The sequence below is a fragment of the Eucalyptus grandis genome, chromosome 8 (genome assembly GCF_016545825.1).
Source record: "Eucalyptus grandis isolate ANBG69807.140 chromosome 8, ASM1654582v1, whole genome shotgun sequence".
NCBI lineage: Eukaryota > Viridiplantae > Streptophyta > Magnoliopsida > Myrtales > Myrtaceae > Eucalyptus > Eucalyptus grandis.
The window spans coordinates 25770401-25914579 of record NC_052619.1 but is presented as its reverse complement, the minus strand read 5'-3'; the positions used below and the strand labels follow the sequence as shown (position 1 = coordinate 25914579).

Here is a 144179-nt window from a genome sequence, read left to right as displayed (position 1 = left end):
AAACAATGCGAAATAATTTCTCAAGAGCTTGACCTCTTGAAAGCGGAATCAAGTAGACAGCAAATCCTAATTGCAGAGATGGATAAAAAGTCAGAACTCATGAAAGAGTAACCTTGCTCAAGGACTTGAGCAAATTAAAGTATATGAAAGGGAGTTGAACAATCTGAATGAGAAGTTAAGTTTAGCAGTCGAAGAGTTGAGTAAAGCTTACTGAAGAGAGAGGGTTGTTTCTGGTGGCTAATCAAGAGAAGGAGAATGCTGTAGTGTTGCTTAGAGTTAAAGAAAGAGAGAGAACTTGAAACAGCTTGAGTTAATGACTGGAACTGTCCACAGAATTGCTGAAGAAAGTAGCTGGCTTGGAACAGAGTATATCGGAAGATATTCAGAGGAAAACATGAGGTACGCACTAAACTTCCTCTATTTACTGTTTTCCTTTATGACACGTACAGTTCTTTAAGAAGCTGCTATAGAGGGCTTCATGTGGGTTAACTTGTTCCTTAGCAAAACTATTGAAGCTTTCAGTGCATTTTCTAGATTATCACTAGTACTGTAGAATAACTATTCTTTATCATCCGACCTTATGCTATATGTGCTTGACTTGTAGGAATTACATTATTAACAAAATGTCTTTGGGGGAATTGTATAAATTTGTCCAACAATAGAAATTCTTTCTCTGGCTTTTGGTAGACAAAGGGAATGGATCGGTCAAGTTGATGATCCCTTAAATATTGCAGAAGTGAGGGAGCAAGGCTGCTTTATAAATGTCTTTTTAGAGCATGGGCATTGTGTCTATGGTGTATTGAACTAGGCTCTGATAGTTTGATGGGAAGTTAACCTGCCACACTTATTGTCCATATTGCCCATCACATCTCTGAGTTTGGACTGGCCAGCACTTGCTACCCAAGGGTTGATGCGCTGGCTCCCATTAGGCTTAGTTTATACTTATTAACCGATTTATTATTTGTTGGTAACTTTTTTGAGGTAGCCTGAAATCATCTAAAGATCATTGCAGCTGCTTGCCGTCAGAGACAGCTACCATCTCGTGTTTGTGGATTTTAAATTACTCACAGTCACGTCCACCACTACCACCATTCCTTTCATCTTCCAATTTTTGTTGAGTAATACTTTAGTAAGTCAAACAATGGACTGGTTATATTGAATTAATGTGAGTCATCTTTGACTAAGCTTTTTCTAAGGAATTCTTCACTTGTAAAGGAAAATAGTATCATGAAAAAGTTGAACCTTGATGGAAGTGTCATTTGGTAAAATATTTTTCCAGACTCAAAACCTGAATTAGACATTAGGGAAGCAATCTCGGGCGGTGAAGTAGTTGTCTTACTGAGTTATGCATGATTGCTCATATCTCCTCGCAGCATACCGTGAAAGGTCCGCATTTCCCGCCCAGTTCGACTACACCTACTATCTATGTGATTTTGACAGTGTCCTTAATGGCTTTGTGCCTAAATCACTTGTAGAAATCTATTCACTTTTGGAGAGCTATCTGCCTTGACATTTGAATTCAGCTTTCTATTTAAATACTCGGATGCTAAGAAATTATGTGATTTATCTTCATTGAGGAAAACATAAAGAGTTCTCATTGAAGGGCACAATGCATAAAGTCGACAACCTATAAGAACACTAATTGACTATTAAAAGATCTGAAGATTGAGTAGCATGCTTTGGAACATAAAGATCCTTCTACCAAATAGACTCTATTCACATGGTATGATCAAATGATACGAAAAAGCAAGTTTAACCTATATGCATTCAATAGTTTAGGATGCATTTTTTATATCTGAAAAAGTGAAAGCTACATCTCTTTATAACTCCATATTTTATCTTCGCTTTCTTTTGCTTTTCTTTTTAGCTTTTAGATGAGCTGCATTTGGTTAAGAAAATAGGCTGACCAAGCTGCTGCGGTGGATCAGTTTTTTCTGGTGGAATTATTCTAAAATTAGCTTTTAAGGTTGAATACAGGACTTTTATAATAAAGAACCCACATTGTCCTGAATTAAAATGAGCCAGTTTTCCCAAGATCCCAGTGTTTTGATGTTCACACCAGAAGACACCCTCTTGTTCCATTTCTATATACAGTTCTGACATTTGCTGGAGAAAGATGGAAATCTTCCCATAATTTATGTGGAGGTTGCAGGCTAATAGTTGTAATGGATATGCTTCCCAAAGGAAGGCTCATCTCAGTTCTGTGACTCCACTGGAAATGAGGCTAGGGAAGTTCATTCAATCTGAAATATATACCTTCATAGACTTCATTCTGAACGGAAATAAGTAATTACTAAATAAGTCATTCAATAGTTACCGATTATTTTGGCAGAAAACAAGTGAAAATCTGCCTCCACTTGAAATTTCTGTTGCATCTGCTTTGTTGTTGACTTTTTGGCTCCCCCCGGCAGGGGGAGAGTTTAATAGTGTGAAAAACATTGTTAAGGTGAGTAAGGAGACACGAAGAGAATCTTGTTTTGTATGAAGCCTCTGTTGCCATAATCTATTTGACAGGAATCTAGAGAAACTAATTACCAGATCAAGAGAGGAAGAAGAGTGCCTGGAGAGAGCAATCATTAGGGCAGATTTTAGGGGTATTTTCATCAATTAGTTCAAAGGATTTGCCATTAGCCATTAAAGGTGGAAAATTAGAGTTTCCCTTGGTTTTTACTGAGTATAGTTTTTTGAGGAATTTGGGGTAAGTGATACTTTTGAATAGTGAAGGTCACATTTACGTGTGTACCAGCTGTATCAGGATCAGAGACTGAGAATTTGGATACCTACTGCTGAGGGAAAAATGCTTAAATTCTCCAAATCATTGTTGTGATTTTCAAATCAATGAGAAATGCTAGGAAGTCATTGGAATGTAATGTTCTCTAGCAAAGCTGCCTTCTAACAACCATTAGTCTTCTAAGTTGAAATCATGCCGTCACACCTATATAGACTATCCTGCATTCTAATAAATTGGCAGGTGCAGTAACTCAGTTATACCTCTGCATTCCAGATGGTGCTTTTCACCTTTGAACCCAGATCTCCCTGTGAATGAAATGTCCTTATTCTAACTTCAAGGCTCACCGTTGTTGGGACTCATTCTGGATGCATCAATTTTCCAGCTGCAGATCACAAATGTCTGTATTCTTCCTTCTTTATAACTTGAGCATGCAAGTGCAGTAGCTCTTGCTGACTGTTTAGCTGGGGAAACTATGGGGTTTCTTTAATTTCCTCAACAATAAACCTGTCAAATACTCATTCAAAGTGGTTTACTTCACTATTTTGCACTTTTAGCCTGTTTAAGGCATAAGATTTCTGGTAGGCTGGTGTCTTGATCTGCAAGTTTTGTGGTGACTTTGGACTAAAGTTGTTTGCATGGTGATCTCTAGGTTGGGTACCTTGGGGTCCCAACTGAGTTCCTTTGGGCAGCAGGCTATTGCACTTAGAAGAATGGGATCTATCTATGAGCAGAGACTTGAAAGAAAATGTTCAGACCTTCAAAAGCTGAAGCTGAGGTAAGCGAATCACAAAGCTAGTAGTTTCAGTAAGCAAGACTTACCAATGCATTTTCACTTGATATGCAAGTCATTTTACGTTACACTGAAGGTCAGGTTTAGTTCAATGTCTTGCTTCTATTATTGAAAACAGGTTAGTTGGTGCATTAAGTCTAGAGGAGCTAATCAAGTATATGTTTTCAATGAGAGTTTTTTTTTTATTATTTATTTTTCCACTTTATAGGAAATTGTCTTACATTTTCTTTGTTTGCCAATATTTTGTATCTTAATGTAGCTCTTTAATTGTGGCTGAAATTTCAAAAATAAAGTTAGTGTGAAAAAATCATCACAATATCTCAGGTGGTTTTGGGTGCCTGTCTTGCAGCAGCTTTTTGGTTATTCACGTAACCAATAATTATTTGGACACTATCAGGCTTTCTTCTTCATTGTTAAATCTCTGTGGATGAATGTCTTTCTTTCCTGCACAGGCTTGAGCATTCCGTGGCTTTTGTTTGTCATTCTCACTTTTGGTCTTGAAGGGTAAAATGATAACTGATATTCAGCCGGGTGCAAATTTAATGGTGGAAAGTCTATTGCATTTGATAGACAACACAAGTGGAGAAAGTTAAAAACGTTATTTAAATCTGCAGGTCGATCTCCTAGGAGACCAGGTGGATACACTTTTGAATCTCCTGGAGAAAGTTTATATTGGTTTGGATCACTACTCTCCAATCTTGCAACATTATCCTGGAGTAAGTTGCTTTTGCCTTTGGTCATGGCTGTGTTTGTTTTTAAATTTTAGATTGGAAAAAAAATTAAGTGAGATTTTATTGCGTATTTAATATTATCTCACACATATAACTGATAAAAAACTTGTGCGGACGTTATCATTGAATCTGATGTTACTAAGAGGAATCAACACATTCAAATCTGTCGTATTTTCCATGTGTAATAAATCCAATGTTACATACGACTGGACTGTCAATGGCTCTACATGCACATATAGTGTGAGACATAGGCCGAACTGAAGATGATACCTGCCAAGTCTAAGCTCAACGTCGCTGGGATAGGCTGTCCTTGAATTTGCTCTTGTTGGGGCAAAGGTGTTGGGAGCTTGAGCAGTTTGAGAATCAGTTCCTTGTGGAGGTGGGTTAGTAGGATTGGCAGGTGGATTCTCTTGGCCTGGAGGAACCCAAACTAGGCAATGGGCAGGACGTGATGTTCTATAGGCATTGCTTTACCTTGTCTTATAACAAGCTTAGGGTCTGATTGTTCATTAAAGTATGAACTTGTCCTAATTTTTGTTACTACAAAGGGTTTTGAGCCAATATCGTCTGGCAAGGCATTTAAAAACACCTTCCCAATATTAGCCCAACCCTCCCATTCACTAGTCATCCTCCTCAAAAGGAAAAAAGAAAATAAAATGAAAGATCTTTTCATTGTGCTGCTGTCGGCTTACCAGTGAAAAGATTTTTTCTTTTTTCTCTGCTTTTATGTTTAGGGTAGTAATAGCATCATTCTACATTTGAGTTTGGACTTGGAAGCTTTTTAACTGAATTCGTGCGTGAGCAAACTATTAATTTAAATGCTCTCAGAATCATAATTTGTCTGTCTTCTGGGCAGTGTAAACATTTGTATTGACCTGCTATCTGACATAACTTAAGATGGAGTTTCTAATCCTTCGCTCACTATCTCTCCCTTGCTTCTTGCAGATTATGGAGGTCCTGAAGCTTGTAAGAAGAGAGTTGACGGGGGAATCTTTAAAATTAATTTGACGGATTGTCTGATAAATTGATGCTTCAAACACGAGCTCAGACTGATAAAACACTACTGGTAAGCATTTATAGCTATGTTAGTTCTTGTTTAATGGGAATCTGGACGCTGAGCCATCTACAAGATACCAAAAAGTTCCTTAACAGCTGTTCTCTTGTTTATGAAGAATGATTTACCCTATATATGGTTGAGTTCGAACATATTGTAGCAATAGACTTCTCCTCCTTGTTATTTACAGATCCCATGCTCGTCTTCTTCTACAGCATCCGCGTCTTTGTCACTGTGGCAGTTCTGCAGCACCTCCAGCCAACTACTCGTCGTGCTGCTGTGGACATGGTTCTTTTCTGTGGATAGTATGCCTTCTTTAGACGATTATAGGAAAATTATGATGTCACAGGACAAATGGCTTCTGAAGGAATAAGGCGAAATGTAGATGTCTCGCATAGACCCATGTAAAATTAAGGAAGAAACTAGGAAGATGCTAGCCGATTTTGATGTACAAAGGTGATGCATTTTATTTTTGGGACGTTGGGTAGCGTTCTTTGTCCACGGAGCCAAATCTCTAGTTCCTTCTTATTTTTTCCTCTTGTTTTTACCTCTTGCTTATGCAAAGTCTTCACCCTTTCTTTTCCTGATGCAGTGAACGAAGACGTAGATTAGATAGCTCCTGCGATGTGATGGATTGCGCTTCTGGTATATTTACCTTGGCAAAGTTTCCAGTTTGGCACCTATATCAATTTTCATTTCAACTTTGAAGTAGACAATTTCCATCAGGACGCTGCTTTCTAATAGACGTTACCATTAGAAAACATTATGGCGTGACAGACATTTCCATTAGAAAACAATATGGCGCGACCAAACCGAATGTAGGTAATTACCCTAAAATCGAGCACGGGATAAGTTTCAAGACATTGTTTTTGGAGTGAAGATTAAATTTTCCAACTGCTTCCAATGAATTAAGCAAGCAGTAGACGCTTGTCGATCGCGTCGATATCCACGCAAAGTGGAGCTGGACCCAAATCAAGGGTGTTGTCGCTGAGCATCCCTGCTCATAGGCCCTACCGGTTAAAATGAACAAGCGACGGAGGGAAAGATGTTGGGAACATCCATTATTCGAGAATTAATCAAGTAACCACTGGGTCTCACCTGACTTCGATCGATAGTCATAATACGATAGGCCCACCCAAAGTGGAGCTGGACCCAAATCAAGAATGTCGTTGCTGAGCATCCCCTCTCGTCCCTCGCCGTCGACGCCTCCCTCGCCCACCCCCGAGATGTACTCTCTCTTCAGGTGCCTCCCTCCCACTGGTTCTCGGATTCTGTTGTTCGTTATGATTTCTTAGGGTTTGGTTCCGGAGAGATTGCTTCCTTGAGCCTCGGATTTGCGTGCTGTTTTTCCTTCGTTGTTTCGGCTGAGCTGATGTCTTGCCGCCCGGGATTCGGTTCTATTGGGACTTGGAAGCGTTTCTGTTCGCTTTTTCCTGTGATTCTATGTAGGATTTATTCACGGAGTGGTTGAAACTCCACGATTCTCATTTTTGCCTAAGTTTGCTGCGATTGTTTTTTCTGTTTAAGGACAATCGATTCATTATTACAACCAACAAGGGGTGAGGCAAAAGCGCAACAATGAATCGATCTCCCTAAACAGAAAAAACCAATAGTAGTAAATCTAGGTGAAAACAAGAATCATCGAGCTTCAACCACTCCATGAATAAATCCACAGAATCGCCACAACAAGGAAAAACCGAACGGATTCCGAATCCTGAGAACCAAACTCGCATGACAAGACATTAGCTCGGCCAAAACGACGAAAAAAAAATACAACACGTAAATCTGAGGCTCAAAAAGAGCTTCCAATCTGCTCGGAACCAAACCCGGCGAGGAGGGATGCTCAGCGACAACATTCTTGATTTGGGTCCAGCACCGACGACAGCATTAATCACGCAGCTACTGGGTCTCACCTAACTTCGATCACTGGTCTTAATACGATATTCCCAAATTTATTCCCGAATCACCCAATCAAGACTCCAAATCCAGTGGAACCTATTGATAGTTGATTACCCACAATATTATTTTTTATTGCTTAGGAAAGATCTTACTGTTGTGTAAATGAATAAAAGAGTATCAAAGTCTAAAGCTTCTCTGTTGTAAGACATTTGGGCAAATCAGGTTGTTACTAGATTATCTGGGGATAATTTGGCAGAATATTGTGGAATAATCAGACAATCCATTGGTGTACCATTTATGCAAAATGGTGTAGCAATTGGCAAATCCATTGGTGAAAATTCTCTTTTTACCCTCCCTTTATCAATTACTAATGATATGGTGGCGTCATCTGCTTGTTACATTTAGTTAGTGCACAATAGAAAAAAAGATGTAATTTTTTTGAGACAATAAACAATTATTTGAAAAGCTCAAGTTGTTAGAAAAAGAACTACCATTGAAGTGATCACTTTAAATAAAAATATACCACTCAAATGATCACTTTAATAAAATTTGGCATTCGAATGATCAATATTATGACTTTTAGACGATGTCGTGTAAGGGTTATATGTTGGCTAGGCATGCTGGTGAGCCACATAGGACTAAGAAATTAATAAAATATAACCACTTCTACATTTCTAATGATTTAGACGCAGTTGTTTTGTTGTTGCACCAGGCTTCCTCTCTTTGTATATTCGTTTGGCAAAATCTATATTATACTTACCTTTACCAAAAAAAGTGATGCAACCTCTGCAAAGCCCATATCCCGGAGATGAAAGCCACCCAAATCCAAAATCCATGATTGAATCTTTTGACCAGGAGGGAAATCCTATCCATTACTATAAAGATCCCGGACACTGTTTCTGGATCTAGATTGTCAATGCTCTCTTTACACAAATCCTCCATGACGAAGAAGATGATAGACCATCCGAAGAAAGAAACGATCAAAAATAAACTTTACCAAAGGTATTTTGATGGAAACCCCACCGTTGGATCTCTTGGTGAAGAAGATGGAGAAAAATATCAATTCATTATCTCATATAAACCACCTTGACCTTACCCTCCTCCAAAAATCCCTGAACCCTATGAACCTCTCCCATCTCCTTAGTCCCCACTAAAAAAAAAAAAAAAAACCTCGCCCTAATAGCTAGTTGTCTCACCCTTCTATAAACCCATCTACAAATGGGTTAAAAAGAATTAATTTTCTTTTGAAATACCCAAACATGTCATCATGTTCCCCAAAACTAGAACCATCACTTGTCATTTCATCTCGTCTATGTTCCGTCCTCGCACTTTCTACCTTTTGAAAGGTCTAATTCCAATGCCCCATTCCCAACATTAAAATAATTTAGATGTTCATAATCAGTCCTGTTATATCACTAAGGTCCCAAATCCTACAAATATTGATGACCATAGGAGGCAAAAGAAAGTTATAGCTGTTGAAGCTATTTTGAATTGATAGTAAGAAAATGACTTGACCCAAAAATGTTCTCAAGACAATTGACACCAAGCTTTCAACTTGTTCAAACTCGCCTTGATCATGTCAACGAAGGTTGATCAAATGGCTTTGGTCACCGAGACATTCCAAAAGACTTCGTAGATGGAATCTGAAAATATGTCTCTCATCATTATTTGGAAGACCAAAGCGGCTAAAATGAAAAATTGAAGACAAATCAAGCTCTTACGATGGAAAATTTATTCCTCCTCCAAATCCATTTTTTTAGCCTTGGCAAATGATTCCAAAGATGAAGGCCCTTCTAGGGCTACATCAATTGCTTCAATTATTGACAAAGCTCAAAGGCAAAATTAAAGGGATATTGTTACCCTTCGAAATTGTATCGAAAATGGAAAGGCAAAGAAAATTAGTGAAGAAAATAAGCTAGCCCTTGGAACCTTTTCAGACCCTTGCCAAAGATGGTCTCGAATTCACTGAGGCTTTCATGCGAAAACCAAGGCAAACAAAGTATACCAACTATTGCTTCATTTGATTCTATCAAACAAAATACCTCGAATCACTCCCTAGAACCGATTCCTTTTCTCTAAAACTCGCTTCAACTCCTAAGCCACAAACAACAAAATCCCATATACCTACTATTTTTATGGCTGATCCTCCCGAAGCAAAGATGGAATCAAATTCATCCAAGTCGAAGTAGTACATCTTCATAATTCAAATCCTAGCAGAATTCTTCAATTTCAAAATACTACTTCACACTCAATGACATTCCATATTCCAAATGGCTAGATAGACTGTAGAATTCCATGCTTGGCTCAACACTAAAGTGCTATCTCGTTGAATACCGATAAGACATATTAACCGATTTTGTAAACAAAATCACTGAAGCTTAAAAGATTGGCAAAGATCTATTTCGGACCACAATCAAATAACATTCTGCTCCAAATAGATTTTTATCATGTGATCCAAGTTATTCATCAATTCTTTATTGGTAAACCAAAATATCTTCTTGAGCTTAGAAGAAGAGAATTTTTGAAAGGAGATGTTGTTCTCTACAAAGAAAACATCTTAATAAGCAATGCTTATATCATTTTATGCCATGGGAGCTAATCCTAATCTAAAACAAGTCTTCTTGGCTTCTATTCCAAGAGAAATTGCACAAATGGTGAAAAGATCCATTCAAAATAAGCAAGGGATCATTTGCAAATGTTCCTCTCGAGGAACTTTGGCAAGAGATACATCTTGCTCTCAATAATCTTTGCATTTGAAGAAAGGCTTTCATAAGTTATCTCAAGAGCAATAAAGAACTTGATAGGGCTTGTCGAAAGCCCGAGTTAAGAACTAAGTGTTCCAAAAAGACTCTGTGATGATCCTTCTTGCGGAGATCGATGCAAAAATGAAGACACTTCCAAAGATTCTCCTTAGGACATGCGAAGAAGAGATGCAAATGGCAATTTTGACAAAAAGACGCTTTAAATGGAGCTCTTCTGGAAGGCGTAGAAACTTAACAAGTGTTATATTTGTAACAAGAAAGGTCATTTTGCGAAGAATTGCCCAACAAGTAAAGGAAGAAATTCCCATTTAATCTATGAGATAGAAAAGTAACCTGGAGTATCACTCTAGGATGATGATGTTGAATCACTTTTCTCCCTAGAAGATGAACCAACCAAGCACACCGTGTGCTATCCGGACATGGTCATAAACGCTGATACCGAAAGCTCATCGGAAGAACCAAAAGAAGAGGTATTCTCCTCTCTATGAACCTCCCACAATCCAAGATCTTTGTGCATACACTTCTATCCTCCCATATTTTCCTATAAAAATATATCCATATAAGTATGATAAACCTATTTCCCTCATTGCCCTTATTGACTGGAGCAAGTGCTTCTATTCTTAATACAAAGATACTTCCGGAAAAATACTTGACGTCATACACTTAGTATTTTAATTCTGTTTCAAGAGATACCTTTGTTATAAGAGTATGAAGCAAATCCATCACCATATAGTTCTTTCCTCAATGTTCAATCACCACTAAAATCCTTAGCTCGAGCTTTCCAGATAAAAATATCATTTTTGATTGGGATATCCTTACACAAATTCCAAACTCAAAATTGTGTCCAATGGACTACGATTCAAGGGACAATTACAAGAATTTGTAGACATCTAAAGATCTTTCATTATCCATATGAACATTCTAGATCCAATTATGCAAACTCTTCTTGGGGGTGTGCAAACTCTCATTCGACTTTGTCCAAAAGTCTTCAACTTTGTGGAAAAATCTCGATTTCTTCATCAATCTTCCTTTTAAGAAAATGAGGATGTCAACCCTACTAAAGCCAATCACTCGGAATGAATCCAAAACATTTATTTCTAGCCCAAAAGGATTTTTCAACTCCTTCATCAAGGTTTAATCAAGCCCTTAGAATCTCAATGGGCTTGTGAAGCATTACATGTCAACAAACAAGTAGAGCAGAATAGAGGAAGGATGAGATTGATTATCAATTATTAGCCTCTCAATCAATTCTTGTAAGATGATAAATTTCCGCCACATCGAATTCTTTATTTTTCAACGTCACTCAAGTCAAAGTATATCCAAGTTTGACCTTAAAGTTGGTTTTCAATTAAGGAGTGCCGTACACTGAGTGCCAAAACTTGGCATCGGAGGACACTTAAGTGTCAAAAGTTAGGAAAGTGACACTTAAGTATCAAAATGGAGCAAAATGGATCACTTAAGTGCCAATCCAGCTAAAATGCTAATATGGCGATTTTCCTAAGAGTTAAGCGCAAAATGACATTGTTTTGCACACTAATGTGGCTAGAAAATGCAAAAACAACGTTGTTTTGTCTCTCATGTGATAAAATTAATATAAAAATTAATTAAATTAAATTTAAAAACTAAATTATTCAAAAATTTTAAAAATACAAATATTAAAAAAATGTGGGAGAGGGGGACGTCTCGAGGGCCGAGCCATTGTCGCCGCCGTGAGGGGCCAGATGGAGGGGAAGGGTTGGTCAGGCTCACTTGCCTTTCAGACCGGTGGCGAGGGCTCGCAGCCGTTGCACAAATCCGGGGCGAGGGTCACGCCCTCACCCAAATCCAACAAGGGCTCGCGGGCCTCGCCACCTCCTCACCGTCATCAGGGAAGGGGCGGCGGACGGAGGGGGGAGGGTCGCGGATTACCGACCCTTCCGATTGGTCAAGACCTCGGCTCACCACCTCACCACCCTCCCCTAGGGTGTCTTCAACAAGGACAAACTCCTCTGGCATCTCTCTTCCGGGGCGAATGATCTTGTACTTAGACCACTTACTAGAATAGCGATGCTTCTGTTATATGGGTAAATTGTTAGAAGTTACCCGGTTTGTAATTAGTTCAAGAAGAAGAGTTTGATTTGAGCATTTATTCCTAGTAATTCCACTAAAGCTAGAGTTTTACAATAATTAGACATATTGATCTTTGTTTATGTTGGCAATCACTCCCTTGCAAGTGCTAGCCGCCCCTAATATTAGATTGAATCACCCTAAGCTTAGCTCATACAATACGAGTGTAATATATAGGAAGTGCAAAATTGATGGAAAGTAGAACAGCGTATCCAAGAAATTAATTATCCTCATCAAACCCTACTGTCTAATGTTCATTGTTATGAGTTCACTTTAGACGTGACCGATTCTTCAGTAGAAACTGTCCTAATTGAACTCCAACTTACTTGCAACAAACTTAACATTATTAAAAAAAATAAAAGAAAAAACTTCTGCTTGCACTCAAATTAATGAAAAATCGAAAAGGAAAATCCAATGCATGCTCTCTCCACAGACCAATCTTATCCAAACCGCTTACACCTTTTATGTCTACCCTAACTTTATATAAAAGGAGAATCTCAAATCTGATACTCTCTATTAATTAAATTAAATCACACTGTCCAAGTAATCCGCATGTGGCGGTTGACTCGTGTCACATAGCAAGGGATGTGGTGCAACAGTCCCCTATCATAATAGTGACTCGGGTAACTCTTCTTCCTCAAGGTTAGTAGATTAAACTATATTGTGATGGTCAAAATGGGACTTTCGATCAGGGTCGGCAATTATATTATGTTAAAGTTCATGAAAATCCAACAAAGATTGATTCGCAAAAGAGAGGCTCTTGGGCTTTTTATGCCATTTCGTTTTGTCGCTCTCAACCTCTTTCTCAAATGGCAATCAAGGGATGAATTATTTGCTTCGACTTTTATCCGTTATACTAAAAAAATGATGTTAGACTTATGAAAATTAACCCACAAAAATTGTACATTCAGTAATTTATTGTATTTTTATATAATTGTATAATATAATCCATTTATTTAATGGTCTACTCATAATCTATCGCTTTCTTCCACCCAATTACCATAACTCTAGGATACTATCATACAGTTATTGTTTCAATTTGCCCTTTCGTGACAACAATCACAAGACTTTTGCCACAACAAGGATTAAAGATATTCTCATCCTAGGGATATAGCCAAATAGAATTGGTTCATATTATATCTCACTTGCAAAAACAACTATCTTAATCTAACTCAACAAAGAGTGAAAAAAGTCTCATGTTGAGTTATGAAATTATTATCATTTTCTAGTGTCATCTTAGTCCGTAGAGTTGATCTAGTACCATTATTAATGGTGTTGGTTGCTATGATCAACTGTAACATCAAGAACTATCCATTGGTCGTTAGATTTTCTAAGATTTCAACATTATTTTCAAGACAAAAATTACAAACATCAGGTCTCTGTCATCGCACCAATTTGAAATTCTGTTAAGCTTTATATACGTGTGCAAAATCACTTTATATTAAATTTGTTTGTTTGTCTAGAGTTTTCAGCTTTTTGCATTACGTGCGCCCAATGTACACTCCGTATCCACACATACAAATACACAAGCAGAGAGAGAGAGAGAGAGAGATACCTCAATTGAGAAGTCAACCACGTTCACTTCTTTTTTCATTATGAACATGTCACTTTTTGGTAAAATTACTGTACCACTTGAACTTTCTTTCTCTATGCTCGTTGGGTTATCTTCAAGCGAAACCTCGTAAAGTAAAGCTGGATCCAGCAACTGATCATCTTCGAGCAAAATCTCCGTATCATTCTCTAGTGACTTGCATATAAGTCGGAATCCACACTTTTTCACAAATACTTTGGAAAAGTGATTAAGTGTAACATCAAAATATCTAATGCTAAAGTGAAAATGACTCGAGTCATTTGGACCAAAATGGTCTACTGGCCATACCTCCTCTGATTCCATGTACTGAAGCCACACATGATACGAATTGAATGACCTCACCTGACTCCGGTGTACTGTGGCTTTGCAATCAACATTTCCCATAATCTCAAATCTCAAACCGCCTTCTTGATCTACTACTCGAAATACAACACAGAAAGCTACTCCTAGGATCTTTTTATACAAATCCTTTGAAGCCACAAAAGATATATAACCCTCTTCATTTGGGAGCAACCACTTTGGCATCTCTCCCCCAGGTAGAACAACTCGGTGATTTGTTTGGCAATGAAATTTCTGTCATAAATGTAGACTGTTAGGTAGTTTTTCAAAATTGGCACCTAAAGCAGGAGTTTCGATGAGTTAAGTGGTAGTCCTAGAGTTTAGATATAGTTAGCAATCGCAATGCAATATTTTTTTGTACTTAATTGGCAGAAATAGGACATGTATTGTTGAAGATTTTGTCACTGGATGAACATGTATTATTGAAGTGTTTCAATGGGTGATCCTTGTAAGTCAACAGCAAAACAGAGTTCTATAGATAAAGGGAATATCTTTTGCATAGTCTTATAGCAACCTCCACCGCATATACATGTAGAATCACTTTATGTATGTTTGCTTTCTATACTTAGCCCACCATTTCGGGATTTTTAGCCTTTTACAATACACGAACACTCAATGCTGCCAACATATACACTACTCCATATTAATCAGAGAGAGAGAGAGAGAGAGAGAGAGAGAGAGAGAGAGTCTAACCTCAGGCTTGAACAAATCATTCACGGGGAATCCATTATGGATTGTTTCCCAACTTGAATATAACTCAGCATCCTTAACGTCACAAATGTTGGAGGGAATTCTATTTAGAGAGTTGCAATTAATTGCCTTTAATCTTCTCAATTTCCTTGAAATCTTGGAGATCTCTTGTAGTTGTTGGCAATGCGAAACATCCAAAACTCTTAAGTTATTTAGTTTCTCCCACGTAGGAGGGTTAGTAAAATTGTTTCCCAATAAATCTAAATGTTGTAAGCGGGGAAAACAGGAATGATTTTCCAAGAAATCTACTTCTGATAAATGGCACTGTCCAAGGTCCAACCGCAATAACATGGGAAATCCTGTCTTTGCATGGGTTTCACTCAAGTCCTCCTCCTCCTTTGGAAACTTGATTAGTTTTGAGCACCCTTCAAGTCTCAAGCGTTCAAGATTTTGCAACTTGTAAATGCTAGAAGGAAGGATTGCCAGTTCCTTGTTGTCATCTAAATACATAGCCGTTAAAGAGACAAGATTTTTTATGGATGCAGGAATTTCCTTAATTCCAGTCTCCTCTAAAGAAAGGATTTGCAAGGCTTCATTTTTAACTGGGATATTAGGGAAACTTTGCACTTTAGAGCACCCTCTTAATATCAATTCCCGTAACTTGCGGTGATATGCAAATGATCCGTGGACAAGCTCCAAGTTTTTGCAATCAGTAATGTACAATTCCTCGAGATTTGGAGTATAATTTAGTTCTGGCATACGAACCAATGACTGGCATCTTGTCAAGTTAATGAACTTCAATTTTTCAAAGTCCTGCAAGAACAATAAAACCAACTTGCATAGACATTCCAGACGATCAAAGAAAAAAAGTGAGATGTATATTCATTTCAAAATTTGGTTGTGATTTTGAGATAAAAATCACTTGATCATAATTCAAGCCACATGTGATCAGAATTCACTTGATCATGTAGTGTATATAGAGCACACTCTCTCACTTTATAAATATGAGTTTAGTAAGAAATTCTCGTAAATTCGCCAATGCTCATAATTTCACCAGGCAATAGAATGGCTTGGCCACTTCCACGACATATCCATGTAGAAACAATACTTTGTAATTTACACAGAGAGAGAGAGAGTGTGTGTGTAACCTCAAGTGGGAGCACATGAGCCATGGTCAATCCTTTGCCAACTAATTCATCACATGAATTCAAGCTAAACATATGGAATGTTACGTAGAGATTTGCAACCACCCACTTGTAGATCCCGCAATGGCAGTGGAAGGTCGGGAATCTCTTCTATTCATCACTCATTAGGAAGTGGTGGTTGGTTGATTGTTTTTTCAAAAGAAGACATATTTTGTTTGCCTAAATTGTCATAAATATAACACAAAAATGAAAAATAATAGAGTCCAAGCCATCTTGCTTAGTTTTTGTTTTTGAGTTACGTATACGTTGGTGTAGTGTAAGAGCTCAAAGTTTACTCTATCATCATAAATACAACCACCACATTTATACCTTGCATTTTTATACATATATAAACATTGTAGATGCATCGATAGACTTTGACATCTTGATCTAGTGAATCTCATGTGCGATTTATTAATCCCCTATGGTGCACATCCGTAAAATGTATAATGAGTCCTTTTTAAGTTTTAATTACTTTATTCTTGCGAGGCCTTTATCAATGAGTTGTTATTCCATAATGATTTGGATGTTCTCAATATGCTAAATTCTCAATTAACTCTCTAAAATTATAGCACATAGTTCTAAAGAACGAAAGATTATTAAAGGGAAGGGAGTTTAAGGAATAATATTTGAAATGTTATATCTGAAATTGTATTTGGAGGCATATCTCTCAAAAAATAAAGGTGGTGAGATTTTTCAAAGGACAAGTGAAGAATGTCAATTAAACTTTATAAATTGAGGCAAACCTAATAAACACTTCCACTTGCGCATGCGCATTATGAATGAAAATGTTGCTATTAGTAGGAAGGGGATTACAGAATGGTTTTTATATGGCAAAAAAGTTGGAAATGATTGTCATGGAGCCTTGATGGTTTACATGTTATTGAGTTTTATATTTGGTGGATTGTACACCTAGATGGTATTCCATAAACAACCCCCTTCTACTAGTGATGTCAAGTTTATGAGTCATTTTTGTTCTTTTTGGTGAAAATGGGGACTCGCCCATAGTTTAGTTTTTGCTAGCGATCCTCGAATCAATGGACAAGCTGAGGCTGTTAATAGAATTTTGGGCAAGTTATGAAGGAGTTTTATTGGAAAACATGTTAAACAAGGGGATTTGCTATTGGTTCAAGATGAATTTGCAGAAAATAATTCGATGAGTCAAACTACTGGAAAATGCGCATTTGAAGTTGTGCATCGAGAACATCTTTGAAGTCCTTTGGATCTTACACCCCTGCCCACTAACCGTCGATTTAGTGGATATGCTGAAGAAAGAGCTAAGGAAATCAAGCAGATACAAAAGTGAGCTTCGGGAAAAGTATGTAATTTAAATGTTGTTGATCTATCCCTGTATCATGAAGACCGAGAGCTTCATGAAGTTGGCCCCGAGGACAAGTCTTTTCCCACATAGGAGATTGACATCGGAAGTACTTTGAATCCACATTTCAAGATCCTCTCGTGATTTTTTTTTTTTTTTTTTTGGGATCTAATCCTATCCTATCATATATCGATTTTACAAGTCACCATGTGTGCTATGTATTGTGCACAAATTGCAAAACCTGCCCCCTCACTCACGTGTCCCACCCTAGCCTCCCCTTGAAAAGGTGGAGAATCAAACTCTCCACCCCACTTCCTAAGTGAGAAGTGTGACCATTGAGGCAACCTTCAGTGATTCTCTTGTGATTTAAATAGTAGGAAAATAATATATTTTCTGGAGCATTAAGTTTGTTTATAATATTTTTAGGAATGCTTTGATCTCGATCAGAACTTTGATTATATTGTTGCTTATTTGAATTTCGTACTTTAGGTAAGTTATTTTTCTTGACTTGGAGATTATTCAAAGGAATCCTAGGCCCATAACTATAAAAAAAATCTCTGGTCCCTCATTGCAAACGCAGTTAATTTATTAAAGTTTCATTCTCGGATGTTGTCCCTTATTATTTTTCCTTTGTCTGTCTATCAGCCCCTTTGGTGGATTCCTGAAAGTTCACGAGTGATCAAGAGAGTGCCGTGTCCTTGAAGCGGCTTACAAAAGTGGTGATTCGGCTAAGGGCGACCTTTATCTTGTCTCCTCCTTCCTATTGATTGTAGTGTTCTCCATCTCACTAAGATACATTAAAAAAAAAAAACTTTTTTTTTGTTATTTCTTCCTTCAACACAATCCGAAGTTCGTGGGACCGAAGAGCATGACAGGAAAATTGAAAGACAAAAAGTTTTCTCTTATGAAGCATGGGGAGAGAAAATATAAGAGTTTTATAAATATAGTGCTATATGCACATGGGTTAAGTGAATGCACAAAATTAATGCTTGAAAATTTGAGCAAAACCACCAATTTAGAGATATTTAAGACGAAGAAGTTGTTGATAAAATACACAATACATTGAAACATATTAATATATGTGGAAAGAAAAAAAAGATATTTCAAGATTTCGATATTAAATTTGTCGTCAGATAAAAAAGATTCACATTTTGATATTGAAACTTGTGAGGGATCATATAAATTTACTTAGGCAATTCTCTATGGATAATACATTTGCAAATTAAGTAATTGACGACATTTAGAGGAAGAAAAATGAGATCCCATCAAAGATACTTTTACTTTATATAGTAGTAGAGATGATATGAATATGAATATAATTACAGACATACCTACGTATATAACTTACTTTGTGGAGTCAACAAAATGTGAAAAGTTACCAATGTGTCAAACTCACTTAGGCATTTCTCTATGGATACACCATGCAAGTAATTGTCCGAGTTAGGCTTATTTAACTAAACTATTATGGGCCGTCCTACATGTGAAAAGTTACTGACAAATTTGGGAGATTTCTCGTATATATGATCGGGAGGTCTAAGATGCTTCAGTAATTGATTAATTTGGCTGAGCGTTTTATCAAGTGTCCCGCACAGGCCGGATAATTTCTGGAGTAGCCCCAAGAAATTACTCATGTGTTGAATGGAACATAAAAACTAGATAGTTAACATAATGTACTTAACATCAAAATTTGAAAAAGCATGCTTGGTGATATGGACGTTAGAGGTGGCGTAACACCCGGGAATGAGTCCCGAGCAAACCAAAAGGTAAAATATTATAGTTCTAGTAGTAGCAACAACAAGCAAAAGCATGCCCCTATCAAATTCATTTTGCATTTTCTAGAAATTCGATGAGACCTTCTTAGGAACTTAATCTTTTGAAAACTCAATTTCACATTGAGGATGTATGCACGACTGGCCGGACACAGGACAATATGTAAGTACTTGTGTACGTGTTTAATATTCTGCATTTGATTTCTCGTTGATGATTAATGTTTGAATTTGTTCTCCCTAGTTGATTCCACGTTTTATCAAATGAGCCCTAAATCTTATTTGAGTGAGTTACCAACATTTATTTTATTGTTTCGAAATTATTAAAGGTAATTTAGCAACATTTATCTGCGGAGCTTACCAAAATGTTAAATTTACTCTCTTTCATAAAACTACCAACTCTTGTTTGAGTTCTTTTACCGATGTTTATTTCATTTTTGGAATTACCAACTGTTTCTTCTGCACTACATCTTTTTTTGTTTGAGTTACCAATGTGTTAATTTACAATTTTTTAAGAAAATAACCGATTTTTATTTGAATCACTACTCATGCTTTTTCTAGTGTTTTGAAATTATCAACTGATTTAATAATCTACAAATGTTTATTTGCCAGCTTACCAACTTGTTTAAGTTACTATCTCTTCTAGAAAATTATGCTAATTGAGTCCCACTTACCAACCTTTATTAGATTGTTTTTTTTTTTTTTTTGAAAAAATTAAAGTTGTTTCTATAATATGTTGATATTTTATTTGTTAAAGTTATTGACGAGTTGAACCACCTCCTATACTAAATTACCTACTATTTCCTAAATTACCAACTAATCCAATAATTTACCAACAATTATATGCAAAGCTATTTAAAAACTATTACGTTAAACTACCAATGGCTATTTGAGTCAGTTGTCAATATTTATTTGATTGTTTCAAAGGTACTAACCGTTCCAATAATTTACCGACATTTGTGGCAACTTACCAACTGGAAAAGGTTAATAACTCATATAAAAAATTATCAACTCTTATTTGAGTTAATTACTAATATTTATTTAATTGTCTAAGAAGTACCCATTGTTTCAATAGCTTACCAAGGTTAATTTGGGAAGCTTACTAGCATGTTAACGTTACCACTCTTTTATGAAATTAACAATTCTGTTGAATATTCCTGACATCATTACAATTACCATGATTTGTGGTGATTAAGTTACACACTCCTATTTGAGTCACTTACCTACTTTTATTCGATTGTTTCAAAAATATCAACTATTCACATAATTTACTATGTTTGCTTGGGGAACATTCCAACTTATTTGGTAAGTGGACTCAAATAAGAATCGGTAAATTTTGTAAGAGTTAGTAACTTCAACATGTTTATAACATCAGCAAATTAAATGTTAGTAAATTATGATTTCAGAAAGTGATTTCAAAACAATTAAAAAAAGTCATTAACCGAATCAAATGAGTTAGAAAAACTAACACTAGATGGTAACCTAACCCGTGAGGAGTTGGTAAATCACTCAAATTAATATTAGTAACTAGGAAGTGCTTGGAAGCTCCTTGAGGTTCAACCACCTACTTAAGTTCAATATCTAAATTTGGCACCTTTGAAAGGTTAGGAACACAAATCAGCAACTTCAAATTCCTAAAATGCAGCAAATTAAAAAGAGCAGCTGAACAAAATTTTGTTACATTCAATTTGCATGTGCCGAAAATGAAAACCATCAATTAGAGCATTCATGACGTACCTTTAAGTTCCCTCCAAATCCCTCAATCCAGCCGTAATCCACATCAAAGCAAACAAGTTTCTTTGGACCAGCACTAAACTTCAGAGTGGATAAATGACATCCATGCAATACAAGCCACCTTAAATCATTAGGAAGACATATGGGAACCCCGCTGATTCGTGCGTTCCAAAGTATGAGTAATTTCAGTCTGCTCATGTGCGAGAAAGCACTAGGATTGATGTGCAGCTCTTTTTGTGTCAGCAACCGCAGCACTATGCCTTTAACAGCTTCGGTTCCCTGTCAAGGAAAAGAAAATAATCATTTATAACCAACCGCAATTAGGTAATAGCATTTAAATTAAAGAAGATGAGATTATCAATGGTTTCATGAGAAACTCTCACCGTAGCCTTCGACAGTACTTCAAAAACATCATCGTAGCACCATAATCTACTTCGCCTCCCAGGGTTATCTGGACACTCACGTTTAACGATATCCTGACCCATCTGCTGAATCAAGTCATGCATTTGTACTCTTGTCCCTTGCTCAATTGTTACTAAGGATCTCTCTATTAGAATCTTAATCCCAATTAATGTGTGTAAGCCACAGCCATCAAGAACTCTAGTTACATAATCCCTATCATCTCCCTTAAAGAAGCAAGCAATGTCGAGAAAAATGTTCCTCTCATTGTCCTCCAACGCATCAAAACTTATCATGAGCACTTTGCATATACCTTCATTAGGACTTTCAGCAAGTTTTTCCAATGTACTCTCCCATTCCCCTCCGCTTCTACCACGTAAAAAATCACCCAAGACCACAATCGCTAAGGGAAGGCCTCCAGCATAGCCCAAAATTTTATCTATGAGATCCCTGCTTATGTCTTTCGTGTTGTTTCCTTGAAAAGCGTGTGAAGTGAGAAGTTCAAAAGCTTCACCTTGATTTAATAGATCAACTTCATATACCCGATCTTCCCCACAAGAAGTTAGTATATGTTCATCTCTTGTCGTAATGATGATCCTGCTCCCTTTTCCAAACCATCCAAATTTTCTAGCTAATGCATCTAACTGGTCCCCATGATCCACATCATCAAGCACAAGTAGAATCTTCCTATAGCAAAGTATCTCTGGTATTAGATTAGCACCTTCATCCACACTTGAGACCACGAACTTTTCTTTCCATAATATATCGGATAACAGTGTATTCTGCAAATGAACTAGACCGTCAGGTCTCCTGGAAGTTTCTCTAACATTCCGAAGAAAGCTGCACCCATCAAACTGTTTAGCAATTCTGTTATAAACAGCTTTAGCGATAGTGGTCTTCCCTACACCTCCAGTCCCCCTTATTCCTATCATCCGAATATCATCCAAGCCCATACCCAACAACGACATTACTTTTTCTTCCCGGCAACCTACACCGACAGGATAGTTGGCAACATTCAAGGGTACTCGCCCTATTATAGTCGAGATCTCTTTGACGATGCTCTCAATGAACTTGGTATCATCTCTGCCAAAATAAAGCAGCAAAAAGAACGCAAATAAATGGAAACAGACAATCTATTGAACTAACAAAAACTAACACGAAGTAAACAATTACTCTGTGACATTCCAGAAAAAATGACTCTTAACGCACCAATCGATGTCATCATGTATCAATAAAATTAGAAAATTCCAAATTATTCCAGGGTCGAACAGGAATACTATGATTACCCATGGTCATAATGCCAACCGGACAAATTGCCGGCTTCAGTTAGGGCTTGCCTCCATTTCTTCACCCTCTCAGAATTCTTTCCCAATTTCTTCCCGTGGCTGGCCAATGCCTTGCCATAACTCTCTCTCTGCTTTCGAATCACCCCGGGATCCACTTTGTAGAACACCGGCAGCACCCGCTGTTCCTCGTTCCTCCTACACTCCATTACCTTCACCAGCTCGTCCAAGCACCACGTAGACGAAGCGTAGTTCTCGGAGAAGACGAGCACGGCGATCCGTGACTCCATGATGGCCTTCGTGAGCGCGGGCTTGATCTCGTCCCCGCGCCTCAGGTCCTCGCTGTCGATATAGGCGTTGATGCGGCGATGAAGTAGACACTTGTGGAGGTCAGCGACAAAGCCGTAGCGGACGTCCTCGCCTCTGAAGTTAATGAAAACGTCGAACGGCCGTTTTTCTTCGGAAGAAGAAGACGACGACGACGACGACGACGACATTGGAAGATGGAATCTGAGCTTAGGCTGGATTCGTGTCGAGCAATGAGTGATGCTTTTATCGTGGAGTTGGTCAAGAAATCGATGTGGACTGAGAAACATTGAACGTCGCACCGTGTCAGGAAAAGCGCCTTTTTCATTTTTGCTTTTTCTTTTCATCTTTCACAAATGGACGAGAAGTTTTCTTTCATTCATTTTTATTTTAACATTGTCTGTCATGTAGCTTACAAAAAATCGAAAAGTGACTTTATTTTAGGGTGTTCAAAACGAACCGTTCCGATCATCCAGACCGGATTGAACCAGCTGGTTGAATCCGGTTCTTTAGAGTGTCCGTCCGGTTTTTAATTCTTAAAAGTGAAAATCGAATCGGACTAGATTGACTACGTATGTATTTTTTATTTCCTCAAAAAAATTTATCAAATGTGAACTAAACAATATTTCATCAGATGATATCATAAGCTGCAGTACAATGACTTTTCACTCAATGTCGCTTCCGTCAATACCTTAAGATTTGTTACTCTCTCTCATTGTTAATGATAAAAAAAATGGGAAAAGTAACCGGTTCCTTTAGATCGGACTAGAAATTGATCACTCCTATTTTATTTTATTTGCCAAAGTTTAATATTATTCAAAGCGTATAAAAAAATTGGCTATGAATTTATGTATTGCAAAAATAAAAATATCATTCTCAACCCAAATCCGATATATTCCATTCCAATATTTTATCTTCTATGAATGGCAACATATCTTTCACATTATTAGGTAGGAAATTGTTTAGATTTTGTGCATATTGAATTCATCTTGTCCCAAAAAATGAGTCATGAAATAGATTTTTTAATGTGTACTGGATACAATTTTTGTTTTTCCCCATTAATTGATTTTCATATTTTTAAGTAGCCATCTTTTGTTTAAGAATGGAACGAGGGAGTCATGCGCATGTTTACATTATTCAACTCATCACGTCCCAGAAAATTCTCCTTTCTATTTTAATTTATCACTTTTTTGAAAAAAGGAAATATGCAGAGGGGTTAACCGATGCACTTTGTCTATTATTTACACATGATACATATGGAAGATCCTAGCCTGGCAAATACAAGTAGTGTTGTTTAAAATCAAGACTTTACCGTTTCCATTTTTTTTACTACAACCCACTTTGAACGATGTAATAAGCCGTGATTTCAATCGAATATTTTTTGTTAATTCCTTTGGCGAGCTTTCTGAAAACAAGCCTCAATGTCAATGTCACTTCTTTGGTCGCAAAATAATTAACACAATTTATTTCTTTTGCAAGACTTTAAAAAAAAAAAAAAAAAAAAAAATTGGGCACTTTCAACTAAGTAATGAACGTACACCTGGCCGTTACCTCCAAACATCCAGCTCTCGCAGTTTTAGATTTGGATTTGTCCGCCCAATTCAGCTGACCATCTGAAGTGCTATTAACACGGCTAGTTGACTTTGTTCTTTTCCCCTATAAATAAAATAACTCATTGCCTTGGGTAATTATGCAAAATCCCTCTTGCATACACTTTGCAATCAAATTCTTGAGAGATCAATGTGAGAGCATTTCTTTGTAAAAGAGTGTGTCGTGTTCATAAATGAATGTTGTCTTCATTGCGAATCAATCTATGTATGAGGCTTCAAGTATAGTTGATTAGACAAAACTCTCGAACAGTCTCTGAAAATGGAGTTGGGACACATTTAGACCAAACCACTATAAAATGGATCAACATTCCTCTCTTGCTCACATTTAGACCAAACCACTGTAAAACAGATCAACATTCCTCTCTTGCTATTCCTTTATTTATATGCATATAACGTTTGTAATAAATTGCTTAAATTATATTTGTGCGTAAATACTTGATACTATGGAGCATATTCTATATTTGGGCAAAAAATTGCTTGTGTTTACTTGAATTTTTTGAGCTAAATATCATGGCATCACATGTTGATAAATTAAAAGAGTTGGTGATACATTTTCATCACAATACACAATTAAACAATAGTATGGTCAACAAGTGTTAGAGAAGGAATTTGATACATTCATGCGCCAAATGTAGAGAGGCGCATGCATCCTTTTATCCTTTTCCCCACATTTCATAAAACAATAGTCGTTAGGCAATTTTATTAGCTTTTGTAATAGCTAAGGAATACCCATTCCTTTCATAGCTTGAGCATGAAAAAAAGATCAAGCTTTATGTTCAGTTGAGTTGGTTTAGTGTAAAAATTCAAAGAAATGAGAAATTTCTAAGAAGAGCACCTTTAAATGATTAATTGGTACATTAATAGCTTATTTTCAATTACTTTGGAGCAAATGATTTTTCGCTCGGGTAGGGCCTTTTTCATTGAATGCTTATTTGGAATTCACTTGCTTAGTGGTGTAATTCCCAATCAAATCGAAGTGCAAGTCATTTTCAAAAGAATTGGATGCTTCATGCAAAAGTTTATAAAAAAGACTTCATTTACATGCAAAAGAATACATTTCATTTAGATCATTTAGTCCAAAAGAGGATTTTTGCATTTGGACTTTAAGGAAGGCTGGCACTTCAAAAGTTTAAAGCTTCCACTAATGTTGAATGTTCCATGTGTTCCGATGATATCTCTCCTATTTATTTCTATCGTTTTTGCTTAGTCAAAAGTGCAAGAGAGTATTTGCTCATCACTTTCATGCAGGCTTCACTTCAGGCAACTTCACTCTAGAAAGAAAAATCATGAAAGTTGATTTTGATGGGCAGGGACCCCACCACCTTGTTCCTTTTTCATGCTCATAAATTATGAAAGTTGATTTTGATGGGCAAGTGACCCCACCACCTTGTTCCTTCTTGGTGCTCATATCCAGAGCGAATCCAAGGCTTGAGTCTAGTGGTTCATTTCCATTACATTTTCTACCCCTTTTTATAGTTTTTGCTATTAATAGAAACGGCTAGATAGTCATTATTTGCAAAAATTCTAAATAAGGACATGAAATAAGATTATTTTATTAAAAATGGGCCTAAAATGAATATTATTTTAAATAGTGACCTAAAGTGGCTAAATCCGTCTCACATGAAAGCCTAAACTCACCGATCGGCTAAATGTTTGTTGGCCGGTGAGCATGTGATTTTTCCATTGGCTAGAATATGGGTATTTTTGTCCAAGAAAAAATTGAGTAATAAATTAAAGGGAAAATTCCAAATAAGGACCCAAAGTGCCTTCCTTTTCTCAAAAAAGGACCTGGAGTGAAGTCTGTCTCAAATAAGTACCCAAAGTGGTCATCTAGACTCAAAAAAGGACCTCACTTGTCGGCCGGTGAACAAATGCATTTCTGATTCATATTCTGATGGCTTGATCGGGGGGTATTTTTGTCCATTTCTTTTAAAAATTTTGGTTGTCTTTTTTATTTTTATTTTTTGGTAAGTGGTTGCATTGTTCATCTCTCTCGCAATCCCCAAGCAAAGCCAGTCATAGAGAGAGAAAGAGAGAGAGAGTTAGAGAGAGTGTTGGATTTTGCGGAAGCGTGTGTGTGTACAAGTGTGTATGAAATATGGCAAGGGAATGAGAAATAAATGAAAAATAAATGAAGGCACAAACTGAATTTTATTCAAGAATTTTTGTGGTACAAAGGATAATGAAGAGCTGTTACTTAGTTTCTAGTTTGTGGTTCTCTCAGCTCACATTCTCTCATTGCTCTGTTCTGGTTGTTGTTCTTTTTTCTATGCAGAGTACTCTTGCCTATTTATAGACAAGTTCACCGACTACAAGCTGCAACCGACTTTGACACTGTACAAGGATCAATATAAAATTCAGCTTGCGTTCTTTAGCTTCTCCTTGTTACGGCTTCTTCAGGGTCTTCACGTTGCTTCTCCCTTTTTCTCCATTTTTCTATTCTTTGCAACTTCCAGCCACTTTTGTTGACTTTTCAACCAACTTTCAGCTGGCTTCTTCCTTCATACGTATACTTGCTGCCCACATAATACCAGAAAATTCTCCAACATATGAGAGTCTTCTTTTACTTGTACAAATTGTTGCTGCCGACTTCTTCCTTCTCCATTAAGCATACTTAATTCTTAAGTATGAGTAGTCTAGTGAGTTATAGAGTTTTCACCAAATGGATCATATTTTAACACTCCTCCTTGATCCATTTTTGTGATACACCAAGCATGCCTCTCAAAGTCTCAAATTTTGTTGATGGCAATGCTTTGGTGAATGTGTCTGCAATTTGATCTTCAGTTTTACAATACTTCAACTCGATCTCTCCTTTGCTTTGCACTTCACGAATGAAGTGATATTTTATATCAATATGCTTTGTTCTTCCATGAAAGACTGGATTTTTTGATATTGCTATTGCAGACTTGTTGTCACAAAATATTGGCGTTGATTCCATTTGTGATTCTCCAATGTCTTCCAGAATTCTTCGAAGCCATATTGCATGACTGGTAGTTGTAGTAGCTGCAACATATTCTGCTTCTGCAGTGGATTGTGCCATTGTGTCTTGTTTTAAGATGTCCATGAAAATATTCCAGAACCTAATGTGAATGCATAACTAATGGTGCTCCTCCCGTCATCGATGATCCCGCCCAATCGCTATCGGTGTAACCGATCAACTTAGCTGTTGCATTAGGTCGATACCAAATACCATAATCAGTGGTTCCTCGTAAGTATCTTAGAATTCTCTTGGCTGCTCCAAAATGAATTTGGCTTGGACTCTGCATGAAACGTGATAGTAAACTTGTTGCGTACATAATATCTGGCCGTGTAGCAGTAAGATATAGTAGACTCCCAATTAGGCTTCTATAGAGTGAAGCGTCTACTTTTTCTGCTCCATCTTCTTTCAATAGTTTCTCATTCATCACAAGTGGTGTTGTCACTGTTTTGCAATTATTCATCTTAAATTTTTCAAGGAGCTTTTCGACATATTTCTTTTGTGAGATGAAAATTCCTTCATCTTGATTGACTTCAATACCGAGGAAATAGTTCATCAAGCCCAAGTCTGTCATCTCAAATGTCTTCATCATTTCTTTTTTAAATTCTCGGATCATTGTCTCATTGTTCCCTGTATATATGAGATCATCCACATATAGAGAGACAATAAGTGTGTCAGAATTACCTTGGGTCTTGATATAGAGCGTTGGCTCACTCATGCTCCTCCTAAATCCTTGCTTGGTGAAGTATTCATCAATTCTGCTATACCATGCTCGTGGTGATTGTTTTAACCCGTATAGGGCCTTCTTAAGCTTTAAGACTTTTTCTTCATTGCCTTTGACAATAAAGCCTTCTGGTTGAGCTACATAAATTTCTTCTTGGAGGTATCCATTTAGAAATGCTGATTTTACATCAAGTTGATGAATTTTCCATTTCTTTTGAGCTGCTAAAGCAATGAGCGCTCGGATAGTATCAAGGCAAGCAACAGGAGCGAAAGTTTCAGTATAGTCAATACCTGGTTGTTGCAAATATCCTTTCGCTACGAGTCTTGCCTTGTGCTTCTGAATTGATCCATCCGCATTAAGCTTTGTCTTGTAGACCCACTTTACACCTATGATTTCTTTGTCTTCGGGACGATCAACGAGCTCCCAAGTTTCATTTTTCTCGATCATTTTAATTTCTTCCTCCATGGCTTTAATCCAAACTTCTTCTTTGGAAGCATCTTCATAGTTTTCTGGTTCTAAGGACATAAAATTGCATGTTTCATAGACTTTCCTTAGAGACTTTACCCTTAGTATAGGAGACTCAGAAGTAGACTCCTCTTGTGCTGGGCTTGGAGAGGATGGTGGTGTTACTTCTTGAGTGGAGGAATTCGATGTTCCACCTTCTTCTTGAGGTGTTGATTCCTCACGTGCACGAGGTATGTCTGGTAAGTTGACATACTTCTTCTCAATCTTCTCTTCATCCCAATTCCAAGCAGCATTCTCGTCGAACTCGACATCTCGACTGATCATGAGCTTCTTAGTTTTTAGGTTATAAACCCGATAGCCTTTTGATTGATCGCTATAGCCGATGAATATTCCTTTTTCGGTCTTCTCATCGAGCTTGCTCCTTTTTTGATTAGGGATGTGAACATAGCAAATACATCCAAACACTTTGAGATGTTTTGCTGAAGGCTTCCGTCCACTCCATACTTCGACTGGTGTTTTATTTTGAACAGCTTTAGTTGGACACCTGTTTAACGGTATATCTTAAATAAACCGCTTCGCCCAAAAAGTGTTGGGTAGGCCTTTCTCCTTTAGCATGGATCTCGCCATCTCCATGACGGTTCTATTCTTCCTTTCTCGCTACTCCATTTTGCTCTGGAGCGTAGCCAACAGTCAGTTGATGATGGACTCCTTCATCTTCACAGAATTTGTTGAACTCCCTTGAATTATATTCCGTGCCTCTGTCACTTCTTAGGACTTTGATTCTGCGGCCACTTTGATTCTCGACACGGTTCTTGAATTTCTTGAAAATAGAGAAAACTTCTGATCTTTCTCGAAGAAAGTAGACCCATGTCATTCTAGTGTAGTCATCAATGAATAGGATGAAATATTTATTTTGGCTGGGTGTAATTGTCCTCATCGGACCGCACACGTCCGTATGGACAAGTTCTAATGGTTTCTTGGCTCTCCATGTGCCTCCAGATGGGAAGGATTTCCTTTGCTGCTTTCCAAGAAGACAGCCTTCATAAACATCTGAATTTTCTGTAATGGCTGGAAAATCTCTCATCATATTTTTCTGATGGAGAATTTTTAGCCCATAAAAGTTGAGGTGGCCAAATCTCCGATGCCATAGCCACGAATCATCAAGTTGAGCTTTCATAGCTATATCTTTGACATATTTCCATCGAATAGGAAAATTCTTGTTCTCCATTTTCACAGAGGCAATAACATGATTCTTATATTTATCATAGATAGTGCATGTATCTCCTTTAAAGTATAAAGAATACCCATTCTGAATCATTTGCCCCACACTGAGTAAATTTTGTGCAAGACTAGGAACCAAATATACTTCACGAATGTATTTTGGGCCTTTCTTAGTTTCAACAGCTATAGTCCCTTTTCCTTTCACATCAACCGATTCACCATTACCCAATCTCACTTGTGTTTTTTCCGAAGTATCAATATTGGTGAATATAGATTCATCTCCCGTCATGTGATTGCTACATCCGCTATCAATATACCATGGATCATTCTTCTCATCTTTTTCCTCTTGGCCTATATAGAATAAATGATCTAACTTTTCTTCTTCCTTTTCTTTTCCTTTTTCTTCTTCAACATAATTCGCTCTATAATCTATTTTAGAGCGACAAAATTTTTCTATGTGGCCATATCTTTTACAAGAGCGGCATTGTGGCTTATTTTTAAACCAACAATCCTTCTCCAAATGATTATTTTTCTTGCAAATACCACAAACTGGATATTTTTCCTTCCATGTAGTTTCTCCTCCTCTTCTATTTTTCCATGAGCTTCTTCCACTATTTCTAGGATTATGAGACCGTATGTTCAATTTTGACTGAAAAGCACTTTCAACTGTATCTTCTTCCTGTACTTGCAATCGTTTTTCATATGCTTCTAAAGAGCCAATTAGCTCACTCACTGAGAGGGTTTTTAAATCCTTCGACGATTCTATAGTAGTAACAATAGAATTGTATTTTCTAGTGAGTGTCACCAATATTTTTTCAACAACCCTCTGATCAGTAATATCATCTCCATAAGATCTCATCTGATTGACTAATTGTTTCAATCTACCACAATATTCTTGAACAGTCTCATAATTTTTCATCTTAGAATTCTCAAATTCCCTTCTCAAAGTCTGAAGTTGAATAGTTCGTACCTGTTCAGTGCCTTGAAATTCTTCTTGTAATGTCTCCCAAGCCTTCTTCGCAGTCTTCACTCCAATTATTCTCGGGAATACTGTTTCTGAGAGTGCTTGCTGAATAAAATATAGTGCCCTTGCATCCTTTTGTAGTTGATCCTTTGGTACACTTGCACCTTCTTGCGAAATCTCATAACCACTTTCGACGATGTCCCATAAGTCTTGGGCCATCAAGAACGTGGTCATTTTGATGCTCCAGTAATCATAGTTATTCCCATCAAAGATAGGAATAGGAAATGATGATGAGGTCGAATTGGCCATAGTTTAGTTGTTTGGAAATTTGGATGGATAATTTTGGGAACGGATGGTTAGGACAAACGCCCTATACCAACCAAAGACGTGGCTCTGATACCACTGTTGGATTTTGCGAAAGCGTGTGTGTGTGTGCAAGTGTGTATGAAATATGGCAAGGGAATGAGAAATAAATGAAAAATAAATGAAGGCACAAACTGAATTTTATTCAAGAATTTTTGTGGTACAAAGGATAATGAAGAGCTGTTACTTAGTTTCTAGTTTGTGGTTCTCTCAGCTCACATTCTCTCATTGCTCTGTTCTGGTTGTTGTTCTTTTTCTATGCAGAGTACTCTTGCCTATTTATAGACAAGTTCACCGACTACAAGCTGCAACCGACTTTGACACTGTACAAGGATCAATATAAAATTCAGATTGCGTTCTTTAGCTTCTCCTTGTTACGGCTTCTTCAGGGTCTTCACGTTGCTTCTCCCTTTTTCTCCATTTTTCTATTCTTTGCAACTTCCAGCCACTTTTGTTGACTTTTCAACCAACTTTCAGCTGGCTTCTTCCTTCATACGTATACTTGCTGCCCACATAATACCAGAAAATTCTCCAACATATGAGAGTCTTCTTTTACTTGTACAAATTGTTGCTGCCGACTTCTTCCTTCTCCATTAAGCATACTTAATTCTTAAGTATGAGTAGTCTAGTGAGTTATAGAGTTTTCACCAAATGGATCATATTTTAACAGAGAGAAAGGAAGCAGCGACGAGGGAGCTAGCATGTTCTCTCTCTTCTTCCTCCTCCCTCTCCTCGCCGCTTCTGCTCTGCATCCGTACGGCAACATCTCGTGCCACATCAACTGCAGCGGCCACGCCCCCGCCGTCGACTCCTTCAACACCACATGGCTCCCCGACTGCTACTTCACCGGCGGTGCCACCGACGTCGTCTTGGAGCCCCTCCGCTTCCACCAGCCTCAGGAGAAGACGCTCCGCTACTTCCCCCTCTCCTCCGACAAGAAGAACTGCTACGTCCTCCCCGGCCTCCCCTCCGGCCGCTACTACCTCCGCACCTTCATCATCTATGACAACTACGATGGCAAGTCCCACCCCCGAGCTTCGACGCCTCCGTTGAGGACACCTTTGTCTTCAGCTGGCGCTCCCCTGGCCCTCCCTTAACCTCGCCAGCACCGCTGATGCCTACTCCGACCTCTTCGCCTTTGTCCGCGATGGCGAGGCCGACGTCTGCTTCTATAGCATTGCCACCGACCCCCCTCATGGTCGGATCCCTGTCGCTCGTCCAGGTCGATCCACTGTCTTATTCGCGTCTATGGGGCAGCGATTTCATCCCGGTCAACTACGGGAGACTAGACTGTGGCGCCAGTCAGTGGGGGCTGGGTTTCAGCGACCACGCCGACTACTTCGGCCAGTCCTGGCAGTCGGATTACAACGCCCGGATCGTCGCCACGCGTAAAATCATTGACGCCATCTCGATCGCGAGCAGCATTGCGGGGACCAATCAGCAGTCCAATTATTTCCCCATGAAATTGTACTAGACCGCAGTGATGGCCGATCAAATGGGGGTCCTGGAGTATTAATTGGAGGTGGACGCCAAGCTGGATTACCTGCTGTGGTTCCACTTCGTGAAGATCGATCCACGGGTGAACAAGGCGGGCCAGAGGGTGTTCGATGTCCTGGTGTACGGAGCGAACGCGACCAGGATCGATATCTATAAGGAGGTCGAGTGATTCGCGGCTTTCGATTGGCATTACACCGTGAAGAATTTGAGCAGTACTGTTTTGAATGTGAAGCTGGTGCGTGTTGTTGGTGCCCCATTGCTTAGCGGAATTGAGAACTATGCGCTGGTCCCTGCCGCCGCCGAGGCCACCCTCGCTAGATCTGGCGAGGGCTTGGTGGCCCTCGCCCACTGCCGATGATGGGTGTCCAGTCCTTGTTGGCCCTCACCAAGCCAGCCTTTCCCAAGTTCAATGGTCTTGAAAAGAAGACGAACAAGGGATGAAGAAGATGATGAACAGTGCAATCATCGACCTAAGAAAAAAAAGACAACCGAAATTTTTTTAAAAGAAATAGACAAAAATACCCTTGATCAAGCCATTGGAATATGAATTGGAAATGCCTTTGTTCATAGGTCAACGAGAGGGGTCCTTTTTTGAGACTAAATGACCATTTTGGTTCTTATTTGAGACAGACTTCACTCTATGTCCTCTTTTGAGAAAAAGAATGCACTTTGGATCCTTATTTGGGATTTTCCCCAAATTAAAAGCCCTAAAAAATTACTCAAAACAATTCTTCCTTTGTTTCTTCACATGTTCTTTCTCTCTTTCAAGTCTTCATTTCTATTGAGAGAAAAAAAACTAAGCTCATAAGACCCACCCCTCGTTAATCAATACTCACGTATGACACAAGGGTTTTGATTCTCCATCATCTTTTCCCAAGTTTGTGATTTACTTCGATCTCCACTTATGTTTAATTGAGGTATGTTTTATTCAAATTGATGCAGCTGATCCTTCAATCATCCAAGAGAAAGCAATTGCATTTTGTTGAAGCGACATGTCGATAAGGTGTGGGCATGTAGTGGAATATCACATCGATAGGAGCGATGATAATGGTAGGAGAAATTTTTTGTTTTTTAAGTATTTTTTTTTTTTTGCTTGTTTTGTTATATTTGTTGATGCATTGTCTTCTTTCGTCCAAATTAATGCGTATTAGTTGCATCTATTGCATTTTTTAAATTGAATTGGCTGCTGTCATGGTCCTACATGTTGATAGTGGTCCCTATTTTGCAACTTTGTTAATGCTTTCATTTTATTTTATTTTTGTAGCGTATGTTTTGTCATTAATGACCAAAATTCATGAGCATGACATGGAATTTAAGTGTTGATTTTCTTTTATTTATTTATGGTTTTTGAGTTATAGCACATTGACGATGCCAAGGATAAGATCCCTCACCTTATCAGCAAAAATCGTTGGTTTTTGGTGATATTCTTGCACCGGAGGCCTCATAAGCATAATGATTAAGCTTATTGACCACACCAACGATAAAGTCTCTCACCATAGCAAGGGCACTTGTGTGTCCACACAGGAATCTGAATGCAGATTACCAAACAACTAGCACATAAGACATTTTAAGTCCATAATGCTCGCTTTTTGTGACAAATAACATCCAATAAAATATGAATAGATGGAAGAGGAAGAGGGTATATAGTCACTTGTGTGACTAGTTTTTCTTTCATGGATCGGGCATGAAGTTGTTTCTAATGTATAAATTCAAAGAAATGAGAAATTTTTCTAGAAGAACACTTTTAAATGATTAATCGGTATGCCAATAGCTTATTTTCTTTTACTTCGGAGTGAAGGATCTTTCCCTCGAGTAGGGCCTTTTTCATTGGATGCTTGTTTGGAATTCATTTGCTTAGTGATGTTATTCCTCGTCAAATCAAAGTATAAGTCATTTTCAAAAACATTGGATACTTCAAACAAGAATTCGTAAGCAAGACTTCGTCTAGGTTTGAAAGAACACATTGCATTGAAATTATTTAGTCCAAAAAGAGGATTTCCGCGTTTCTACTTTAATGAAAGAATGACACTTTGACAGCATAACGTGTCCACTAATATTAAATGATGTAATAGGCATTGCGTCTAGAGTTTAGCTTATTTTGTTACTATCTAAATTGATGTTACAAATGAACATCATTAATATTATTCGAGCGCACTAACTTTACTGACCATCATGAATTCCATGTGATTAGACCAAATCTCTTCTTTTTTTCATCGTCATTTTTGCTTAGTGAAAAGCGCAAGAAATAGCTTGTCACTTTCGTGCCAGCTTCCCTCCATGCAACTTTGCTCCACGCCTCCATGCAACTTCGCTCTGGAAAAAAAAATGAAGTTGATTTTGATGGGCAGGTGGCCCCTACCACCCGTTCCTTCTACATGCTCTTATCTAGAGTGAATCCAAGGCTTGAGTCCGCATTTCCGTTACAAAAATGCCCCTATTCTGATTATCAGAAATATCATATGCTCATCAATTACCGATCATTTGATCGGTTGATGAGCTCAAGTCTTTATCTTACACTAATTTAATCATTTCAGATCTTTCACTCTAGGTCCTCTTTAAAAAAAAAAAATAGCCTCGCTTTAGGCCTTTATTGAAAATTTTCCTTATTATTTTTTAAAGATGCTCCATGATTTCATCTGAGAGGACTTAAAAAGCTACAATAAGCCATGACTTCAATCGAATACCTTCAACCAACTTTCTGAAAACGACCCTCAATGCCTGTGTTGCTCCTTTGGCCACAAAACAATCAACTCGTCCTATTTCATTTTCAGGACTTAAATAAAAATTTGCCATGTCATTAAAGAAATAATCCACACAAGAGTCAAGTGGCACATGCCCCTCAGCATTAAACCAAAACCATTTGGGACGGTGATGATCCTTGCACTTCAAATCATTTTCACAACCATCCGATATCAATGTTTTCACTTTTTTGGAGAAGTAAAAGTCACGTAACTATTTATTTCTGTGATTTTGATCGAAGGGACTTCGAAAGACTAATACACCTTATATTCACATGAAAGAAGTTTTCACACCTATCCTAAATATAAAAAAAAAGTAGGTCTATGTTGACCCTAATTCACATTTGATAATTATAAAGCTCACTCAAATATGTTACTTATTATTTAAAATTATATCTGTTGTACTTGAGTATTTTTTATTGGATTTCAAAGGGGTAAAAGGACTGCATTACCCTGCGACACAGGATATTATAAGATATTTTAGTAATATTAGTGCGCGCGCGCCGAAAAAGTTAATGATTTGCGCGTCCAACTTTTCTTCACTGAAGATCCAATTTACTGCATCGCTTTTCTTCACTAAAGATCCAATTTACTGCATTAGTTCGATGTATGATTGATATTGTTTAGCATTCATTTATTGTTAACTGAATTATGAATAAATTCGACAAATCGATAATTTTGGACTCTAAAATCATCATCTCCGTCGCCACGTTTACATCGAGATTTACTCCCGCTGGTTTTTCATAAAGCAAAAATCGTCAAACAATTTTATAACCTTCTGCAATTTCGCCAGTGCCCCGCATTATATTCCCCCAGGCTCACAATAGGATAAAGGCTATTTGATTTGATAAAGGTTACAATGCACTGATCCTCTACTTCCCACGCACCTCCCTGATTTCAAACCGAAGATAGACAGATCTTGTTCCCACTGCATTCTTGACTTATGAAGGTTAAAAGGGTTTTTTCCTTTTTTTGAATCTATGGCTTGGAATTGGTGTTTCCACACTGTAATATTGAGTTGGGCGGAAAGATGCAATCCTACTCCTATATAATACTCTATAATTGTTAGTGGGGAGCTTGTTGGCTTTTTTAGAGGGCAGAATGGATTAAGATCAGATGATCCGTCTCCTCCAATTTTTTTTATGATAACAGTACAAGTTTTCGTTAAAACTCTGCTGATGAGAATGGAGATGGAGATTTACACACAAGAAAATCGAGTTTACGCACTCATACTTCTGTTTGGCCATTTACTCACTCACACACTTTGCTAATAATCGTCTGATCTACTTGAACGGAGATAAGGAGTCATTTCTTATCTCTGGTCAAAAACTCGACCTCTAAAGGACGAAGATGTTCGGAGCTAAAATTAGGGCTAAACTGTTAAGTGACTTCTTGAAACTCAGTCACTTCAAAGCTAGTTTAAACAATTGGAAAGCGATAAAAAATGCTCCTCAATGTCATACTCGAGCTGGAAAGTGCATGAATGTGGCTTTAGATGGAGTGATGAGACTCCACAAATCCAAGCACAAGAAAATATTAAATTGTATTAGAATTGCAATTACGATCAAATGAAAGAGTTGTAATTGAAATGACATTGAAATAAAATCACAAGGAAATGAAGGTACAAAGAAAAGTAAAGAGAACTCTCAGAGATAAAAGGCGCGTTGGTCGATTTACTGCTTCAGCGTCTTTAATGTTCTTCAAAGAAAGTGGCATCATATCTTTCTACTTTGCTTGAAATTCTCCTATTTTGTGGGCAACCACTTGAGCAAATGAACTAGCTTAACACACTCATTGGGGGGAAAAATAAGTAAAATTGGGTACTAACACAGGTATATTTGATCATTTTTTTTACATGGTGTTCAACCTCATGCGGTCATTTGATACGTATCTCTACAACGTCATGAAAAAATGAGCATAAAAAATGACATCGCAAATTTTTGTATGTAAAATTCATCTATATCACAAGCATAAATATTTGCTCGTCGCGATTTTTGTGGATGGACTCGTGACATGCGTGACCCCCACCGCGTGATTCTAGATATTAATCCAATGAAGTAGGGCATAAAACAAGTACTTACAATAACGATAAGTTTCTAGCATAAAAAGGCGAGCACACAATGAACAGTAAAGAGGGGGAAAAAAGTAGAAAAGGCCCAAAGCAGTTCACTTCCCTTCTTACGACTCCCTTGAAAAAAATTCTGATTGATGTGACAGGGTAAACCACCATAAAAAAAAAAATTAGAGCGAATTGAATTGAAAGCACATGCATGATTACGTAATGGTCATCATGCCTTTGCTGAGGGAGGCTGCTTTTTAATTTGAAAAACCGGAAAAGTTTCTCAACAAAAAGAGAAAATCTACTTTCTAATTTGCTCCTTTCGCGTGATTCCCATTCGTCATCATCGCATCCCCTTTTTTAATCCGTGAAATGCGGATTCTGACTTAGTGGGACCTTTTACCCGCCACTTCGACCAAGAAAACTTTGAAAGCCAACAAGCTGTGATCTCGACCAAATATTTTTGGGCGAGCTTCCCGAAACGAGACCCAGTGCAGGTGTCACTTCTCTTGCTGCAAAATAATCAACACGGTCAATTTCTCTTGCGGGACTTAAATATAATTTTACCATTTCATTAAAGAAATATTCTTCATGAAAATCGAGCAGAACTTGCCCCCGAGTACGAAACCAAGCCCCTAGGACAGTGACGGTCCTTGCACTTCAAAGCATTCATCATCACCATTCGCAATTTCATATTTCCTTGAGGCTCCAATAATGGATTAATGTAAATCAAACCATGCAAGTATTTGCAGTAAAAGTCTCCTACACGTCATATTCACCTGAACCAAACATTCACAACCATCCTCAAGAATTATAAAACTAGGTCTGTGTGGACCCTAATCTATCTATAACAATGTAAGTGTGGGACGTGTAACTCTCCAGCCATGATTGTCAAATTATGCCAATTTCTTATTGAGAAAGAAGATAGGAAATTATGTTGTGATTGTGAAATAGACACTAAAATACGTCCAGATTATCTCTCACCATACTTAGGCACCAAAAATTCTCAATCTACAAAATGATGAAAGATATCAAAACAAAGGTTTTTAATTAAACAGAGTAAGCAGATTCTACACGGTCACAACTCGTCCACTTACACGTGCTTAAAAGTCTTTAGTTCTAAGAACTTATTTTGCAAGCCACACTAGCAATCAGCTTCCAGCCCACTTTCCTTCAATTTGGTATGGACATCTCCAAAGTGATGGAGAAAAGTTGCTTTTCTTCGATCATTGATTTATTTCTACAATTTGGTCTTGACATCTCCCGTGTTCCTCCGAGGAGCTAAAAGCCAAAAGATTCAATCAAACATAATGTAAGATCACATCCAATGTGCCGTGCTAGTTGCGCTTACATTTTTTACAAGACCCCCACCATCAACTTTAGCCCTACGCTTCGTAGCCAAAGGTCTACGGCATTCAACCATAATCAATAACTTGATGCCACAAGTTTGAATATATATTTTTTTATTCATGACAATTTACAAAGGTTTGCAATACTACGTGATAACAAAGAACATGATGTCGTTAAACGTCATTAGAATATGACTTTTGTTAGGTTGGACGTCCATTTGTTAGTGCGTAAAGTTATATAAATTTTCCCACAAAAAAAGGGAAGTTATGTAAATTTCGCTTCCATTTTATCGACGGGCAGAACATCAAATCTTGTGCACGATGGATTGCAACTGACTCAAATTCAACGGTTGAAGTTTTCTCATCTCAACATGACAACAGATATTTATGTGGTATGGTACAGCATTGTGCCTTGAAAGTCTCCTCTCTCTTCTTTTTTATTGTTTCATTTTTCTTCTTTTTTTGGGTTACATCTCTTCCTTTATTTTATTTGTATTCTTCTCTATTAGACATCTCCATTAACATTCTCTGTTTAGCTCGTCATTGGTCTTATTTATAGATAACTCCAACAAATTGAGTAACATCGGCCAGTGTCCCAAATTATATTCTCCCACATCATGACTAGACAAAGGCTATTTGATTGAGAAAGCTAACAGTACACCGACGCTCTACTCTCCACGCACCAAAAGAAGTAGCAGAGTGACAACAAAACTTGAATTAATGGACACCACTTCCATTCACATGTTGTTTTATTCAATGGGTGGGGACTCCATCTATCTGAACTCAAATGTACATGAATGTATGATTCCACAAAGGTCCGATGCATATAATCATTTCAATCATGTATTACATTCTATTTAACTAAGTAAATTATACACATTGTTTTTTTCACACAAAATTTGATGGAAGCATACTGTATATTTCATGAAAGTGCCAATGGCTCCTTACTAGAAAATCGGATGATCAGTGACTCTTTTTGCCAACAGTTTTTTGTTTTTTTTTTTTTTTGTACAATACTAGTACTTGCAATATCCCTCATGTATACACTTTGCAATCAAATTCTTGAGAGATCAATCTTATGAGAGCATTTCTTTGTAAAAGAGAGTTCCGTGCTTATAAATGAATGTTGGCTTCATCGTAAACCAATCTTTGTTCGAGGCTTCAAGTATAGTTGATTAGGTATAACTCTTAAACAGTCTCTAAAAATTAAGTGGGCACCCAATTGGACCACTATAAAATGGTTCCACATTCCTCTATCACTACTCCTTTTTATTTATAAGCATATAATGTATTAAATAAATTGCTTAACTTATATTTGTGCATAAATACTTAATACTATGGAGCATATTCAACATTTGGGCAAAAATATTGCTCGTGTTTATTTGAATTTTTAGAGCTAAATATGACAACATCACATGTTGATAAATTAATAGAGTTGATGATACATTTTCATCACAAATACATAATTAAACAATAGAATGATCAAAAAGTGTCGAAGAAGGAACCTAATACATTTTACGTGCCAAATTCAAAGAGGCACATGTATACTTTTGCCCTTTTCCCCACATTTCATAAAGCAATAGTTGTTAGACAATTTTATGACCTTTTGTAATGGAAATATATTGAGCTTTTTATCTAGTTGAAAATAATGCAATTGGTTCTAATGTATAAATTCAAAGAAATGAGAAATTTTCTAGAAGAAGACCTTAAAAAACCTGAAATTAGTACATCTGTGACAAATTTACCCCGATTGATAATAAAAAAACCTTAAACTGGTACATTTATGACAAATTTATTCTAAACTAATTTATTCGACCCGCAAAAAACTTAAAAATGGTAAATTTGTGAAAAATGTACTCTCACAAAATTGGATTAATACCACAAAAAATCACAAAATTTTTAAATTATGACAAACGGAGCGTAAAATCCCAAATTGGTATACCAGTCAACTGTCATGTATCATTTAACTTAATAATTTGACGGTAAAATTTAACGAAAATTAACAAAGGGTAAATATGTCACAAGTGTACCAGTTTGGAGTAAATTTGTCAGAGGTATACCAGTTTGGGGTTTTTGGTGGTAAAAAGAATAGTTTGGGGTAAATTTGTCACATGTGTACTAGTTTAGGATTTTTCAAGGTATTAATTCGCTTTTTAATTTGAAAACCAGGAAAGATTCACAAAAAGGAAAAATCTAATTTCTATTTGCTCCTTCAACGTGATTCCCATTTGTCATCATCGCATTCCCTTTTATAATCCCGAGTAATGCGGATTTCTTATTTAGTGGGACATTCATTTTGACCGTTCCTCACCGTTGACGTCACAGACTAAACAAGTCCTTAAAAGGCTCAAAAGAAAAAAATAGATGAGAGATCCGTCTAGAGGTAGAAGACTCCGTAATGTCACCCATATATTTCCTCTCTGTTAGGAAGATAAAGATAGACAAGAAATAATAGAGCCTTATGATAGTGAAGGTAGACAACATAAAAATTTCGATTCCAATTACTATTAGATAAGCAAGTAAAATAACCTCCCGCGTCTGAAACGAATGAGGGTGGATGAAAACCTTCCTAACGGCACTGTTACTAAGCTAACAGGCTGGTCCTTACTCCTTTGGTTTAGCAACAGTGCCGTTTTGATCGTTCCTCATCATTGTTGTACGTTTCTTTTTGACTATTAAGTTTTTCTTTTTTTGACTTTTGCTCTGCTTCGAGGTTCGTAATAATTATAATGAAATGAAAGATTGCCTTTCCCATCTTACTTTACCCGATGCTGCAGATTTGCTACTGGTGGAAAATACCATTACCTAGAGAGGCCCTTCCCTTTTTATGTACTCATCTACTCGTAATTTGGCGGAAAAAACTGTTACCTAGAGGCCCTTTCCCTTTTATATACTCATCTGCTCGTAACATACTCTTGGCTTTTTCAGTGTATCAAAGAACATAAATATAAAGTATCAATCATTTTCATTTTGGGCTTTATCTGAAAATCAAATGGCACCATATCTAAATTCATAGAATCAATCTATACAATACTTTTCCTTAAGGATGTAATTAGACTACAAATGCTTAGATGCTAATTCTTTTGTCTTGGCTACATGCCAGCATGAGATCAAATTCGTATTAAATGGTGTTTGTGCACCGAGCCGAAGTATGATGGCATAAAAGCATTCGTCCTCCTTTAATACTCAAAAAGGTAAAGGTAAATTGAGCATGAAGGCCATGGTCTTTTGTCCCAGTGTACCGGTTTTACATAAATGGAATTGTGGGTTGTAAGGACAACACCCCAGGAGAAGCAAATAGTGATGCAGTCCTTTAATGTGAGATCGTGAGCTGAAAAATCATTGGGAGGTTCTACTTGCTATTTGTCCCGAGTCAACATTTTTTTACGGAACAAAACTTATTCAATGGAGTACAACATAGTACATGGTTTGTATTCTCTTTTTCTCGTACCTCATGTTATATATATGTGGTTCATATGATCCCTTCAATGGTTACTACCTATTGAATCACCGTGTCTCTTCACAACGAGTATGTGAAATTGCAAAAATTGCTAATTAAAAGTGCAATCACTGTGTCTTTATTTGGTGGATCCTCTTTAGGAATGTCAAGATTTATGTTTTCCACGCGTGCCCTAACTGTGGCTGCATCAACCCATGTGCGATTCACATGCTAGATTTGGAAATTTTCTTCCCTCTCTTATTTCACGCGTGATCTTACTTGGGCTGCTATAATCCCAATGCATTCACACGCTGGATTCGGAAAAAAAATTTCTCTTGTGCAGAAACTTTGGCTACATCGATCCAAGTGCATTTGCACGGCATATCTGTCCATCGCATTTCGATGATATTGCACGGAAGATTCTAACCATGAGCTTGATAATTTCAAGTGGTGTCATTTCACATCAATATTTTCACTTTTTCAGAGAAGTAAAAGTCACATAATTCTTTTTTTCGTGATTTTGACTAAAGGGACTTCAAAAGACTATACACGTTATATTCATCTAAAAGAAGTTTTCGCAACTATACTAAAAAAATGTAGAACTAGGTCTATGTTGACCCTAATTCACATTTGCTAATTATAAAGCTCACTCAAATATGCTAGTTACAGTTTAAAATTATAGCTGTTTTCCTTGAGTAACTTCTAAAGAATTTCAAAAGGGCCCCTAAAACACAGAATATTATAAGTATTTCGGTAATATTATAATGTGTGTGCGCCTAAAAAAGTTAATTATATGTGCAGGAAACTTTTCTTCATTGAAAATCGCATTTACCGCGTTAGTTGGACGTATGATCGATACGAATATTTGTTTAATGTTGATTTATTGTTAACTGAATTATTAATGATTCTGACAAGTAAAGATAAATTCTATGACTATAATTTCGTACAATCCTGATTTGAGGCTAGATTTCTGGTTGGTTTATTGATTGGCTGAGGGAAAGAAAGCCCTTTAAAGCGTCGGAATCGGTGGTAGGTAAATATTGTATTGCCTAACCTAATACAAACATCGGTAACAATCCCATATTCCTCTTACATGCTAAGGACTTATTTGGTAACACTCCTACGAATAACTGATTATTTTATTTTGTTCCCGTGATAAAAAAAAAATTTGTTTGATAAATTTTTTGTTTCCAAGAGCAAAAATCCGTTATTTTGATCTTAGGAATAGATTTGAAAACGAAATCAAGAAGCAAAAAAAAGTTATTTTTTGTTCTTGGGAACAATTCATAGAATCACGTCTAATTTTTTCTTTTCTCTTCTTCTCTTTCACATTATTCTACCTCTTCCTTTTGGTTGGTCACTAGCCTTAGCTATGGTCGGCAACCAACCGACGAGGGCTGGCAACCTCATGGGAGAGTCACTGGTGATGTCGTTGACCTCTAGCGACGTTGACTTGGCAGTGGCCCAATCAGGCCGATCCTCGCCCAGCCACAGCGAGGCTTGGTCTTACCAATCGGCACGAGGCCGGGCCTGCCAAGCAGGGCGTGGCCAACCTCGCGCCGCTTGGGTGAGGTCGAGCCTTGCGGTGGCCCGACGAGCTTCTTGGACCTCGCCCGGCCAGTCATCGACCACCAAGGACGAAGAAGAAGAGAAAAGGAAAAAGAAAAAAAAAAAAGAAAAAGAAAAGATGAAAAATATAAGAAAAATATAATAAAAGTATTAAAAATTTAAAAGAAACAAAAAAAAATTAAGAATTTTATCAAACACATTTCTATTCTGAAAATATAAATTTTGTATAGTTCTGTCACGTTATTTTGCTAAGAAATTACTCATAAGAACTGAATAAAACAATTATTTCAGATTAAAAATTATTCTCAATAATAAAATTATTATTAAACGGGCCTTAAAAGCCAAACAATGTAATCAAACATGATGTCATCATTATCTTGTTGTTGTTCCAACATCACATCTCATGTACCGTGTCAGCTGTACCTACTATGTTAACAATGCCCCCACCGTCAACTTTAGCTCCATGCTTCGACATTTAAAGGTCTACAATGTTAACCGTAATCAATAGCTTTAAGGCCACAAGTTTGAAATTTTTTATTGACATTTGTGACGATTCACAAAGATTTGCCATATTATATTGTAATAAAAAACTTGACGTTGTAAAACGTCATTAAATATGACTTTTACTGTGTTGGACGTTCATTTGCTAGCACGTACACTGTTTTAAATTTCAATTTCAATTTATAGTGGGTAAAATGTCGAACCTTATGCGCAATCAATAGTAACTGAGTCAAATTCAACAGCAGATATCTTCTCATCTCAACATAACAATTAACATTCATGAGGTATGGTTCAGCATTGTGCGTTGGAAGTCTATTTTCTTTCGTTCCTCCTCTTTTTTCTTTTTCTTCTTGTATTTTTGGGTTTCATCTCTTTCCTTTCTTTCGTTTGTATACTTCTCTGTTAGATATCTACATTAACAATCTTTGTATAGCTCCAGACCAAAAAAAAAAAAATCTTTGTATAGCTCTTTTCCTTGGTCTTATTTAGAGATAACTTCAGCAAAATTGAGTAATGTCGGCCGGTATCCCATATTATATTCTTCCACGTCAAGACAGGATGAGAGCTGTTCGATTGAGAAAGCTGACAATACACCGACACTCCATTCTACACGCACCAGAAAAAGGAGTGGAGTAACGACAAAACTTGAATTAATGGACAGCACTTCCTTTCATATGTTATATTCAATGGGTGGGGACTCCATCTATCTGAACTCAAATGTAGGTGAATGTATGATTCCATGAAGGTCCGATGCGTATAAATATTACATTCTATATAATTAAGCAAATTATACACATTATTTTTTTTAACAAAATTTGACGGAAGCATACCGTATATTTCATAAAAGTGTTCGTGACTCCTTATTAGAAAATCGGGTGGTTGGTGACCTTTTTTGCCAACAATTTTTTGTTTTTGTACACTATTAGTACTTGCAATATCCCTCTTGTATACACTTTGCAATCAAATTCTTGAGAGATCAATCTTATAAGAGCATTTCTTTGTAAAAGAGTGCGCCGTGTTTATGGAAGAATGTCGGCTCCATTGCAAACCAATCTTTGTTTGAGGCTTCAAGTATAGTTGATTAGGCATAAATCTTGAACAGTCTCTGGAAATAGAGTAGGCACCCATTTGGACCGGACCACTATAAAATGGTTCCGCATTCCTCTATCGTTACTCCTTTTTATTTATATGCATTTAATTTATATTTGTGTGTATATACTTAATACTATGGAGCATATTCAATATTTGGGGCAAAATATTGCTTGTGTTTATTTGAAATTTTTAGAGCTAAATATCATAGCATCACATGTTGATAAATTAAGAGAGTTGATGATATATTTTCATCAAAATATATAATTAAACAATAGTATGATTAACAAGTGTCAGACGAGGAATTTGATACATTCACGCGCCAAATGCAAACAGGCATATATCCTTTTGCACTTTTTCCCACGTCTTATAAAGCAATAGTCATCTGACAATTTTATAACCTTTTGTAATGGAAATAGATCAAGCTTTTCATCCAATTGAAAATAATGTAATGGTTCTAATATAAATTCAAAGAAATGAGAAATTTTCTATAAGAACACCTTTAAATGATTAATTGGTGTGCTAATAGCTTATTTTCTATTACTTTGGAGCAAAGAATCTTTTGCTAATGTGGGGCCTTTTTTGCTGGGTGCTTTTTTTGGGAATCCACTTTTTAGAGGTGCTACTCCCAGTCAAGTAAGTGTAAGTCATTTCCAAAAAAATTGGATACTTCATGCAAAAGTTCATAAAAAATACTTCGTCTAAATGTGAAGGATACATATTCAAATTTTTTAGTCCAAAAGAGGATTTTCGTGTTTGGACTTTAATTAAGAACACACTTTCAAAGTATAAAGCGTCCAATAAGGTTGAATGTTCCATGTGAATTGATGATTTTTTTTCTTTGTCTATTTTGCTTAGTCAAAAGCGCAAGGAAATATTTGCTCATTACATTCGTGTTAGCTTCCCTCCATATAACTCTGGTCTGGAAGGAAAAATTATCAAAGTTGATTTTGATGGTAGGTGGCCCCCACCACCTTGTTCCTTCTACGTGCTCAAATCTATTGACTCCATTGGTTCATATCCATTACATTTTTATTTATTATTAATATAAAGGCTTGATAATCATTATTTGAGAATATTCTAAAAAAGAGCATAGAGTAGTCATTTCCAAAAAAATTCAATATTTCATGGGAAAGTTCATAAGAAAGACTTCGTTTAAGTGTGAAAGATACATATTCAATTATTTAATACAAAAAATGATTTTTGTGTTTCGACTTTAATGAAGATATACTCTAAAAGTATAAAGTGTCCACTTACATAGGATGTTTCATGTGATTTGATGATATCTCACCTTTTTTTTTCTTTGTCTTTTTTGCTTAATCAAAAGTGAAAGGAAATTTTTGCTCATCTTCCGTGCTAACTTTTGTCCACACAACTCTAGTTTGGAAAGAAAAATTATCAAAGTTGATTTTGATGGTAGATGGCCCCCACCACCCTGTTCCTTTTACATGCTCAAATCTAGAGCGAATCCAAGGCTTGACTCCATTGATTCATTTCCATTATATATATATATATATATATATATATATATATATATATATATATATATATATATATATTATTATTTTTATTTTTATTAACAGAAAGGCTTGATAGTTATTATTTGAGAATATTATAAAAAAAAGCATAGAGTAGAGTCATTTCATCAAAAAATGACCTAAAATGAATATTACTTCAAATAATAATTTAAAATAATTAAATCAATCTCACATGAGGATCTGAACTCATCAGTCGGCTAAACGTTTACCAGCTAGCAAGCATGTGATCTTTTCAACAGCCATACGTATCTTCACATGTTCTTCCCTTGCTTTTGGTCTTTGTTTCTTTCGATAGAAGTAGACAAAGCTCGAACAAGGACCACCTCTTTATTAATCGGACGCTTACATGTGACAGCAATACAAAGGCTATTTGATTGATAAAGCTGACAATACACGGTGTCACGGACGCTCCACGTTCCATGCACCACACATGCATGGACCCCTCCCTCATTTCAAACCATAAACGAAAAGATGATGTTCACACTGCATTATTGACTTATGAAGGTTGAGGTTTTTTTTTTTTTTAATTTTTTTTAATCTATTGATTCCAATTCATGTTCCCACTGAAGACTTGAGAGGAAAGATGTAATTACTACTCCTAGCTGTTCTATAATTGTTGGTGTGGAGTTGTAGTAGGTTTGTTATGTATCTCTACAAAGTCATGAAAAAAGGAGCAGAAAAAATGACATGGCAAGTTTTTGTATGTAAAATTCATCTATATCACAAGAATAAATATTTTTCGTCACGATTTTTCTGGGCGGACTCGTGACATGCGTGACCCCCACTGCGTGATTCTAGGTATCAATCCAATTAAGTAGGCATAAAACAAGTACTTACAATAACGATAAGCTTCTAGTATAAGAAGTCGAGCACACAATGAACAGTAAAGAGGAGAAAAAGAAGAAGAAAAGGCCCAAAGCAGATCACTTCCCTTCTAACTACTCCCTTAAAAAAAATTCTGATTGACGTGACAAGGTAATCCACCACAAAAAGAAAAAAAAATGGAGCGAATGGAATTGAAAGCACAAGCATGATAAAGTGATGGTCACCATGCCTTTGCCGAGAAAGGCTGCTTTTTAATTTGAAAAGCCAGTTTTTTTTTTTTTTGTCAGTCCTACTCTAATTCTACTCTACATTCACTGTGACTCGCGCCTCTTTGCGGGCGTTTTAGTCGCAACACACTCTCGAAACTTACGCGTTCATACCCTCATCCCCCCTGAGAAGGTAGGGATTTGAATCCCTTACCTCTCCCTTCCACAGGGTGGGCTACAGGGCGAACCCTCAGTGGTTTGAAAAGCCAGTTTGCTGACCAAAAAAAGTAATAATTGAAAAGCCAGTTAGTTTCTTAACTAAAAGAGAATCTACTTTCTAATTTGCTCCCTCGCGTGATTCCCATTTGTCATCATCGCATTCCCTTTTTCCATCCGTAAAATGCGGATTTCTTACTTAGTGGGACATTCACTTTAATCGTTCCGCACCATTACCCGTCCGTTTCTTTTTTTACTTTTAGGTTTTCTTTTTTGATTTTTACTCTACTCTGAGGTTCGTAATAATTATAATGAAATTTTTGCATCTTACTTTACCTGATTTCATGGACTAGCTTTTGATAGAAAAACTATTGTCTAGAGGTCCTTTCCTTAACCATATACTCATCTAATCGTAACACAGGTGTACCGAAGAACATAAATATACACCATCAATCATTTTCATTTTGGGCTTATCTGAAAATCAAATAACACCATATATAAATTCATGGAATCAATCCATACAATACTTTTCCCTATGGATGTAATTAGACTAAATGCTTTAATGTTAATACTTTTGTCTTGGCTACATGCCGCATGAGATCAAGTTTATGTATTGTATGGTGTTTGTGCACCAAGCCGGAGTATGATGGAATAAAAGCATTCGTCCTCCTTTGATACCCAAAAAGTTAAAGGTAAATCAAGCATGAAGGCCATGGTCTTTTGTTCTTGTCTACCAGTTTTACGTAAATGGAATTGTGGGTTGTAAGGACAGCACACTAGGAGAAGCAAATAGTGATGCGGCTCTTTAATGTGAGATCCCAGCTGATAAATCATTGGGAGGTTTGACTTTGCTATTTGTCCTGAGTCAACGTTTTTTCCGAAACACATTTGATGGATTACAACATAGCACATGGTTTGTACCATCTTTTTCTTGTGCCTCATGTGATATATGCGGTTCATATGATTCCTTCAATAGTTACTATTTGCTGAGTCGCTATGTCCAGTAGATCATCTTCACAAGGAGCATGTGAAATTGCGAAAATTGCTAATTAAAAGTGCAATCACCGTGTCTTTATTTGGTGGATCTTGTTCAAGGATGTCAATATTTATGCTTTCTGCGGTGCTCCAACTTTGGCTGCATCGATCCATATGCTTTCACACACTAGATTTGGAAATTTTCTTCCCTCCCTTATTTCATGCGCGATCCTACTTTGGTTGCTTTAATCCCAATGCATTCACACGCTGGGTTTGGAAATTTTTTTCTCATGCTATGAATTTGGCCGCATTGATTCAAGTGCATTCACACGCTATATTTGTCTATTACTTACGGATGATATTGTATGGAAGATTCCAGCCATAAGCTTGATAATTTCAGGTAGTGTCGTTCGACATCAATGTTTTCAATTTTTCAAAGAAGTAGAAGTCATGTAACTCTTTTTTCCCGTGATTTTGACTAAAGGGACTTTGCAAGATTAACACACGTTATATTCACATGAAAGAAATGTTCACAACTATCCTAAAAAATATAGAGCTAGATCTATGTTGACCCTAATTCACATTGGATGTTATAAAGCTCACTCAACTATGTTATTTATTATTTCAAATTATATCATTGTACTTGAGTATTTTTTATAGAATTTCGAAAGGGTGAGAAAGACTGCTTTGCCCTAAATTGTGGGTGTGTGTGTGGTGGCTGAAAAAGTTTATGATTTGCATGTGCAACTTTTCTTAATTGAAGATCACATTTGCTGCATTAGCTTGATCTATGATCGATACAAATATTTATTAACATTGATTTATTGTCAATTGAATTATTAATGAATTTGGACTTCAAATATATCGTCATCTTCGCCACGTTTATATTGAGATTTACTCCCGTCGGTTTTTCATAAAGCAATAGTCATCAAACAATTTTATAAGCTTTTGTAATTTTGCTAGTGCCCCACATTATATTCTCACCAGGGTTCATCTTGTTTAATTTGATTAAGGTGACAGCGCACTGACGCTCTACTTTCTACGCACCACATGCATGAACCGTCCTTGATTGCAAATAAAATATAGAGATTGCGTTCCCACTGCATTCTTGACTTATGAAGGTTAAAGGGTTTTTTTTTTTTTTTTTTTTTGAATCTGTAGACTGCAAATTGGGATTGATTCCAATTTGTCATCATCATATCCCGTTTTCAATCCGTGAAATGTGGATTTCTTACTTATAGTGGGCCTTTCACTTTCATGATTCCTTATCTCTGTCCGTCCGTTTCCTTTTGACTTTTAAGGTTTTCTTTTTGACTTTTACTCTGCTTTGAGCTTCGTAATAATTTTGAGGAAATGAAAGCTTTCCTTTCGCATCTTACTTTACCCGATTTAGTGGATTAGCTTTTGGTAGGAAAACTATTGCCTAGAGATGCTTTTCTTTTTATATACTCATGTACTTGTAAAATACTCTTTGCCTTTTCGGTGTACCAAAGAACATAAATATACACTATCAATCTTTTTCACTCCTGGCTTCTTTGAAAATCAAATGACACCATACATAAATTCATAGAATCAATCTATAGAATACTTCTCCTTGTGAATGTAATTAGACTACAAATGCTCAGATGCTTATAATTTTGTCTTGTCTACTTGCCGCCATGAAATGTAATTCAAGTATTATATGGCGTTTGTGCACCAAGTTGGAATATGATGTAATAAAAGGGTTCGTCCTCCTTTGATACCGAAAGAAGTAAATTTAAATTGAGCATGAAGCCCATGGTCTTTCGTTCCTGCGTACCAATTTTACGTAAACAGAATTGTGGGCTGTTAGGACAAAACAAAAGGAGAAGCAAAGAGTCATCACACAATTTTCATAGAGACCCCAATGGGCCAGAAATGTGAATGAAAAGCAAAACGGCTTGGGTGAAATTTTCTTAAAATTGAAGTTGGATCGCCATCTCCATTAAATTTCTTGAATAAGCCCAAGTTATTTATGGGCCTTTAAAATGTTCGTAAGCCCAATTTGCTTCGGGATTACTGGAAAGGTTCTTAAGAAACTTAACTTCGGACAGATTGCGTTTGCTTAAGTCTAGCAAGGATAAATTTAAAAGTCCAATCTTCACATGTGAATCAATTGAATCCTCCTTCTACTTTGGAAACCCCACTAAAATCTCGGCCTGCTAAGTTTCTACAACCTGGAAATGCTAGATGGAAGGCTTGCTGGGTTCTTGTAGTTATTTAATGAGTGGAGGTTTTCTATGAACGCAGTCTTTTCAAATTGAAGTCCTTTCATTTCCTCCAACAAACAATAAGTTGTGCTGAAAGACAATGAAGCCAATTTTGATAAACATTTTGAAGCATTCATGTTCAAATTTGTTGAGTTCACTATCTTTTATTGATCACACCATTCTGTGGGGCACTCATCAACATTGTCCAAAATCACAAGTTGCTTGATCATCACCCTCTCTTCCATCAATTCCAGGTATTCGGTGAGATGACGTGGATCCAAAATGTTGACCCACAAAATTGCATGTTCAACAAGTTGCTCTTTCGGTGAAATTGTATAGATTTTGATGTAAAATCCAAAAATTAAAATTAATGACTTTTTTTCCAAATCGTGGATTATTTTTCTATTGATATGTTTGTGAAATGAGAGAGAGAGAGAGAGAGAGAGAGAGAGAGAGAGAGAGAGAGAGAGAGAGAGAGAGAGAGAGAGAGAGAGAGAGGGAAAGGAAGGAAGGGTCTCCAACCCTGTTTAATTCAATTTTCTCTTGCAAATAAAAGTAACAACAAAGTGTGGTATGATGTAATTCTACTGGATGTCTGTCATAAGCTACTAAGACAATCATGGCAATATTACAGTTGAACTATTTATGATGGATTTGGATACCCTTGTTCCTTCGAGAAGGATGGTGTATAGATTGCTCTTGCACCATAAAAATTGATAGTTGCCCCAAGTGGGCAAAGGAAGAAAGCGTTGTAACATCCCTGTTTGTAATAATAAAAGCCTATGAGGAGACACATGTTGCATGTGCACCTGTGGTATCCAAGAGAATAAAGAATCACTTGAATTGCCTTCTTGAAGAATTTAGAAATTTTGTTCCTGATGAAATGCCGACTTGCTTGCAGCACATGCGTAATATTTCAACGCCTCATAGATCCTCAACAAAGCAGCCAACCCCATGGATCTTGAGGAGCATGAAGAACTCCAGCGCCAAGCGAAAGACCTTATGGAGAAAGGCCTGGTAGAAGAAAGTGCCAGTCATGGGGCTCTACCAGCCAGGAGTGGCCATTGGGCCGCGCCGGTCCACATGCCACATGTTGGGTCGGGCCACCATTGGCTCGGGCCCATTTAAAAAAATTAATTTTTAATGAAAAATTCAAGAAGAAATTAACTAATTTTTTTTTAGTAAAATTTAAAAATAATTGAAATCAATTGAGGAGAATTAACGAAGAGCAATCATTCAATTAAACCAAATTGAAATACAAATATATCTTCAAATATCTTGCAAAAGAAAATTACACATAATGGTGTCCTAATAATGAATACATGCAAATTACACCAAACAATATTTCTAATAAATTCTATATTTTCAATGTCGTGTTCCCCATTATGATTCGGATGATATGGTGTTGTCATTGTCCTCCTTTTCATATTGGGCACGTTTCTCTAAAGCCAATTCTTGCGAAACCAATCATGTCTTGCTACAACCATTTCTAAGCATTCTGCAAATAAGCTGCACCTTTTGTCTCCCAAAGTATGTTGACTAGTATTAAGCGTGAGCTCAATGGTATCATAAATGCCGGTGAGGTTAGCAAGTCATAAGCCCCGGTGGAAAGAATAAAAAAATTATTGGCTTTCCTTTTCCACTATTTTTAGAATGTCAATCTCGACTTTATTAGCTTTACTAATGTATTTGGAGCAATCCATTCTCAAGTACATCGCCAATTCATTGGTAGATGAAGATGAAGACCTAATGGAAGGTTCTTGAATTTCTTCTTTTTACGAAATAGAGATCATAAAAATTTCTGATCTTGTGCATCATCATATATTATTCTTCACAAGTACCAATACGCTTAACCATATTTTATTCAGTCATTTTATCAATATTCTACTAGACTTTTTAAAAATTTTCCTAAAAAATGTATTCATAAACCACTTTAAATTGCTATTTTCTTAATCATATTGAGCACACTTTCATGGGAAGGTCATATTCGTTTCTTTTCTTTCTATAAGTGGATCTTAAGAACATGAATGGACAAAGGCTTCTTGCACCAACAATCCATTTTCTATTGTTGCTAATTGAATAGATGACAATTTGAACAAGATTTCATGTGAGATAATTATATGCGAACGTGACAGTTGGATAATCAAGAGACATGTAGGTTGCGTTTGGTAGCCGGGATAAAATTCGGGATAGGATAAAATTTATCCCATCCTTCGTTTGGTGCTTGCTCGGTATATGATAAAATAAGATATAAAAGGGGTATAGATCGAATAAAATTATTTCATGGGAGAGTTGGAATAAAGGGAGATATGATTTCTAATATCGATGATAGGAAAGTTTTTTTTTTCAAATAACAAATTTCTTAAATTAACAAATTAAATTTATATTTGAATATAAATAATATTTGAATTCTAATATGAGAAATTCAAAATAACAAAAATAAAATTTATTTTTTGATTTAATCTTATTTTATTTATATATTCGAATTTAATTCTATCTTATAATATGAATTCAATATATAAACATATCTATTGCATATTTTTGATGTTTTAGTATTTTAAGTATATTAGTACAATTTTCTATTTAATACAATTTTATTAGAGAATGATGGAATGGGAAGAAAGAAATAAAAAAAAGAAATTAATTAAAAAAGGAGAAAATAAAATAAAAAATAAAATAAATAAAAGTTTTGCGAGAGATTTTTATCACTTCGTTTGTAAAATTTGTGATTCATATAGGCGTTCATACGAAACAATTTATAATATAATGTGAATATGTCCGGCTTTATTATTACAATCATCAAATATTGTATATGATATAATAAAATCCTCTCAATTTTATATCCTATCATTTAGAAATCTAGACGGCCAAACATATAAGGGACATGTGTTGGCCATGCATGAAAAAATTTCATATTAAGGATTAAAAAGCTTTTGAATAGGAAATAATGCTTTAAGAATATAAATTTTGATGCCATAACAAAATATGGAAGAACTATTGGAAAATGTTTCGTTTTTGGATAATGGCCAATTAACTACCAGAATTAAAAGATGAATATATCAGTTATAAGGTTTAAGAAACTTTCTAGATTTAATGTCACTACCATACTAGTGATCAAGGTCAAGAGTAAACATGGTGCAAATTACTAAAAAGGACTCAATAGTGCATGAACTACATCCGTGAGCTATTGCTTTCATGTTTGTCAATTAATGAATGGAGTACTAGAAACCATCACGCTTACGGACATCATCTCCGAACCATACCGGCAACCATGGTAAAAGCCCCCCATCTCCGCTGAGCATATAACATGTACAGAGAACAGGCATACTCACGCATTCAGATTTCAAGCAACCGAGACGAATATCAAGAAATCATGCTTAATAACTTAGTGTAAACCGCATTATGTTATGCGTATTGTGTTGAGGCGCATTCAGATTTAGCCACTAATATGGATTAGCTCCTGTCCTTATCTTTGAGACATAGTATCGATTGCGGGCACAGAGAACACGAAACCAAATCATGGAATCAACACAATTTTTTTTTTCTTTTGCGTCAAAAACTATTTAAGAATTAGCAAGTGAGTGGAGATCGTGAAGAACAATTCTTATTCGTAGTTATTTTTGCGTAGACAATATTAATGCTGCTAAAATCCACTCATTAACGAAAAATCCCTCACCTATATAAAGGCGATTCAAGAATTTCTTTCCTAGAACACAAATCCTACTTCTGCATTTTCATCACCATTTCTGTTCATGCCTTTCAGCATCAACAAGCCATAAAGCTCAGATTCTTCTCCTTCACGACTCAAACGAATCTCAGAATCTCAATACGCATTCCAGCTTGCTCATTCTTTGAAAGCGCAGTGGTTGGCTACGAATGGTGATCGGACCAGAGAGCGAACGTCGTGGAAGCGTTGGTGTTGAAAATTGGGCCAATGAAGGAAAAACGAATCAGCTTTGAATACTTCGATCAATCTGACCGGAAAACAGAGCATAACAGAGGAAATCCGATCCAACGCGATCTTCAACAACCTAAAAGAACAGACTTCAGCGACGAACATCTGAAAGAATCAAAGGTAAAGCTCGGTGAAGAGGAAATATAGATCCTGAATCGATAGCGTCGCTGAAGATGAGATCCCAAACTTATTGCGTCGGTGGAATCAGAGCTCACCAAGGCAAAATGCTGGTGTCACACGCGAGATATCGAGAAATCAATGTCACCAATTGAATCAAAAATCGAAAAAAAATAGAAATCAGAGAATGAGAGAGAACACTTAGCCTTTTCTTTAATCCTGTTGGAGCGATCGAATGAGTTTATAAACTTCCATGCTAAGTGAAAAATGGAAGCTCAAAGGCTTCGGGTTGTTGAGGGTCCGGGTAACAAGCTCGAGCTCATTGACTGAGTAAATGATTCGAAGCTCAAGCGCGAGAGCATCGCGATTGAAGAGCACGAATGCGGCGAGAAACCTGAATACCAATTCCTCGAAGCTTGAAGACGAGCGATGAAGTTGAAATCGAGATGGAGTGGGACCGTGGGAGCTCTTGTCGGGTATGCAGCACAGAGCTGGCAATTTCAGGGAACTTGCCTTGTCTTGACATTGTCTCTCATCAGCATTATGCTCAAATAGAAATATTTTTGGGGGCAATCACCTGATGGTATGGTGAAATTCATCTATGCGGTACTTCGCTTGGGAGTGATGGTTGTGGGCTTTCCGGAGGAGGGTCTCGCGAGTGAGGCCAACTCCTAGGAAGTCGCAAGGGGAGGAGCATTTCCATAGGACATCCGACATGGGCTTGAGCTCGGGGAAGGACATGCGGAAAGAGTCGCTGGACTTGGACGCGTAATGAAGGAGGGTGTTGATGACGGTCGATGGCAGAGGCGCATTGCTATAGGCGGTGGCGGCGGAGGGAAAGGTGGGGGTGGTGGCGGAGGCGGCGGTTGTGGAGTACTCCCTGGTGCAAATGAGGGTGACGACGAAGGCCGTGGTCAAGAAGGAGATGAAGGCGAGGAGCCATAGGCGGTTGGAGCTTCCCTGCTTCTGGACGAGGATGAGTCTTGTGTTGCTGTTGTTGACATTCTTCATTTTGCTCGGTGCCACAGAGAGAGAGAGAGAGAGAGAGAGAGAGAGAGAGAGAGAGATACCCTCCTCTAGTAACCTTGAAAGATCCTGAACTTAAATGAGGCAGAGACCTCTTATAGCTGCTTTCAAGGAGTGAAATTTTTTTAAAGAATCGAATCACCGTCATAACATATATCATACGATAGAAAATGTTAGCTAGGCTTATATTATTATTGTAGAAACATATTGTACTATTCATAACGTTCTTTTTTCCTTTTCGAGTTTTTATTTTGTGTGCTTGAGTCACACTATGGTTACAATATTACTTTTTTGAACTGTGAATAAGCAAAATCTCCTACTAATAAATTCGTGCAATGATATTTAAATATCCCTTTCGATCTTTGAACTTCATTCAACGCTATGTGAAGTGGACTCATTTTAGGACTGAAAAGAGAGATTAGTGGCGAGGGATTGGTGATGCAGCGACCTAACAACAGATTACAAGCCAAGAGTCTCTGTTTTTGTTCCCAAGCTTGAATTTTGAGGTGGACGTGTCAACTATAGCAGGCTCTATCTTGATGGGAGGGGCATAAGCACGCTACATCCTTGAATACGTACTTCCTATCGCCCCTGATAATCTAAACTTTTGAGTAGAAATCTTTACCAAATAATTTGAACACTTCTATAAAAGATTTTCATGTGGCCCAATTGTATTAATTTTGTGGCTTAATTGGTTTACGGTCGAGGGCATGGGGTTCCGTTTCCATTTACCGTTCTCCATACTATTCCTTTACCCAAAGGACGACATTTGTTTTGCTTATAGGTGTGATCCAACGGTTGCACAACTCCTCGTACTCTCCCTCTCTCCTCTCTCCCTCTCCCCAAGCCCACCGCCAACGCAGCCTACATCAGTATGACCAGTCTTCAATTTCTCTATAACGATACTAATGTAAATCGTAAGATTGTATTTCTAACAAAAAATGTCTAAACAGCTTGATGACTTGCTGGTTTTCGTAAATTCCTCAAATTGTTGGTATCATCCTACAGTAAAAAGGAGCCTACATTGGTAAGTTACTTAATCCAACAATAATTTACTAACTTCGATTTTATTTATAATGGAAAATTTCTTAATTTAAAATTGCGAAATTAATGCTTTGAGTGGCAACTTTCTGCATAATAAGTAGATAACTTATCAATAAATATTCCGCAATTTGGTGATCACTTGCTCCCTTAAAACACAGAACTACTTGGGTAACTTATTAATTCCAATGAAAATTTACCTTGTTCACCGTTAAGTTTTTCTTTTTTGGCACGGTAAATATATGAAAATTTGATAATTAATTATTGGATTTCTCGTTCACAAGTTGCAAATATTGTTGGTAATTTACTGTAAGCATACCTAACCAATAGGTCGCCAGTTTTATAATTTTTACCAACACTATTTAATATCAACAAGCCATATTGGAAATTTACCATGCTTGGAACAATGTTCCTGAAAGCCAGTACGTGCAATTGTGATAAAATGCTGTGCAGTTCAGTTTTAAGTGCTCACTTCTCAAGACTATTACAAGAACACGCTAAGGCCACTGAAGTGAGTAAACGATATGCAGCTAAGCATGTTGTGCAGAATGTGATATTTATCCATGACATCATGTACTGACAAGGATATATGAAAAACAAACACTTGCTATTAATTTACACTAAAGTTTATACATTCATTTACAACGATTTCTCTTGAGTGACTCATGACGAGTGTGTCACAGGCTTGGGATTTCACTCTTTAATCAAGTGAAGTAGGCATGATAACAAAAAGTTCGTACGTTAAACACACCATAATAATGATAAGAAAGAAGTAGTTCCCTTCTAAACACACCACAATAATAATAAAAAGGAAGTAGTTCCCTCCCCCCAGAAGTCGTGACCAAGCTCTCCAACAAAACTAGACCACAAAAAAAATGTCAAATTTATCTGTTTTAAAACAAGACTCGCCTCTTTCCATTTAATTGGTTTCACTGTCACTGGCTTCCAATTCTTCTATATGCAGGTGACGTTTGCGTAAGTGCACTCTTGAAAATTGTCGCCGACTAGGCGAAGCTTCTTCTTCCTCTGAATCTATTGGTTCATCAAAATCCTCACAGAGTGAAGCTGGAATCACTAGTTGATTTTCTTCAAGCATAACCTTCAAATCATCCTCAAGTTGCCTGCATCTTAGTACATATCCCAACCTTTTCACAATTCCACCCGATACTCTAAGTCTAAGTCTAAATTGTACGTAACTCTCATCAAATTGACTAAAATCAACTCCTCCCTCCAACACTCCCCACAACACATTTGATTCGAGATACTGGAACCAGATGTGATTCGAATCAAATAAACCAAGATTTCCTGATAGCACATTCCGCTTTTGGCCATTAACATAGGGCACGATGTCGAAAGAAATTTCCTTTTTCCCATCTTCTACACCGATAATGATACAGAGAGCCAATCCTAGGAACTTGTCATACAAGTCCTGTGAACCTACGAAAGATATGGTATCGTCTTCAACATGAATGAACTCTGCTGGCATCTCTCCTCCAAGGACAACATTTCGGTAATCAAGAGAAATTCGGGAATAGCGGTACTTCTGTCATATGGGTAAATTGTTAGTAGTACCTAAGTTTGTGATTAGTTCTAGTAAAAGAGTGTGATTTGAGCATATTCTTATAATTCAACCAAAGCTAGAGTTCTATAATAATTAGACATATCGATCCTTCCTTACGTTTTATGTGATACTCATGCGATAGAAATCATTCCATTTGCAAGTGTCTAGCCACACCAAATACACATATGTGCATAATCACTTTATATTAGATTTGTTTGTTTGTCTAGAATTCCACTTTTGCATTCTAGTGCATGCACACACACGCACATAGAGAGAGAGAGAGAGAGAGAGAGAGAGAGAGACCTGGATTGAAAAGTCATCCATGTTCAATCCTTTGCGGACTAAATTCCTCTGCTCTGGTTTAGTTTCACTGTCTAGTATGTCTTCTGTTTCACTTGAACTTTCTTCCTCCATGCTCGTTTGACTATCTTCATGCCAAATCTCATATAGTAAAGCTGGATCCAGCAATTGATCATCTTGAAGCCAAACATCCAAATCGTTCTCTAGTGATTTGCATAGTAGTCGGAATCCACAATTTTTCACAATTGCACCACTTGATGCTGTAATGCTAAACTGGAAATGACCCCAGTCAGTTTGACCAAAAGCACCCCTTCCCCATATAAGCTTTGGCTTGCGACACTCAAGCCACACATGATCCAAATCCAATGAATTGAAAGTTGTTGAGCCTTCCATTGTCTTTTCGCCATTAACATGTGCTAAAAGCTCAAATTTGACATTCTCTTTTCTTTCATTTCGAAATACAACACAGAAAGCTAAGCTTAGGAACTTCTTGTACAAGTCCTTTGAAGCCGTGAAAGATATATAACCGTCTTTATTAGGGATCAACCACTTTGGCATCTCTGCTCCAGGTTGTAGAAATTGGCAATCGGTTATGGAATGAAATTGCTGTCACGAATGTAGACTGTTAGTAGTTTTTGAAAATTGTACCCAAAAAGGGGAGTCAATGAGATAAATGGGTAGTCCTAGAGTTTAGCAATAATCGGCAATAACATTATAAAATTCTTTTGTACTTAATTGGTCGAAACAGGATATGTATTGTTGAGTTTTTTTGTAATTGGATGAACATGTATTGTTGAAGCTTGTCTTTGGGTGATCCTCATAATTCCAAAGCAAACTAGAGTTTTCTGAATAAAAGAGAATATCCTTTGCATCGTCTCGTAGCCGGCTCCACTACACATACATGTAAATTCCTTTCTATATGTTTGCTTTTCTTAATTAGCCCCCAATTTAGGAATTTTTAGCCCTTTGAACTATTACAAACGCCTCATGCAGCCAACATATACACGACTTCACATTAATCAGAGAGAAAGAGAGTCAAACCTCAAGCTTGAACACGTCATTCATGGTGAACCCGTAATGGATTAGTTTATGACATGAAGATAAGTCAACAGGATCAACATCGGATTGCCTTGGAATCTTGAAGATCTCTCGCAGATGTTGGCAAATTGAAAAATTCAACCTGGGCATATTATTTATTCGTGCGAATGTAGGAAGGTTAGTCGTCATAATGTTTCCCGACACAATCAAATATGTTAAGATGGGAAAACAGGAACTATTCTCCCGAAACCCTCCAGATGGATTCCATTCTGTAAGGTCTAAACTCCGTAAATTAGGAAATTCCCTCTTCGTATGACGATCACTGGAATCCTCCTCCTTGGGAAACTTGATTTTACTAAATGCAAGGATCAAAGTTTCAAGATTTCGCAATGTGAAAACGCCAGATGGAAGGATTGCCAGTTCCTTGCAAGCCGTTAAATCCATATGCTCCAAAGAGACCAGATTTTTTATGGATTCAGGAAGTTCCTTAATTGAAGTCTGTCCTAACAGAAGTTCTTGCAAGTTGATTTCATCTGGAATATGAGAGAATCTTCGCAAATTTGAGCAACCAGTGAGATTGAGGTGTTGAAGATTCTTGGACTTGAGCACATTGGGGAGATGATGAAATTTAGAGCACCCTTCTAAACTCAACCACGATAATTTGTCATGATATGCAACTGATTCGTGAGCACGCTCCAAGTTTTCACACCAAGAGAGATTCAATTTCTTGAGATGTGGAGTATAACTGAGGTCCGGCATAGAAATCAGTGACCGGCATTGACTGAAGTTAATGAACTTCAATTGTTCAAACCCCTGCAAGAACAATGGAACCAACTTGGATTACATCCCGGACGGAAAAAAATGAGATAAATATTCAAATCCAGATCTGACTCTAATTTTTCAATAAAAAACGAGTGGTATGACCTTATACTGGAACCCATATACAGAAACTTTCACACATCATAGCTCGTAGGCATTATTGCAGAACTTTGATGAAAAAGTGAGCTCTTCCATTTGTCCACAGGCAAATAAATTGTTCTCACAGTTTTCCTAGACAAATTATACGAGGACGATTCTGCTGTTTGCATTGCAAAACCGGAATTAAGTTCCGTGTAGTTAAAAAATGGAAGACATAGGTTATTGTTAAATTCCGTTGCTAACTAAATTTTTTACTGGGAATTTTTTAGTCGGTAATAATGTGTTGGTAGGTCACAAACACTTTCAAGAAAGCATCTACAGTTATTAGATAGTTTGAACTTACTAGCTATTTGGATAATTAACCTATAAATATATTTATTTATTTATCTATTTATTTATAAAGCCTACCACTATGTTAAAGTTACAACATTTTGTACAAAGCTAGTAAGATGTCCATGTGTTGCATGGATCTACAATTATATTTATGATATTATTTTAAATGCTGATTGCAATGTGAAATTTTTGTAAGTATATGAAGAAAATAATAACAAAATAAATATCCACATCAATCAAAATCTCATCTAGAGCTTACATGGACTTCTATTTAAAGTTGATCCTAACTTAATCATGTAAGTTTATTCTCTAATTAAAAGAAAACACATAAAATTGTACTGATTATTGAATATGATATAAGTACATGTAATATTTCAAGCACATAAAACAATGTGCATCAATAAAAAAAAAAAACATAAAGGTGTAGATTCCCCTCTCTTAGTGGCTTGCCTCGATTTTGTTGAAATCCTCACCTTTGTGCCACCGACTGGGTGTCAAAAAGGCAAGCAAGCTAATTGTTTAGACTTCTTGAGAATAAAATGTTTCATTTCTCTCCTCCATTTGCTACTCTCTATTTTTAGAGAATTAAGGTGATTTATTCATGATGATCTTACATCTCCATATATTTTTCAGTTTTATTTTTTTTATGCAATTTCCCTTTTTCTTTTTGCTAACCATTTAAAGCCTTTTTTTTTTGGCAGTAAAAGGATATTTCATTATTCATGCAATGTATCGCAAGTGTTAATTTTAATTTGATTGCATAATGATTATCATTCATGTTGCAATAACGAAATATTGGCGGTCCCATACTTTAATTTCTATGATAATTAATTTATATTCGATTAAAATGAGAATGAGATATAATTTATAAATTGAAGTAAAATTTTAGAAATATATATATCTTAACGTCTAATTTAGACTATACTTTGAACTTGTTGTTGCTGTAAAAATATGTTTAGGAATAGTATTATTATTAGATGAAAAACAATTAAACATATAAACAAAATCACCATAACACCAACGGACAATTGAAATTTTTTTTTAATGTGTTAACGAACTCCATTGGATACACTAAATGTTTATCTTTATTTTCACGATCGCTTTACCAAGTTCATAAAATTTAAAGTCCTTTTGATGTTATACCATTACCCATAAAGTTTCAATTTAGTGGAGATGCTGAAGAAAGAGCTAAGGAAATCATGTAGTTACCTGAGGAAGTGAGGCAGATAATTTTGAAGCAAATTGACAAGCATTCCGGTCAAGCAAACAAGCCTAGGAAAGCCTGCTATTTTTAAAGAAGGTGATCTTTATTGGATTCATTTGCCATTTCCACGTAGTCGGGCAAAGTTATCTCCTCATGCGCATGGTCCTTTTCTAGTTTTACATTAACAATAATGCCTACAAAAGTGAGCTTCATGGAGAGTATGGTGTTTCCGCTAATTTCAATCCTGCTAATCCATCGCCATATCACGAACACCAAGGGCTTCATTAAGTTGACCTCGAGGGCGAGTCTTTTTCGATAGAGGGAGAATGGCATCGGAAATATTTTGAATCCACATTAGAATATTTAAAGATTCTATTTTGTGATTAGAATAATAGGGATATAATATAATTTTTTATTATAAGTTTAATAATAGGGATATAATATAATTTCTTGATATTAGAAGTTTAATAATACTGTTGCCTCTCTGAATATGGTACTTTAGGTAGGTCATCTTTTCTTTATTTGGAGGTTACTCAAAGGTTTCTTTGGGTCCTAGCCATAAATAACCTTTGGATCGTTCATTGTAAACACAGTTGATTTATTAAATGAAGCTTCATTCTTGGGTGTTGTCCCCTATTATCTTCTCTCTGTCTTTCTCTTGGTCCCTTTGGTAGATTCCTAGAGTTCATGAGTGATCGAGATAGTGTTGTATCCTTGGAGTGGCCTATCAAGGGGGCGATTCGGGTAAGGGAGACCCTAGATTGTCTAGTCTCTTCCTTCGTATCCTCCACGTCGCGGTTTTTTACCTCACTAAGATTGGAAAACCCTTTCAATTATTTGTTCGTTCAAAACATTCAGACATTAGTGGGACTGACGAGCATGCCAGGAAAACTGAAAGTCCAGAAAGTCTGCCTCATACGTGGCGTAGGCGGAGACAAAAATATTGACTTTTTATGCATATAATAAGTACTGATTGCACATGAGTTACGTGTATGTACAAAACCGATACCCGGAAAATTTAGCAAAACCATCAAATTTGAATATTTAATGGAAATAAATTATTCATAAAATACACAATTCAGGAAAACAGATAGATATATGCAGAAGATTGAATTAAGAAATTTGCGTAGGATAGAAAAGATTCAAATGAAACATGTGAGAAATTAAATATCTTACTAATTTATGTATATCTCTATTGATACAATATTTGCAATATTAGAATTGACGACATTTTAGGGAAAAACAAAATTTTGAGATCCCATGGAAGATCATCTTTACTTGATATAGCAACATAGATATTATGACTAAAAATATAGTTACATATACATACAAATACAAATTTAGATTAAATTTAGGTTTAAATATACTTAAATTAGCAAAGTTAGCCCTTTACCCACTTTTCTTTGAAAATCCCTATTAGTTCAGCTTGCAAGACGTTGCTGGTGCACAACCTTCAGTTGTCCTCTTAGTGCTAGAAGTAGCGTGCCACCGGCCTCTGCAGAGTAAGCCTCTTCTATGGAGTCTTACTCCACAAACCTAGAAGAAGTGAGAGAAGGAATTGGATGACCAATCTATATCCTTGCTGTTCTACCGCAAGGCAAGAGGACCCCCAACGAGGGGATGTGAAGGGTCGCTTTCCGTCCCATGATTTCTTACTTCAGGAAGAAAGATTGTAAGGCCGTTGACAGAAGGCTTGATTGAAAGGAAAGGAAGGGAACAAGCTACATACTAATAACGAGAATGAGAGATTGCTTGGGTAAAGTCTCCTAACTATATTTGAAAATGAATATTTTGTTCATAAAAATAGAGAAAGCTTTTGTGTAGTTCTGCGTCTTCCTCCCTCTAAAATGAAAGAAATACTTGTCAGAAAATGCCAGTTAGGTTAGTCCAACCAAAAAAGTCATGGAAGTTTTTGGCCATTGTTTGGGAGTTATCAAGCTTGGACCGACTTGGCTGACTTGCTTTCGGGAGAGATCCTTCACTATATATATATATATATATATTATCAACTGTATGCTATCGGAGTGAGAACAATAGGAGTTTTAATAAATAAATAAAAATTTAGCGCGCGCATTCACTTCAAAAGTCTAGCAAATAAGCTCGAAAGATCTCTCTTTCCATAAGCAATTTCGAAAAGAGTTTAGTCAACTCATCTTGGCAATACAGTACAGAATCCCTATTAACATTTGCAAAATCTATCATTTTAAAGACAAAAATTAAATTTTTGGTTTATGTTTATTAAAACTTTAAGCACATTCATGATTCAATCTTCAAATCATATCACCAATAAGTAGTTCCAATATTCGGTACTCAAAAGTTACTGATGCTTTAGGTTCAGTGTTCTTATAATTCTTAGTACTTGTAATATTTTGAGAACGAGGTTGGACTTTATTCATGAATGTTTTTTTTGTTCAAATTAACATCAAGATTCACATAAGAAACTGTTTAAAAATTTCGTAAAACTCTAAGATTCCACTTATGCTACACCATGCCAATTCAATTTTAAAACTATCAATTTTACCAACGTAGTCATAACCTTTTTTTAAGAAATTTCAATGCATTTCTTCTATTCCATTTTGGCTTGAAGTTGTAAGGGGAATTTAGTTATTGCTACGCCGGCAATATCATGTGGGCAAATTTACTCAAGAAGACCTTGTTTTGTTTTGATTAATTTATGGACTTTTGGATTTTATTTTTTTTCCTCTTCTTTTCTTCCTTTTTTTTCTTTGTCGATCATCATCTTCTTAATTTACACGTACGTTACTGTTCATCTCTGTAATTTTTCCCTCAATTCTTCTGATCCCCACTCTCTCCAGATGTCTTTGTCATTCTCGCCGCATGTCCCCCTATTCTCTTCATGCTTTGCGGCTCTGAGATATCAACCATGCTAGATGACCTCGAGCTCCGCTCGAATGAACTAGCTTAAGCCGCCATATCTGGGGCTTGAGCTGAGCCATCTAGATCAGAGGGCAACTCTAAGTGGTGGCTGTTTTCTGGATTTTGCCCCTTTGGTTGGATTTGGTTAAAGTCTCTGTTTGGATGCTGAAAATGGAGGAATAGAGAAGGAAAACTACGGTGGAGTCTCGGCTCACAACAGTGGAAGAGAGGTGCCATGAAAATGAAAGGCAGGCCACGGATGCTGATTTCTCAACTCTAGTTTTGCTTTCTCCTTGTGCGCATTTAATGAATGAAGCCAAACTGAGATTAAACCGCTAAAAGGAAGAAAAAGATGATGGACATTCTAGAGTGCTTCGTTTTGGATTGCCAAAACCAGCCTGCTTCTTTTCATTAATTTTCTTTTTTTCCTTGAGACGACGACGGTGGACAATAATCAAGATCATCTAGATGTTCAGCGTTACTGTTTATTTGGAAGAAGGTCAACAATAACAAACAAAGAAAAGAAATCAAAAGAAAAAAAGAAAAATAATGAAAAATTTAAAATGTTAAGCTAAACAACATCAAATTGTCTAAATTTGCCCACGTTAGATCATGAGGTGCCACATAGCATGACTAGCAATACCTGAATTGCTACATCAGCAATTTTAGAAGGAAATTGACTTGAAGATCTCTATTGATATTTCACACAAATGTTTATAATAACACCAGCAAAATTCAATAGTTCAAGACTGAATTGGCATTTCTACAAAATGTTTGAGATTGATTGGATAATTTTCCCATTGGTTCATGTAGTTGATCAATATCTTGTGGTTTAAGCAAATACAAACAATTTTACGTATGTAGATGTTTCTTAAGCACATTAACAAACATCGTCAGAGTTAGTAAATGTTGCATTTAAAGTTTTCAATAAGCATACATGTATATTTATTTATATGAATCTAAATATGGATGTATATAAGATGAGGAAACAAAGACTATACATTTAAATGCGCACCTTAAATTGCTCCCTCGCTACTTGCACGTTGCTTTTGGGCATATCAAGTTGAACTAACTTCTTTGGACCAGAAAAAAATTCTGGAATCCAAGGATATTCAGGCCATTCAAAGCATCTTAGTTCATTAGGAAGACAAATAGGACCTTGAAAAGAGTTATGCACATTAATCATGATGAGCACCCGCAACCTTCTCATGTTTTTGAAAGCATTGTGACCTATGTATATCGCTTTTGTCTTGGGTAAATCCAAAACTATGGCTTTCACTGCATTTGTTCCCTGTATTTACAAAATTGCATTGCAATTACTCCACAAAGTCGGAGAATAAGAGAGTAAAATTAGTTATTATACTAGCAAATCTTACCATATCCCCTGACAAAACATCGTTAACATCATCATAAAGCCATAATCTGCTGCGCCTTCCAGGGTCATCATGACATTCTTCATTAACAATATTCATGCCCATCGATTGTATCAAGTCATGCATTTGTAGGTTCTCTCCATCTTCAATTATCAAGGCCTTCTCGACAAGAACTTGTATTCCAATAGTTGTGTTAAAGTTGCAACTGTTAAGTACTTCCTTGACGTACTTTGTAGATCGCCCCTTGAAGAAACAAGCGATATCAAGGAAAATTTCTTTCGTATAGTTCTCTAGTCCATCATAACTTAACTTAAGAACATCATTGATGGATTTGGGAGGACTTTTGGCAAGTTGTTTCAATGCACTTTTCCACTTATCTTCTCCTCTACCACGTAGGAAAGAGCCCAATACTTCTAGTGCTAAAGGATGTCCTTTAGCATAACCCAAAGCTCTATCTACAAGATCCCTCCTTATAACTATTTTGTTGTTTCTCAGAAAAGCATGCTTCTTGAAAAGTTCAAGAGCTTCAGGATGTTCTAGATTTTTAACTTCATAGATGTGATCTCTATGTATCTCTTGGCCAATAAGCAAATGATAATCTCTTGTAGTAATGATGATCCTGCTTCCTTTGCCAAACCACTCACGCTCTCCAGCTAAAACACGTAAGGAGTTTACGTCATTGACATCGTCAAGAACAAGGAGAACTTTTTTGCGGCAAAGTCTCTCTTTGATTAAAGTAATACCCCTATCAACGCTAAATCCACCAAATTTTTTTCTTAGTAATCCAAACAACAATTTCTTTTGCAAAGAAACTAAATCCTTGGAATCTTTTGAAGCTTCTCTAACATTTCCCAGAAAATATGAATTCTCAAATTTCATAAATATAGCATTGTAAAGTGCTTTTGCTAAAGTTGTCTTTCCTACCCCTCCGTATCCCCAAAATCCTATCAAGAGAACATCTTCAGACTCGAGATTTAACATTGGTACCAACTTTACCACTTGGGGACGTAACCCCACAGGATGCGTAGCAACATGTAAGGATGTTCGCTGTAGGAGCCTACAGATCTCCTCCACAACACTCTTTACAAGGTCCACCTCAGATCTGACAAAATCCAGATTCCGTGGTTCAACGATATGATTACGATAATGTTTCATCCTCGGAGAGATAGAGAATATAAAAAACAATGACAAAGCAGTGCATCACATGAATTATTACTTACCTATCATCTTGATAATGCCAACCGGACAAACTACCAGCATCAAGGAGAGCCTTCTTCCATCTTTGAACTTCTTCTGAATCCTTCCCAAAACGGTACTCATGCTTAGCCATAGCTCTTCTATAATTCTTTCTTGGAGTTCTCACCTCTCTAGGTTCCACTTTGTAAAACAATGGAAGGGCTATGAGATCTCCTCGCTCTTGCCACTCCATTATATTCGCTAGCTCTTCCAAACACCATCTCGAGGAAGCGTAATCCTGAGAGAAAATGACAATTGCGATATGCGCATCCTTGATCGCCTTAATAAGTGCGGGGGATATAGACTCACCCTTCCTTAGTTCTTCACTGTCACAGTAAGTGTATATTCCTCTTTGGTCTAGAGCTGTGTAGAGATGACCCAGGAAATGATTGCGGACGTTAACCCCTCTAAAACTCATGAAGACATCATAATTCCCTCTGGGCTTGGAAGAAGAAGAAGCCATAAGAATCAAGAATAGAAGAGTTCAATGATGAGAAATGAGTTGCCTAAGATTTGGTACTTTGAGGTAGGGGTGAGCGGTTCCCAGTTCCGATTCGGTTCCGTCTGGAACCTGGAACCTGGAACCTACCGTGAGGGTACAGGTTCCTCATTTTTTAGAACCTGGAACCTACCCGTCAGAACCAAGAAGCTGGAACCTACCCTGTCACAGGTTCCAGGGTCGATTCCAAATTCCAACAGTTTTTTTTTTCTTTCATTTTCAGACTTGGTAACAAGTCTTCTATAGAAGAACACTTATTGCCTTTAAACAATTGGCTACAGGGGATCAAGAATGAATTTAAGTGTAACTTATTGCAGATGAGACATGAGTACGGTCAACTGTTGGCCCTTCCCGTGCAAGCCCAAAGTCTGAAAGCTTTGGTTTGAAGTCCTTGTCTAGTAATACATTCAATGACTTAAAGTCTGTGTATCACCTACACGTCCAGAACAAAAGCAAATGGATTAGAATGGAGGATATAAGATTCCTGACAATACCCTGAAGCTTCAAACCTCAGCTCAGTGACAAACGATGCAACTTTTTAGTACATCAAACAATGACCACGAAGATTAGCATCTGTACGCAGAAGTAATGAAGAATAGGAAATGACTGCTATCAAGTTGCTTGACTAGAACATCATATGAATCCTGAGTATGTTGGACTGGTGAATTCTTAAATTACGGGAACAAAATCTAACAGAAGAAGAATGGAGAACAATAATTGCTTTTTCAATAGATTCCTGAAAAGGGCTTCATGTCCTTGCATAGAAAATGAGTTCTTCCACATATTAGAGACATATAGATCTTATTTCTGTCATTCTTAGTCCAATTTCTGAACAATCACAAGAATTTAACATCAATCTGATCTAGTGAGTTTTGTTAAGTCGAAGTAATGAACTCTTCAACAGTACTAAGTGAGGAACCTAGCTCCAGCATTTTGAAGAAAACTAACCAACAATATGGTCCACTTGTCATTAACATGAACATAACATGGTCAAGTTAAATGACTTAAGTTAAATTCAACTGTCATACGGTAGGCCCCTACAAAAACATTTGCAAGCTAAGAATCTAAATAAACTGAGATAAATCCAACCCTACCGTCTCGTCGTCGATCAGCCGGTAGGCCCCGTCAGAGTCTCCAAGGGCATCTTGCGTCGTCCCCGACCGGACAGGCGGAAGGAGAGAGAGAGTGGGGGTGCGACTGAGGTGGAGGTGGAGGTGGAGGTGGAGGCAGAGGGTGTGGAGTTAAGGCTGATTAGGCGACTGGGCGAGCGGCGAGCGGCATCAGGGCGACTAGGCGAGCGGCGAGCGGTGTCAGGGCGACTGGGCGAGCGGCGAACGGCTTCGAGGCGACTGGGCCAGTGGCGAGCGGCGTCAGGGCGGCTGGGTGAGCGGCGAGCGGCGTCAGGGCGACTGGGCGAGTGGCGAGCGGCTTCGAGGCGACTGGGCGAGTGGCGAGCGGCGTCAGGGCGGCTGGGTGAGCGGCGAGCAGCGTCAGGGCGGCTGGGAGAGCGAGCAGCCTCCACCGGGGACTAGTGACGTCCAACGGCGGCGTCGATGGCAAGCGGCTGAGCGACGAGGCGAGCGAGGGGTGACGGCGTCCAGCGGCGGTGTCGAGGGAGGTCCGGCGACGGCGAGCACGCAGCGACGGCGGCGAAGACACAAGTCTCACGGCACCAACGGTGGCACCAACGGCACGGCGAAGACGGCGGCGGTCGCGGCTCAATCCGCGGCCAAGGGGGGAAGAGCTCGGTTCAGGCGGAGGTGGCGACGGTTTGGAGCAACGACGGCCCGAACGGCTGAGCGAGCGGCGGCAAGAGGTGGTGACGGTGGCTTGGGGACGGCGGCGGCGGCGAGCGGCGGCGCGACAACTCGTTGGGCTCAATAGCGAGACGGCTCGTCGGATGAGCGGTGGGTGATGGTGGTTCGGTGGCCAAGAGGTGGTGGTGAGTAGGGCGTGGGACGGCGATGTGGTGGTGGGTGAAGCAGCAGCCAACAAGAGGAAGGAGGAGGAGGAAGAGCAAGAAGAACAAGAAGAGGGGGATTTCGGCCGAGAGAGAGGGAAAGAAAGAGAAAGAGAAGAAAAGAAAAAAAGTGGGGTGGGTGAAGGGGTGAGGAGGAAAAAGGGGAAAAAGAGAGGGAAGGGGGGAGGGGGAATCACGTGGGGGCTCTAGGGTTTTTTTTTTTTTTTTTTTTTAAATCTAACCGGTTCCGGTTCTGCCGATTCCGGTTCTCATAGGAATCGCAATAATCTTTCATGAACGTGAATTGAAAGTGGTCCATGAATGGTATTGAAGTATGTGTTAGACTCTAGAGATGATTGCCAAAGCAACTTGCATTTTTACATTTTGGATTGACTTTACACTCCAACTATATATAATAAAAAACTCTATACCCTGTGACTCGAAGTCTCACTACAAGGTAGGCCATATATTTATTAATTCTCAATAAATATATCAAATTGAATCAAAAATGCATATTTCGACACATGTTGGAAGTTAAGATAAAAAAAAAAAGGTTATTTGCAAAATTAGTGAGGGCGCAAAATTTAAATTTTGGGGTGCAAATAAAAATCTTTAATTGCAAGAGTATCAAAGTCCTTCTATCACTACACATGGAAGTAAAATTAGAGACAGAGTGAGTGTAGGAGGTCTAACTCTTCAGCAGATGGCTGTCAAATTATACAAATTTCTCGTGTGGAATTTATCTTCCACCATATTTAGACACCAGAAATTCTCTATTAGCAAAATGATAAAAAGATATAAAAAAGAGAAACAATCTTAATTGAATCAAGTAAGTAAACATAGCAACGAATCAAACAGGGGCTAGTTCCTTATTAGCGACATCCATGTCCCCATCAATGATGATTTGTTTTTCATTGTTTTCTGGAAGATCTTCATCGCTGGAAATTTATTGGGATTTCACAGAAACAATTAGCAATCACACTTGAGAATCGATTTGTTAACCCCTTTCAGAATCTAGTCTTCTCTATAGCATGAGAGTGGAGTATGTTATTTTACACGATTGTCCTCGTGATATTGTTCTAAATATACGTTCTTTGACTTCGTGAAAATCGCATTCCTCCATCCCCACCCCCAAAAGAAATACGAATCCATCCTTAGTAGCTTTGCTGGTACTTTCTTCGATACAAGCACCATCAAAATTAACCGGTGAGATGTTGCTGGCGAGCGTCATGGCAAGCCCGACCTTGACGATGGTGCAAAGGAAGCTGATCAAGAACCCAACACCTACTCGCACCCGATTGGCCTAACATGATCCTCGATTGCCTTTCTGCCCGCTATTCTTTAAATTGGTCTTGACATCTCCGACATGCAAAATTGCCTTTCTTTAATCATTGATTTATTTTCTTTAATGTAAAATCGTTAGTTGACGTGATAAATCTATTATATGTTATTCACATTGACATTAAAAAAAAAAAAAGCGTCTAAAAATGAGACGGGGTAAAAAATGGGAATCAAAATGTGACCCCTAACATTACTTTCAATTATTTACTTTTAAGTAATGTTTATGTACTAACCCATTTTTACTTGCACCGGACACACACAATGATCTTGATTCTTAATGGATGAAATTGAACATTGTAATACATGCTTACACTTTATGACATTATACTTCACTTGCATTAACTCTGTCCATATCATATATATTTTATGCTTAGTCAAATCTCAAGTGAACATTTTGCTCATCAGTTTCATAAAAAAAAAAAAAGAAGTGAAAAACAAAGGAAGATGATTCGTGTTAACTGCACCCTGAGTAAATGATAGTTTTTAATAGCTCTTTTATTTTTTACCGTGCTAGGAGACGTAATTCTTTGCTCTTAACTTAGCTCATGAGTGTGGACCTTCAGCTGAGTAACATAATTTCTTGTATTGTCACTTGACTCTCAATTCTGTTTTTAAGGCTTTTTTGTAGCGCAAGGTTTTATTTGAGAAACTCTATTTGTTGATGGTGGTACGTTGGGAAGTTCGAATTGCTGTTTGTCCTAAGTCCCCACATTCTTTTCTGGAACAAAACTTATTCGATGGAATACAACATAGCACAAGGTTTGTACCGTATTTTTCTCATGCCTCATGTGATGTAGTTCTTATGATCACTTCAATAATTATTAACTGCTGAGCCGCAGTGTTTGGCAAATCATCTTCATAATGAGCATGTGAAATTACAAAAATCGCTAATTAAAAGTACATCCACCATGTCTTTAATTGGTGTATCCTGTTCACAATGATCTTATATAGGGATGTGAATATTTATGTTTTCATGCGTGCTCTAACTTTGGCTGCATTGGTCTTAGTACATGCGCAAGCCAGATTTGAAAATTTTCTTCTTTCTCATTCCACATGTGCTCTAACTTTGGCTGCGTCAATTCAAGTGCGTTCGCACGCCAAATTTGAAAACTTTCTTCTCTCTTACTGCACATGTGATTTAACTTTGGCTGCATTGAACCCAGTGCATTCGCCTGAAAGATTTAAATATTTTCTTCTCTCTTATTCCACGCATGATCTAACTTTGACTGCATCAATCCTAGTGCATTTGCACGCCAGATTCGAAATTTTTCTTCTCTCTTTCATTTTATTATTATTTTTTTTAAGAAAATGCAATACTTAGAGGACCAATCGCGCGCGCTTTATCAGTTGCTTATGCATGATATGTATGGAAGATTAAAAATTCATGAACTTGATAATTTGAAGTAGTGTCGTTTCACGGCAATGCTTTTACTTTTTCAGAAAAGTAAAGGTCACGTAACTCTTTTTACTAGTGGTTTTGACCGAAGCGACTTTGAAATTCTAATACATGTCGCATATGCATGAAATAAATTTTCGTAACTCTCCTAAAAAATTATAGAACTAGGTCTATGATGACCTAATTCAATTTTGACGGTAAAGCTCACTCAAATATTTTTCTTATCATTTAAAATTATATTTGTTGTACTTGAATTCTTTATAGGATTTCGAGAGGGTCAAAAGACCACTTTGCCCTAAAACGTAGGATATTATAAGATCTTTTAGTAATACTATTGTGTGTGCGTCAGGTACCTGAAAAAGTTAATGATTTGCGCAACTTTTCTTCATTAAATATCACATTTATCATGTTAGTTCGATGTATGATCAATATAAATATTTGTTTTTTTTTTTGTAAAGAGTAAGAATCAAATATTTGTTTAACATTAACCGAATTATTAATGAATTTGACAAATCGATCATTTCAAACTTTAAAATATTGCCGCCGATGCTCAACTTTCCACGCAACGCATGCATGAAGCCTTCCTGATTTCAAACCGAAAATAGACAGATTGTGTTCCCACTGCATTCTTGACTAATGAGGTTGCAGGTTTTTTTTTTTTTTTTTTTTTTTAATCTATTGACTGCAATTGGTGTTCCCACAGTATTCTTGACTTGGGCGAAAACATGTAATCCTACCCCTACCTGTTAGATGTTTGTTTGTAAAATAAATAAAATGTGTTATTCTTTATTCTACATAAGAAAGTTGAAAGAAAATAGACCAATTTACAAGTGTGAATCTTTTCTAATGTATTTAAAGAAAATGTTGGGCATGGGCTTGACTCGACTATGTGGGTGTGCGATTTTAGCGTAATTATTAGGCACACTTAACATTTTATTATAGTTCATACGTTTATCTTATTAACCTGTATTAGTTGAAAGGTTTTGTTTTGTTTATTAAGTATTTCTGGAAATTATGAAACTTCATAATTTTATTTATTAAAAAATATTATTTTTATTATTCCGAATTTTAATATTTATCTTTTCAAGACAACTTTTGGAAATCATATTTATTCAGTTTGCAACCTTCCCCAAAGGGTGGCATTTGTTCATTTTGCAAGTTCTTTCAAAATGATACATTTGTTCACTTTACAATTTTTTCGAAGAGTTGCTTATATTCTTATATATATATATGTCAATTTTTGCATGAATGAGTACGTCACTTTTTCAATATGACAGCCTTTTTTTCAATTGTTTTCTAGGGAAATTTTGGAGAAATACTAAGTATTCTCATTAGAGACTTTGTTGTATTCTAGAAGATAGTTGCTGATGACCATTAGCAACATTATGGGGTAGATAAATTCTTAAACAAAGTGATATCATGTCTCAAAATTCAACTTAATTACTCTATTGATTCAAAGCCATATTCATTCAACAATATCTAATACTCTTAAATTGTTAGTGGGGACTTGCTAGCTTTTTTAAGAGGGCAGAATGGTTTAAGACTAGGTTATCCTGTCTCCTCCTATTTTTTTTTTTTTTTTTGTGATGACAATGCAAGTTTTCACTAAAATTCTATTGTAAAGAGTGGAGATTTGCACATAGGAAAATCGAGTTGATGCGCTCATACTTCTGTTTGGCCATTTACTTACTCACTCACTCACTTATACTTTGCTAATAATCATATGATCTTCTTGAATTGAGATAAGGAATCATTTCTTATCCCCTGTCGGAAACTCAGCCTCAGAGGACGGAGATGTTCGGAGCTAAAATCGGGGCTAAATTGTTCAGTGACTTCTTGAAACTCAGTCACTTCAAAGCTGGTTCAAACAATCGGAAAGTGATCGGAAAAGCTCCTCAATTTCACTTTCGAGCAAAAAGTGCATGAATGTGGCTTTAGATGGGAGTGATGAAACTCCACAAATCTAAGTAAGAGAAATGTTAATTATATTGGAATTGCGATTACAATCAATTGAAAGAGTTGAAATCAAAATTACATTGAAAGTGAAATTACAAGGAAATGAAAGTACGAGGAGAAGTAAAGATAACTCTCGGAGATAAAAGGTGCGTTGGTTGATCTCCCGCTTCCCGTCTTTAATATTCTTTAGAAGAAGTGGCACCATGTCTGTCCACTTGCTTGAAATTCTCCTATTTTGTGGGCAACCACTTGAGTAAATGGACTAGCTTAACACACTTTTTGGGGGAAAATAAGGAGTAAAATTGGGTACTAACACAACTATAATTGATCATTTTTTCTACATGGTGTTCACGATATAGGAAATGCAAGAATTTATAACAAACTTATAAGCCATGATTGCATTATTACAAGTCTCACGGTAGAATTTTAACTATCTTTCGCAACAACTATATCTATGTTGCGACTGATAAATTTGTCAGGTCTCTCCAATTAAAATTGATTTATTCAATGCAACATAACTAATGACAAAAAAAAAAAAAAAAAATAACAACATAACTAAAAAAAAAAAAAAATATAAGAGGGCCACATCGACCAAAAGGTTCAAGTGCTTTGTTACATTTTGAAGCTTTAACATCAAGTCAATACCATATGTTCATCTCGAAGCACTGACTCTATTTTTTTTGCCCAATCAATTGCCTTTTTCAGCTACAATGTCTAATTAATCCAAGTGATAGACATCATCGAGGATGGCATTAGTCAATGAGATTGTGATTCAAATGAGGGAAAAAATGAAAAAGCAAAATGTGCTATATATTATCTAAATGAGGACTCTACGAACAAAACTTATTGTAAAAGGAGCCCTTTACGATCAAGATATCTCAAGGAATATTGGAATGTCAATCTCATGCAGTCATTGATGAGAATTATGCCTAACTTATGCTTGGTACATATCTCTACAAAGTCATGAAGAAAGGAGCAGAAAAAATGCATCGTAAGTTTTTGTATGTAAAATTAATCTATATCAGGAGCGTAAATATTTCATCATGACGATTTTTCTGAATGGACTCGTGACATGCGTGACCCCACCACGTGATTCTAGATATCAATGGAACGAAGCAGGCATAAAACAAGTACTTACACAACGATAAGTTTCTAGCATAAAAAGTTGAGCATACAATGAACAGTGAGAGGGGGACAAGAAGATAAGGTCCAAAAGCAGTTCACTTCCCTTGTAACCACTCCCTTAAAAAAAAAATTCTGATTGATGTGACACGGTAGGCTACCCTAAAAAAATTAGAGCGAATTGAATTGAGAGCACATGCATTAGAAGTGACGGCATCATGCCTTTGCCGGGGAAAGGCTGCTTTTTAATTTGAAAAAAAAAAAGGAGGAAAGGTTCGCACCAAAAATAAAGAAAATGTCATTTCTAATTTCCTCCATCGCGTGATTCCCATTTGTCATCATCGCATCCCCTCTCTCAATCCCGGGAAATGCGGATTTCTTACTTAGTAGGACATTCACTTTGATCGCTCCATCATTACCCGTCCGTTTCTTTTTGACTTTCACTCTGCTTTGAGATTCGTAATAATTATTATGAAATGAAAGATTCCCTTTTGCAACTTAGGGCCTACATATTTTTATTTCTAGCATCTGTTTATGAACAGATTTTTTGTTTTTTTGTTTTCAAAACTCAAAAAGAATAGAAATGGCAAATAAAATTAAATTGTTTCTTATTTCATAAACAATTTTGAAGAAACACTTCCTTCTTCTCTCTCTTCTCTTTTCTTTTTTTTTTTTTTTCTTTGGTTGGTCGCCGGCCTTGGCCATGGCCGGCGACCGGCCGTCGAGGGCCAGCGACGCCGTTGAGGGTTGGCGACCTCGCCGGAGCGTTGTCGGCCCCCGGTGAGGCCGAGCCTCGCCTTGGTTGGGCGAGCTTAGCCTCGCCCGATCCCCGTGAGGCCGGGCCTTGCCCAACCACGGAGGCTCGGCCTCGCCGTGGGCGGCGAGTCTCGCCATGGCTGGGCAAGGCTATCGGCCCCGTCGGCCGAGTCGCCGGAGGCTGGGGACCGACCGAAAGAAGAAAAAAATAAAAATAAAATAAAAAATGAAAAATAAAATAAAATAATTAAAAAATTAAAAGAAATAAAAAAAGAAAAAATTTACCAAACGTGTTTCTATTCATTTTTTATTTCCGAACAAATTTACCAAACGCATCTTTCTGGTCAAAAATTGTTCCGGAGCAGAAACACTTTTTTTTTATTTCGCTCTTAATAATTTTTGAACAAACGTTACCAAACGTACCCTTACTTTACCCGATTACGCGGATTAGCCTTTGGCGGAAAAATTATTTCCTCGAGGTCCTTTCCTTTTTTATATACTCATCTAGTCGTAAGATACTCTTTACTTTTTGGGTGTGCCAAAGAATATAAATGTACACTATCAATCATTTTCATTTTGAGCTTATCTGAAAATCAAATGACACCATATAAATTCATAGAATCAATATATAGGATACTTTTTCTTATGGATGTAATTAGACTACAAATGCTCAGATGCTAATACTTTTTTCTTGATTACATGCCGCCGTGAGCTCAACTTTGCGTGTTGTATGGTGTTTGTGCATCGAACCAGAGTATGATGGAATAAAAGCATTCGTCCTCCTTTGATACTCAAAAAGGTAAAGGTAAATCAAGCATGAAGGCCATGGTCTTTTCTTCTTGTGTACCAATTTTGCGTAAATGGAATTATGGGTTGTAAGGACAACACACAAGGAGACTCAAATAGTGATGCAGTTTTTTTAATGTGAGATGGTGAGCTGATAAATCATTGGGAGGTTCAACTTGCTATTTTTCTTGAGTCAATATTTTTTTTCTGAAACAAAAATTATTTGATGGAGTTCAACATAGCACATGGTTTGTACTGTCTTTTTCTCATGCGTCATGTGATATATGTGGTTCATATGATACCTTCAATAGTTACATAACTAGCACCAACATTGACACGTAACATGATACGACACGTCACACGTCGTTTCTTAAAAAATAGAGAATTTCGACACGTTGAAACATGTTATATATTATATGTATATTTTATATAATTTGTTTTTATGTTTATTTCAATCAAATTAATCCGATTCAATTTCACAAATAAATAAATAAATAATAAAATCTTATAATAAATTTACACTAATAATATTAATTCACCATTTATTAACATCCTTCATTGTTTCAATTTAACAAATTCAACTTTATTTCAATAAATCCATAAAACTTGGAAAGAAAAAAAAAGTAATTCACATTCTAGACTTGCGTGTTAATCAAAAAATGCGATTAATGACTAAACGAGTTGCCAAAATTTAGGTGTTAACAATGTGTTGCGGCATTTTCTTAACACATTGATCTCTATAGTCCTATACTAAGATTATATAGGATTGGATGATTTTGAGATGCCATTATTGGAATAAGTTGTGGCCCCATAAAACAAAATTTTTAGTTATTAAACTGAGAGTGTCGTTTTCAATATAAAATATTTTTCAAAATAATAATAAGTTAGTTAATGTAGCCCAAATGGGAGAATGTTGGAAATTTCATATAATATGGGCTTACATTAATTAATTGATTTTCTATTTTAAATAATCGAGTTAATGGATATTTCAATATTTGTTAAACCCTTAAGTGATTTTATTGAATTGTGTTTTAATATCTATTAATAACGAGCCTAGTTAAGCAGCAAAGTGTAAGCAATTGTGTTTAATTAAAGCCCGTAATGGGAGGGACCTAGTTGACATGCTATTGATTAGGGTTTGCTAGGTCTCTTCTCTAGCCTATAAAAGGGCTGGTTATACCTATCAATTGTTTAATCTGATTAAAAGCTACTATATTGAAATATGTCATAGAGAAGAAGATATGATATTCTAATATATATCTGATTATTAGGTTGATGTATTTTTCTTCAAGTAAAGTAATGGCTCAAACATGTACGTTTTGATTCCGTTGTGCTTATTGATTTCGGTGTTTTACAATCATATATGGATTCAGTAGTTCTTGATTAATTAATTATTTATGTGAATAATTTTCTACATAAACAGCATAAAGATAATGTGTTGTTTGATCTGTTCAACATCAAAAGACTTATGTCGATGAAGCTTCTAATCATGGAATGCTTTCCCTTTCAGATGTTTCATGGCCTAGTGAAACTCGGAACACCAACTTTGTAATTGCCTGTCAATATGGAAGTCATGGAGAAATACCTAGCCAACAAAAAGCAGAAACGAGCGGGACATCCAAAGAAAAGGTGTTGAGCTTTATCTGCCCCAACTCTCTTGGTAATATTTATATCAGTCCCGATACAAGCGCCATCAGAATTAACTGGTTAGTGATTTGTTTGGTCAAAGCTTGGCAGAAAGAAAAAAATTATTTGGTCGAAGCTTGTCTGTTTCGCCGGTCAGTGGTCGTGGGACCGGCCACTTTAATTTTCTTATAATTCGCATTTCTTTCTCTTTTGTTCTCCGAAACAAAAAGAACGAAAATTTATTTGATAACGTCAACTTATTTTTCTTTTGTCCTAATAGAAAAGTAAATTTTAAAATAAATTTGAAACGGAAACAAGAAATTAAAAAATAAAAAAAACTTCTTGTTTCTAAGATCAATTTTTAGAAATAAGTTAATTTTTTTCTTTTCTATGTTTCTTTTGTTCTTCTTCCTTATTGCGGTCATTGCCGGCCGTTGGTTGCTGGCCGCCACCGCTGCCTGATTGCTGGCAACCATCATCGCCGCTGCCTGATCGACAATTGTTCCCGCTGCACAACCACTGCCCATAGCCCACCGACCACCCTCGTCGGCTGACGACCACCAGCGACCATCGTCGTCATCGCTCGACCGCTGCTTGTTGCTGCACGATCGGTGGGCTATGGGCGGCGGTCATGCAACGATGGTCAGCGGCGATGGTCAATGGTCGGCGATCACGCGATCGTGCGGCAGTGGGCGCGGTGGGTAGTTCGTGAGTAAGAAGAAAAAACAAATAAGTGAGGATATTCTTTTTCTATTTCAAGAGTAGAAATTTTGTATAGTTACCAAACAACTTATTTTACGTAAAAATTACCCAAAATAGAAAAAGAAAAAAAAATAATTCCTTAGAGTAGAAGCGTTATCATGCGCATTCTTATTAAGTGAGGATGTTAACTCAGTTAACTTATACTCCATTGGCTCCCCAGTAATGCCGCACACCCACCAGCGTCCACCCAATAAGAACCGCAATCAATGAGTTGCTGTCGTTCTTTCTTCTTTTTGCATATTATAACTAAGACTAACTCAGCTCTTGTGTGCACATTAAAGTAAACTAGCCTTCACGCGTGCGCTTTTCTTTAATACGTCGGTCAAATCATATTCTTTTTAATTTTGTTAAGTAACCAAAAAATGAATTCCTTTAACTCCTGTTCAAGAATTGAACTCTTGTCTCACTCAGATCTATACTAATTTCGCCGCTGGAGAGCCATGACCCTGTGGCGCCGAGACCAACAACCAGATGTCGCTGGCGAGCATCGTGACAAGCCCGATCTTGGTCATGGCGTAAAGGAAGCTGATCAAGAACCCAACACCTACTCCCACCTCATTGGCTTCACTGGGTTCCTGATTGCCTTTCTGCGCACTTTTTTTCAATTTGGTCTTGACATCTCCGAAGTGCAAATTTGCTTTCCTTCAATCATTGATTTATTTTCTTTAATGTAAAATCAATTGCTTACGTAATGAATCTATTATACGTTATTCACGTTGACATTAAAAACCTCTTAAAAATGAGATGTGGTGAAAAATGGGAATCAAAGTGCGACTCTAACATTACTTTCAATGATTTACTTGAAAGTAATATTTATCTTAATCCGCTTTTACTTGTATCAGACACACACGATGATCTCAATTCGTATTGGATAGAATTGAACATTGTAATATGTGCTTAGACTTTATGACTTTATACTTCACTTGCATTAACTCTGTCCATATTATATCTATTTAATGCTTAGTCAAAATCCCAAGTGAATATTTGCTCATCAGTTTTAGAAAAAATAAAGAAGCAAAAAACAAAAGAAGATAATTAAGGAATAAAAGAAATCTCCCAAAAAAAAAAAAAACAAAAGAAGATAATTCGTGTTAACTGCACCCTGAGTAAATGATAGTTTTTGATAGCTCTTTCTTTTTCACCGTGCTCGGAGACGTAATTTTTGCTCTTATCGTTAGCTTATGAGTGCAGACCTTCAGCTGAGTAACATAAATTTCTTGTATTGTCACTTGGCTCTCAATTCTGTTTTTAAGGCTTTTTCCATAGCACAAGGTTTTATTCGAGAAACTCAGTTTGCCAATGGTGGAACGTTGGGAAATTCGAATTGCTATTTGTCCTAAGTCGCGACATTCTTCTTTGGAACAAAACTTATTCAATGGAATACAACATAACACATGGTCCGTACCATATTTTTCTCGTGCCTCATGTGATATGGTTCTTATGATCACTTCAACGGTTATTATTTGCTGAGTTGCAATGTCGACAGCTCGTCTTCACAATGAGTATGTGAAAATTGCGAATATTGCTAATTAAAAGTGCTTTACCGTGTCTATTTGCCCGTTACTTACAAATGACATGTATAGAAGATTCCAGCCATGAGCTTGATAATTTCTAGTGGTGTCCTTCGACACCAATGCTTTCACTTTTCCGGAGAAGTAATTGTCGCATGACTCTTTTGACCCATGATTTTGACTGAAGCAACTTTGAAAGACTTACGCGTTATATTCACATGAAAGAAGCTTTCACAACTATCCTAAAAAATTATAGAACTAGGTCTCTGTTGACCCTAATTCAATTTTGATCATTGTAAAGCTCACTCAAATATGCTATTTATAATTTAAAATTATTTCTGTTGTTCTTAAGTATTTTTTAAAGGATTTCCAAAAGGTAAAAAAGACGGCGTTGCCCTAAAACACATAATATTATTAAGTCTTTTAGTAATATTACTGTGCGTGTGCCTAAAAAAGTCAATGATTTGCGCTTGAAACTTTTCTTCATTGAAGATCGCACTTACCACGTTAGTTAAGACGTGTGATCGATACAAATATTTGGTTAATGTTGATTTATTTTTTTAATTTTTTTTAATGTTGATTTATTGTTAACTGAATTACTAATGAATCTGACCATTCAATGTAAGATAAATTCTATGACTATAATTTCGTACAACCCTGATTGGAGGTTAGATTTCTGATTGGATAATTGATTGGTTTAGGGAAAATAAAGCCTTTTGAAAGTGTCGGAATCGGTATTAGATAAATATTGTATTGATAACCCAGTACAAACGTCGATAACAATCCCGTGTTTCTCTGAGAAGCTAAAAGCCAAACAATTCAATCAAACATAATGTCATCATATCGACCGACCAAAATAATAATAATATAATGTCATCATATCTGGTTGCAGTCCCAGCATAACATCACATGTGCCGTGTCAGCTGTACCTACTTTTTTTTTACGAGACCCCAACCGACAGCTATAGCTTCATGCTTCGACATTTAAAGGTTTACAATATTCAATCGTAATCAATAGCTTAAGGCCACAAGTTTAAATGCTTTTAATTATTATATGTGACGATTTACAGAAGTTTACAATACTCCGTTGTAATCAAGAACTTGACGTCGTAAAACGTCATTAAATTTGTCTTTTACTGTGTTGGACGTCCATTTGCTAGTGCATAAAGTTTTTTAAAATTCACTTCCAATTTATAGTGGGTAAGACGTCTAATCGTATGCTCAATCGATTGCAACTGACTCAAATTCAACAGCAGAAATCTTCTCATCTCGTCATAACAATTGACAACCATGAAGTATGGTTCAGCGTTGTGCGTTGAAAGTTTCCTTTCTTTCGTTTTTTTCCTTATTCTTCTTGTTTTTTTGGGTTACATCTCTTTCCTTCCTTTCATTTGTATATTTCTCTGTTAGATATCTCCATTAACGTTCTTTGTATAGCCCTTTTCCTTGGTCTTATTTATAGATAACTTCAGCAAAATTGAGTAATGTCGGCCAATGTCCCACATTATATTCTTCCACGTCACCACAAGATGAAAGCTGTTCAATTGAGAAAGCTGACAATACACCGACGCTCCACTCTACATGCACCAGAAAAAGGAGTGGAGCAACAACAAAACTTGAATTAATGGACAGCACTTCCATTCACAAGTTGTTATATTCAATGGGTGGGGACTCTATCTATCCAAACTCAAATGGACGTGAATGTATAATTTGTATAACCATTTTATTTATGTATTACATTCTATTTAGTTAAGCAAATTATACACATTGTTTTTTTAACACAAAATTTGATGGAAGCATACCATATATTTCATAGAAGTGTCAGTGACTCCATACTGGAAAATCAAGTGATCGGTGACTTTTTTTGCCAATAGTTTTTGTTTTTGTACACTACTAGTACTTGCAATATCCCTCTTGTATACACTTTGCAATCAAATTCTTGAGAGATTAATCTTATGAGAGCATTTCTTTGTAAAAGAATGTGCCGTGTTTATAAATGAATGTTGGCTCCATTGCAAACCAATCCTTGTTTGAGGCTTGAAGTATAGTTGATTAGGCATAACTCTTGAACAGTCTCTGGAAATGGAGTGGGCACCCATTTGGACTAGACCCCTATGAAATGGTTCCCCGCATTCCTATGTCGTTACTCGTTTTTATTTATATGCATATAACATATTTAATAAATTTCTTAATTTATTTGTGCGTGAATACTTAATACTATGGAGCATATTCAATATTTGGGCCAAAATATTGCTTCATGTTTTTTTTGAAATTTTTAGAGCTAAGAGAGTTGATGATATATTTTCATCACAATACATAATTAAGCAATAGTATGATCAACAAGTGTCTGAGGAGGAATTTGATACATTCACGTGCCAAATGCAGAGAGGCATATGTATCCTTTTGCACTTTTCCCCGCATTTCATAAAGCAATAGTTGTCAGATAATTTGATAACCTTTTGTGATAGAAATAGATCAAGCTTTTCATCCAACTGAATGTAATGCAATTGGTTCTAATATATAAATTCAAAGAAATGAGAAATTTTCAAGAAGAATACCTTTAAATGATTAATTGGTGCATTAATAGCTTATTTTCTATTACTTTGGAGCAAAGAATCTTTTGCTAATGTGGGGCCTTTTTTGCTGGATGCTTTTTTGGGGAACCACTTTTTACAGGCGCTACTCCTAGTCAAGTCAAAATGCAAGTCATTTCCAAAATAATTGGATACTTCATGCGAAAGTTCATAAGAAAGACTTCATATAAGTGTGGAGGATACATATTCGAATTATTTAGTCCAAAAGAGAATTTTCGTTATTGGATTTTAATGAAGAATACACTTTAAAAGTCGAAAGCGTCCACTAACGTTAGATATTCCATGTGATTTGATGATATCCCACTCTTTTTTTTTTTTGCTCAGTCAAAAGCGCGAGGAAATATTTGCTCATCACTTTCGTGCTAGCTTCCCTCCACACAACTTTGGTTTGCAAAGAAAAATTATCAAAGTTGATTTTGATGGCAGGTGGCCCCCCACCACCTTGTTCCTTCTACATGCTCAAATCTAGAGCGAATCAAAGGCTTGACTCCATTGGTTCATTTCCATTACATTTTATTTTTTATTTTTTATTTATTATTAACAGAAAGGCTTGATAGTTATTATTCGAGAATATTCTAAAAAAAGCACAGAGTAGTGTCATTTCATCAAAAAATTACCTAAAATAAATATTATTTCAAATAATAATTTAGAATAACTAAATTAATCTCACATGAAGACTTGAACTCATCAGCCTGCTAAACATTTACCAACTAGCAAGCATGTGATTTTTTCAACGGCCATACATATCTTCCCATGTTCTTCCCTCGCTTTTGGTCTTTGTTTCTTTCGATAGAAGTAGACAAAGCTCGAACAAGGACCACCTCTTCATTAATCAGACACTCACATGTGATAGCAATACAAAGGCTGTTTGATTGATAAAGCTGACAATACACGGACACTCCACTTTCCATGCACCACATGCATGGACCCCTCCCTCATTTCAAACCAAAAACAAAAAGATGATGTTCCCATTGCAGTCTTGACTTATGAAGGTTGAGGTTTTTTTTTTTAATTTTTTTTAATCTATTGATTGCAATTCATGTTCCCATGGAATTCTTGACTTGAGAGGAAAGATGTAATTACTACTCCAAGCTCCCCTATAATTGTTAGTGTGGAGCTGTAGTAGTAAATTTCACTTTAGTGAATTTACTACTCCTAGCTTCTATATAGTTGTTGACTGGAATTGAGTCATTGGACTACCGATGAATTTATCATGCTGGTAAATTATGACTTATTAGCTACTCTATAATTGTGAACTATTGCTGTGATATTTTCATCCTACCCAAGAGAACTAATAGAACAAATAGACCAAAGCGTGATGGTTTCTTTGGGAAAGCTCTTCAGTGCATGGAGCAAAAGGTGTGTCTACCTAAAAAGCAAGTATGCTTAGGGGTTAAATGATATTACTGGAATGGAATAATGCTTGTATCCTGATGTATAATCTGAGCATTTTTTGGAAATCCAATTACTTCTGAACATCTTGGATTGAAATTCATAAACAAAAAGGGAAAAGTTTCTGGCCTTTAAAGTTGCGCTCTAACTCCTTCTATTGCTGAATTAAGTGTTGCAGCCGTGTAAAATAGCAGGCAGCTAATGAAGTACACATTGAGTAGGGGAGTACATTTTTCTTATGGTTTGATCATGGCATCTTATGGCCCTTTGCTTGATAAATATCCAACAAGAAATTGTCTATGGTTCAGGTCCATCTCTTGATCTTAATCAGCAGTTGTTTGGGAAGCATGGATTCAAGATCTGACGATTTGCTGCAAGTGCTGGCTGCTTAATGCGGGATCCCTTTTTTAGCATCATGCCATTGCTGCTCTGATGGAAGGTATAGTTCTGCTTGCAAATGGAATGCAATTAGAGAGAAGCAGCTTGTCAATTGGCATAAATGTGTTCGGTATAGCCCATGTAATTGTAAGCATTGTTTTATAACCTGGCTGTTGAACTTGGAACAAGTTGGGCCATATTTTTTACAAATGTAGGACAAACAAAATATATATTTGAGTAGGGGTGTGCAACCGGTCCGGGTCAACCCGGTTCCCGGATCGGCCCACCCGGAAAACAGGGTCGGGAACCGGTTCCGGTTGAAACCGGTCCGGGAACCGGTTCCCAAATATCAGACCCTGTTTGAACCGGTCCGGGAACCGGTTCCGAGGGATTACCCACCCGGGAACCGGATCGCCCGGACCGGTTTTGGAACCGGTTGGAGAACCGGTTTGGGAACCGGTTTGAAGCCCCCAAAACACACGAGCAAAAGAAAACCTAATCTGCTGTTTGTGTCTTTCTCTTCTCCTTTCCTTTATCTCTGCAGAAACGAAATCCCTAAATCGCGAAGCACCCAAGCACCGACGCCGCTCTGCCGCTCTCGTCAGTCGTCACCGCCCTCGCGCTCGCACCACCGCCGCCATTCCGCCGGTCATCTGAAGCTTTGCTGAGCCGCTGACCCCCGCCGAGCTCCTCTGGTTTTGCCCGCGAAGTCGCTGAGCCCCGCCGAGCTCGCACCTGAGCAGTGACGCCGCCTCCGTTCGATCGCCTCATCCCACCTGCTGCTGTTGCCTCGCCGACGCCCTTGATCGACAAATCTCCGTTCGATCGCCCCTCGCCGCGAAGTCGCTGACCCCCGCAAATCTCGCGTTCGCAAATCTCCCCTGTTGCTGATCTACCGACGCCCGAACGACGCCCCCCCTGCTCTGCTCGCTGACACCAGCTGAAGCCGCGTCCCACCGAGCCCCTTGCTGCAGTACCTATTTGTCTCTCATCTTGTCACATTTGGTCAATACAGATTCTATATTTAGAATATCGATTTTATGGTTAACAACAGCTTGTTGTTTTAAATCAGATTTGGGAGTGCTTCTGTTCTGTTTTCTGGGATCCAAGCCATTCTGAATCTCTGATTGTGCTGTCCATCAGGTAACATTAGTCATTTTGTATTATTTTTCACACTAGCATTATTTCTGTCCTTAAATCTGCATCCAACTGTTGCTGTCTTCCTTGATCTTGTCTGCATTCACAACACACTTTTAAGCATTTCATCAGCATCAATAGAGTTTACGGCAGGAAGAGCGTCCTGCTTATCAAGCTTCTTCATGACAGAATTGGCAGAGTTAATATCATTAGAGTTAAGCTCAGTGAAACGAGGGAGAGAAAACACTAGTGGGATTAGTTAGGATAGGACGAGTCTCTTTGCTAATGATGATGATGATGATGAATTTCATCTGCCGTTCGATTGAGGTAATGGACTGTTGCTGCATCAACAGTTTTCTCAACCATTGCCCACCAAACTCCCAACCATTTTCGGTGAATGCACAGGATGTCCCTGACCATTACTAGCAACCTCAATCATGTAGAACTGTCGTAATCAGAGCTCCACAAGGACCCCCACTTTTATGCTCTCCTTGAGGAACACTGATGATAAACGACAGACTTGCTTACAAACGTATCTATTCCAAGTCCCACATCATTTGAGAATCAATTCAATGGATAGGCTTCACAACACTAGCATCTTTTGCTTGTATTTCATGATCGAGATTCCCCACGCTTGATGTTAAATTAGTTGTCGTCCATGAGTTTGAGGCATCGACTGACCTCCATGATCAGAGGCCAAAATGCAGATTTCTAATCGATGGGTGACAACTAGGCCCAAGGTCCCCTGCGATTTGTGAACTCCGCCGTGCTATTTACGTCTGGGGAGTACCGATAGTTGCAGGCACGAGGGCTTGGTTAGGTCTTGGGTACGATCCTTCTGAGGTACATTGTGAAACCCTCGACGTAGATAATTTATGTTTGGTGTGCAGATTGTAACAGTTCGAGTCCTCGAAGCGAGTTGCAGTTTTCTAGTTGAATGATGAAAGATTGAGAAAGAAATGAAGAGAGAGGAGGTCGCACGAATTTAAATGTAGATTAATGCTCTGCCTGTAATTGATACTTCTATCTACTTTTATTTTCTATGCTAATACCGGTATAATCTTCTTGCTTAGTGCTTACATGTATCTTTTGATTCATATTAATGGATTGATGTTGCAATTTCATGATCGGGGCAAATCATTTTTGTCAAGTAAAGGCATTTAAATACTTTTTGACTGATTTCAGGATGCAAATTCAGAAACTTCTTATTCATTTTAAACTGCTTAAGAAGAAAATAAATTCTTAAGCGTTTTTTTCTGTTTCTTCAAAACCTCCTAACCGCTAAACCAAAGTTGCAGCGATTGCTTGATTCCTTAGCATTTGCTTGATGATTCAATTCCTTGTCAAGTGAAGTTAGTGGTCTATGTAACTTTCTGTAGTTGGTCTAGGTAACTTTTGGTACCTTTAAAGATTGCATCAATTTCACTTGCCCAAAAAAGCAAAGAAAAAGATTGAATCCTGTTACACCGTGTTACCTGATTGGTTTGGGAGTCTGAAACTTGAACACACTTGTTCTTGACATTGATCTCCTAAAAAGATGGGGTTGTATTGTCTTTTGCCTCTAGTTGTGGAGTTTTTTTAATGTGTACTGGATATATCAAAGAAGTAGCTACATTACTTATATTGTACTCGTTGTATGAAGACATGAGAGGAGAGAAAATCTGCCGACAATGCAAGTTTCTCCCAACTTTATGGTTTGTATATGCATATATGAAGCTATTTTTTTTGTGATAATTGCTCTTTCATGCATCCCTTGATCAGTACTTTGTCAAATTGGTTATGAATGTTTTTTTTTCAAGAGGAGTCTAAATTTTATACATGTTCCCAATGAGTTTGGTCGAAGGATGTACTTGGTTCGGCCTTTTGTTTAAGCGGATAACTTATCTAGAATTGTTTTTCTAAGGTTAATTTTTATGCAAAACAGGGGTCCAATGAAAACAGGTCAACCCACTTGTTCCGGGCCGGAAAAAAACAGGTGGGCGGGAACAGGGGTCCAATGAAAACGGGGGTAGGGAACAGGTCCAAAAATGAGAACCTAGGTTATAACAGGGTAGGGAACGGGGTCAGGTCTGACCCTACCCACCCTGGACCCGCTCACCCCTATATTTGAGCACACTCCCAATTGGGCCCTCATAATTCCCACCATCTATAAGAACACTAGAATGTGCCCTTTTTGCCAGTCATGGCCCTTCACCTTTCTCAGTTGTATGTGCCAATACTAGGATGGCATACCAACTAAGATAACCAGACAAATTAGAACGCAAGATGTTGAATTCAATCGGCAAAACCTCAATAACAGAACTTTAAGGCAATGTGAGAGGACACTTAGTTGCATTATAGCTCAAACTTCATGACACAAAAGATAACAAAAAAAACTGAAAGAACTTGGATACAAACATTGATGGGATTCTACCTAGGAATCTAACTTGCAAATGCAACTGAAACGTCAACTCTGTTCTAGATGCCTCCTACCTTCATAGGATATCCTCTAACATAACTTATGCCACCCTTTGTCACAGAAAAAGAAACAAGGCAAGAAAATGGAAAATAGAAGGGCAATCATTTGGATGCACAGAGAAATACCATTCTGAAAAATAGGAAGGTATATATCTCTGAGCATTTGAAGGTAAACACACCATGAATTTGTCAAAAAGCAAAGAGATTTCCAACAATCGATACTTGTAGCATAAAACAAATGGAACTATTTGCTTGTTCAAACCTTCACAGAGACAGAACAGCCAAAACCTCTACAGAAGAGTAAAATTAATACCTGCCAGCTTAATTTGATTAAATGTAGACAGAGAGCTACATCTGAAACTTGGAAAAGCTAACCTTCACATCAATTATACTGCTTACACAATCTTGCATAATAAGCATTCCAACTAGTATAAGAGGGGGAAACTTAAAGAGAATAATGGATGCATAAACATAAAAGAGAGAGCAAAAATCTAGAACTTCAACAAGAACTTTAGTATCCTTGTGTTTTGACACTGATACTTCGTATTGCGACGCAAAAGCAATGAAAAATTATAGGATCCACAGGAGTAAAGCACAAGAAGCAATACAAATCTAGCATATTTTAAATCACAAAATCATAGTGACTCAAACAATACTTACATTGAGGCCAAAAGACAAGATCTACATAACTTCTTTCAACTCCATTTACATCTAAGCATTTGGGCTACTAAAAAATTTCGAATTTATGGCTGCTAAAAACTATAAATGGTCCACATGTATAATTCTAGGCATCGAAAAGTAGTCCCTTGCAATTCAATTTCCACGACTTTGCGTTAGCACTAGCCAAGATCGACAAATGTCCCATCCATCCATCTTTTGTCACAAACCTAGATGAAGTTGCTTGAGGTGACAGTCACTATGGTTGTCTCATATCCACAAAAGAAATCAGACAATGGACAAGAGGGTCATTCTCGCCAGGAAACAGCACAATGCTAGAGTTGCTGAAAGCGGAGTGCAAGAAATCATTTAGAAAATGCGACAAGTTAATAGTAAGCATATTATCAAATACTCAAATTAACTGCAATCCAGAAGTAGACCTTTTTGCCATGAATCAAGAATATATATGGCAATTGAGATTATCTTAGAAAGCTTGAGGGGCTTCCTCAGGCCATGCTCTGCTTGCTTCCATAAAAGGCCAAACCTACACCTTCTTAGTGTTGCTTCTGATACTTCAAATGAAACCTAGAAGAGACTCCACTCGATCTCAACATCTCATCCACTCATCAAATGAACGGCATGTAATATATTTAAATCACAAGTGATCAAACGTAAAAGAGAATGTTCTTGTATCATAATTACTATGAATATGATTCACCAATACACAAATCTCAAATGAAAAATAAGCCTCATTTTCTTCCTCCAATCCAAAAGCAACACATAAAACCCAAGGTTACTCCTATGCAAATCTCAGGGTACCCAGAAAGAGACGGAACGCTCTTGACTTTGGATAAACCAACATGCTATCCCTCTCCCAGGAAATATATGTAGTGACCAATCTAACCAACATCCGGCTATAGCAAAACTATTAAATCAGAAATCACATCAGCTCATGCACATGTATAATGTTAGCTAGGTCGATACCTTCACGAACCAATCCATGACAAGAATCTAAGTGAACATACACTGACATGGAGGACTGAATGCACTGAATAGGCAATTTTGGAAATCTGCACAATGCATTGCAGCCATTTGCTTCAAGGGTGTAAATGTTTGGTGGAAGCTCCAAGATCTCCTGCAGTTGCTTATAGTCATCTAATTTTTAATGGACCATCAACTCCTCAAACTTGCTAATGCATGTAGAAAGACTAACAAAATTATTTCCATAGAGATACAAAATATTTACGAGAGAGAAGGTAAGACTAAAGAAATTCTTCCTCGACGACTTGCACCCACTAAGCTTCAGGGAGACCAAATTTGGAATCCAAGTCTACCACTAGGGAGATTGGAAGCTCTCAACGCTCCCCGGAAACAAGCTAAATAGTGAACAACCCTTCAAGAGAAAGGTGCTCTAGATTTTGCATCTCGTAAATGCTACTAAGAAGATTGATAAGACTATTCCACAATCCTCGATAGAGATAAGGTTTCCAATTGATGCAGGAAGATATTTAATGGAGATCTGAGATATATGAAGTCTTGTTAAGCTCTCCATATCCTTAATATGAGGAAATTTATCAAGCTTAGAGCAGCCAGTTACATCAAGTTTTGAAGATTTTTTAGCTTCAGTTTGCTTGGAAGCTCCTTGAGGTTTGAGCACCTACTTAAGTTCACTGTCTCCAAATTTGGCACCTCTGAGATGTCCAGAACCCTAATAAGAGACTTAGAGCAACTGTGAATTAGGAACTTCAAATTCCTAAAATGCTGCAAATTAAAAAGAATAGCCGAACAAGGTTTTGATACATTTCAATTTGTGAAAGCCACGGAAATGGAAACCGTCAATAAAAGAATGTATGGTGTACCTTTAAATTATCTCCTAATTCTTTAATCTAGCTATTATGCACATCAAACCAAACAACTTTCTTTAGACCAGCACTAAACTTCAGAGTTGATAAAGGATACTCAGGCCATTCAAGCCACCTTAAATCTTTTAGAAGACATATGGGAACTCGCCGAGTCATTTGTGCATTCGGGATTAGGAGCAATCTCGGTCTCCTTATATATGTGAAAGCACTGGGATTGATGTCTAGCTCTTCTTGTGTTGGTAAGTCCAGCACTATGCCTCTAACAACATTGGTTCCCTATCAAGGAAAACAGAATAATCATTATTACCCAACTTGAATTAGGGAATAGTGTGTAAATTAAAGAAGACAAGATTATCAATGATGTCATGAGAAGCTCTCACAATATCCTCCGAAAATACTTCAAAAACATCATCGTAGCACCATAATCTACTCCATTACCCAGGTCATTTGGATACTCTTGTTTCATGATATCCTGATCCATCAACCAAATCAAGTCATGCATTTGTATTGTTCTCTGATTCTCAACGTTTATTAGAGATCTCTCTATTAAAGTTTGAGTCCCAATTAATGTCTTTAAACCACAACTATCAAGAACTTTGGTTACATAATCACTATCCCTCCCTTTAAATAAGCAAGCAATGTCAAGAAAAATGTCATTCTCATTGTCCCCCAATGTGTCAAAACTTATCTTCAGAACGCTGTTTATATCTTTATTAGGACTTTCGGCAAGTTTACCCAATGTACTCTCCCATTCCCCTATGCTTCTACCACATAAAAGGGGACCCGAGACCAGAACCGTTAAGGGATGGCCATTAGCCTAGCCCAAAATATTATGTATGAGATCACAATGTATGTCTTCCCTCTGGTTTCTTGGAAAAGCATATGAACTCAGAAGTTCAAAAGCTTCACCTTGATCTAATGATTTAACTTCATATACCTAATCTATGATTTAACTTCATATACCTAATCTATCCCGTGGGAAGTCAGTACATGTTTATCTCTTGTTGTAATAATGATCGTGCTCCCTTTTCCAAACTATTCACATTCTCTAGCTAACGCATTCAACTGGTCCCCATGATCCACATCATTAAGCACAAGCGAAATCTTCCCCGCAAAATGAAAGTCTATTTCAGATAGGTTAACGCCCTATCCATACCGAAGACCACTAAATTTTCTTTCCACGATCTCGGAGAAGAGTGCTCTTTGCAAATGAACCGAGGCCATCGGGTTTCTTTGGAAGTTTCTATAACATTTGCAAGAAAGCTACACCCACCAAACCCGACCGGTTATACTTGTTTGACTAGTGATACTCTTATAGACGACTTTAGCGATAGTGCTCTTCCCTATACCTCCCACTCCCCATATTCCTATCAACCGAACCTCATCCAAGCCCATACTTAACTACGATCTTACTTTCTCTACCCAAAGAACCTACACCAACAGGATGCTTGGCAACACCGTAGGGTACTCGTCGCCAGTCGAGATCTCTTTGACGATGCTCGATGAACTTGATCTCATCTCCGCCAAAACAATAATGGCAATATACAATCCATTGAACCGAATAAAAACTAACACGAAGAAAACAACCACTCCGTAACATTCCAAAAAAATGACTCCATCGCATTATTCGATCCCATCAAGTATCAACAGATTAGAGAATTCCATATTCTTTTACAAGGTCGAACAGGAATACTGCGCTTACCCATGGTCATAATAATGCCAACCGAACAAATCGGCGACTAGCCAATGCCTTGCCATAACCCTCTCTCTCGCCATCGAATCTCCCTCGGCTCCACGCCGTAGAACGGGGGCAACACCACTGTCCCCTTGAGCCCCTTCCACTCCATCACCTTCCTTCACCGAACTCGTCCAAGCACCACCCCCGGACGAAGCGTGGTCCTCGGAGAAGACGAGCACGGCGATCCGCGACTCCTCGGCCCTTCGTGAGCGCCGGCGGGATCTCGCACGCCGGGCCTCAAGCCCTCACCGTCGATGTGGGCGTCGATGCCGCCATGAAGGGAGGAAGCGGCCGGACGTCTCGCCTCGAAGCGGAGGAAGACGTTGAACGGCCATCTTGCTACGGAAGAAGAAGGAGACGACGACGACGACTGGAAGATTGAATGTGATGCTCTTTCCTCTTCAATTTTTTTTCCGAAACGGCGACAAGTTAATTTTACATTCAAGTTTATTTTAAAAGGACTGAGAAATATGAAATAAAACAATCAGATAAGTTAAGCTTAATTTTTATTCATACTGTATTATTAAATCAAGGGAATTAAGTATAATTTTATCGCTTAATATAACAGTGCACTTTTATTATGCTTTTATTAGGAGGATTTCTTTTTATTTTCATATTACTATTTTAATATTTTATAAGTTTTATCTTTTAAATATTTCTTTAATTAATTTTCTTATCATCGCCAAATAAAGCGAATTTAATTGTTAACTGAATTTGATCATGTAAATAAATAAGACATAATTTTAGTTTCAAATAACTTGATATTTTTTTTTTTTTTATTTGTGCTTGATTTTTGTCCTCTTTTATAAATTTAATTGTTCTTTAACTAATTTATTTGTAATAGTTCAATTAAGCTAATACCTAATGAAGTTAAATCACATTATTTTCAATTAGGACTAGATTATCTATGATTTTTTGTACTGTCTACGTACTTATATATAGTTGGGTATCATGATTTATATTCACAACAACTTGCATTATCTATAGAGTCAAATTTCTCACACTTTAAAAATTAACATAAGTTGGGAAAAAAAAAAATCTAAGTATATGTTACTTAAAATTTTATTTCAAACAAACACATATTCAAAATGTACTCTAAGATTATGAGCCAAGTGGAACAATTATGCCATGTGCCTTACCAAGCGACAATAATAGAGCTCATTTTGAACAATTATGTGGTGAGTACAGTAAATATTCTTTCAGCTTTGATTATAACTATGTATAGGAAATATAGTATATAGATATAGGTTAATATAGGCCTGATGATTATGAATTTTGTAGTGTCTTTGATATTGACTACACTTAATCTTTTGAAATTTGCGCAATTTTTCTTTTAACAAATATCTCAATTCGCATGTTCAGAATTTTGAGTTGTGGATATATATACAAAATTTGAATTTAATTTGTTACTTTACGCTTAAAAGCAATTTAAGTTTCCCCCGCCCCTTTCGCTTCTCCCCGCTGCCTTTGCCACTGCTCCGCCATCGCGGTCATCATGTTCGCCCCACCATCATGTCCCCGCCAACGTGGTATTCCTCTCACCATCACTTGTCCTAGCTGTCGTTGCGCCTCTCTTTCTCTGTTTTGCGTTCCCGTCACCATAGCCTGTCCTAGCTATTGTTGCACCTCTCTTTCTCTGTTTTTGTTCCTTTGTCACGGAAGACAAGCGGAATGTCTCAGCCGTAGCCAGCCTTAGGTGACCATTGCCCGAGGGTAGCGACCCTAGATTTGGGGTCGCGAGCTTAGATTCATTCCCCAATGCCGATGGACATAGAGAGATAGAGGGGGGTTAAGGTGATGCAGCTGGGGCGGTGTGGTGACTCGACGGAGGCTTGGAGAGAAGGTTCTCTGTTTCTTGTGCAGCGTAAGTGTGCTCCGTGCTGTGTGAGCGTCGGATGAGAGTGTGTTGAGAGAGAGAGAGAGAGAGAGAGAGAGAGTTAGTGGCAAAATTACTACTTATCATCATCCAAGTACCGCCTGGACAAGCTACGCGCCTCTTGGAGAGTGTCCTTCCATCTCATCGATCTCCTCACATCCTTATAAAGCCTCTTTTGAAAATATTCAAGACCGGTTCGGTATTCCCTTTCAATCCACTTACTGTATCTAATTTCACTTTGTAAAACAATGGAAAGAACTTGAGGTCGCTTTGCTTCTTGCACTCCATGATCTTCGCCACCTCTTCCAAACACAATTCCAAATAGATGTTGTCCTTGGAGAAAACGATGATTGCAACGTCTGATTCCTCGATCATCTTTGGAACCGTGACCATTAGATTCTCTTTCATCTTTCCCCATTCGTTGAACATGGAAGTAGGATATTCTACCATGGAAGTAGGATATTCTACCATGGACTGCATATAGATGTGTGACAAAGTTGTCGCCAACGTTCTCTTCTCTGAAACATACAAAGACTTTGAAACTCGTTCTAGAATGGAAAGAAGAAGAAGATGCCATTAGAATCAGGAAACATAAGTTAACAATGAACAATGAGTTACCCAAGATTTGGTACTTTGTTTGGGTGGTTATTCCCATTTGATCTTCTCTATATATTTTAACGAGCTGCCTAAGATTTGGTACTTTGTTTGGATAATTTAATCCCCATTTGATCTTATCTATATATTCTCTAACACCCAGTTGCATGACTTTCTTCGAGAAAGAGTATTATTAGGTGTTTGAACAATATTAGCATGTGCATAGATCTAATGTATTTGTGCATGAACCTTTTCTACGTTAATTAGATGTCTTGATCGACATTATATTACATCAAGGTGGAAAAACAAGTATCATCCATAGAAAACCCACTTCTGATAGACTTTAATTTCTTAGATCCAGATGAATTAGATTTCGCAATCTAATGGTGCAATCTAGAACGACTGAATTATTCTCCATCTTGTGCAGAAACTTACGAAGCTTTGAGTAACCATTTGCATATATATATATATATCTAAAAGCTCGCAACCTGTGGATGCAGCCTGATCAAACACAGCTAGAAAAGAGGGGAAACAATTCTTCATCACACTGGAGGGCATAACAAAGCAAAGAGGAGGTCGCGTCAATTGCTCTGCAAGTTGGGTTCCACGAATGGAGCCAAGCTTGCTTCCATAGATATCACACATTTGTTGCTAGAACTACGGAGTATAGACTTTTGAATTTTTTTCATACGGGAGAGATTTCCATTTGGGCAAATGGTTTAGCCAGTCGGGTTGGATTTGATTTTCTATCGGTGTTTGTGGAGATTTATCCTGAAGCTATGAACGGTTTTATTCTCATTTGATCAAAGGCAAGAATGATAAGAAGAACATAATTTACAAGTCTTTTGTGGATGGAATGTTGATTATTCTCGGCCATTAATCCTGAGAGTGATTTGAGGCGTTTAGGCATCGAAGATACTTACATGACTGAGAAAACTGATGATTTTTTTCTAAACAAGTTAGGCGACCTCTAAAAGGAAGGTAATCGCCTTAACTTGATTTTTTTGAAACTTTTGACGTCGACCTCGGGGCTGAGACACCTGAGACGCCTAGAGTCCCAGACAACCGCCGATTTATTGGATAGTCCATGCTAAAAGGTATGGACATCACAAGAAGAAAGGAGAAGTTTGGATGAGGAAGAATGCTTGGCATGGCCAAACCAAACTCAAGGGATATAGCCACCATCACCATATGCGGCTAGCTATCGGAGTTTATATTAGGATGAAAATGAAGGTGATCCATTGGTGGAGGCTCTTTCTACGGAGCTTTACTTGGCTTTGAGGGGAGTTTTACATGGTCTGCAATGAGATGAGACAAGGATTTACAGAAAATTAGAGAGGAACTTCAATTGTTCAGTCAATTTACTTCAATTTTCCTAAAAAATTCTCACTTCTTTCCACAATATCCTCCTCCTCCAGCAAGTTTATTAGAGCTTTTACGTGTTGTCCATATTTTTCAAGAACACTGTGGCTTACCGACCTAATCAAGGTCTATGTTTCTAACAACATTTTAATTTTTTTTCTATTTTTATATTTTTATATCATTAAATTTTATTCATTTATTATTATTATTCTTATTATATATTTCGAGAAAAGGGGTCTAGGTTGGGCCTTCGGACCCGGCACGGACGCGGCCGACACATATCAGATCTATGGGCACGATTAACTGAGCCCAATTCCCTCTTGAAACTAATCAAACCCAAATTCACTATAAAAAAACGAGATCTATAGCCCAATAAACAGTAAAACCGATAATGAACATAACGGCACTAACCCAACTCTCTCATGCTAAGCCCACAATGAATTCATTGTCCATTAAAAGGCCCATTTTCCTATTTATTCTCTTCTCCTCTCCTCCTTATTCTTCTCTTTTGCCCTGCCGTCTTCTTCCTATCATCTTCCTCGCGCACATCCTGGGAGCTCTGCTCTGCTAAAGAAACCAACTCAACCTCATCAATTATTGACGTATTCAAGCATTGAATGTAACGTTGCCATTTTCTGGCTTCAGTCGCCTGGAGCACGGCCATCGTCCGTCAATCGTCATGCATAAACCCAGACTAGAGGAAGGACACGCAGGATACGAGCGTAAAGAACTGGACCTCATCCAGCGCGAGATTTACCCAGCTAATCAATGTATGGGTCAAAGACTTCGAGCCGCGTTTCTCGTCAAGAAAAATGACCACACCATGTGGCCATAGAGATGCAATAAAATAGCATAAATAGATAGCCGGTGACATATTGGAAGACCGCAAAGTTTACTGGAAAGCAGATCCGTAGCAAATGGGGAAAAAAATTTTTAATCCACGATGCTTAGACTAGCAACCACATCCCATAATCAGTATATTTCAACAAAATCAATCCGAATGTGTCAGTTTTGCTTCCTAATCAATCAACAACACAAGGCGAGGGTCACAGATTTAACTCATGCATTCCATCAAACAGCTGGTGAGCATATCCGGAAAAAAGACATGATGAGTGTGTCAACACCACAAAACAATCCAAATACTTCTTTGCAGAAAGGGTTTGATTCATCGAGGCAAAAAAAAAAAATTGATTTCAAACCTAGTCTCTTCCTAGGCATACACCAACGTCGACTACAAACTAAATCTTCATTTATGAAATGACCATAAAAATGTTGTGATGGTTTTATATGAGATGTGCTTAAGGCCCGTCCGCCCAAGTTGGGCCCAAAAAGCCCGGCCCATGGGAATACGGCCTGTGGATGGGGGAAGGTATAAAAGGGAGGAGAGAGAGAGAGATGACACCGGTTGGAAAACAAACGTATGTATGTCTTCTCCCGCGCGCTCTCTCTCTCTCCAAAAAGAAAAGAAAAACAGTAAAGCATACGGCGCGTTTTTCTTCCCTTCAAAGGCGATTTTGCTTAATCGGATCGAACAGGGCCAAGTTTCTCTTCCTCTATCGGCGTCGGTGTCTAATCTGTGGCTAACAAGGTACGCTCGAATCCGTGGTGTGCTTTACGATCGGTGATACGTGTATTTCTTGGGCTTCGTCTTCCGCATTTATTTAGAGGTTCGATTTAGTGTCGAATCCGATTTTTGGGGATCCGTTATTCCCAACATTGGTATCAGAGCCCTAGTTCACGTTTTCCCGATCAATTTGATGTTTTTTGATTGATTTTTCGCGAAAGTAATTCGGCCGTGCGGATTGGGGCGAGAAATCCCAACACCCGAGCGCTGTTCGGCCATTTTTCCGAGTTTTTGTAAGTCGAAATTGAATTATAATGGCATAGGAAGAAAGGCAACGTCGAGACGAGTCCGGCGACATGTCGTGCGCCGCCGGGTGACGCCGCACGCGCCCACACACGTGGCCAGAAGGCGTTGCGCGTGGGCGCGACGCCCCCGGTAGCACCGGCTCACCCAGCGCGTGCGGCACACGCGCCGGTCGGTGAACCGGCACGTGCGCGCCGCCGGCGGTGAACCGGCACGCGCCGGTCGGCGAACCAACGCATGCTGATGTCAGCATGACGTCACCCAACGGTCAGTTTCCGTTGGGATGACGTCATCGATGACGTCAGGCAACGAACCAACCTGACCCGACCCAACCCGCAGACGCTTGGCACGCGCGCGACATGTGCTGGATGATGTCTGCGTGACGTCAGCCCGCGCACACGCGCGGCACGTGCAATCGGTCCGTGCGACCCGGTCCGTCCGGTCCGACGACCGACGACCGTTGACCATTGACCACCGTTGACCATTAATGACCGTTAACCGACGACCGTTGACCGTTGACCATAAAAAAAAAAAAAGAAAAGGAATTTGTTTCTTTTTCAATTATGTCTGTGTGAGTTAGAGGTAATCCATTTTTTATTCTATATTTGTTGCATGAATCATGGAAAATTATGTATTTTCCATTTTGTTTATTGTGGATTATAAGTGATTCATTTAAATTCTACATTTGTTGCAGGAACTATGATGCGTTATGCACGAATACCTGCAATCCCGAGAACGGACGAAGGAAGAGTTAGACTGAAAAGGCTGATGAAAGAGTTAGCTGATTATTGGTGGCTTGATAGTGATTTTGTATCACACATGGTCATGGTCAATCAGATGATACAGGAAATCATCTGGAATGGTTACCTTATGCCGGATTTTGAGAAGGTGCCAGCTTTGATGAACACTCTTCCACCTAAATGGCAAGCAGTGTTAGATCGGCTATGGGAGGTCAACGTGGTCTCGGATTATAGGAGGCTAGTGGAAGCTTTTGTAAGAGAGTACTATAGGATTGAGTTGGTCAAAACTTCAACCCTTAGATTGAGCGCTACATGGCGCAGAGTGAATGCGCCTTGGAGGCGACATGAAAGCTCTCCAAAAGTTTATCTATGGTTGGCAAATGTGCCTTCAAATTTCTCAGATATTTTGACTGATAGATTAGAAGGGACATTCCCTATTTATTTCTTAGATTAGTTATGAGATGTTTTTTATGGTTGAATATCTCTTTCTATGTTGATATTTTTCTTTGTATATATTGCTTAGTGTAATGTATAGTAGTATTAATTGAAAACATTATTGTTTTTAATTGTATGTCAATTATCTGTTGCTTTATGTTATTGCTGGTTGCTGTGGCTAACAAGCTGTGGGTAGTTTTAGAAGTTTTTGTAGCTTCATAGAATTGATTTTGCATATGACAATCATATTAATAATAGTTTTAATTTAAGATTTTTGGAGGATGATTGGAAACGTAGTGACCTTTTGATTCTGAAGCTTTACTTGAAATTATTTATTAATATGATGGGTCTATGTAAAAAGGGATGCATAAATGATAGGCATTAATAATTTGTGCATATGTCTGATGTGTTCAAATCAATGGCTTCAGCCACAAAGAGCATAGTTGCCGAGCTGAACAAAGGTGAAAAGCTCAATGGTGACAACTATGAAATTTGGCACATGAAAGTCCAATATGTGCTGGAAAAGCAAGAAGCACTAGACGCTCTTAACCATATTATGGAAGATCTTGAGGATGCCGTGCGCCACCTTGAGCTAGTAGAGGACCGTCTAACGGCATTTGAGTCGAAAGTAGACATTTACAATGCTAGTTCTAGCTCAGAAATGACTTTGAGCTCTAAGTGCAAGGGTATTGATTCGTTCAATATGTGGGATTGCAAATGATCAAGTCCTTGTTGCAAGAAATAAAAAGTTAACTAACACAAGAGAGGAAAACGCCTTCAAGTGAAGAAAATGTCAAGGATGAAGTGTTACAATTGTGACAAGAAGGGTCACTATGCTCGCAATTGTCGTGAGCCAAAGAAGGTAAACACCCATTTTACTTTTCAGAACTTTACTTTTGTGTCGAGTTCTGTATTCTTGACTGAGTCTAATCCTTTATGGACTGTAGATTCAGGAGCGACAGACCATGTAGCGAAGGATAGAGGATCCTTCGTGGAATTCCGACGAGTACCAACTAGAACTAAATGGGTCTATATGGGAAACAACTCCCGAGCTGAAGTAAAATGAATTGGCACATGCCAACTGAATATGCGTGGTGGACGCATTTTATTCCTACATGATGTATTGTATGCTCTGGAGATTCGTCGGAATTTAGTGTCTGTTTTAGTGTGGGTTAGACTAGGTTTTAATATGAACTTCAATAATAGAGGTGTAGATTTGTATTTGGATACAAACTACTATGGTTGTGGTTATTTTCTGGATGATTTCATTGTATTAGATATTGAGTATATTAATGCAATTGTTTGTTATTCTCTTATCACATCTCCTAATTTATATGATAATGATGTGAATGTGTGACATGCTAAACTTGGTCACATTGGCCAACAACGTATGAACAGACTAGCCAAAGAGGGCTTGTTGGACAACAATGAAAAAGTCGATTTGCCCATATGTAAGCATTGCCTAGAAGGGAAAACGACAAGGAAACCATTTGGGAAAGGTAAAAGAGCTGAATTTCCTCTGCATTTAATCTATTCTGATGTCTATGGTCCAATGAATGTGAGAGGAAGGCATGGGGCTATTTATTTCATCACATTTATTGATGATTATACTCGATTCAGATATGTCTATTTGATTTCTCATAAATCTGAAGCAATAAGTTGTTTCAAAAGGTTTATGAACCTGGTAGAAAATCAATTAGACAAGAAAATTAAAAGTATTGAGATCCGATCGAGGTCGAGAATATTTATCTAATGAGTTCAGAAAATTATGTGATGAAAAAGAAATAGAAAGATAGTTGTCTATTCCGTATACTCCTCAACAAAATGGTGTTGCGGAGAGAAGAAACAGAACCCTACTGGAAATGGTTAGGTCCATGACTAACTTGCCTATCACTTTTTGGAGTGATGCATTGTTAACTGCTGCGTATATACTTAACCCGGTGCCTTCCAAATCAGTTACTTCCACTCCATATGAGTTATGGACAGGTAGAAAACCGGACTTAAGTTTTCTTAGGCCATGGGGTTGTGCCGCCTATACACATGAGTCCTCTCACAAATTTGGGAAATTGGGTCCCAGAGGAAAGAAGAGTATTTTCATAAGATACTCAAAACACTCGAAAGGGTATGTGTTCATAGGTGAGCAGGAAAATGGGAGTATAACTGAATTTGAATCACGAGATGTCACATTCTTAGAGGATGAGTTTCCTAAGAAGGGCGAAATAGGGGAATATTACTCCCTATTTGAAACCTTGGATCAAGATAATGATCTTAGTGGAGTTCGTCCAAGTGGGAGTAATATGAGAAGTGATGAATTGAATTCAAGTCATTCTCAATTACAACCACATGATGATACGACATCATTATTACCTAATCCAAGTGGGAGCATGATGGGGACTGATGTGCAAAGTGCACAATCTCCCATACGGCGAACAAGTCGCCAAAGTATTCCCCGTCGACGTTTTGACATTGAAGGGGAAACTTTTATTGTTGCTCCACAAGATGAGGATGAGCCAAGAAATATTAATGAGGCTTTGAATTGCCCTAGTAAGGAAAAATGGATTCATGCAATGGAAGAGGAAATGGAGTCAATGAAATTAAACAAAGTCTGGGAACTGGTTGATATTCCAAAAGGACGCAGAGCTATTGGGAATAAGTGGGTTCTCAAAATAAAGCGAAATGCTGATGGCTCGATAGAAAGGCATAAGGCACACCTTGTGGCGAAGAGGTATAATCAGCATGAATGAATTGATTATGAAGATACGTTTTCTCCTGTAATGAGATTTACCTCGATTCGCATTATTCTGGCAATAGTGGCAAGTTTGGATCTTGAATTACATCAAATGGATGTAAAGACTGCTTTCCTTAATGGAGAATTAGAGGAAGAAATATATATGGAACAACCTGCTGGTTTCATAGTGAAAGGCCAAGAAGAAAAAGTATGTCAATTTTTGAGGTCAATATATGGTTTTAAGCAGTCATCAAGACAATGGTATATACGTTTTCATAATACCATAATGGCATATGATTTTACGATGATTGATGATGATCATTATGTATATATCAAAAGATCCAATGATCAATTTGTGATCATATCATTATATGTTGATGATATACTATTGCCGGAAGCAATATGGAGTTTGTTAAGACTGTCAAGAGTTGGTTGTCTTCTAACTTTGAGATGAAGGATATAGGTGAGGCTGCATACATTCTTGGAGTTAAGATTTCAAGAGATCGTTTGAAGAGATCGTTGTCTCTTTCGCAAGAAACCTATATAAATAAGGTTCTTGAACGATTTCGTATGCAAGACTGTAAACCCATAGACACTCCTATTGCAAAAGGTGAAGGATTGAGCCATAGACTGTATCTAGGGACTCCACAAGAGAAGGAACAAATGAAACATGTTCCTTATGCTAATGCTGTTGGAAGCTTGATGTACACTATGATGTGTACAAGACCTAACATATGTTTTACAGTTGGAATGGTGAGTAGTTATCAATCCAATCCAGGTCAAGCACATTGGAAAGCCATTAAGAGAATACTAAGGTATTTAAAGGGGACTGCTGATTATACGCTGAGTTATTAAGGAAAAGGATATGCGACTCTAAGGTTATTCTTATGCTGATTGGAGAGGAGATTTAGATGAAAGAAAATCTACCTCTAGGTTTGTTTTCTTACCGAATAATGACACCATATGTTGGAGCAGTAAGAAACAAACGTGTATAGCCTTGTCCACGATGGAAGTTAAGTTCGTGGCATTATCAGCAATAGTATAAGAAGATGTTCGGCTTAAGAGATTTTTGGATCATTTAGGTGTTATTGAGAATGCTGTAGATTCATTGTTGGTTAATTATGATAGCCAAGCAGCAAAAGTGTACACCAAAGATCTAAAATATCATGGCAAGACTAAACATATAGATACCAAGTATAATTTTGTAAAAGATATGGTTGCACGAAAAGTCGTGAACTTAGAGTACATACTACGCATAGAATGGTAGCAGATCCTATGACAAAGCCAATACTTAGAGATGTGTTTTGTGGTCATATGAAATCTCTAGGATTGCGTAGAGACTGATGTACTGAATATTGTATTTTCCCTAAGTGTTCACATTTGATGAATTTGTGTTTTCATCATTCATGCCTATGAATCTTTGTATGATCTTTATGCATCTTAATGCTCAGTGCATTATTTTAAGTTAAGGAAGTATGTCAGACAGATAAAAGATTAGCCCACTCACACGGGTAATCGCCTCTATTTACTACGTGATAAATAGAGATGAGATAATTTTAAGCTTATTATCTAGGTGATAATCGAGAGCTTAAGCTTAAAATACTTATGTCGCCTTAACTAAGTGTTAAGATGAGGACATGATACTTATTATGTCCGAAAGTAAAATAACCAACATATTTTACTTTATCTGTCTAAGATGCCATATGTGAGTTCTTATGAATTTTGTGAATGAGTAGATACGTGAACTCAAGTTAGACATTGGGTATGTCTGAACTATCATCTGTACGGTATTGAAAGGTGTAGACATACGCTCCATGGGAAATGAGTTAATACCGTAATATGTATTTCATACTACGTATGCATGAGACGACCAATAAGAGTAGCAAAAAAGTTTGATCTCAACTTTTATGATGTGTGAGACTCTTGAGGAAAAGAGTTCCTCAATTTTTAGTCCCCTCATGACTCTTACTTATTCTCAAGATTTCTATTTAGTGTTTGCTATCTTAGGGTGTTACCAATGGTCATGAGATGATTCGATCTAATGGGGCATTTCTAGAAAAGCAAGCTGGACTGAAATTGAGAGTTTGAAGAAAAGAGGAAGATCGATTTAGGAGAATCACATTGTGGTTTTGTATTCACTGGTCGACCAATTATGACTGTCTTTGTGATAATTATAATTGTGAATACAATATATATATATATATATATATATATATATATATATATATATCATTGTTTAAAAGAGATCAAGAGAGATATAAATGTGATCGATCGATCTAGGGTACTACATACTAAATCTACTCAGAGTGTGACGCCCATTATGAGCTGCTATATATTCCTAACATATGTATAGCAACGAGCTCTCAAAGTATGCTGGTTGCACGGATTATTCACCGGTATGAATGTTGAAGAGAGATGAAGAGAATCATGTTCAGCCCACCATGTGCGAGTGGGAGATGATTGTTTTATATGAGACGGGCTTAAGGCCCATCCGCCCAAGTTGGGCCCAAAAAGCCTGGCCCAGGGGAATACGGCCTGTGGATGGGGGAAGGTATAAAAGGGAGGAGAGAGAGAGAGAGAGATGACACCGGTTGGAAAACAAACATAAGTACGTCTTCTCCCGTGCGCTCTCTCTCTCTCCAAAAAGAAAAGAAAAATAGTAAAGCATACGGCGCGTTTTTCTTCCCTTCAAAGGCGATTTTGCTTAATCGGATCGAATATGGCCAAGTTTCTCTTCCTCTATCGGCGTCGGTGTCTAATCTGTGGCTAACAAGGTACGCTCGAATCCGTGGTGTGCTTTACGATCGGTGATACGTGTATTTCTTGGGCTTCGTCTTCCATATTGATTTAGAGGTTCGATTTAGTGTCGAATCCGGTTTTCGGGGATCCGTTATTCCCAACATGTTGCAAAACCAACCTTGCGGAGGAGGGATTTTCAACCACGAGCGCTCATTAAACTCGTCCCTAGAGGTTCAGGTAAGTGTCGATCGACGAACTTGAGATGGATACGTGGAGATCGAGCGGGACTTGACATCTTCAGAGTTTTTGCCTCCGAAACGGTGCAAGGCAACGGTCCTCCGGATACTTCACAGAGGCAAGAGATCCAAAGAGACGAGCAATGATCCAAAGCCAGAATGGGGACTCCAAGTGCACCGGCTACACTGATTGGTGTAAAAACATAGGATGGATTGAGTGTTAAAACAGAGGATAACAGAGCGTTTTTGGGCCGTGGTAAGGGAATGGCTGCGAGTGATGACGGAAGACGTCTGACCGCGAAGGAAGGAGTTTGAAAATCTCCCGAAGTGCTCTCAAAATTTATTTTCATCCCCACTCTCTGTTTTTTCTTCTAGAGTAATTTCTATCTCCCTCTCTTACCTCACTCTCTCCGTGACATCCCCCCAAAACATGATCCTCAGTCCCCTCCTACTCAAAAAAAAAACCGACAATCCCACCTTGGCATTGCGTCCTTTGCGCGAGCGGTTATGGAGAGAGAAAGGTCTGAGAGAGAATTACCAATGATGATGAACATGACTATGAATATTGTGTGGTCTCCCCCTCAGATTTGGAGGGAGGAGACTGTTTATGAAAGAAGATGTTTTTTTTTTTTTAACTTTTTTTTTTCACGTGTTTTCCCCCAATCCCCCTTGAAAGTGCTGAAATAGGCAGGCTTTATAAATGGGCCGCAAGTGCATGAATAGGGCCATATGAAATGATGGATAGGGCTTCTTCTATTCTTTTTCTCTTTCTCATTTTTTATTACTTAAATGCATATTTGATTTATCAAGTAAAATTCAAGTGTGAACACCCGTGTCTGGTTAAGCTTACTGCAGTGACATGTAAAATTGTGAAAATTGCTATCAAATGTATTTGTCTACATTTGCTGCTAGAGGTGTGTTGGAAGAGACAGGATATTGACTTTGAATTTTTTTTCACATGGGAGAGATTTCCATTTAGGCAAATGGTTTAGCCGGTTGGGTTAGATTTTTGGTTTTTTGTCGATGTCCGAGGAGATTTATTTTGAAGTTGTGAAAGGGTTTTATACTCATTCGATCAAAGGTGAGGATGATAAGAAGGAAATAATCTAGGAGTCTTTTTGTCAATGGAACGTTGATTATTTTTTAACATTAATTCCAAGGATGAGTTGCGGCCTTTAGTTGTTGGTGATACTTACATGACCATGAGAAAAAATGACACTTTTTTCATAACAAGTGAAGCTGTTAGTGAAGCGGTTAGTTCATGATCCTAACACGCTGCATTAGAATGTCAGTATGCATAGTCTCCATACGATTGTGATATACTGCCTACTTCCCTTTTTTGGTCTCAGAGCTGATTTGTTCAAGCTGATGTTCAAGGTCCAAGAACAGTTTCTAGGTCTCCCAAAACGACCTCCAAAAGGGCCAAATTTTCCGTGCGAGGGATGGCCTTAACTGGCATATTTGAAACTTTTGATGTCGACCTCGGAGGAGACGCCTAGAGTCCTAAAAGACCACCAATTTATCGAAGAGTCCACACTAACAGATATGGACATCAGAAAGAAAGGAGAAGTTTGAATGTGTAAGAATGCTTGGGATGGCCAAACCAAACTTGAGGGGTATAGCCCACAACTATATAACACGAGCTGCTGGAGTTGATACTATGGAAATGTTGGGTCGGGCCACCATTGGCTCGGGCCCATTTTTTTTTTAAAAAAAATTAATTTTAATTTTTAATGAAAAATTCAAGAAGAGATTAACTAACTTTTTTAGCAAAATTTAAAAATAATTGAAATCAATTGAGGAGAATTAACGAAGAACACTCATTCAATTAAACCAAATTGAAATACAAATATATCTTCAAATATCATGCAAAAGAAAATTACACATAATGGTGTCCTAATAATGAATACATGCAAATTACACCAAACAATATTTCTAATAAATTCTATATTTTCAATGTCGTGTTCCCCACTATGATTCATATGATACGGTGTCGTCATTGTCCTCCTTTTCATATTGGGCACGTTTCTCTAAAGCCAATTCTTGCGAAACCAATCATGTCTTGCTACAACCATTTCTAAGCATTCTGCAAATAAGCTGCACCTTTTGTCTCCCAAAGTATGTTGACTAGTATTAAGCGTGAGCTCAATAGTATCATAAATGCCGGTGAGGTTAGCAAGTCATGAGCCGCGGTGGAAAGAATAAAAAAATTATTGGCTTTCCTTTTCCACCATTTTTAGAATGTCAATCTTGACTTTATTAGCTTTACTAATGTATTTGGAGTAATCCATTCTCAAGTACATCGCCAATTCATTGGTAGATGAAGATGAAGACCTAACGGAAGGTTCTTGAATTTCTTCTTTTTACGAAATAGAGATCATAAAAATTTCTGACCTTGTGCATCATCATATATTATTCTTCACAACAAGTACCAATACGCTTAACCATATTTTATTCAGTCATTTTATCAATATTCTACTAGACTTTTTAAAAAGTTTCCTAAAAAATGTATTCATAAACCACTTTAAACTGCTATTTTTTTAATCATATTGAGCACGCTTTTAAATGGGAAGGTCATATTCGTTTCTTTTCTTTCTATAAGTGGATCTTAAGAACATGAATGGACAAAGGCTTCTTGCACCAACAATCCATTTTCTATTGTTGCTAATTGAGTAGATGACAATCTGAACAAGATTTTATGTGAGATAATTATATGCGAACGTGACAGTTGGATTCTCAAGAGACATGTAGGTTGCGTTTGGCAGCCGGGATAAAATTCGGGATAGGATAAAATTTATCCCATCCTTCATTTGATGCTTGCTCGGTATATGATAAAATAAGATATAAAAGGGATAAAGATCGAATAAAATTATTTCATGGGAGAGGTGGAATAAAGGGAGATATGATTTACGATATCGATGATAGGAAATTTTTTTTTTCAAATAAAAATTTCTTAAATTAACAAATTAAAGTTATATTTGAATATAAATAATATTTGAATTCTAATATGAGAAATTCAAAATAACAAAAATAAAATTTATTTTTTGATTTAATCTTATTTTTATTTATATATTCGAATTTAATTCTATCTTATAATATAAATTCAATATATAAATATATCTATTGCATATTTGAGATGTTTTAGTATTTTAGGTATATTAGTACAATTTTCTATTTAATACAATTTTATTAGAGAATGATGGAATGGGAAGAAAGAAATAAAAAAGAAATTAATTAAAAAGTGAGAAAATAAAATAAAAAATAAAATAAATAAAAGTTTTGCAAGAGATTTTTATCCCTCTGTTTGTAAAATTTGTGATTCATATAGACGTTCATATGAAACAATTTATAATATGATGTGAATATGTCCGGCTTTATTATTACAATCATCAAATAGTGGATATGATATAATAAAATCCTCTCAATTTTATATCCTATCATTTAGAAATCTGGATGACCAAACATATAAGGGACATACGTCGGCCATGCATGAAAAAATTTCATATTAAGGATTAAAAAGCTTTTGAATAGGAAATAATGCTTTAAGAATATAAATTTTGATGCCATAACAAAATATGGAAGAACTATTGGAAAATGTTTTGTTTTTGGATAATGGCCAATTAACTACCAGAATTAAAAGATGAATATATCAGTTATAAGGTTTAAGAAACTTTCTAGATTTAATGTCACTACCATACTAGTGATCAAAGTCAAGAGTAAACATGGTTCAAATTACTAAAAAAGACTCAATAGTGCATGAACTACATCCGTGAGCTATTGCTTTCGTGTTTGTCAATTAATGAATGGAGTACTAGAAACCATCACGCTTATGGACATCATCTCCGAACCACACCGGCAACCATAGTAAAAACCCCCCATCTCAGCTGAGCATATAACATGTACAGAGAACAGGCATACTCACGCATTCAGATTTCAAGCAACCGAGACGAATATCAAGAAATCATGCTTAATAACTTAGTGTAAACCGCATTATCTCATGCGTATTGTGTTGAGGCGCATTCAGATTTAGCCGCTAATATGGATTAGCTCCTGTCCTTATCTTTGAGACATAGTATCGATTGCGGGCACAGAGAACACGAAACCAAATCATGGAATCAACACAATTTATTTTTTTTCTTTTGCGTCAAAAACGATTTAAGAATTAGCAAGTGAGTGGAGATCGTGAAGAACAATTCTTATTCGTAGTTATTTTTGCGTAGACAATATTAACGCAGCTAAAATCCACTCATTAACGAAAAAATCCCCTCACCTATATAAAGGCGATTCAAGAATTTCTTTCCTAGAACACAAATCCTACTTCTACATTTTCATCACCATTTCTGTTCATGCCTTTCAGCATCATCAAGCCATAAAGCTCAGATTCTTTTCCTTCACGACTCAAACGAATCTCAGAATCTCGATACGCATTCCAGCTTGCTCATTCTTTGAAAGCGCAGTGGTTGGCTACGAATGGTGATCGGACCGGAGAGCGGACGTCGTGGAAGCGTTGGTGTTGAAAATTGGGCCAATGAAGGAAAAACGAATCAGCTTTGAATACTTCGATCAATCTGACCGGAAAACAGAGCATAACAGAGGAAATCCGATCCAACGCGATCTTCAACAACCTAAAAAGAACAGACTTCAGCGACGAACATCTGAAAGAATCAAAGGTAAAGCTCGGTGAAGAGGAAATATAGATCCTGAATCGATAGCGTCGCTGGAGATGAGCTCCTACACTGATTGCGTCGGTGGAATCAGCGCTGACCGGGGCAAAATGCTGGTGACACACGCGAGATATCGAGAAATCAATGTCGCCAATTGAATAAAAAATAATAATAATTAGAAATCAGAGAATGAGAGAGATTTGATCCTGTTGGAGCGATCGAATGAGTTTATAAACTTCCATGCTAAGTGAAAACTGGAAGCTCAAAGGCTTCGGGTTGTTGAGGGTCCGGGTAACAAGCTCGAGTTCATCGACCGAGTAAACGATTTGAAGCTCAAGCGCGAGAGCATCGCGATTGAAGAGCACGAATGCGGCGAGAAATCTGAATACCGATTCCCGAAGCTTGAAGACGAGCGATGAAGTTGAAATCGAGAGCCGAATTAGAAGGAGATCCAGGCCTTGGGCTGCAAATTATTGAAAGTTATTCCAATCTTTTCAAAGGGGCCCATGCTAAATTGAATCAAAATTTGGACTTGAATGATCTGGCCTGGTGGGTTGAGGTATGATGGACTAGACCCAATTGAGCACCTTTTTTTATTTGTCATTTGTTATTTATATTATAACCCTCCATTTCTTTTTTATACAAAAATGTAATTTGCAGGCAAAAATCAGGTGACGACCTGGATTGATAAAAAAAAAAAAAAAAAATTATAGTGAACACAACAATATCAAATCCAACAGATTGCGGTCAAGATTGATTCGAAATGTAACCGCTAAATTTTGCCTCTATCCAAAATAGTGCGGAAGAAATCCTGCATTTTATTGTCTACATAACACTTCGAACCACGCAAATGAACTCGCCATAGAGGGTTCAAGCAAATCATTATATATATCGTAGGAAGAAATCGAAGCCTAGCATAAAAGATTATCTGACGGGGTGAACATCAACACCTTTTTGGCACAAAAAATTAATTTTAAACATTTTAATTGTATCAATTTATCTCTAAACATTTTGACAATTTGTCAGTGTAGTCATTTTGATCAATTTTTGCTAGAAATCATTGATGTGGATGCCAACTATCCTATGTGACATTATCAATACTAATACTCAAAATTTTCATAACTTTTCTCAATTTTTAGAATTTATTTTATTTTATTTTTATTTTTTTTTTCCTAAAATTGCAATCGGCAAGGCTAACGATGCTCCAATGGCCCTTGTAACTAGTTAAGGGCTTGCTAGCTCTCACAAGCTTTGAGCAAGGGGACTCTCGCTTGTGGTGGGCAAGGGTGACCCTTGCCTAAGTGAGGCCAACCCTCATTGTCCATTGTTTGTGGTTGAAAATAATTCAAAAAAAATAAATTAAAAGTCATCTATGTTAGCGCTAGTCACATTTTATGAGATAGTTGGTATTGACTGCACTATCATGTCAGTAGTTTCTGACTAATTTGGTCGAAATAACTACGTTGATAAATCATCAAAACGTTTATGACTAAATTAACATAATTAAAATTTTTATTACTGACATCAACCTTACGCTATCTAACATCACGATGATCCTTATTATTGCCAAACAAACAAAAAATAAGAATTGCTTGATGAAGAGTTACTCTTGAAATATGCCAATGACATTTTAGATAGCATGCACGTATATCAAAGCAAACTAATTAACTATTCGAAGCTTTATACGAATAATAGAATATTAGTACGCTTCCCATAAAATTCACTACATTGAGAATATCTTCCTTAGACTTGGTCCATTGAATTGTGTGGATCATAACTATTAGTATTGTGAATCCACATGAGTGCCGTATGTCAATCTCAAAAAATCAACAATTGTCATGCATTTAATTTACTGGACACAAATCCAAGCAAGTATTTCCCGTTGGGAAAAAGGATGACAACGAGCCTGGCGAGATTTTGGTATAAACATCATGTATCATCACGCACAATCAGCTACAGTATATGTATGCCTGCACAATCACGATTAAAGGTTTATCAAGAAATGCCGACGACAGAGGTTGAGCAGTAAAATTAACTCCTAGCAACTTCGGTAAATCTCAGCACTCGAGGACCAAGGCGTTTCATTTCCTCATACACCTTTAAGCAGTTTTTATTTTTTATGTGAGGGTAATTTTGGAAGTTAAGCAAAAGTCAGACAGAAATGGGTTTTCCCTTATTGTATAGACTAGTCCTCGTGCACTGTAGAGATTACTTTCGTATTTCTTCTTTTATAAATTTAGAGGAATGCAATAGCTAAAACGGCACACAAGTGCGTGCGAGCTGAGTTCCATGGATATTTTCCATGTGAATTTCCTATTTTTAATGATTATCGCATAACTTTTGTTTTTTGTATGCATAAAAAAGAATTTATGCGTATGGAAATCCATTCAACTCAATTTAGTAAAAAACAACTGCTTATCTACACTGAGAGGTGAAAAAACTGCACTATCAACTGTTTAGTACAATTATTACACCTATTTACGCTTGATGATTGAGAAAAAGTATACACGGCCTTTATTTTCTTCATAATTGACCAGCGTGCATTTCTTCAAACAAAATGCACAATCATTAACACGATGTAGGATTTAGATTGTTTTCTAAAGTGAAGACAACAATATTGAACTGAACAAATTGCCGTCATGATTGATTCGATAGAGAGGAACGAACTCTTTCATGGAATCCTTCGTAGCTTCTAAATTTGCCTCTATCCTATTGATGCAACTAGAAAGCGACAATACGAGCAGAAGCAAAAGGCTAAGGCTCAACAGACTAAGCCAAAAAAGAAGAAGCAAAGATGCAGTTTTCAAAATGTCAATTGTACATTTATCAATATGCTTTTTCTCTATTCCATATTATAAGAAATACTTCTTATTTGGTAGTAATCTTATGTTTTTGGGAGTTAATGTAGTCTCGTTAACCATTTTATCAGCATCTTTTGACGTACGAGCACACAATGGAAAATTTCTTACATGGTGGAACTCTTATGTTGCCAGGAAAGTACTTTTCTAATTAAATTAATGACATTGAGTGCTAGTATGATTTATGTAGTATTATTCTCCTTAGAAAGGTGAATCCCAGCATGTCTTTTTGAAGGTGGGGTTGGGCATGACAATGCTTTTGATCCATCCGTAAATCGAACAAAGCGTATGCTTATTTAAGCACACAAGCTTTGTATCTGACTCTCATGGAGGACAGATGGACTGATCCTCAGTTCAATATTACATGTGCTCATAGGACCTTCGAAGAAACTTGATTGATGGTGGAAATGGACGCAATGATAACAATGATTCTTGCTTAGATGCAAACCAAGTGCAGGTACTTATGTATATCAGGGAAATCTACTTAAAAAAAGTCCTAGACCTAGTATATGTCTTGAAGTTTATCGCCTGTATCTGATGCATATGCCATCTATCCAAGCAGTTGTAGCATGCAAGAATTTTCCCATCAATGCACCAGAATTGATGCACCATAAACGTGGAGTCAGCTAGCATTAAGTTAAGGCCACGCAACTCAACCTCAGTTTTCCATTTCTAATTTCCAATTCATAAGAAAAACAAAGTCATCCCTGGCATCATCCTTTCTAGCAATGCAGAGAAAAGAAAAAATCAAAAATCAAAATGAACAAGATTACCTTCTCAAATGGTACATAACAGGAACTTCACAGATTTCCAAATACAGATGGAAACTTCCTCCCATGCTCTGTGCCACTCTTGCCATTTGTTAGGCTCGATTAGATTCTTCCACTAAAGTATTGTCAAGAGTTGGTACCTGTAAACCTTTGAAGAACTGAAGTCCTCACTAGACTGAGCCTCCCATACATAATAAGAAAAAATCTCATCGAGGACAATTCTACGAGACACACAACATAAGCCGGTTTCATAACAGCATTAAACCGAGGGACAGCAGCAACCCTCCCAAAAAATTTTATACGAAATTATGTGGAAATGGAATAAACTCATCCATCTAGATTGACCAGGGCATCAATATAACAGGAAAAAACTAAAAAAAGAGAGAAAGAATATCACGAAACTAGTAGTCAAAACATTTGAATCCGTGAATTACACAAAGGATTCAGTTGGGTAAAATCACAAATACCTGGTGGAAGTCACAGTGTGGGGTTCCTTCGTACGAAGGGACAAACACTGGCGGGAGGAGATAATCTTGCTCACGCAGATATCAATGGCTTTGGCAGCTCTAGACTCTCACTCTATGACTAAGTCGTCGTCGTCCAATTTCAAGGACTGGGCCTGTGGGAGCTCTTGTCAGGTATGCAGCACAGAGCTGGCAATTTCAGGGAAACTGCTTTGTCTTGACATTGTCTCTCATCGGCATTATGCTCAAATAGAAACTTTTTTGGGGGGCGATCACCCGATGGTATAATGAAATTCATCCATGCGGTACTTCGCTTCTGAGTGATGGTTGAGGGCTTTCCAGAGGAGGGTCTCGTGAGTGAGGCCAAACACTAGGAAGCTGCAAGGGGAGGAGGCATTTCCTCAGGACGTCCGAGATGGGCTTGAGCTCGGGGTATAGGACATGCGGAAAGAGTCGTTGGACTTGGATGCGTAGTGAAGGAGGGTGTTGATGACGGTTGATGGCAGAGGCGCGTTGCTATAGGCGGTCGTGGTGGGGGAAAAGGTGGTGGTGGCAGCAGCGGAGGCGACGGCAGTTGTGGAATACTCTCTGGTGTAAATGAGGGTGACGACGAAGGCGGTGGTCAAGAAGGAGATGAAGGCGGTTGGAGCTTCCTTGCTTCTGGATGTAAGGGTGGAGGAGGATGACTCTTGTGTTGCTGTTGTTGACATTCTTCATTTTGCTCGGTGTCAGAGAGAGAGAGAGAGAGAGACTTGCGCTCCTCTGGTAACCTTGCAGATCTTGAACTTAAATGAGGCTGAGAGACCTCTTAGCTCCTTTAAAGGAGTAAAAGGGCACGCCACATTTTATATCCTATACACAATCACCCCTAATAATTTGAACTTTGATTAGAAATCCTTAAAAAATTAATGTGACAACTTCTATATGAGATTATATGTGGCCCAATCGTATTATTTGTGTGATACTTATTGGTTTGGAGTGGAGGCCACAAGGTTACCGTTCCTCGTGCTCTCTCCTCACCCGAAGGACGACATATGTTTTGCTTATAGATGGATGTAAGAAGTTGCGCAACTCCACATACTCTCGCCCTCTCCTTTGACCAAGCCTACCACCGAGGCCTAAGTAGTACCGATACCGACACACAACACACGTGACGTGACACGTCAACATGTCATTTATTAAAAATAGAAAATTTTAACACTTTGGGACACATTGTATATTAAATATATATTTATATTTTATCATTTTTATGATTATATTAATCAAATTAATTTGATTCGATTTCATAAATAAATAAATAAATAATAGAAAAATAGCGTAAAATGAATTTACACTAAAAACATTAATCTACCATTTGTTAATATCATTCATTATTTCAATTTGACAAATTCAACTCCATTTTAATAATTTATAAAATTTTGAGGGGAAAAACACAAGCAATCAACATATTAGACTTGCTATCAGAGCATGTTGGAAGAGAGGAGAATAAACAAATTGGAGGGTGAATTGTGTATCACAACAAATAAGATTTAGAAGAAAATAGAAGGCTATGCTTTTCTTCTTTCCTCTTTATCATTTTTTTAATTATTTATTTGTTTTTACATATTTACATTTTGACTTCTCATTAATTGAAAATTCTTAAAATTAACCTTGTACATGTCGAAATCATATGTCGAAAATCTGAACTTACACATTAGAATTTCTGACTCAAGTGTCGAAATAGTTGATCGGGTATTAGAATTTCCGACACCTGTTGATTGAGTGTTGGACACGTGTTAGAGTGTTCGACATAACACGAAGGCTCCCAAAAAGTGTCGGTATTTCATAGATTGAGGTGGGTCTCACCCGCCATTAAGTCTACCCAGTGGTCAAGTTTGGTCTGCCATCTTTTGCCACTTATGAAGCGTCGAGCCTCGGATTTGCGGATGAACTTTTTTTTTTTTTTTTTTTTTTTTTGATGCATTTCATTTGAGGGTACCGTCGAGAAAAGAATAAATTCTAAAATTGTATGATACTTATTTATTTGTGTTTTCCACATAAATCAAATCATTAAAAAAGAGTACCTTGTCATCAAGTACGCCAAATAATCCTCGGTTGCCCCTCATAATCTTTCTTGGATCGTGCTTGAACCGACGGGGCTACTCAAGCAATTAGTATGGGCAAAGCATATCCAGGAATGGAAAGTGCTTTGGGTACACCCAACAACAAAGTGTGAGATTTACCCCTTTTGTGGTGCTCCTTCTAACTGCAAACAGAGAGATGCACCGCTTCGTGATTGCTCTCTCGGATACTTGGATGATCTGAAGCTGGAAGATCGTCAGGGCCAATGCGAAAGGAGATTTGCGCCGGAATGTAGTGATGACAAGAAAGATAATTTTTTTCCTCATGCGCAACACTCGCTTGCCGAAAAGTTCTGATTCGTTCATGGTTGAAAACATTTAAGCATGCAGGTCATTTTGCTTGAGCGACTGTTCGTGCAGTGCATATACTAACATTGCTGACTGTCAGATATAGACTGCTGAGAAGAAACTTTTGAACCAAAACCATAGTAACGAACGGTACGTTGCTGAAGTTAGAATTATCGGAACAATACGGCAGTGCAATGTGGTTCGGCTGTGCGGCTTTTGTGCAGAAGAGTCAAAAAGGTTCCTAGTATAGGGGTACTTATTGTTCGCTCGCAGCCCATTTGTTTTAGAAAGGTCCCAACAGCCTTGATTGGAAAACCAGATAGAGCATTGCCATCGGGATTGCTAAAGGATTAGAGTACCTCCATGAGAGGTGTTGAGATTGCATTATACACTGCGACATCAAGCCAGAGAATATACTGTTGGACGCAGAACTGACACCAAAGATTGTTGATTTCGGCCTCGCAAAACTCCTAGGATGGGATGTCAGCCGTGTAATTACCACCATGAGGGGAACCAGAGGGTACCTCCCACCAGAATGGATTTCGGGGGAGCCATCACGTCAAAAGTCGACGTTTTCAGCTGTGGAAAGCTTCTCTTTGAGATCATATCGGGAAAGAGAAATATTGAGGAGCTGAATAGCAATATACGCAATTATCTACCACTTCAGGTAGCTACAATTGCCAAAGGAGGAGAAGTCTTGCCACTCGTGGACTGCAGATTGAATGGACTCGTGGCGATGGAAGAAGTGTGCAGAGCATGCAAAGTCGCTTGCTGATGCATTCAAGACAGCGAGCGAGATAGACCAACTATGTCTCAGGTAGTTCAGATTTTGGAGGGGGTTATGGTCGTGGAAAAGCCACCAATCCCAAGAATTTTCTTGCAAATTGTAGGAAGCTGTGAGAGATGCATAAAGCAAAGCACTATGTCCTTTCTTTGATAATTTGTGGGCACGATGTAGCCCCAATTCATCATCCTCGAGTCTATAGTTACATCTATGCACCTCTTTGGCCGATGCCATTTGTAATATAAAGACGCAACAGTTAATGTTGCTGATGGACTGACTGGTCTAGAATCTGCATCATGCTTACCAGACTTTGTAGGTTCCAATCGTATGCTACCATTTCCCCGTCCTCTCGTGGCAGAAGATCTGGTAAAGGAGTTTGTTGTCTATTCTGCTCATGTGTCTAAGCCTAATGAAGTAAGATGAACTCTATACTAAACATTTATCTGATGCCCTTATTGCAGCCCTGTAGAACCCTCGACACTCGACAGTTGGTAGAGGCTCAGGCCAGTAGAGGCAAGAGCCTTCCAAAAGTGGCGTGTGCTGCTGAGCAGCGGCGTGCACACGGCATTCATTAGTAAAAGGCGAAAGAACAGTTGGCTCTGTGCCTTCCAAATCTTCTTTTCTGTTTTTCTTCTATTATTTGTTTGGATTTGCAACCAATGGAAACGTAAGAGCGGTCGGGTAACACGTCATCACCATCGTGTCCTCTGTCAATGAAGACGGGGCTTTGGGCGGTCGCAAGGCCGCGACCCCAGCAATGAGCACCGTCAGATCTAGGCTTGTAACCTCAAATCCGATGCGTAGAGAGAGAGAGAGAGAGAGAGAGAGAGAGAGAGATGTGACTAAGTTTGGGGCCTTGACGGCAGCGTCACGCAGCTCGGACGAAGGCGAGACTACGTCGATTGAGTTGAGCAGGGCCAGCCACGGTGAGTGTTAACGTGGCAATGGGTGATGGGATTGCAAAGAGAGGAGGTGGCCATGGTGATATGTTGGGATTTGTCTCTCAAGACATGAACATATGTATTGGTAAAATTGAATCAAAATGATTTCCATCAGAAGTAAAAACACCTGTACACATATCTCCAAAAACATTGTTCATGCATTTTATTAAGAAACAGAGAGAAATGAAAAGGAGGCTAATTATATTACTTGTGTACCGTACTAAAAAAATTTGATTATAACGCTCTTCAGGTCCAGGCCACAAATGTTTGATGTCCTTGCTGTGTAAATTATGACGTTATTTAGATCTAACCCTATAAATGTCGGACCTATAGTTCAAACATACCATAATCTTGTGTCCAACGGTAGAGAGAAATTGAGAAAGCTTACAATTACAATTGTGTTGGTAATTGCTTTCATGTGTATCTTCATGTACTGATATCACTAATTAATTGTCATACTAAAAGTTTTGTTTTTTGTAATTTTAGCAAACACAAGAAGAACTCATTTCAACACTAGTAAGTGGAGAATGATGTCACAGTATCAAATGGTGAAGAATGTGAAAGAGAAGCTGCTACAGATGAGCCAAAAGGAAATCAAATTGACAAAGAAATTGTAATAAAACCGAGGCAAGGGATGGTACTCGATTCTGTAGAGGAACTTAAGAGTATTAGAAAAGATAGGCTAAACAAGTCGGATTCGGTGGAGGAGCTCGCAAAATGGAGATGACAGTAAGATCTAATACTTGATGTTTGCATGTTCTCGTTATGGAAAGAGTGTGGATTGCTTCACGTTGTCAAGCCAAGGCCTATGTCAGGAGCAATGTGTGAGCAAAGATTAGTGCTTGTTTATGTCCAGGTGGAAAGTACAGAATGTCATCTTTCCATCTTGACCACAATCGTAACTTGAGTCCTGGGAAAGTTCGCGAGATGCCCCAAGAAGTTGGATGCTCATGTGAAAAGAAGGCTTGAATTGAAATGATAAAGCTGGTATAAGGATCGACAAGAATTTTTTTAATCGCCTGTTGTTGAGGCAGGAAGTTATGAAGATCTTAATTTTGGTGAGAAAGAGCGTCGAAATTTCATAGAAAATGCGAGAAAGTTAAGACTTGGAACTGGAGATGGCGAAGCCATTCATAACTATTTTGTTTGGATGCAAAGTAGAAATGATAGTTTTTTCTATGGACGGAGTTGGATGTCAGTTCCAGGACATTCAGCATTACATGAGCCTCAGCACCAATCCTCCCAAAACTTTATACAGAATTACGTAAACATGGAATATCCTTATACATCTACTCGGGCAACATAGAACAAATTGAAGGTCACTCAGCTGTCGAACAAACTGCTATACATTAGAAAAAAAAACTAGACAAAAAAGAGAGAACTAATTTTAAACTCAACTATGGGATGGGCTTGGAGGCGTTCAAGAAATGGAGGGAGGCTCTCTCTGAATCCACCAATCTGATGGGAACGCATCTGTATGATGGTTAATCCCTGATTTCAAACTCTTTTACCTTCCCATATCAAAAATAATTTTAACTATCTGGGAGAGGAAGTGTCGAGACTTGACTAGCTTAATGCCAACACCAATTGACCAATCGAGTCGACCTAACCTATGACATCGATTTCTACCCTGTTTTTGTTGGGTATAAGTTAAGGGCATCTGTATTGAAGTATGGTAGTTCTATTATCATTTCCAACATATGCTTCGAGTGGAAAAGAGAACTTGAAATGAGAAACCTGCGCTCTAAAGTCGAGTCCAACGCATCCTTTCAGAACTTTCTGCATTTCATCCATAAGATATATTGATTGAACAAAATGATCTGTATTCAATGGCACCAATATGTACATTATCCAGTAATAGTAAAGTTACACGGTAGAGTCTGTAATATGAATTGAAGAGTATAGATCAAAACTTGGCATTCTTCGCTCTACTCAATAGCAGCATATGCTCATATGCTTTATATGTGTGTCTAATAAATTTTATTGCTACCGAAGCCATTATTAACTAGACAAGACTGAAATTAATTAGAAATTTCTGGGCCCGTTTAATACTCCTCTTATCAGATTATGCTGTACACTTCAGGCTAGATAATGACTAATACTTCACAATCATCCATACCTCTCTCCCTCTTTTGTTTCAACAGGAATGAAGATGATTGGATCCTGGCATTGTTGAAGAGATAGAGAAAAATGATGGGAGAGATTGGATGTAAACTAGAATAAAGATCCTCGTAGTTACAGTTTGGTCAGACAGACTAGCTATTTCACTAGAGATTGGTGTGCGACAATGCTGCTTCATCTGAAGGTTAAAATAACAGAAATTATTTTTTCATTGTAGAAGATTTTAGCTATTTAAAACTGTTACTGAAACTTGAGAATTAGTACAGACAAGGGACTACACTTCGCGGCAAAAACTATGTGAGGTAAACTGTTGATTAAAGGAAGTAGGAGTGAATGGAGTTTTGTGATAACGTGACTCAACCATAAATCGCCATTCTGTCTACTTCTCTTTTTTCCCCTTAAGAAAGATTTTATTAATGGCACAAAAGCAGGTGAGCAACCTGCTACAAGCTCAAAACATTGTCAGTTCAAAGAAGCCTCTAGTTATGACACAATACCTTGTTTACCTATCCAATTCTGTCTACCTTGTAACAGAGGAATCAACTAATCTTCCCAAGGTGTCGACCTTTTGATCTTTGACGCAATTAGATCAACACTTTCTTAAAAATATAGATCATATCAGATTGAGCAAAACTTGCTATTTCAGAATTTTAGAGTATGAAGCACTGGCATCATTAATTGGATTAAGAGAGGTGACAGAGGTCTAGGTGACATTCATAGAGCAACTAGGAAGACCATGGCCATTCAACAAGCATCCACTTAAGTTTGGATTAATGCATTCTGCATCACAATTCATATAGAAAGAGAGTAAGGAATAGTTCCTCAACAATGTCAGTATTAATAGCATGATGCAAAACCCGTATTCCATAGTGATTTTCAATTTTAATTTAAGGAGCAGACATTTTAAAATTTCTAGTAGAGATGAAAAAAAAAGAAAACGGAAAAGGAAAATGCATTGGAATCGCTTCCCCTAGAATCAACTCCTCAACAAGTCGTGACCAATTCGACAGGAATGTTTAACAAGCTCACTTGTATGACAATTGGTGCCGGTGGAACCATAGTTAAGACCATCTTATCTTTGTTAAGTTGATCAGCTTTCCTCTCCATCTGTTTCGATTGGGCTATCTTCTTCCTTGGTGTCTATTGAATTGCCTTCCTCTGAGTCTCTTTCCTTGAGATGCCAATTTGTTTCTATCGGATGAGGGCATTGGGGCTTGGCCCTCAAATCATCCTCCTGTTGCTGGCATATTAGACGGAACCCACACTTCTTTATGCTTCCATTTGAAACTCTAAGGCGAACTTCAAAATGACTCCAATCGTTTTGCAGAAACTCCTCTCCTTTATACAGACATTTGCGCGAATAATATAGGAGCAACACATGATTGGGTTCCAGTGTATGAGAACAGAGGCTCAATTCCCCCTTCGCCATTGATAGAAATGTCGATCTGTAATGGAAAGCAGAGGGTATTTGCTTCCTCTGGCCCACCAACCACACAAAGTGCAAGTCCTAAAAACTTGTCATGCAGGTCATTGGGAACCTTGAAAGATATAGATCCCTCTTCACAATGGTGAATCCATCCTGGCATCTCTCCTCCAATTAGGCGAATACTGACGAGTTCTCTTCTTCACCTTCCGGAAACACTGTCATACAGATCTAGCATTCAATGAGAGAGAGAGAGAGAGAGAGAGAGAGAGTCTGACCTCGAGTATTGACACACAAGCCAGATCAAACCCTTTCCGTGATAATCCACAGCATGAAGAGAAGTGACCAAAGAGAAGTTGTGGAGACTCGAAAAATCTGGGAGTTTTTGTAGAGATCTGCAATTTTCTGCAAATATCCACCTAATATTTGATGGAAGCTGAGGAATCTCTTGCAGTTGCTTGCAATTAATCAGAACCAAGTCTTTCAAGTTATCATATTTGCGGAAGCACCTCGGCATATGAGTGAACTTGTTCCCACTAAGATCTAGGTACGTCAATCTGGGAACTTTGGAAGAACCCTCGAGGAAATCTAACCCTGATAAATTGCAACCCTGAAGATCTAGCGTTTTTAGATTTGGGAATCCCAAGCCGCCATCAAGATGAGTTGGATCCTCCAAGTTCTTTGGAAATGTGATGAAATTGGAGCAATCTGAAATTCTCAGATACCTCAGATTTTGCAATTTATAAATGCTAGATGGAAGCCTTGCAAAATTTTTGCAATTCGATAAATTTATATGGTTTACAGAGACAAAATTATTAATGGATGCAGGGAGCTCTTTAATAGCCACTTTTATTAGTTCAAGTGCCCATAGATGTTCTATCTTTTCTGGAATATCAGAGAACTTCTTGAGTTTAGGGCAACCATTGAGACAAAGATGGCGAAGAGATTTTGTCTTGAGTATGCTAGGAAAGATACTAAGCTTAGAGCACGATTTAAATATAAAAATTCTAACTTGTCAAGATATCCGGATTGATCAACCTCCACCAAGCTTTTGCACCTACGAAGATCCAATCTCTCCAAATTTGGAGTCAACGAAATGGTCAGGAACATGAGTCAGGAAATTGCATTCACTGAAATTGATGATCTTCAACATTCTAAAATCCTGCAAAAACATATCAGTGCAGTCATTAAGTTCTGCAAATGTAAATAGCTATGAAAATGAAAAGCTACTCATGGCAAGGGCTTACGTTAAATGTGACTCCTAATTGTTTGATATGACTATTAAACCTAAAATAGTGACCGATTATTGGAAAAAAAATGAGTAAGACTTTGGTTTTTGACACGTTATATCGATGAGTACAATTCTTAAAACTTCGAGCCTCGAGTGACTCGTCCATCACTTGGATGCACTTCGGCAATAACCTGTGCCCACCGTGCGAGGCTTGGAAAAATGAGTAGGACTTTGGTTTTTTGGTCTCCCTAACGAGCTCCGACCAAAGCCCACAAACATGTATCTTACTCGAATAGATTTTAAATGGTAAAGCCCCACCACAACGGAAATCACTAAGCGAGAAACTATACTGAATAATTTTTCACCATCATTCGTAAGTTTACTGTCGATAAGTAGTGTCTTCTCCACGCGTTTAATCGAACGGGCCAGTTGCCCGTTTCTTTTGGTTTCACATGACCCGGCTATGAATAAGTCCGACCGCCCAATATTCTAATCGACTGATTTTCGTTTTTGAGGCCAGTTTCCTATGTTGAATGGAAGGCCATGGAATGGCCGAAATGATTGGGCCAAGAAACTAATCATGTTAGATTCATCCCCTCAATCAACCAAGTTGGGCGATCTGTTTCCACCCAACATGAACCCGCAAAGGAGTTTGGATCGATGATGCAATAAACGTCCGGGCCTCAAATGTAGAGTTAATTTGTCATTGAAATATACATAGTCATGTACTAAAACTCTCCAATTATAGATTTCCTTTTTTTCCGATGATGGGTAGTTTTATTATATTCATTTATTTGTAAAAGATGATGTAATTAATCTATTATTAACAACTTCTTTCCAACTCCTTTCATTGTAAAGGAAAGAAAAAGGACTAGGATATTCTCGATTTACGACTTCTCTCAAATATCAAACAAGAGAAAGAAACAAACATAAAATTATTCATAGATCTTTACGATATGTTCCCTATGGTAACTGGGTTCATGAATTACGGTCAATTCTAGTACGAGCTGCGCAAGGTGTGAGGATGAATTTTTTTGTTGATTTATTACTGCTATTTATTTGTCAAATACGAGTTGAATATAATTGATCAATTAGTATTATTATCTCTTAAATGTGATTTACCTCATCCAAGGAGTTATGAAACCATGCCTTCTCAATTCTCTCATGGAAAGGGTCTTTAAAAACATTTGGACTACAACTGACTATATAAAACTACCAACTCTTGTTTGAGTCCTTGTACCGATGTTTATTTCATTTGGAATCACCAACCATTTTTTCTATACTACATTTATTTGTTTGAGTTACCAATGTGTTAAATTTACAATTTAAAAAAAAAAAACCATTTTTTATTTGAATCACTACTAATGTTTTTTCTAGTGTTTTGAAATTGTAAACTGTTTTAATAATCTATGAATGTTTATTTGTCAGCTTAACAACTCGTTTAAGATACTATTTGTTCTAGAAAATTATCAACTGCTAATTGAGTCCACTTACTAACGATTATTAGATTGTTTATAAAAATTGAAGTTGTTTCTCTAATTTACCGATATTTATTTGTTGAAGTTATCGATGAATTGAACTAAGTCCTATACTAAATTACCAACTAATCCAATAATTTACCAACAATTATATGCAGAGCTAATTTAAGAACTCTTACATGAAAATACCAATAGATATTTGAGTTAGTTATCAATATTTATTTGATTGCTTCAAGGTACAAACCAATCCGATAATTTACCGACATTTGTGGCAACTTACCAACTGGAAAAGGTTAATAACTCATATCCAAAATTGTCAACACTTATTTGAGTTAATTACCATTGTTCAAGAAGTACCCACTGTTTCAATAGTATACCAAGGTTAATTTGGAAAGCCTACTAGCATGTTAACATCACCACTCTTCTATGAAATTATCAATTCTGCTGAATATTACTAACATCATTACAATTGCCATCATTTGTGGTGATTAAGTTACACTCTCCTATTTGAGTCACTCGCTAACTTTTATTTGGTTGTTTCAAAAGTATCAACTATTCACATAATTTACCACGCTTGCTTGAGGAACGTTCCAACTTGTTTAAGTTAAAATCAAATAAACATTGGTAAATGGACTCAAATAAAAATTAGTAAATTTTGTAAGAGTTGGCAACTTCAACTTGTTGATAACATCTGCAAATTAAATGTTAGTAAATTGTTAAATCAAAAAATGATTTCGAAAACATCATTAACCAAATCAAATAAGAGTTAGAAAAACTAACACTAGATGGTAACCCAACCCATGAAGAGTTGGTAAATCACTCAAATTAATATAGCTAACTTGGCAGATCCTTGAGGGTTGACCACCTACTTAAGTTTAATACCTCTAAATTTGGCACCTCTGAAAGGTCAGGGACACAAGCAGCAACTTATAGTGGCTAAAAATTCAGAAACTTCAAATTCCTAAAACGTTTCAAATTAAAAAGAACAGCTGAACAAGATTTTGATAAATTCAATTTGTATGCGCCAAAAATGAAAACCGTCAATTAAAGCATTTATGACGTACCTTTAAGTTCCCTTCAAATTTCTTAATCTGGCTGCCACTCACATCAAAGCAAACAAGTTTCTCTGGACGAGCACTAAACTTCACAGTGGATGAATGACATCCATGCAATTCAAGCCACCTTAAATCATCAGGAGGACATACGAGACCTCCGCTGATTCGTGCATTCGAAAGTATGAGCAATTTCAGTCTCCTCATGTGTGTGAAAGCACGGGAACTGATGTGTAGCTCATCTTGTCTTGTCAACTGCAGCACTATGCCTTTAACAGCATCGGTTCCCTATCATGAAAAAGAAAATAATCATTTATAACCAACTTCAATTAGGTAATAGCATGTAAATTAAAGAAGATAAGATTATTGATGGTTTCATGAGAAGCTCTCACCGTAGCTTCCGACAGTACTTCATAAACATCATCATAGCACCATAATCTACTCCGTTTCCCAGGGTCATCTAGACACTCGTGTTTAACGATATCCTGACCCATCAGCTGAATCAAGTCATGCATTTGTACTGTGCTGTCATTCTCAATTGTTACTAAGGATCTCTCTATTAGAGTCTGCATCCCAATTAAAGTCTTTAAACCACAACCATCAAGAACTCTAGTTACATAATCCCTTTCTCTCCCCTTAAAGAAGCAAGCAATGTCAAGAAAAATGTTCTTCTGATTGTTGTCCAGCGCATCAAAACTTATCTTGAGGACATGATTTATATCTTTATTAGGACTTTCAGCTAAGTGTTTCCAATGTACTCTTCCATTCCCCTCTACTTCTACCATGTAAAAAGGCACCCAAGACCACAATCGCCAAGGGAAGGCCATTAGCGTAGCCCAAAATATTATCTATGAGATCCCTGCTTATGTCTTTCGTCTGGTTTCTTGGAAAAGCATATGAACTGAGAAGTTCAAATGCTTCACCTCGATCTAATGGTTCAACTTTATATACCCGATCAATCCCATGAGAAGTAAGTACATGTTTATCTCTCGTTGTAATGATGATCCTACTCCCTTTTCCAAACCATGCACATTCTCTAGCTAATGCATTTAACTGGTCCCCATGATCCACATCATCAAGCACAAGTAAAATCTTCCTGCAACAAAGTCTATCTCGTATCAAATTAGCGCCTCCATCCACACTTAAGACCTCTAAATTTTCTTTCCATAATATCTGGGATAGCAGCGTTTTCTGCAAATGAACTAGGCCATCAGGTCTACCGGAAGTTTCTCTAATATTTGCAAGAAAGCTGCACCCATCAAACTGACTATAAATTCTGTTATAGACATCATTAGCGATAGTGGTCTTCCCTACACCTCCAGTTCCCCATATTCCTATCATCCAAACATCATCCGAGCCCATACTCAACAACGACATTACTTTTTCTACCCGGCAACCTACACCGACGGGATACTTGGCAACACTCAAGGGTGCTCGTGCTACTATATTCGAGATCTCTTTGACGATGCCCTCAATGAACTTGGTACCATCTCTGCCAAAACAAAGCAGCAAAAAGAACGCGAATAAATGGAAATATACAATCCATTAAACTAACTAAAACTAATATGAAGTAAACAATTACTCTGTGACATTCCCAAAAATGACTCTTAACGCACTAATCGATGCCATCATGTATCAATAAAATTAGAAAATTCCAAATTCTTTTCCAGGGTCGAACAAGAATACTATGATTACCCATGGTCATAATGCCAACCGGACAAATTGCCGGCTTCAGTTAGGGCTTCCCTCCATTTCTTCACCCTCTCAGGATCCTGTCCCAATTTCTTCTCGTGGCTGGCCAATGCCTTGCCATAACTCTCTCCCTGCCCTCGAATCACCCCGGGCTCCACTTTGTAGAACACGGGCAGCACCAGCTGTTTCTTGAGCCCCCTACACTCCATTATCTTCACCAGCTCGTCCAAGCACCACCTAGACGAAGCGTAGTCCTTGGAGAAGACGAGCACGGCGATCCGCGACTCCTCGATGGCCTTCATGAGGGCGGGCGAGATCTCGTCCCCGCGCCTCAGGTCCTCGCTGTCGATGTAGGCGTTGATGCCTCGATGAAGCAGACACCTGTGGAGGTCAGCGAGGAAGCCGCGGCGGACGTCCTCGCCTCTGAAGCTGAGGAAGACATCGAACAGCCATTTCGCTTCGGAAGAAGAAGAAGAAGACGACGACGACATTGGAAGATAGAATCTGAGCTTAGTTTGGATTCGTGTCGAGCGATGAGTGATGCTTTTTATCGTGGAGTTGGTCAAGAAATCAATGCGGACTGAGAAACATCGAACGTCGCACCGCGTTAGGAAAAGTGCCTTTTTCATTTCTGTTTTTTCTTTTCATTTTTCGCAAATGGACGAGAAGTTTTTTTCGTTCATTTTTATTTTAAAATTGTTTTTTTTTGTCTTTTCACAAAAAACCGGAAAGTGACTTTATTTTGCGAGTGTTCAAAATGAACTGTTCAAATCAGAACCACCCAAATTGAGCCAAATCGGCCAATTGGGTCCAATTCTCAAGAATGTCCCTCTAATTCTTAATTCTTAAAAGTGAAAATTGAATCAGACTAAACTAACCAAATATACTTTTATTTCTTCAAAAAAATTGTCAAATGTGAACTAAGTACTATCTTATCTAGTAGCATCACAAGTTACGACACAATAACTTTTCATTCATCATTACTTTCATCAATATTTTAAGATTTGTCACTTTCTCATTGTGCACATATACTCTTTAGTGATTTTAAAAAAAAAATGATCGATTTCATTGGATCGGATCGGGAATCAAACATCCCTACTTTATTTTATTTACCAAAGTTTAGTATTATTCACAGCATATAGAAAAATTAGCTATGAATTTATTTATTGCAATAAAAAAATTATCATTCTCAATACAAATCCAATTTATTCCATTTCAATATTTCATCTTCTATGAATAGCAACATATCTTTCGCATTATTAGGTAGGAAATTGTTTAGATTTTTTGCTTATTCAACTCATTGTGTCCCCAAAAATAAGTCATGAAATAGATTTTTTAATGCATAATGGATACAATTATGTTTTTTCCCATTAATTGATTTTCAGATTTTTAAGTAGACATCTTTGGCTTAAGAATGGAATGAGGGAGTCATGTGCATGTTTACATCATTCAACTCATCGTGTCCCCAAAAAATTATCTTTTCTATTTTATTTTATTACTTAAAAAGAAAAAGAAAAAAAGAAATATGCACTGGGCTTAACCTATGCGCTTTGTCTGTTATTTACACATGATGCATACGGAATATCCCAGCTTGGTAAAATACAAGTAGTTTTGTTTGAAATTGAGGCTTTACCTTTTCTAATTATTTTAACTACAACCCACTTTGAATAATGTAACAAGCCGTGATCTCAATCGAATATTTTTTTGTTAATTCCTTTGGCGAGCTTTCTAAAAACAAGCCTCAATTCCAATGTCACTTCTTTGGTCACGAAATAATTAACACGGAAGAAGAAGAAGCCATTAGAATTTGGTAAAAGGAGGCAGGTGCTGGTGTGTTTGCTTGGAAAATGAAGGTGCTGAAGGATGAAGCGAGGTCTTAAAAGGTAAGCTACTCCATTGGCCACCAATAAAGTACTTAGCTGTGGCTTCCAGGAAATGGCGTTCGCGATCAGTGAGATTTGTTCCCCAACGGATCTTCTCGGTATTTTCTTTGCACGCAGAGGCATGACTTTCTTTTTTGAAGGTCAACGAAGAATATTAAATTAATTTCCAGCTTTGTGGACAAGGCAGATGAGAGGATGTGGCAGGAAATTGGAGAGAAGGAGGCGGTGCCCGGTGGGCTCAGCAAGCTCGGCTTGGGATCCTACTCTTGAGAAGTGATGTATTGTGGCACGGGGAAATGTCGCTAGCGTGATTTGTTGCATACTACTATTTTGGTAGCTAAAATTCGCATGATTTTTGCCATGCCTTCCAATAAATCAATATATAATGGGAATGAAGAAATTAGAATTTAGAGTGCAGACTTACTAGGATAACTCAAGAGGATAGCTTTGACATGTAAATCAATCGTAACATCCTACACAAGATGTGAGCACGTCTTGTGCCGATTTGAGAGAAGGGCTTTGATATGAGCACGTCTTCACCAACAATCAGTTGCACATTTTCTATGCATTAGGCAATCTAATTACAAATTGGACAAGGATTACCTTTTTCCTTTCATAGCTCGGGAATGAGAATATATCAAGCTTTTTGTTCAATTGAAAGTAATGTGGTAGGTTCTAATGTATAAATTCAAAGACATGAGAAATTTTCTAAAAGAACACCTCAAAATGATTAATTGGTACACCAATAGCTTATCTTCTATTACTTTGGAGTGAAGGATCTTTCACTCGACTAGGGCATTATTCATTAGATGCTTTTTTGGAATTCATATGCTTGGTGATGTCATTCCTTGTCAAATCAAAGTGCTAGTCATTTTCAAAAGCAGTGGATACTTGGTATGAGAATTTGTAAGAAAGGCTTTTACTAGGCGTAAAAGAACACATTCTATTCAAATTATTTAGTCCAAAAGAGGATTTTTGCGTTTAGACTCTAACGAAAAATGGTACTTCAAAAGTGTAAAGCATCCACTAACATGGGATGCATTACACTTAGAGTTTAGCTTATTTTGTTATTATCTAAATTTATACTGCATATAAACGTTAGTAATGTCAATCAAGTGCAATAATTATACCGATCATTATGAGCTTCATGTGATTTGATGATATCTCACCTTTTTTCTTTGTCTTTGTTGCTTAAGTCAAAAGCACAAGGAAATGTTTGCTCTATCAGTTTCGTGCTAGCTTCCCTCCACGCGGCTTTGCTCAGAAAAGAAAAAAGATCGAGTTGATTTTGATGGGCAGGTGGCCCCCACCACTTTGTTCCTTCTACATGCTCATATCTTGAGCGATTCCAAGGCTTGACTCCGTGGCTCATTCCCATTGCATTTTTTTTTTTTTTTTTTTGGTTATAAACAGAAACGGCTTGGTTGTTATTATTCAGGAAAATGTTAAACAAGGAGATGGATTAGACTCGTTTTACAAAAAAAAAAAAAAAAAAAAAAAAAAAAAGCCTAAACTAAATATAATCAAATAATTGCGCAAAATGACTAAATCAATCTTACATAGGAGCCAAAGCTTGTTGATCGGCCAATTTTTTGATAACTAGCAGGTGTGTGATTGGTCCAACAGACAAAACCTGGATATTTTTGTCTAAAAAAATTGGTAAAAATTATAAATCCCGAAAACACAACACCACCACCACCTCCACACATCACGCCCGATGGTTTCTTCCTTCGTTTCTTCGCATCTTCTCCTTTGCTTCCGTCTTCATTTTTTCCATAGATGAAGACAAAGCTCATGCAAGGCCCACCTTTTCATTAGTCAGACATTCACATGTAACAAAAGAACAAAAGAACAAAAAGTTTCTTCCTTCGTTTCTTGACATCTTCCTTTCCTTGCGGTCTTCGTTTCTTTCTAAAGGTGAAGACAAAGCTCAAGCAAGGCCTACCTCTTCGCTCATCAAGCACTCTATTGTGAGGATAGCAATCTGTTTAGGACTATAAAAAATTAAATAATAAATAATTATAAATTATTTTGAAATTCACTCATTTAAGAATTTATGACTCATAATAAAGTGTTATTTACAGTAACTCAAAAATCGTTATGTTAATAAAGCCCTTTTTCTAATAAAACAAGGCAACTTGCTCTGGAAATAAAAATGATCCAGGAGACTTTCATGTGCAAGTGGCCCCCACTACATTGTTCCTACTTTTGGAACAAAACGCGCTCATGTCTAAAGCAAATCCCAAGCGACACTCTCAGCCCATTCTCATCAGTCGCCCATGCTACGACACCAAGGAAGACCACAAAGTAGATGTTGTTAGTTGCCGGTTGGGGTACGACGAAACTATGAGGATTGCGATTCCAATATTCAGGGAATAAGAGTTGGTTTTTCGTGACGTTTCATATTCTCTTCCACAAAACCAATGGATTTATTAGAGAATTATTGCACTTTGATAATCGTAAATATTTACCTCCTTAAATCTAAAAATCAAGTGAATTTCTTGGCGGAAATATACTTGAATATATTGCAATTCGGTGTTTAAAAGTTATTCCATTAAGTCTATAACGTACGCATCAATGGGACAACAGATTTTAAAGGGTGGTTACATAGTACTGTTTTGATAGCTAAAATTCTCATGACTATGCCTTCATGCAGAAACTTGGTGCTTCCATTTTATATAATTGTTTGCTAAATTAGTCTCTCGTGATTGAAGAAATCCAAATTTAGAGTGGGGCCTATTGGGTAAGTTGAGAGGATAGCTTTGACATAGAAATCAATTGTAATATCCTACACAAGATGTATTAGTTATGCAAAGTACGGAGATACTTGTGCCGATTTGAGAAAATGATTATGATTTGAGTATTTTATCACCAATACTTAGTACTTCACATTTTCTATGCATTGGGCATTCTAGCTATAAATTGCATATGGATTACATTTTCCTTTCATTGCTCGGGCATGAAAATATATCAAGCTTTTGTTTTATTGAATGCAATTGGTTCTAATGTATAAATTAAAAAAACAAGGAATTTTCTAGAATAATATCTTTAAATGATTAACTGGTATGTCAATAACTTATTTTCTATTACTTTGGAGCGAAGGATATCTCGCTCAAGTAGGACGCTTTTCATTGTATGCTTTTTGGGAATAAATTTCACACTCCCCTTCGAGGATCCCCTTACCCTGTGTGGAAATCTGTTTTTCTGCACTGCTTCACTCTTCCGGTTAAAGCTTTGGGGACGCCAAATTTGATGTTTCAAAGAAGAAGGTGGTTAACGTTGGATATTTCATACGAGAGTTCATAAGAAAGACTTTATCCAAGTGAGAAATGACTCATTTTCAGATTATTTAGTCCAAAAGAGAATTTTCGCGTTTGGACTTTAATAAAGATTGGCATTTCGAAAGTGTAAAACATCCATTAATGTTGGACGTTGTGGGAATTATGTCTGGAGTTTCAGCTTATCTTGTTGCTATTTAAATGGACGTTACATATGAGCATCACTAAAGTTAATAGAGTGCACTAATTACGCCCATAGTTATGGATTTTGCATGATTTGACCATTTTCCTTCTTTTTTATTTTCCTTTTTGGTTTAGTCAAAAGCCTAGGGAAATATTTGCTCATCACTTTCTTTCTAGCTTCACTCCACACGACTTCATTTTGGAAAGAAAAATGATAAGGTTGATTTTGATGGCCAATGATTCATTTCCATAGAATTTTTCAAACCTTTCTTTTTTTTTTTTGAATAAATGTATTAGAAATCTTAAAGTTTATTACAAAAGTATAATTGAGTTCTAAAACCTTCAAAATTTTAAATGTCATGAAAGTATAATCGAGTCATAAAACTTTAAAAAAAATGCAATCAAGTCCTTTATTGATTACACATTTGAAAGTTTTAGGATTCAATTAGACTTTCGTAATAAGTTTTAGAACAAATTTTAGAACTTTCGTAATATCCTACATGAGATGTATTAGTCGTGCAAGTACATAGATACTTGAACTGACTTGAGGGAAGAGTTTCGATAGTATGTCTTCGCCAATAATTGATTTTCTATACATTGTTAGGCATTCTTTGTTACGAATTGCATAAGGGTTACCTTTTCTTTTCATAGCTCGAGCACAAAAGTAGATCAAGCTTTTTGCTTAGTAGAAAGTAATGTGGTTGATTCAAATAAATGAGAAATTTCTCTAGAAAGACACCTTTAAATGATTAATTATTGTGCCAATAGCTTATTTTCTATTACTTTGGAGGGAAGGATCTCTCCCTCAGGTAGGGCCTTCTTCTTTGGATAGAGTCACTTGCTTTGTGATGTTATTTCCTATCAAATTAAAGTGCAAGTCCTAGAAAGAAGAAACCAGAAAAAGTGCAAGTCATTTTCAAAAGAATTGGATAGTTAGTATACAATAGTTCATAGGAAAGACGTTGTTTAGGTGTGAAAGAACACATTCCTTTTAGATTATTTAGTCCAAAACAGGATTTCCACATTTGGACTTTAATAAAGAATGGCTTCTAAAGTATACAGCATCCACTAACATTGGATATGGTAGACATCGTGTCTAGAATTTGGCTTATTTTGTTACTATCTAAATCTAAATTGATGTTACCTATGAACATCACTAATGTTAATAGAGTGCACTAATATTGCCGATCATTATTAATTCAATGTGATTTGATGATGTGTCTTTTTATCTTTATTTTTCTTTTTTCGCTTAGTTAAAAGCCCAAAAGGATTGTTCGCTCATCACTTTTATGCTAGCTTCACTCCTCCAGGCAAAGAAAACTTCACTCTGGAAAGAAAAATGATCAAGTTGGTAGATGGCCCCACCACCTCATTCTTCTACGTGCCCATATCTAGAGCGAATCAAAGGCTTGAGTGCAGCGGCTCATTTTCATCGCATTTTTATCCCTTTTTTTTTTCCTACTAACATAAACAACTTAATAGTTATTATTTGAAAAATTTTCAAATAAGGCCATTTTATAAATAAAAAAAGAGAGACCTAAAATGGACATTATTCTAAATAATGGCCTACAGTAGTTAAATTTGTCTCTCATAAAAGCTTAAACTCATCGATTGGTCAAATGTTTGTCGACCAACGAGCATATAATTTTTCCAATGGCCTGAATATGTGTACTTCTGTCCAAAAAAATGAGTAAACAATTGCAAACCTTAAAATGAAAATAAAAACCGAAACACTTCTTCCTTTGTTTCTTCACATGTTCTTCTTTGTTTCCAGTCTTTGTTTCTTTGGAGAGAAGAAAACATAATTCGAGCAAGGCCCACCTCTTCTTTTAGTAAGACACTCAAATCTAACACAAGGGCCTCGACTCTCCATCATCTTTTCTCAAGATTGCGATTCACCTCCATCTCCACTTACGTTCAACTAAGGTTAGTCTCATTCAAATTGATGCAACCGATCCTTCATTCAATCAAGAGACAGCAATTGCATTTTGTTGAAGCAACATGTCAATAAGGTGTGGGCATGTAGTGGAATTTCACACCGATAATAGCGACAATAGTGATGGTAGGAGAACTTTTTTGTATTTAGTATTGTTTTTGCTTGTTTTGTTAGATTTTCGGGTGCATTATGTCTCCTTTTGTAACGCATATAAGTTGCATCCACTATGTATTTTTAAATTGGATTTATTGCCGTAGCAATCCTACATGTTGGTAGTGGTCCCTATTTTGCAATTTTCTTAATGCTTTAATTTTTTTTCTAGCGTATGCTTTGTCGTTAATGGCCAAGCCTCGTGAACATGGCATGGAATTCAATTGTTGTTTTTTGATTTGAGCTATAGCACATTCACGATGCCAAGGATAAGATTCCTCACCTCAGCAGCAAAAACTGTTGGTTTTTGATTAGCTCTTGCACTGGAGGCCTCATAAACATAATCACCGAGCTTAATCACCAAACCAACAATAAGGTCCCTCACCATAGCAAGGGCACTTTTTTGTGTCCTAACAGGAGTTTGAATGCAGATTACAAACAACTAGCACAGAAATTAAGTCTATAATGCACAAGTTTTGTGACAAATATTACCCCATAAATTGTGAATAAGTGGAAGAGAAAGAGGGTATATAGTCCCTTGTGTGACTAGTTTTCTTTCATAGCTCAAGAATGAAAAAAGGTCAAGCTTTTTGCTCAATAACATAATGCGGTTGTTTCTAACGTATAAATTCAAAGAAATGAGAAATTTCTCTAGAAGACCACCTTTTTGTGATTAACTAGAATGCCAATAACTTATTTTCTATTACTCTGGAGCGAAGGATCCTTCACTTGAATAGAGCCTTTTTCATTGGATGCTTTTTGGAATTCATTTGCTTCTTATGAGAGTTCATAAGAAAGACCTCGTCTAGTTGTGAAAGAGCACATTAGATTCAGATTATTTAGTCCAAAAAGAGAATTTCCGTGTTTGGACTTTAATGAAGAATGACACTTTGAAAGTATAAATCATCCACTAAAGTTGGATGATGTGATAAATATTGCGTCTAGAGTTTAGCTTATTTTGTTACTATTTAAATCGATGTTAAAAATGAACATCACTAACATTAATCGAGCGTACTAACTACACCGGTCATTGTGAAGTCCATGTGATTTGACAATATCTCTACTTTTTTCTTTGTCTTTTTTTTAGTCAAAAGTGTATGAATAGCTCATCGCTTTCGTGTCAGTTCCCTCCACGCAACTTCGCCTCACGCCTCCATGCAACTTCGCTGTGGAAAGAAAAAAGATAAAGTTGGGCAGGTGGACCCCACCACCTTGTTCCTTCAACATGTTCATATCTAGAGCAAAAGTTCTAGGAATAGCTCGTCACTTTCGTGCTAGGTTCCTCCACGCAACTTGCAACTTCGCCGCACCACCTTGCCTCCATGCAACTTTCTAGGAATAGCTCGCTTTCATGCTAGGTTTCTCCATGTGGAAAGAAAAAAGATAAAGTTGGGCAGGTGGACCTCACCACCTTGTTCCTTCAACATGTTCATATCTAGAGCAAAAGTTCTAGGAATAGCTCATCACTTTTGTGCTAGGTTCCTCCATCAACTTCGCCGCACGCCTCCATGCAACTTCGCTGTGGAAAGAAAAAAGATAAAGTTGGGCAGGTGGGCCCCACCACCTTGCTCCTTCAACATGTTCATATCTAGAGCAAAAGTTCTAGGAGTAGCTCATCACTTTCATGCTAGGTTCCCTCCACGCAACTTCGCCTCACGCCTCCACGCAACTTCGCTGTGGAAAGAAAAAAGATAAAGTTGATTTTGATGGGTAGGTGGGCCCCACCAACTTGGGAGGAAAGGTGTAATTACTATTCCTAGCTACCCTATAATTGTTGGTGTGGAGCTATAACGGTAAATTTCAGTTCAATGAATTTACTTCTCCTAACTACTTAATAGTTGTTGACTCGAATCGGGTCATTGGAATGAATTTATCATGCTAGTCAATTACGACTTATTACTTACTCTATAATTGTGAACTACTACCGCAATATTTTCATCCTGCCCAAGAGAACTAATAGAACAAAACACGCAAAGCGTGATGCTTTCTTTTGGAAAAGCTCTACTGTGCATGGAGCAAAAGGTCTGTCTACCTAAGAAGCAAGTATGCTTGGGATTAAATGATATTATTGGAATGGAATAATGCTTGTATCCTCATGTATAATTTGAGCATTTTCTTGAAATCCAATTACTTTTGAACATCTTGGATTGAAATTCATAAACAAAAAGGGAAGAGCTTCTGATCTTTAAAGTTGCGCTTTGAGTCCTATTGCTGAATTAAGTGTTGAAGCTGTGTAAAATAGCCAGGCAGCTAATGAAGTACACGTTGAGTAGGGGAGTGCATTTTTCTTATGGTTTGATTGTGGCATCTTATGGTCATTTGCTTGATAAATATCTAACAAGAAATTGTCTATGGTTCAGGTCCATCTCTTGATTTTAATCAGCAGTTGTTTGGGAAGCATGGATTCAAGATCTGACGATTTGCTGCAAGTGATGGCTACTTTATGCAGGATCCCTTTTCTTGCATCCTGCCATTGCTACTCTGATGGAAGGTATAATTCTGCTTGCAAATGGAATGCAATTAGAGAGAAGCAGCTTGTCAATTGGCATAAATGTATTTGGCATAACCCATGTAATCGTAAGCATTGTTTTATAACCTGGCTGCTGAACTTGAACGAGTTGGGCCAAATTTTTTACAAATGTAGAACTGACAAATACAGATTTGAGCACACTCCCTCTTGGGCCCCCATAATTCCCACCATCTACAAGAACACCAGAATGTGCCCTTTTTGCTAGTCATGGCCCTTCACCTTTCTCAGTTTGAGTTGTATGTGCCAATACTAGGATGGCATGCCAACTAAGATAATTAGACAAATTAGAACGCAAGATGTTGAATCAATTTGCAAAACCTCAGTAATAAAACTTTAAGGCAATGTGAGAGGACACTCAATGGCATTATAGCTCAAACTTCATGACACAAAGAGTAATCGAAAAAACTGAAAGAACTCGGATACAAACATTGATGGGATTCTACATAGGAATCTAACTTGCAAATGCAACTGAAATGTCAACTTTGTTCTAGATGCCTCTTACCTTCATAGGATATCCTCTAACATAAGTAATGCCACCCTTTGTCACACAAACAAAAACAAGGCAAGAAAATGGCAAATAGAGGGGCAATCATTTGGATGCACAGCGAAATACCATTTTGAAAAATAAAAAGGTATATGTCTCTGAGCATTCGAAGGTAAACAAACCATGAATTTGTTAAAAGGCGAAAAGATTTCCAACAATCGATACTTGTAGCATAAAACATATGGAACTATTACCTTTACCAAAAAAAACATATGGAACTATTTACTTGTTCAACCTTTTATAGAGATAGAACAGCCAAAAAGCTCTGCAGAAGAGTAAAATTAATACCTGCTAGCTTAGTTTGGTTAAATGCAAAGAGCTACATCTGAGAAACTTGGAAAAGCTAACCTTCACATCAATTGTATTGCTTTTACAATCTTGCATAATAAGCATTCCAACTAGGATAAAAGGGGGAAACTTAGAGAGATTAATGGACGCATAAACATAAAAGAGAGAGCAAAGAGCTAGAACTTCAGTAAGAACTTCAGTATCCTTATGTTTTGACATTGATACTTTGTATTGTGACGCAATAAGCAATATGGAAAAAATTATAGGATCCACAGGAGGAAAGTGCAAGGAGCAATACAAATCTAGCATATTTTAAATCACAAAATCCTAGTTACTCAAACAATATTTACATTGAGGCCAAAAGACAAGATCCACATGACTATTTTCAATATCCATTTACATCTCAGCATTTGGGCTACTCCCACCTACCTAAAGCAAAACTCAGCTATAAAATTTCGAATTTGCAGCTGCTAAAAAATATAAATGGTCCATATGTATAATTTTGGACATCTACAAAGCAGTCCCTCGCAATTCAATTTCCACAACTTGGGGTTAGCACTAACCAAAATCAATAGATGTCCCATCCGTCCATCTTTTGTCACAAACCATGATGAAGTTGCTTGAGGTGACAGTCACTGTGGTCATCACATATCCATAAAAAAAAAATCAGAAAATGGACAAGAGGGTCATTCTTGCCAGGAAACAGCACTAGTGCTAAAGTTGCTGAAAGCAGAGTGCGAGAAATCATTTAGAAAATGCGACAAGTTATAGTAAGCATTACATCAAATACTCAAATTAATTGCAATCCAGAAGTGGACCTTTTTGCCACGAATCAAGAATATATCTGACAGTTGAGATTATCTTTAAAAGCTTGAGGTGCTTCCTTAGGTCACTCTTTGCTTGCTTGCATATAAAGCCAAACCTACACCTTCTTAGTGTTGCTTCTAATACTTCAAATGAAACCTAGAAAGACTCCACTCGGTCTCTAGCATCTCATCCAGCTCATCAAATGAATGGCGTGTAACATATTTAAACCACAAGTAATCAAACTGTAAAAAGAGAATGTTCTTGTATCATAATTACCATGAACATGATTCGCCAATACCTGAACCTCAAACAAAAAACTAGCCTCATTTCCTTCCTCCAATCCAAAAGCAACACACAAAGCCCAAGGTTATTCCCAGGCAAATCTTGGGGTACCCAGAAAGAGACAGAACGCTCTTGACTTTGGATAAACCAACATGCTATCTCTCTTCAAGGAAATATAGTATCCATGTAGTGACCCATCTCACCAACATCCGGCTATAGCAAATCTATTAAATCAGAAATCACATCAGCTCATGCACATGTGTAATGTTAGCCAGGTCGATACCTTCATGAACCAATCCATGACAAGAATCTAAGCGAATATACACTGACATGGAGGACTGAATGCACTGAATATGCAATTTTGGAAATCTGGACAATGCATTGCAGCCATTTGCTTCAAGGGTGAAAATGTCTGGTGGAAGCTCCAAGATCTCCTATAGCTGCTTACAATCATCTAATTTTTAATGGACCATCAACTCCTCAAACTTGATAATGCCTGTAGAAAGACTAACAAAATTATTTCCATAGAGATGCAAAATATTTACAGAAGAGAAGCAGGTAAGACTGAAGGAATTCCTCCTCTGACAGTTTGCACCCACTAAGCTTCAGGGAGACCAAATTTGGAATCCAAGTCTACCATTAGGGAGATCGAAGCTCTCACTGCTCCCTAGAAACAAGCTAAATAGTGAACAAACCTTCAAGAGAAAGGTGCTCTAGACTTTGCATCTTGTCAATGCTACTAGGAAGAATGATAAGACTTTTCCACAATCCTCAATAGAGATAATGTTTCCAATTGACGTGGGAAGTTATTTAATGGAGGTAAGAGATATATGAAGTTTTGTTAATCTCTCCATATCCTTAATATCAGGAAATATATCAAGCTTAAAGCAGCCATATCATCAAGTTTTGAAGATATTTCAGCTTCAATTTGCTTGGAAGCTCCTTGAGTTTCGAGCACCTAACTAAGTTCATTGTCTCCAAATTCTTAGTTCGGAGTAGCTTCCGTCGATGTTGCGTGGCACCTCTGAGATGTCCAGAACACCAATCAGAGACTTACAACAACTGTGAATTAGGAACTTCAAATTCCTAAAATGCTGCAAATTAAAAAGAATAGCCAAACAAGGTTTTGATAAATTTTCACTTTGTGAAAGGTATAAAATGAAAACCATCAATAAAAGAATGTATGATGTACCTCTAAGTTATCCCATAATCCTTTAATCCGGCTATTATGCACATCGAACCAAACAAGTTTCTTTAGACCAGCACTAAACTTCAAAGTTGATAAAGAATATTCAGGCCATTCAAGCCACCTTAAATCTTTCAGAAGACATATGGGACCTCTGTTGAGCTGTGCATTCAGGACTAGGAGCAATCTCGGTCTCCTCATATATTGAAAACACTGGGATTGATGTCTAGCTCTTCTTGTGTTGGTAAATCCAGCATTATGCCTCTAACAACATTGGTTCCCTATCTAGGAAAACAAAATAATCATTATTACCCAATCCAAATTAGGGAATAGTGTGTAAATTAAAGAAGACAAGATTATAAACGATTTCTTGAGAAGCTCTCACAATATCCTCCAAAAATACTTCAAAAACATCATCGTAGCACCATAATCTACTCCATTTCCCAGGGTCATCTGGACAATCTTGTTTCACAATATCCTAACCCATCAGCCACATCAAGTCATACATTTGTACTGTTCTCTGATTCTCAACGTTTATTAAAGATATCTCTATTAAAGTTTGAATCCCAATTAATGTCTTTAAACCACAACTGTCAAGAACTCTGGTTACATAATCACTATCCCTCCCTTTAAATAAGCAAGCAATGTCAAGAAAAATGTCATTCTCATTGTCCTCCAATGTATCAAAACTTATCTTCAGAACACTGTTTATATCTTTGGCTTTTGGCAAGTTTACCCAATGTACTCTCCCATTCCCCCCTGCTTCTACCACATAAAAAGGGACCCAAGACCACAACCGCTAAGGGATGGCCATTAGCCTAGCCCAAAATATTACGTATGAGATCACAATGTATGTCTTCCATATGGTTTCTTGGAAAAGCATATGAACTCAGAAGTTCAAAAGCTTCACCTTGATCTAATGATTTAACGTCATATACTTGATCTATCCCATGAGAAGTTAGTACGTGTTTATCTCTTGTTGTAATAATGATCTTGCTCCCTTTTCCAAACCATTCACATTCTCTAGCTAACACATTCAACTGGTCCCCATGATCCATATCATCAGGCACAAGTAGAATCTTCATGCAACAAAGTCTATCTCGTATCAGCTTAACGCCTCCATCTACACTGAAGACCACTAAATTTTCTTTCCAAAAAATCTCGGATATGAGTGCTTTTTGTAAATGAACCAAGCCATCAGGTTTACGGGAAGTTTCTCTAACATTTGCAAGAAAGCCACACCCACCAAACTGACTAGCGACACTGTTATAGATAGCTTTAGTGATAGTGCTCTTCCCTATACCTCCTGCTCCCCATATTCCTATCATCCGAACCTCATCCAAGCCCGTACTTAACAATGATCTTACTTTCTCTACCTGGCAACCTGCACCGACTGGATGCTTGGCAACACTCAAGGGTACTCGTCCTACTATAGTCGAGATCTATCTGACAACACCCTCGATGAACTTGATCTCATCTCTGCCAAAACAAAGTAGCAAAGGGAGTGGGAATTAATGGCAATGTATGATCCATTGAACTAAATAAAAACCAACACGAAGGAAACAATGACTCCGTGACATTCCAAAGCAAGATTCTTAACGCACTAATCGATCCCATCAAGTATCAACAGATTAGTGAATCCTATATCTTTTACAGGGTTGAACAGGAATACTGTGATTATCCATGGTCATAGTAATGCCTCCTGAAAAAATCGGAGATTGGCCAATGCCTTGCCATAACCCTCTCCGTCTCTCTGCCATCAAATCTCCCTCGGCTCCACCCCGTAGAACAGGGGCAACACCAGCTGTCCCCTTGAGCCTCTTCCACTCCATTACCTTCCTTCAGCAGCTCGTCCAAGCACCACCGAGACGAAGCATGGTCCTCGGAGAAGACGACCACGGCGATCCGTGTCTCCTCGACGGCCTTCGTCAGCGCCTGACGAGATCTCGCACCCCGGGCCTTGAGCCCTCGCCATCAATGAAGGCGTCGATGCCGCCGTGAATGGAGGAAGCTGGGGCGGACGTCCTCGCCTCTGAACCAGAGGAAGACGTCGGACAGCCATCCTGCTTCGGAAGAAGAAGGAGAGGACGACGACGGCATTAGAATATAGAATGTGATGCTTTTTCCTCTTCAATATTTTTCTAGAAACAACCGCGAGTTAATTTTCCATTCAATTTTGAGTTAAATTGTTCGGTCTATGATTTACGAAAAACCGAAAACTGATTTTTTTTTTTTAATATTTGCCCAAAATTATAAATTATTCAAAGCACGTAGCAAAATCAATTGTGGGTCTTCACTAGAATTTCTCCGCGTAGCAGAGGATAAGAAAAAGATCATTTTCGTTGTCCTCGCAGACGGCCATAAAATAAACCGGGGGAAATAACAACTAAGGGTTTCGGATCAAATCAAAGTCGAAAGCTAATTGAACCAAATTGAAATTTCATGCATTTCAATTCGATTCGAATAATGAAAAAATAACTTTTTTTCTGGTTCAATTAATCAATT

General features: G+C 37.4%; 5 protein-coding genes, 2 long non-coding RNA genes, 1 other non-coding gene and 1 pseudogene across 8 annotated transcripts in view; 4 read left to right on the top strand and 5 right to left on the bottom strand.

The window, feature by feature from the left end:
- The window catches only part of LOC104444903 (WPP domain-associated protein), an 8786-nt gene extending 2652 nt beyond the window's left edge, over positions 1-6134 (top strand). Inside the window, 11 exon segments of the mRNA XM_039299774.1 lie at positions 1-102; positions 104-200; positions 1374-1471; positions 2333-2446; positions 3070-3128; positions 3381-3487; positions 3490-3506; positions 4136-4237; positions 5198-5318; positions 5522-5762; positions 5899-6134. The exon segment at positions 1-102 is cut by the window's left edge and continues 281 nt beyond it. Coding sequence (XP_039155708.1) covers positions 1-102; positions 104-200; positions 1374-1471; positions 2333-2446; positions 3070-3128; positions 3381-3487; positions 3490-3506; positions 4136-4237; positions 5198-5260 — 759 coding nt within the window. The 3' untranslated portion in view covers positions 5261-5318; positions 5522-5762; positions 5899-6134.
- Positions 6135-11773: 5639 nt separating this feature from the next.
- LOC104457332 (disease resistance protein RUN1) lies at positions 11774-22874 on the bottom strand. The gene is made up of 7 exons (XM_039299773.1): positions 22381-22874; positions 21079-22177; positions 20699-20974; positions 15003-15506; positions 13953-14237; positions 13629-13844; positions 11774-12019 (listed from the first exon to the last, which is right to left on the bottom strand). Exons 1-7 carry the CDS (start codon positions 22872-22874, stop codon positions 11774-11776), a joined length of 3120 nt encoding a protein of 1039 aa, XP_039155707.1.
- Positions 22875-31695: 8821 nt separating this feature from the next.
- Positions 31696-33056, top strand: LOC104433401 (annotated as a pseudogene).
- A 22825-nt stretch (positions 33057-55881) lies between these two features.
- Positions 55882-56319, bottom strand: LOC120287094 (protein IRREGULAR XYLEM 15-like). Its single transcript, XM_039299772.1, has one exon. It carries the CDS (start codon positions 56317-56319, stop codon positions 55882-55884), a length of 438 nt encoding a protein of 145 aa, XP_039155706.1.
- Positions 56320-59045: 2726 nt separating this feature from the next.
- LOC104416805 (disease resistance protein RPV1) lies at positions 59046-68765 on the bottom strand. Its single transcript, XM_039299771.1, has 5 exons — positions 68200-68765; positions 66983-68081; positions 66622-66897; positions 60278-61087; positions 59046-59842 (listed from the first exon to the last, which is right to left on the bottom strand). Exons 1-5 carry the CDS (start codon positions 68676-68678, stop codon positions 59132-59134), a joined length of 3375 nt encoding a protein of 1124 aa, XP_039155705.1. The 5' UTR covers positions 68679-68765; the 3' UTR covers positions 59046-59131.
- An 18012-nt stretch (positions 68766-86777) lies between these two features.
- On the top strand, positions 86778-88353 carry LOC120287693. The gene is made up of 3 exons (XR_005545943.1): positions 86778-87266; positions 87366-87436; positions 88124-88353. It is a non-coding gene; the product is annotated as an uncharacterized LOC120287693 (long non-coding RNA).
- A 22542-nt stretch (positions 88354-110895) lies between these two features.
- Positions 110896-115555, bottom strand: LOC104457328. Its single transcript, XR_005545942.1, has 2 exons — positions 115017-115555; positions 110896-111848 (listed from the first exon to the last, which is right to left on the bottom strand). It is a non-coding gene; the product is annotated as an uncharacterized LOC104457328 (transcript).
- Positions 115556-118564: 3009 nt separating this feature from the next.
- LOC120286769 lies at positions 118565-119228 on the top strand. The gene is made up of 3 exons (XR_005545484.1): positions 118565-118702; positions 118977-119035; positions 119139-119228. It is a non-coding gene; the product is annotated as an uncharacterized LOC120286769 (long non-coding RNA).
- Positions 119229-127423: 8195 nt separating this feature from the next.
- LOC104416731 (disease resistance protein RPV1) lies at positions 127424-129164 on the bottom strand. The gene is made up of 2 exons (XM_039300355.1): positions 128611-129164; positions 127424-128407 (listed from the first exon to the last, which is right to left on the bottom strand). The coding sequence occupies exons 1-2, from the start codon at positions 129096-129098 to the stop codon at positions 127651-127653; spliced, it is 1245 nt and encodes a 414-aa protein (XP_039156289.1). The 5' UTR covers positions 129099-129164; the 3' UTR covers positions 127424-127650.
- Positions 129165-144179: the final 15015 nt, after the last annotated feature.

Coding starts and splice junctions, on each gene's coding strand:
- LOC104416731 (XM_039300355.1), bottom strand. CDS start 129,098: ATGTCGTCGTCGTCTTCTTCTTCTTCTTCCGAAGCGAAATGGCTGTTC. Junction 128,408..128,610: donor GGTTGGCATTATGACCATGG/GTAATCATAGTA, acceptor TTGTTTTGGCAG/AGATGGTACCAAGTTCATTG.
- LOC104416805 (XM_039299771.1), bottom strand. CDS start 68,678: ATGGCTTCTTCTTCTTCCAAGCCCAGAGGGAATTATGATGTCTTCATG. Junction 68,082..68,199: donor TGGCATTATCAAGATGATAG/GTAAGTAATAAT, acceptor GGATTTTGTCAG/ATCTGAGGTGGACCTTGTAA. Junction 59,843..60,277: donor ATGACGTGTTCAAGCTTGAG/GTTTGACTCTCT, acceptor CATTCGTGACAG/CAATTTCATTCCATAACCGA.
- LOC104457332 (XM_039299773.1), bottom strand. CDS start 22,874: ATGTCGTCGTCGTCGTCGTCGTCGTCTTCTTCTTCCGAAGAAAAACGG. Junction 15,507..20,698: donor GATTTGGAGGGAACTTAAAG/GTACGTCATGAA, acceptor TTGTTCTTGCAG/GACTTTGAAAAATTGAAGTT. Junction 13,845..13,952: donor AGTACATGGAATCAGAGGAG/GTATGGCCAGTA, acceptor TTTGTGAAAAAG/TGTGGATTCCGACTTATATG.
- LOC120287094 (XM_039299772.1), bottom strand. CDS start 56,319: ATGAAGAATGTCAACAACAGCAACACAAGACTCATCCTCGTCCAGAAG.